We start from the raw sequence: 144,179 nt of genomic DNA, 5'->3' as shown, positions 1-144,179 counted from the left end.
TCTCTTAGAAACTGAGGACTCTCAAGGATACCCAGTTGATCACTTACCAGGGCAGCAAGGTGTCTCAGTCCCTGAGGAATGTTCCTTAGATGGCCAGTCTAAGGAGGAGAGTCTTCAACTGCATACCGCCTGCTCCAACGAAGACAAACTCAATAGGAATCTCCAGCAGGTTCCATTCACACCATAGCTGAATCTGAGCTGTGGTCACTTATGGTAGTGGTCTAGAAACTTCTCCCAGTGGAGGCATCTCATTGTTCAAAGGACCTGTCTGTCGATCAAGGAGTGTGTGCATGACCATAGTGGTCCATCAGCATAGAAGTCTCTAGTGCTTTGGAGGGGGGGGTGAAAGGGAGGAGGGGAAGGAAGTGCATCTGTCACAATTATTTAAAAGCAAATCTTCCTTCCCTTTTCACATATTTTCCATTACCAGACCAACCATTTAAAACATCAAAGACATGGAGGGATGAACACCCTAGAATTAAATAGAGGGCATGTCAAAAGTTCTTAAGCAGATCCAAAACTGGTCTTAGAATAAATTTTTCTTTACAGATTCTGTTTTTGCTTTTCCTTTATAATTTCAGCATGGCAGATTTCTGGTGTATGGGTGTTCTGAAAGTGTGCTAAATTCTAAGTTCAGAAGGTTGTCTTTGCGAATAAAGGCAAAGTAGGTTCTTTTGTTTTATTAAAAGGACTGTTGTCATTCAACATCAGTCAGCAACTAAACCCCACACAGCGCTTGCTCACTCTGCCCCTCACTGCCCCACCCAGTGGGATCAGGGAGAGAATCAGCAGAGTAAAAGTGAGAAAGCTCATGGGTTGAGATAAAGACAGTTTAATAGGTAAAGCAAAATCTGTGCACACAAGCAAAGCAAAACAAGGGATTCATTCACTACTTCCCATGCGCAGGCAGGTGTTCAGCCATCTCCAGGACAGCCAGGCTCCATCACGCATAACGGTTACTTGGGAAGACAAAAGCCATTGCTCCAAATGTCCCCCACTTTCTTCTTCTTCCCCCAGCTTTATATACTGAGCATGATGCCATATGGTATGGAAGAGCCCTTTGGTTAGTTGGGGTCTGCTGTCCTGGCTGTGTCTCCTTCCAGTTTATTGTGCATCCCCAGCCTTCTTGCTGAAAAGTTTTTGACTTGATATAAACATTGCTTGGCAGAACCCAAAATGTCAGTGTATTATTCTAAATCCAAACCATAGCACTATACGAACTACTATGACAAAAACTAACTGTATCCCAGCTGAAATTAGAACAATTGGTCTCTGCCTTCTGTTTTAACTGTACAGTTTATGAACGGGAGAAAAGAGTTTTTAAAAAGAAACTAAGCTTTTCTTCATTTTGTTTCTTCCTATCTTTACATGAAAGAAAGTGACCTGTAGTTTTTTATTTTTAGAGAAGCGAGTCAAAAAAAACCCCAACACCTGTAAGAAAGCAATAGTTATCCCATATGTTTGGAAGTTTAAAATGTTACCTTAGAGAACAGATAGATTCATGAAGCACATGGAGAGAAGGGGAAGAACAACATAACCAAGAAGTGAACGCATTTAGCATAGCAAGCAGTAGTTGCAGCAAAGAACATCAATTAATGAGGCTTTTCTAAATGTTTTGTAGGAGACATAACTTTTAGTAAGGCATTTAAATAGAGTAATGCACTGTTATTGTGGATTACCATGTAAAAAAATACTGTATAGGTGTGGCAGAATGCAAACCCCCCTCTCTCCCCGCCCCCTCCTTCAGTATGGAGGGAGTAGGCACATCTACCTCTCTCCGCTACTTGAGGCTAACAGCTTCTTTTGTTTGGCCCAGAGCACCCTGGCCAGGGCCATTAGGAGAAGGGAGTGCCGAGGCGCCAGTGAGCCGCTGGGCACCTGTGACCAGTATGGGGGATGTTTGGAGGCTTCAGGGGCACCCCACACACGGTGTGGGGGTGCAGAGAAGCTTCTAGAATGCCTACAGTCAGGTCTGATCAACCAGTATAAAAACGGGACTCTCTCGTCGAGACTGAGCCCATTGTTGCCGGTCTCTCGGAGCTGCGAGTTGAAGATGCTGCCGCCGAGAGCCCCCCCTCCCCGGGATGGAGACTCTGCTTGCCTTGCAGCCATGGGTGTGAGTAAAACCCCTCGCAGGATTGCGAGTGTATTTATCCTTTCCGTGCACATATGCACGTGTAACTTCCCGTGCTTAATACAAGCACGTATAAAATTATTTCCTCGCACAATAGCGAGTGTATTTATATTCCGTGCACATTTGCACACATACTTTAAATTATTTCCTCGCACAATTGTGAGTGTAACTTTATTCCGTGCACATTTGCACGCGTACTTTAAATTATTTCCTCGCACAATTGCGAGTGTATTATAAATTTATCCTCGCACAATCGCAAGTGTATTTTCCTCTCGTGCTTCCACATAAGCGCGTGTAGTATTCCGTGCACATTTACACGTGTAAGTAAATTAACCCTCGCAGAATTGCAAGTGTATTATAAATTTACCCTCACGGAATCGCGAGCGTACGCTTTACCTGTAACTCTTTAAGAATAATCCCGCACCGTGTTCAGGCAAGTGTGTACTCCTCTGGGACTCGGGGGTGGTTCCGGCATTGTTTTGGCTGAAACCATGTGCATGCACTCTGTGGACCGCCTGTTGTACTGTTTGCTGCCCCTTAATAATTTTCCTCAACTGATACCCGAATCTATATTTAAGTCACTTTTGGAGTGCTAAAACCCTGTTTCTTACCGGTTTAATAAAAGTTGTTTTGGACCCTGTTGTCCCTTAAATTAGCCTCGGGGTGCCCCCGTGACAATAGGATAAAAAACAAAGCTATATACACCAAAATTGAAATAGTAGGATATAGAGATTGCTATCAGTGGTGCCATGATGTTAAGGGGAGTGGCTTGATGACTTGTTAGATGTAATAGTACAGAAAATTACGTTGGATTTCAATCACTCAATCTTAAAAAAAAAAAAAAGGCAAAAGAGTAAGTTTTGATTGCAGTTTTTTTTAATTAGTCTGTACTGTAGCACTCATAAGTATGACCATACTGAATATAAACATACACATAAAGCTATAAAATCAAAATTAATCTCCTCTTTCATCATGTTGGTCTCCTCCCATGACAGCAGATTTTCTGTAATTCCTTCCATAAGTATATAAAGCACCATTTTAAAAAGAATCAGGTAATTTTTGCCCTTCTAGTATAGGAAAACTTCACAGAACTTCATTGCCCTAGCAATTAGGAATAATCCTCCAAGTTCCTAGATGTATTCATAGTCCTATTTCTTCCTACATTCATATTCTATTATAACTTATAAATAAGTTACTTAACTGTTGTCCTTTTGTGGCACTACTAGAGACCAGAGTCATAATCCCACACTGCCTTAATTTTACTTAACCAAAACAACAGATTCTAGATACCTCTACCTATGCTTACAGATAAACCTTCTCTACAACTGTGTCTTCCTGGGCTCACATTTTTTTGGGCAAGGTGCACGACTATGGACACTATGGGCAACCAAAACTGTCTTGGTAGTGCCTGATAATAATGACAATACTATTTATTTCCATTGGATTCCAACAGAACCATTTGTCTTTGATTCATTTAGCCCCTCTGACACTATAGACTGCTGTAGATATGACTTTGCAATTTAGGTTAATTACCTACTTGGAGCTCTTCACCATGGTTGAGGTTGAGGTTACTGACAGCCACAGCTGCTCCTTCACATTCCTTATATCTGCTTCTAAATATATTTTCTATCTGTGGCATGTAGATTTTAAGGATATGATTCAGTGAATGGTGACATTCAACTCTAAGGTTTTTGTGTATAAAGAAGAGATCGAAAATATTTTACAGGCTACACATCTAAACCAGCTATTTCTTGACATATCTGTCCTCAAGCAATGGTCCAACCTGGTGAACATGTCCTGTCATCCTAACAGATGGCCATTGGTCTAGACAGCTGAGGGGCATGAATTCACATTTCAGTGAATTCATTTATATGAGTGTTAAGTGCAGGATACACAGCCAAAAAATTCAAAACAGTTGCCTTTCTCGAGGCTTTATGCCTTTAGTTAAGGAACTGAGTAGTTTTAATCTGTTTGTATCATTAGCAAAGCATTCATATATGTGCATCTGTTGATCTAGAAGGCTGTGATCATAAACTGAAATATATAATGAAAAGTAGATTCATTAATTCTTATTCTATAACATCAGAGCGCATTAATTACATCTCTTGGAATACATTTGTTTATGCCTGCAGTAAAATAGACAAAATGGAGGATCATTTTAAATGATTCTGTTGAACTGAGTCCAGTATCAAACACCAAACACATAAGTAGTTGCATATGATTTAGGATTTCTCTGTGTGTTAAGTCTATCTATGCTCTGCACTGACTGCGGCAGAAAAATGCATAATATTTGCAAACTCAATTACATACTGACAGTCTCCAGTCATGATTATGGCTTTGAATTCAAGAACATCTGTTATATGTACCATACAAACTGCATTAAGAGAAAAATGTCACATCATTTTCGCTACTTAAGAACCTGTTCTAATATTTCTCTTAAGACTGAATTTTCTTATTGTGACAAGTAGAAGTGTACGACTGCACACCTGTTTAGCCCACTGAAAGGAAATTCACTGCTTTCAGAGTACTGAGACATGACGAATTCGTTGTGCTTCAGTCCAGAGAAGGACCCCTGTGTGTGTAAAACTCCTCTTCTTGTGTAAAAATCAGCATTGTCTCTGCTACCACAAAAGGAACCTTAAAACACCGTGCAATTTCAACTGCAACTCCAAGTACAATCTCAACACAGAAAACATGAGTTTACCAGAAAATGGAATTTTGCAGAACATGGACACTGAAATGTTCCAATATAAAAATGAATTATTTAAGTACATTTAACTCTCAAAAAAAGTTTCAAAATGAAATAGTATGGTAACAATATTTTTCATAACAGAATAACTGAAATAAAAATTAAAAATAAATTTAAAAATAAAGCTGAACCAAAAGATTCAGTTTGACTCAACCTCAATTTAGTTTGTTGTGTTCTTTTTTTCCTAACAGTTGTATTTTTCAGTTTGACTCAGAATATTCATTTTCTGGTTTTACAATTCAGTTATAAAATCAGAAAGTCTAATTTTAAATATTACAGTGTAGTATATTGCTACATTATGACTTTTTGGAACAGTTTAGTACATTTAGCCAGTTTATGGAAAGTAGTGATTGTATTTAAGTCCAGCATGTTGTTTTCAAAAATAACCACATAAGCTAAAACTGAAATATGAAGATAACTTGTCAGCCTGAAGATTGTCTATTTTTTCCAATTATACTTGTACTAGTGAAAATGTTGCCTCTGTTTGCAACCCTTCTTTTGAATTATTCTTCATTATTTGAAAACTTCTTAATACGTTAGTGCCTCATTAGCACATCACGTAAAAAGAAAGGGTATGGAAATTAACTTGTCTAGTTCTCTCTTTACAGCTAAAACCACTAACAAACTAGATTTCTTCATTTAAGTATACCTTAATGGTGGGACTACTGAAATATTTTACGAGGGTGGGGGTTGTTTTTGTACGTTTGGTTTTTGTTCTGTCTGCCAACCAGGTGGTGTAAGTAATACATATATAACTAGCTGCAACTTTAAAAGACTAAACAATCACATTTAATAACAAAAAAGGAAGTGCATGTGTGTGTTTATCTCCACTGATTGCAAAACATTTCCCCTGGAAAAAATATATTGACCAGAAGAGAGTATAAACAAAAAACATGCCTATGCCAGCATAAGCAAACAAAAAATAAATGTTACATATTTAGAACAGCTAGTAATAGAAATATGATGGGTCTTGGTTTTATGTTTTAATTTTGTTTGGTTTTATTGCTTGCATTATGTTAGATATTAACTCATACAAAGTCTTCTGTAAGCCTGCTCATTGTTTAACTTAATAAAACATGTTAGTTCCTGTTTTATATCAAGATATTGGCCGATGAGATTTCTAGCAACTCATATTGGATAAAATTTATCATTCAAATAATGTATTCAGTATTCTGTTTTTAACAGAAAGTCCTAGTGAAGCATATTCCCAGACATTTTGGTTTGTTAACAGGCTCTGCAAACTGTAGTAAAGGACTGTAGATGTGGTCTTAATTAAATGTAAAATTCACACTGATAGACAATTGTTCAGGTGTTTTATCTGTGAATCTCTAACTCAGAGGTCACTTAGACGTCATGTAATTTCAGGCCACTGTGCTGTTATAGGAAACCTATACCCAACAACTAAGTATGAATGAAAGGAACCATTATATTTCTGTACAATGGCACTAGTAGCAAAAAACAAAAAAGCAGTCAGAAGAAATAAACTCTAATTGTAATGAGTTTACATAGTTGTACTGGGCATGTATTTCAGAACTCTTATTTCAGTTGCCACCTTATTTTTATTAGTGCTAGTCTGTTTTGCAACCATTATAATTATAAATCATATCCGGAAATGACAAGAAGGTAAAATAGTTTGTGATATTTAATAAAAATATATGCTAGGAAAACATTTAAATCTGGAATATGCAGTTCTCTAGCTTTTTTTTGCTGCGTATGGGTGTGTGGTTTTAACCTGTGTACAACATCCCTGACAGCTGTGTTGACAGTAAGAAGGTTTGAATCAATCCACATAGGGCAGAGCCACTTTTCTCTCAAGGGAGAGCCTTTTCTGAATGATGGATATGTAGAATTTTTTACTGAAGTGTGGAACATTGTATTACAGTTATAAGCCTTTTGACACAAGGCTTGCTCACTGTCCTTACTAAGATTAAGATTCCTGGCATGCACTCGTAGATTTACTGGGTTCATTTGGAAAGAAAGGAAGATTTAAAAAGAAAACCTGAATACCCACAAATAAAACACAAAGCAATGCCTTTTTAAGCACCCATGTAAAAACTGCAGGATATTTATTATAGGCAGATGAAAAATATCTTGATTGCCAGATGATTAAAGCACTTGCTGCCAAAGCAGGGCACTGAAGCATTGGCCCTTGTGTCAATGATGGTTTATGTATTATAAAAAGGATGGCTAGAAAGCTTTGAGGAAGACCATACCAGAAAGCATGAAGATTTGGGATTTTTCTCACAGGAGGACCACAAACTATTTGCCTGACTATGCAACTCCAGAATGAGCCCAAGTCTCAGTAGTATAAAGAAATCTGAATTATTCTGCCTTGGATGTTAGAGATTGGATTATATATATATATATATTTTTTTTTTTTTTTCTGGTGATAGTACAAGGAAAAGACACACAAACAGTCTTTCTTCTATGCACAGTCTTCATATAGAGCACTGAAAGTTAACAAAAAAGAAATCAACCAGTTCAACACAATTCTGTTTAACATGTGATCTATTTATGACTTTATATTTACAGCTCTGAGTTTTAAAAATCTTGTTAAACTATCTGTCTCAAAAAGAGAAGATGATTACCATGGTCATTTTACTGAAAAACAAAGAAAATCTTAGGTATAGCCATCTGAATAGATATGTGCCACCAGGGGGTTGCTATGTTGACCTGGAGAGCAGGAGTCTAAATAGTTTCAGGTATGAAATTTGCAAGGTATTTCATTTTTTTCTCCAAGTTCTAAAGGTGTTATTCTGTTGGACTGTCACTGATCATTTAGTGAGTTTACACAGAGTGAAGAAATTTTGTGAATCCCCTTGAATGCAATACATTGCTATACTATAAGTTGTCAGAGCTCCCTCAGAGTGTATCTGAATCTTGATCAGTAACAGAGCCAGGTGTGAGTTTGTTTGTTTTTGTTTTTTTTTTTTTTTTTACTTTGTCCAAGATGTGAGATAAATATTGTCACATTTTTGTGAGATACAAAGAAAGGAAACAAACAAAGAAGCAAATAAAAACACCAAACCAAACCTTGCTGTTAAACCACATCCATTTGTTCTGCTTCAGTGAAAGACTGAACTTGCAGATAGTACACTGCTGATCTCTCCCAGATTTCTCTGAGTCAGCTCTATTTTCAGTCGTAATTATCACAACTGCCATGCAGGATGTAATTTGGATCCAATGGAGCTATGACAATTTTCAACTGCGAAAATGTTAGTTAGGATTTTTAACAAAGACATACTGGGTAAAGGTCACATTTCCTCTCACAACGTAGTTTTTCTAGCCATGCCTGATATGTAGCTGCTGGTTATGTCTGCTGATGGCAGGGGCTTGCAACAAGTTAGTGTCAGCAACTGTCTGATGGAATTTCTTAGATTAAATATCCCCTTTCAGAAAAAAAGGAGGCAAATTATAAGAATTTAGAAGTAGTGTTGAGGAGGGAGGAATGGATATTTTGGAGTGGGTGCATTCCGATTTTGGCGATTACACATCTTTCCTGGCATTGATGGAGAAATAATATGCCAATGGTTCCTATTCCATGGAAGAGGAAGTATCTCTTAACGACCTAATTAAATTCTACTGTATGATATAATGAGGATTGACTTAATGTTTAATGATCCAGGCAAGATCTCAAAAGACGAGGATCCATTTCATGACTATTCCACAGATTTGTCCTAAGTTTCCATTGTTAAACAGAATAACACATCCTGCTTCACTGGGATCATGTATTACTGATGTTTTCAGGTATATATACTGTCTACTTCTCAGCACCATAGCATTTCTAAACTTCTAGTTGTTTTTCTTTGAAATTTGTACTTCAGTGTATCTTAGCCAGTGTTTATGATCCAGTATTCTTTCCTGCCACTAACATTTGGCTTGCCGTTTCACTGTTTTGTGTTACAGTTCAAATAATAACAACCTAGTGAAAGATAAAGGTCTATTTGCTATGTCCAACTGATTAAAAACTAAGAATAAATGTAGGCCATTTAGGTCAGAGAGCAAAGTTTCTAAAAAGTTTATAAGGTGACATGCTCATTCTGACCTAGATAAAACAAAATGCACAGACTACAGGAGTGTTCTTTGCTATCGGTCAAGTCAAGGATAAACTGCAAATGAATTTCAGAGTGCAACTGTAGTGTGGGGACTTGACTTTAGACAGTCCTTCTGAGAAACAGACAAACAAACCAACCACAAAAAAAGCAAAAAAAACCACAACCCCAACAACAAAACAAATCAGGCTTTAGAGTCAAGTTTATGTAAATAATTTTGTAAAACAATATATACATTTTTATTTTCATATTTCTCCAGGTCAATATTTTATCACATTTTTTGATTTTCTTTCTGCAGTATAAATTCTAGCTTTATGGGTAGCTTAATCATTGTGGGGTCAAAAAAGAAGCAGGGTAGAATTTCGGGTCCAAGCATCACATGCTAATAATTTCCACAACATAACCAAAAGAGTCAAAAGCGTTAGAAGACTGAAGAGTCAGAAAGCTCAAGAGCCGATTATGTGGACAAAACCTGCTCCTTAACACTTGAGAACTTTTGTGACAATTTTCTGTTCTTAAACTTGAACTGATAATATTTAGTTCTTTAAAATAATTTTGAAAGCGTTTTATAGAAAGAGTTATGTAAGTACTGGTTACTATGCTTTTATAGTCCAGTAGACATCTTGTTCATAGTTATTTCGAATTCATGCTGAGGACTCTGAAAGGTGGGCAGTTTATTTGCAGTGGGCCATCAAAGAGACCAAAATGAATTCCAAGTGTTTTTCACTTAAAACTATGCAAGCACTAGCATTATAAAAACACTTTATATATATATTTCGTATATATATATATATATACATAAATGTGTGTGCATATAAATATTAACTAATTCCTTTGAAACTGACTGAATTGTGTACAGCTACTGATCTGTTGTTGGGTGTACAGTTTCACATAGATCACTAAAGATAAGGAGGTCCAAATATCTCTTCCAGCTACAGTCTCACTGTTAGCTGTCCTGTTTGTTAGCAGTCTATTACACTATTCAGGAGTCTTTGCCCAGTTACTAGTTCATGTTTTACTTCTCTGTGCAAATTGTTTTCATTTGCAAAATAGACTTATTGCCAGTTAAAGAAGGGTAATCCCTTAGAAATTACTAAAGTCACTCCTGGATGCTGAGTTTATTGGTAATTAAAAGATATTTCTTCACCTCAAGTTTTCTATGAGAAACTGACTTCCTTACAGTTGTTGTCTGTCAGTGCCTCTGTCCCAACAACTTCAAGTCCTTTTTCTACAAAATAAGAGCGACATTGACATTGGTGTGGCAATGCTTGGAAGGCACATAACTTTGCAATCTCTATTCTGATCCCCTTCCTGGAGTCTTTCACTGCTGTCAGTTTTAATTCCTTTATTGCCTGTAGAGCTTATTGCTCCATAATATGTGTGCGATCTCCAAGGATTAAACACAAGAAAGTGCTCCTGCTCTGAGAGTTCACAGCTGGAGGAGTGAGCCACATTATCCCAGATTTAACTGTTCAGACAGTGTACTTCAAGGACATAGACAAAAGAGTCCACAGAAAGACAGTGACATAAGACCTCTATTGCCTAGCCAGAGGGACACATACCTGAATGACAGTAGGCAAAATATCTTTCTTCTTGCTGTTGTCTAGCTGGCCAGTGACAGCTGTGTCTGCATTATATACTTCCCTGTGCTTCCCTGGAGAGTATAAATCACAATACAAATAAGGATAAAGTACATTCAGTCCATCTAAAAAATAAATGCAAAAAGAAAAAAAAAAAACAGAAAAGATAGTTTCATCACACCCATTGGGGAGGCTTTCAAAACTCTGCAGACTGCAGCAGCAATTCATTTAGAGTCCTATGGGTCATTTATTGCTGTGTTAGAAAGGTTGTTTGGCAGATAGATCAGAGCACAGCTATGGTAAAGAAAGGACAGTAACTGCTTGTAGCATAAGTAGTGGCACTTGTTTAATACGTTTCTGAATGATCTGCTCTTAAAGCTGTTACTGTTCTAGAAACCACTTGATTAACTCACCCTTAGGAGACCTGATTATTTCTCAATGTACTTGCTCTTGGGCTATGGAATGAGCCTACTACTGCTCTATATATTTTAATACATCTTCCATTCTCTTCTCTCTGGAGACTCACTATTTCATTCCTAATAATCAAAAGAGCAAAGATGCTGAGTTTCTTTCGAAATAAGAAATGGAACAACTAACAAAAATATGAGTGCCTGTGCAGTAGAAAAATAATTTATAAGAGCAGGAGCGTCTGTGAATGTAGAGTAGATGGTACTAGTTTGCACTCAGTTTGACCACATGAGGCACACAGTTGCCTAACAGAGTGGGATGAAAGCATATTAAATTGATAAGTGGAAGGGAGAATGAAAATATAGAAGGATGGACATGCGCGGAAAATCCTATACTATTGAAATCCCCACCTCTTTGAGAAAATCTTGCCAAACAAAATTTGAATCACTGATCCACAAACTTCATGAATACTGACCTTCCCAATCCAAACATAACAGAAATATTTGTGTAAAATTTTCATGAGGAAGAGGGAGCATACTAGAAACATAGCCAATGCTATAGCCGTAATAAACCACCAAATATTGAGATGTCTGGTAGAGGTACAAATTGCAACGTTGGTATACTATCTGAATGAGAAGGTAATAAAACATCAAAATCCACCTGTGTGAGGGAGTGAGTCTTTGGGAAGCAGAAACTTTTCTCCCAAAGATCTGTGTTTGCAGGGCTCGGCGTCTTTCATCAGTCATTTTACAGAGAATACAAGATGATCCAGGACTCCAAAAAGGTGGTTTTTCCATATTGCCTACATTCAGGAGGAAGAGAGAAGATGGACTGGACATTCCTTAGGGGGTTATAATAAACTACTCACAAAGGGATCTGATACAGTGTATGTACATATGTATGTTGGTTATTGTTTTATCTAACTTTGTATTGTTCTGAGGCTGTCTAAAGTAAAACATGCCTAATTCTGAAACACTTTCAGAATGCTTTCAGATTCATGCACTCATCTACTTAATTCAACCATGCATTCTCAAAGAGATGAATTGTAAGGATCCAAGAAGAGTATGTCAAAGCTTGTGGGAAGGTCAACATCGACTTGTGAAAAAATAACAAAATGACAGCCCTCAGAAATGTGCTGAAGAAACACGTAAAAAGTAGTGCTTCAACCAAGTTGTAGAGGGAAGATTAAACTACAAAAGCTATGTTGATAGGATCAAAACCGGTCGTGCAAAAAAACAATTTGTTCACTGAAACGTGTTGTTTTAAGGCCGTTCAAACAATTTCCTATTCATTATAATAAACAGAAAGGAAAATATGTAGTAAATTAGCATAAAAAATATGATAGTGCTGACAGAGTTTCAAAGGAAAGGGTCTTACGTTTTTAATTGAACCACAATCCCTTTTTCTAATTTTAAAATCAGTTATTCGCGTAACTCTTGGCAGCATGCAAACATAGCAACCTGGAGAATACTGAGTTGATATCTGTCTCCTAGGTCTGTAATGGAAAGGAAGACTGAGATTTATCCTAACTTAAGCAAACCTTATATTTGAAAGTTCAGTAATAGCAGTAAGAATTTGCATAATCAGAACACAAAGCAGACCATTCTCTTGTGTCAGATTAGTTTTTCATCTGTTTGTTTCTCAAAAGTATCAGACTATTGGCTATCCTAAACAATCATTTCTCCCTTTCAATTTTTCGTGAAGTTTGGAGTTAAATAGAGTCACTGTACCAGCCACGATGCAGGGATATAACTGATATCTCAAACATGGAAACATGTTTGCAAAGTGTTAATATACTGCACAACAGATACTTCACAATCATCATTGAGTTGACTAGAAAATTAGGATGGACTGCAATATTTTAGAGATAATAGGAAAGAAAAAAGGAAGCTGTCACAAAATAAGAATTTTCAGGATAAGGTAAACATCAAGAATGTTTAATCATTCATTTTAAAGCTAGAGGCATTGATTCTGTTATAATTCTTTATTAAAATGACTTTATTCTACTACAAGTGATAGATAGAAACACAATTTTCTTGTCCCATAGTTGATGGTGAAGTAGCACAGTATTTTCTCAATGGGTCATTTTTATAAAGACACATTTTTCTTAGTCTACAGAGTGAACAGCACTGAAATGCAAGTGTTTGAAAGACTCTCCATGGCAATTGACTGCTTCATTTCTCCAAGGTACACATATTTTCTTGTAATGAAGCTCTGAACAAATATACTGTTCAGCACACATAACCATGACAACCCCACCTGCCTCAGTAATCACTCTGAATCGCTAGAACAAGTTCTATCTTTTTATCTAAACATTATTTGGTTTGTGGTTTTTTTTCCTTTTTTTTTTTTTGGTGATTATTTTTGTTTGTTTGTTTGTTTTTTTTTGGTGTGTATGTGTGTGTTGGTTTGTTTTTTTTTTTTTTCACTAGAAAACCTCCAAAATCAGTATATTAACAAGTCCCAACTATCAGTGCAATAATTCTCAGAGAACTTTTTAATTTGTCATGGCTTTTTTGTGGAAGTAAAAGCTTTGGATTAGTGTTACATTCAAAATTGCATTTGCTAGTTGCAAAATGGTCTTGTCACATGATTCAACAGTTTGGCAGTGTTGATGAAGTGTTTGGGAAGAATATTCAGCCACATGTCCCGAGAAGCAGATTGTGGTCTCATGATAATTATATGACATGGAATTACATGACATGATATTTCATACAATTACTTCTTTTTATCAGCCATTAAGCAATCCGAATAGACTGTATGATATCTTCTCACGGACTTCCGTGAAAATCCAACAGAGTGGACACAAACCTTTACCCTATTAGAATTGCATTGTCTCAGAGTTTTAAGTTAACAGGACTAGTTTAGCAGTGGAGTGATGAGGACCGCTCATACAATTTGTTCTGCTGGCTTTAATGAGGAGGTTCTTGTGTAGGCCCTGTATCAATTCTTGTCTTCCTGGTGCAGATGCTGTTACTCTTTGTGGTGTGCAGCATGTACAGGCTACTGAGTCAACAGAGCTGTATAAAGCACTAAGGTGAGCACTTGTCAACCCTGAATGAGAAGATAAATCAGTTACTTCTGTTTCAGCACTGTCAGTGAACACAATGAAAACTGTAATTAAAAAAGCTAACTAAAATAAATACTTCATTTTTGTTGCCAAATCTACATATGTTTAATAAGTTTTTTGATAGAAAACATTAAGATCTTTGGATCTTCACAGCAATATCAAACTGTATTACATCAGTTTTGCTGTAGTATGATATAATATGATTTGAAATAAAGTAATGAAAATTAGTTAATTTGCTAGATTTCTCCCGTTGAGCCAAAAATTATTAAAATATTAAGGTTTAATGTTTGACTTGCCAATAAGTAATGACTATTTGAGATTAGAAACTGTGTAGATGGAAGATGGCTATTTTATTATGTCTAAGACAAACAAGACAGAACACAAGTACTCTTTTGAAATATTACATCTAGAATCGTACCTTGTAAGGCAACCGTTGAACTAACTAATAATAGTAATTTTCTGCACATTAAAAACATTCAGTTAATTAAAGTTTGAACTGCTTCTCTTGGTTGTGTTCTGGCAAAGGCAGTACCTGTCACTGCAGGCTAGAGTTGGACAACATGCTTTTGTAATTCGTCTTGAATTTCCTATTGACTGGCTTTATTGCTCTCAATCTCCTATGTCAGCCAGCAAATAATTGTACAAATATGGACTTCACTGACAGTTAAATTGATTAAATTTATGTTTCAAACTTTAGCAAGAATTAAAATTCCTTTGCTGTAGGTGTACCATCTATATTCTTATCTATTTAGCAAAGGGACCTGTTGTGCAGGGATTTGGCTCATCCAACTGTTCGCTATAGGACTGCACAGCGTATTGAAATTTTGATTGTAAGCAATTTATCTTCATGTTTATGTTTATGAAGAAGTTATTCTCTGCCTGACTTGAATGTTTCTGATTATGAAAAACATTAATAATCACAAAGTATCTTCATATATTTTGTGTGTGGAGGTGTGCCAGCTCTTCCAAAAGAAAATATTACCAGTCCTCCCTGATTTTACTTCTTTCTTAATGCGTTTATATGTTTAATCTATGACCACAACATAATATACTAGGAAAAAAATACCCATTGAACAGAATGGAAGTTTTAGTAGAATAAGAGACCTCCTCTGTAAAGATCTTAAATAAATATTACAACCAGCTAATTTTTATAGCGAAACTAAGACTATTCTTGAGTTCCTGCACCATTATATTTACTTTCGTTTTATTCCACATATCATCTTACTGTGGTTTAAGTTTCCTCAGTTATCTCAGTAGATGTTCCCTTAGACTGTGATTCAGATCAAAAAAATTCTTCCATATATGGTGTAAATATTTTTTGTCTCCTGCAATCAATTCTAACTTACTTCTGTTGTACTCAATTTCCCTTTGATTCTCCCTTCTGAACTAGACTGAAATTTCCAGAATGGGCTTACACTTTGTTTTGTCATTTCATATTAATAATAAATAACCTTGCATATTCCCCACCCCGTTTGAGTATTTTTTCAGTGTCTTTTTCTAGTTACACATAAAATAGTGTCTGATCAGTTGTTAAATGCATGTTGGAATTTTATAACATCTATTTTTCATGTTGCAGCAACTGGATAATCAACAGTACTTGTGAACCAACTTTAGTGAGTATAGATGCTAACAGAATATTTTCATTTGCAAAATCTTCTTAGGTTGTATTAATATTGACAAGTAGTGTTTTGGGCTGAAATTTAGCAAACAGGTTTCTAGAGCAGACCAACTGCATGGAGACATGCTGGTGTATGTCACCGATGTGGTTTAACACCAGTTGGCAACTAAGCCCCACACAGCCACTCGCTGACCACTCACAAAAGGACAGCAAAGAGGTTTGGAAGGATAAAAGTGAGAAAACTCATGCATTGAGATAAAGGCAATTTAATAGGTAAAGCAAAAGCCACACACACAAACAAAGCAATACAAGGAATTCGTTCACTGCCTCCCATGGGCAGGCAGGTGTTCAGCCATTTCCAGGACAGCTGGGCTCCATCATACATAAGAGTTACTTGGGAAGACAAATACCATAATTCCAAACATCCTCCCCCTTACTACTGCTTTCACCAACTTTATATTCTGAGCATGATATCGTATGGTATGGAATATCTCCTTGGTCAGCTACACTGTCCCAACTTGTTTTGCAACTGGCATGATATGAGAAGCTGAAAAGTCGTTGACTACTTAACAATGACTAAAACATCAGTGTCTTATCAACATTATTCTCATTCTAAATCCAAAACAAGGCACTATACTAGCTACTAGGAAGAAAATTAACTCTCTCCCAGCTGAAACCAGGACAGCCACCTGACAACATCTGTTACCTTCAAAACTATCTTTTTATAGCTAGAAGAATGCAAAATCTACCGTACTACTACGAAGCATATCTGTATGCTATATTAATTCATACTGAGTTTAGGCAAATGTTTCTGCTTTTGTGTTGTCTCTTGTTTTGCAGGAGAAACACTTGTCTTCAATGTTTCACCAATTACCCTTAATTATGATATTTGGTTTCATATCTGGTTTCAGTCAACCTAAGCCTCTCTTGCTGCCAGAAGCACAGTCCAGCCTTTCCACCCCTATCTGCTTGTCGTGGCATGCCCACTCTTGTGGTTGCACTCTCAGCTGTAGGAAATAACAGATCCACAGAAACACTAGCAGTAAAGCAAAATTATTTCCCAGCAGATGAGGTTCTAATCTTGATGACTAAACCGACATGAAGTGCTAGCAAAAAAAGCATCAAGAACCCGTGATGAAGATGGTGACAAGTAAGAAAATGTCTCTTTGGCAATAGCTTGAAATATAATTGGCTTCTCTGATTGTGAAATCATATCCTTGGGTTTTCTTACCCCAAAAGCTAATCGCAAAGTACTTGCATATGTATTTAAGTCCACCTGTACTCTATAGCATCCACATGTAGCTTGTATTTGGTGTATACTCATATCTCTTTAAAAGAGCAGGAATTAACTATGTGCTTAAGGGGGTTTTCAGAACCTGGGACACCTTCCTGAATGATGGTTTAATGACCCTCTTGTCCATACTATTGCTCCTCTTTGATTTCTTGAACAGTAACAAATTGCAGTTGTTACCTGTAGATGACTCCTAGAAAACTTTTGCCATAATACTAACTCCGCAGTTAACAGACCTGTTTCAACCCACTGTCTCATAAACCACTCAAAAATCTTTATCAGGAACTAAAATTCTTGTTCCATTAGGTACTGGACCCACTAGGAATTTTGTTACTAATTTCAGTAAATGAAGACACACTTTTTACTGTCAACATGACATTACATTGAGAACTAACACTTGGGCTTTGAGTACAGCAATTTATATTAATGTCCTTTTTTTTTTGTCTAGGCAACACGACCTAAAAACATTCCAGCTATTCATGCGCTTTTGGTACACCCTGTCTCCTTTGCTGACTTGGGCAGGTGCTTCTGGAGAATGGAAAAGCAGAAGAGAGCTGATCGAAGGTAATCAAAGTGAGTGGAAGCAGAGAAAAGACGATTTCAGAAATAGAGTATAGGGGTATGAGTGTGAGCATACATACACAGTCACTGCCTAGCTTGTAGTTCGGGTTCTGCAGAAGGCAGGTTTCCCCTAGGAGGGAAAGCCTATTAATATGAAGCTATAAATTAGGAGAAGCTATAAATTAGGAGAAAAAAAAAAAAAAAGCAATTTGTGTCTGTTAAATTTTCCTCCTAGACTTTTCCTTACGTTTCTATTAGTTTTGCAAGCTATTCTCCAGTGTAGTATCTAATTTATGTCTCCATCTATCAGTCAACTGTAACTTATGAAAACATTGCCTTGAGTCAAATCCTGCAATTCTGTTCAGACTATACTCCCCAAACAACATAAAGAGGATAGTTTTGACAGAGACAATACATACTTGGCCCTCGCTTCATCATCTTCATCCTCATTTGTTTTTTTCCCTTTGCATCAGCCTAGTTTTTATCACTACTTGTGATGGACAATATTTGGTTGAAATCAGGTTATATTTACTATTCAGCAGCACTAAACCCTTAGTGGTAGGGTCCTTTTCTTAACAATTAATATCATTGCAAAAGACTGACTGTAGCAGCACTTCCATTTCAACATGTCTGCTTTTATTTCCTTCTTTCTGTGAAGTGTTTAAATTGTTTTTCTTCTTCATTAATAAAAAACCCACTTCCTTAATTTACTCTAAGCACATTGAACCATATGAAACAGTAATGACATGACCTAAGACTGAAAGTCTAATAAGATTCCTTCAGCTATGTCTGAAGTATGTCTCAAGTAAAGCAAAAATGTGAATGTAGTAATTAGCACAGCTCAATGGGAACATGATTTCCTTTAGAGCTTCTCTATGTTCTACCTTTATTCATGGCTGAAAGAGGTTTAATTATTTTTTACCATTTGTACACAGTTTACCGCTGCTGCTCTAGCAATTCCACAAAGCAATTAACTGCTTTCTTTGCTATTTAGGAACTTGAAACGTGGTGGGGAAAATAGATTTTAATGATCTAGCCACTTAGTTTTATTGAGGAAAATGTGCTGCCATATGGGTCAATCTGACTGTGCAATTGTAACACGACATCATGCAGAGGATTCAAATTAGGATCTTGATCTTCAGTTCGTAGGGACAGAAATAAAAGAAGCAAAATCAGGGAAGGAGTGGCTAAAGTCCAGTGCTATTTCAAACCAAACAAAACACCCCACTAAATCACTAACCCAAGACTGACTGTCGAGTTATGGAGTAAAAGATACAGACATTTAGAAATTAAAATGATTATAAAATTTGGAGAACTATTTTCTACTCCTTCACTTCAGACTGAGAAGAACAATGTACTGGGCAACAGATTCCTGACATACTTTTGTAGCAGACACAACGTTGTATCACTGCTTATACTGGATTTAGAAAGACTGTCCACACAAATTTGCCAAAAAAATATTAATTGGAGTTTCTCAAGGCTATTTTAAGGCAACTTTCATTCTCTGCTAGCAGAGGAAGAAGTAGATTACAGAAGAGGTACAAAATATTTCATATCATAGCAGACATGCACCAACACATCAGTTGATACTGAAGAAAGTTAAGACATAGGAGATCACCAAAGCTATATCCCTAAAATTTAAATCTATTCTGATTGCTAATCTGAGCCACTTTTTTTCATTTCTGCTTTGAGAAGTGTAATAAATGCAGATGGAAGTAGATAGTCATTACTAAGAGACTGTTTTACTTCTCTGAGTAAAGGACAAAGTGTACCACTGACACACTCTTGTAAATACTGAAGAAGTTTTCCACTTAGTTATTTCCACGGGGAAGTACATGCCACTCTTTAAAGAGTTTTAAGAGACATTGCCTATTCAGAGTAGGAATAAAGTATCAGAGAGAGGACTCACTGTTGATGAAGGCAAGAGTAATAAAAAGTAATCAAATGTCATGATGTGGAGCATACAGTATCACTTCTAAAATTAGAATTATTATTTAGAAGTGACATGATAGGAGTGAGATTTAGCCTTGGAAATCCCAGAATGGCATTTTCCTTCCAGATCGTTTGGTGACTTGAAAGGCAGATTTTAATGGGTTTATTTTTAATTCTTAAGGTATCTGAATTTCCCTCTTTCATTTTGTTGTATTTGATTCCAACATCTTCAGACAAATTAGGCAAGAAGGATTTCTTGGAGTCGTGCAAATCATTGCATTCAGGTTTGAACTGAAATCTCTTCAGCAAGTTTAGAAATAGTGGTGGTAGAGGAGGAGAGGGTGATAACAAAACCTAAAACTTGATCCTGGCAGCAGCAAGAATATTTGTTGAATGTGTAAGACACAGAAACCAATAATCTCTTTTATGTTAATATCTGCCAAACAAATCAGTTTTAAAAAAGCTGATGTGGTTGCATCTGACCGAAATGGCTTCAGTAGCTATGCTACCAGAGCACAGGATAATCAATGTATTTCACCTTTAAAATAATAGATTGGTAAGTCACCAATAAAATACAACTAGGTTTTACGACAAGATTTGTTTAGAATCTCAACAGCAGAATTTTTCTCTATGGGAAGTTTTCTTTGAAAGATCTTCTGATTAAATCTAGTTGAATTATAAAGCTGCGAATGATAAAGAAGTCTCACTATCATATAAGAAATTTCACTCGCACATACAACTTGTGTGAACCATCTGGACTAAATTAAAACTCTGGTTAAATATTTAATATCTTTTAGAAACATTGAGATCTTTCAATATATCATGAAGATTTTTTAAGTATCTACTTCGAAAGTGAACAGAAGTTGCATGAAAAGAGAGAGTTATTGGCTTTTCTAAGTCTATTCATGTGAAAGCCTACTGATATGGTCACTATGTGAATATTAAAATCCTAGATTTAAACATATCCGACATCTTACCACTGTGGTAGATGAAATTTGGCTTTGAATAAGAACAACGAATTATATAATGTTTTACAAATAGTTTATAAAATTATTACTTGTTAAAATAAATGACAGGTTAAAGGTCTTCTTATCACAATTTGTCATTTGTTTTTAACAGCAGTACTGCAAAGGAGGATCATCTTTACAGTCTTCCAAAATAACAACCTTTTAAAAGCTGCCAACTTCTTATTACATCACTGTATAAAGTGTGTTTTCCTTACAGTTTCGTGATTTCCACCCCCACAGTATTTCAATGATACACTTATGGATAAGAAATTATATACAGACTAGATAATTGCTTGCAGTTATTTCTCCATGCCGTGTCTGTTTGCTTATTGTGCTCTGAATACGCAGTGATGGTTGTGTCAAGCTACATTTCATAATTTCTGCTGTTGCATCTGACTGCCTATTAAAGAATGAGTTGAAATTCATTCTATTTTCAGGTGCAGTCTGTTGATAGAATAAAGCTTGAAAAGGAAATTCAAGTGGTATGTGCAGGTTGAAATTTTCTCCTATATGTGGTCTTCATCTTTTGACATAAAGTCACAAACAATGACATGGGTTGTCTGCCTCTATTTCCATAGATCTTTTGAACAGACAAAATCTTTATGTTTTAATTTAAAAAATACTTATTCAAAGATTTATGTGGCAGCTGAACACTCTGTACTGCCTTGTTTCATCTCAATATTAGAGGTAAGAAATTAAAACCTCATTCCTGTTTGGCCTAAATTTTTCCTACTTTTTAATGTAAAAACAGATGGACTCATGGAAGAACTCATTCCAATTGCAATAGTTTAATACCATAATGAAGAACAGGTAGATAAGAATCTTTTTCTTACCCTGATCAAAGATGGTCTTGACTTCTGTCAGCTGATAAGCCTAATTGCAGAAAATCACTATTTGTTTTTCATGTACTGTAAAACTAGGAAAGTGATAGTAGATGAGACACAAACTCTAAAACTACATGTACTGAAATAAAAAATGGAAAAGAGCAACTTGATATCAGCTATTGAATCCAAGAGATCTCCACAAAGTATATCCTTTCGTGTTTAAAGTAAACGTCACTGTCTACACTATAGAGGAAAATTTAACAATAAAAACATGAACTGTTTGCATTTTATCCACAAATAAATCAGAGCACCAGTTCAGTTGTTTGTTCACAAACTTCATTTGAAAAAAACAAGGAAGAACTATGGACTAGTGCGTGTTTCCGATTTCAACCTAAATTCCTACATTAGAAATGCAGTATCCCTATAATTCTTCTTTAATCAGTGAAGGAGTTTCAGATCTTTAGCTGATCTAAATACTCAGCTGGGATCAGTATCCAAAGGGACTTGTTGTTCTTCTCTTATTACAGACGTGTGAGGTGGGCCCCACAGTCTATGTTGTATATGAGAAAAACTTGTAAGGGAAAAGGATAGACATCATCATCTATATGACGAACAGATCATAGTCCTAGAGACACAACTGGATTGATTGTGGCAGATGCAGGTTTAAATACCACAATTATTAGTAAATACCACTTCTGAGCCCACTGGTGGATACCAACTTGCTTTTCTTGAGAATGACAGTCCTGTCTGTCTTGTATTTCATTGCCTCATGTTTGTTTCACTGAATGATGCTGTGCTTCCCAGAACTCTCATCGTGCCACATTTTGCAGGGAATCTATTATGACACCATTCTCTCGTCTTTTACCCTTTCACCATTATTGTTTCTTCGTTCCCTGTTGTAGTAATAAAATTCCCCATTCCCAGTTCCAAGTAAACTCAGGCCTCTTCCATGCTCCTCCTCTGTTCTTAGTGAGACATCTCTCTTTCTTCCACCAAACGCCCTCACTATTTCTTGCCCTTGGCATGTCACAGAATTTTCTCCTTTTTCATCCACCCAGGCTAGGTCTACTCCAAATTAAATCATTAAAGTAAATATTCTCAAAATATAGTTTAAAATGTAGGGAATTATAGTTTATAATCTCCTGTAGATATCCCAAAATCTGTTTCTAACATATCCCCCTATGAATATTCATGTACCTAAGTTTCATGTCAGTAAAACCTATGCATCATGGAAAGTAGAAATGGCATGGTCTGTGAAAAACACATATAAATAACAATAGCGGTAGAAGGAATAATTCATCTTTGTGGTCCAGTAACATAGAGTAAAGCTCTGTGGTGGGTTAAAAAGCATGTCTTTTGAATATGTGGTGTCCTTACCACAGATTAAATCTTCTGTGGAAAAACCAGACAGTTCACTCACAATACTTCATGAAGGTTATATTTTGAAACAAGCCCAGAAAACTGGAAGAGTGGCAGGGATTTCAGCAGTGTAAGTATATTAAAATAGCTCCGTTATTAATTGAAGAAAGAACAGCACCAAGAACCTGAACCAAACTAATCAGTATTTCTGTTACTTCCTGAAAAAACTTGGAAGACCTATTCTGCCTGACAGAAATGGAAAAAACTAAAATTGAATACAACAGAAGTTTTTTGAATGCTTCCTGTTGCTAGTCACAAACATAACAGTGAAGCAGTGCTTTCAGCATCAATGAAAACAACTGCCTAGGGAATAAAGAACAGAAGAAACTGTTTCAATATATTTTTTTTTTCTAATGCATATAATGTTAAACATAAATGTGATCTGGAAAATATTAACCTATTACAAAATAAGCAGTATGCCAGTTTCTATTATCTTTGTTATGGTCATGTACAAAAGCTTTAATCAAGGATAAATGTCTCATTCCCTGAAGCACTATAAACCCATCAATATTAAAAAGTCAGCTATTTAATTAAATAAGTACCTGTAGGTGTAACCACTGGCAAAGTTAAAGTAGACAAGTATGTGATGTTTTAATCACGATTACAGTTAGTTGTGTTCAATGCTGTGTAAACACAAAAATCACAGTTTTTTTTCCGAAATACATAAAGACATTCAGATTTCAGTCACTACTTGATGCAAGGTCCTCAAGTTGATGAATCAGTACTGATGAATCCCACATCTTTACATGGATCTATATGTCTGTCTGTATACATCTGAGAAAAATAATAGCATTGAAGAGACATGAACCCCTATCAAAAAGGCAAATCTACAAAGACACTAATAGGTTTATGAATGAGAGCTTGTGTAACAAAGAAACAGTACAAAGTGTCAATTATTAATTAAGATTAAGTAAATATGTATTGGACAGAACAATGATTATGTCTAGACTGGAGGGATAAAGTATAGGGGAAAAAAAGACTAGAAAACAAGTCCAGAAAAGAAAAACTACTGAATATACATACTGCAGAGGAAGCAAAACAGCTTCTAGAGAAATGACCAGGGATGGATAAAACTTCTGAAAAGATTATGAAACCTAATAATAGCTTTGAAAGCCATTGCACTGCATTAAAATAGATACTAAATCGCCAACTGGAAGAGACTGGAGGCCCCATGCCTTTGGTGGGCTTTGTCTGATTCATTAGCAAATTTAATCTCATTCAGAGATTGTGTGTGTGTGTGTGTTTGTGTGTTTGAGTGTGTGGTATAGATAAAGATCATATTACCTCTGCCTGTCAGATGGAAATATGTGAGTCTATAATACATGTCATATATGATTTCTCTGTTTTTTTGGTGTATTCTAACCAGAATATGAAAAAAATACCACAAATATGAGTGTGGTATATACAAAGGTGATAGCAAAAAACCTACCACAGGAAATCGTCATGCTTCTAGACCTAGAGAATCAACAAGCATAAAATCCTATGAATTTTATGACAGCAAATGAAAATTTCTACAATTTGAATCGTGACGTGTTATGTATTCTCATTCCAATATTGTATTTTGAAGTGTGAGGAATTAATCATAATTGCTACCTAGATTAAATTTAAGTATATATATGAAAATGCAGTGAAATATACTCATAATAAAAATCTTGCAGGCATAAGAAAAATAAAGTGGACAAAATGTATTGAAAACATAGGAGCCACTTAAAAGGAATGCATTTGTTGTATTGACTTGTTGATAGAGATGTTCCGACTGACCTGTAAAAAATATTCTATATGCTAACAGCATACTTTGACTTCTGTTCTAAGGGAGAAGAGAGTAACTATTAGTCCTTTTCTGCAATTCAGAATAAAAACTGAAGAATGTTCATTACGCAGACTGATTACCCTGATTTTTCATATGACTTGTAAAGAGTGAAGAGTGGGGTGCTCATATGTGCTGAAATGCACAAACTCTGTCTACACTTGCCATTTGAATATTTGAGGTTACACAATTAATACGTGAAAGGAAATGGTTGAGAGGAGTACCTGAAAGGCTCTGCAACCATCAGCTTCATACCTCAATTTTTTATTTGGGGTGTAAATGATTTGGTGAAGAACAAAGTTCAAAGGCAGTAAAAATTATTGATGGCAGAAAATCGGAAAAGAACTTTCCAAATGCACAGGAACAAATTAGACAAACTAATTTGCATTAGTTACTCTCAAGTGGCTCATCCATCTCAGCAGAGAGTAGTGCAAAGTAATGAGACTAGGAATTCAAATAATCAGACACCACCAGGCAGGAGTCACAATATTGAGTAACTGTGTTGTTCAAACACATGCAATAGTAGGTTTGAGTAAATTAATATACGATGCTCCAGAGTACTTTTCATCACTGGACTATGGGAGCTATATGGATTGTGATTTTGCATAACTGCCAACTTACTTGATTTTATTTTTATAGCTTGCAATATTTATTTTTACAGCTTTGTAAATCCTTTTGAATTTGTGAGTATAGTTTGTGACTATAAAAGACTTTACCTGCTATCCATGGAACATACTCTCTAAATCGGTATAAACAACCTGAAGATCCTGACAAGGAGAGAAAATTAGCACATTTCAGTTCAGAGGTCTTGAAATATTTCATTCTGCATAATTTCATTATGCTGTTTTCAAATGATTAGGATATATCATGTATCATTAACTCCCCAAAATGCTAGTTGAAACAGATCGAAGAGAAATATAACTAATCAAACCACCAATTATTATTATTATTTTTAATTGAAATTATATATTTCAACTGTATTTATAATATCTAATTTCAAACATGCTAGATTACATGATTAAAACCTAATCACAGCCCAGCAACGATCACAGAAACAGCACAGGGACAGGAGCCACAGTAACCTGATAAGTGAAATGATGTCACAGAGCCAGCTTCTTCAAAGACCATCAGAGGAGACTATTAGATCATTGATCCTGATGAGAAATCCACCAGGATGAGTCAGCCAAGACCACTCTCTCTATAATGCCAGACAGGCTATCAGAGGTCATTGCCTGAGTTGGTATAGGAATTACTACGGAAGCAGGAGGAAGAGCATTTTGGGACTGTGTAAAGTTTCTGATATGACTTAAAGGGTTGTAGGAACAAGCAAGACTTGTTATGGGATGCTGTAATGGGTCTGGCTGGACTGGAGTTAACTTCCTCTATAGCAGTTGTGATGTGCTTTGTATTTCTGACTAAAACTGCATTCATAACACACTGATGTTTTGGCTATCGCTGAACAACGCTTTCATAGCATTAAGGTTTTCCTTTTTTCTCACTCACCAGCAACTTTCAGTCCTGAGCAGCCAGAGGAACTGGATCAAGTTGTCCTTGCTGCTCATGTTTCTGTGAGTGTGGTGCCTGGTGGTGTGGGTGCCCCCAAAGGCAATGTTCGCTCTCTGTGTTGGTCTGTGTGGCCAACTGCATTAGCAGTGTGTGTGCTATCAGGAAAGTGCTCAGCCTTGCCCCTGGCTGGACGTGGGGACATAGAGCCCCAGCAGCCTCACATCTATGGGGCTGGGACCAGAGGGGTCACCTGTGTCTTGAAGTCCATCATGTATTCTGCGGCATCCTCTGACAACATAAGGTCCCTGTTCTTAGTTGAGGTGCCCATACCAGGGAGCACTACTGACTTTCTGAAAACCTAGGTGTACAACCACTTACCTTGGTGTCCTCAGTGCTCCTGTGTATTCTAGAAATGGAGCACCACCCTTTTATAGTCTTTGTCCTAAACCTTGTTTTATTTCCTTTTTTTAGGTAACTCTTGCAGATAATACAGTCTCTTCTCTGACCCGTACAGCAAGTTCCTCTCAGCTTCAGCTGATGTGGCAAGTAAAGATTTCCTCTCAGCTAGGAAAAAAAAATCCTTTGTTCCTTGGTTGAATTAACCTGGTTTTAAAGGTCTTCGCTCGCCCTTTGTCTGTTTCTTCTTTGTCTTAAATAGTTTCCCTTTCTGTTCTCCTAGGCTTCTGAAGAGAAGTGCTTTATTTTAGGTTGTAAGTGCAAGGTTTACTCACATGTTCATGGTCATTCATCATCTTATCTGACAGCTGTGAGAGATGGCAGACATACCACTGTTAGCATCCTTACTGTCACTGCTGGAAGTCCAGTGCGACAATCAAAGACATTACCATGACAGAAATTTGAAAAGAACTCTTAGTCTCAACATTGAAAGTAAATGGGGAATTTGTTAACTTGCAGAATATGATCCTCAGTTTTATCCTAACCTGAATTTACTCATATCATATTAACAACTGGAAAGATTTGCAAGCAAAAAATACATTGCAAGAAATACATGTCTAATATGAGAAATATGGGACTTTTAAGGGAGATTAATTAAATTCTTATGCCAGGAATTATGATATTAACCATTTAAACAGGATTGTGACTTCAATCTAAAAGTTTGTATATGCTCAGTTAAGTTAGTGATTCACTACCCTGTTTTTCCATAAAAAACCAGAAAGGAATATATTGAGGAGGTAGTAACTTGTAGGAAATCAAGGGAAAAGTTCCCCTTTTAAGAGGAAAACTACTGAAATCTATTTAAATAGTTTTCATTTCTCTGAATGCTGTCTAGATTATATATCAAATATTTTGCATTTTAGAAGGTTTGCTTTTTGTCTTTGAAGAAGATATAGAACCACATTTTTCTGAACACCAAGTTAGAATGAAAAAATTGACTTCTTCTTTTTTTTTGTTCCAATATATTGCATTTTATTGTAAGCCCAGAGGTTTGATAAGTGTTTTTGGCAAAGTGTAGTCATTATCTACCCATGAAACAAATTCAGAACAATGATACAAGATATTATCAAACAGGAACTGGCCCCTCTGGGATACTTTTTAAAAGAGCTGTTGCAGTCTCTGGGTGCATTACTTCGCTAAAGGTGAGAATTAACTGTGCTGTACGGTAAGTGAACCTCTTGAGGTTGCACTGTTCCTATGCTGAGTCTGATTTTCATCTGAAGCTATTTTTTGGTGGATTTTTTCTGTCAGAAACAAACAGAGCCAGTTCTTTGAGGTTTCTGTCCAGTAGTGGAGCTGGAAGATACACATATTTCTGTTCATATTTTATGACAGCTGATCGGCAAAGCTTGTTTTTCTACACAGCACCAAAGTTCTATTGAAAAAGTGTCAGGGACATTATAGGCTCTGTTCAAAAGAATTATTTAACTACTTTTGCCATATCTTTTATTGCACATATCAAGAAAAAATTTTGAACTGTTTATATAAGACACTATTTGGGATATTTATAAAGGACAACAAGTAAGATTTACCCTGTATGATCACCAGTCATAATTTTGTAGTTTTTTTTTCTTTTCTCCTGTTCAGAACAATTTACAAACAACAGACTCTTAAAGAAAACAAACTCAAAGTATCTATTGACTTCAACAGGTTGAAACAGAATTACTATAGATGAGAAAAAAAGGAATTTAAAGAGAGGGAGACATTCACTTATGTATTAATAATGTTTTGGAAACCAGAAAATACATTGTTATATTAGAATTATTAAATATAACAAAAGAGAGATGTTACAAAACATTTTAAAAGAGAAACTCCTATTAACATTCATGTCTTTACTCCTTTACAACCAAATATAGTTGAAGTCACTTAAGTATCTCCCAGCAGGAACCTCCCTTTGCTACTCCAGGGCACCACTGGGGACATAGTGCAGCAACAAAGGTCTCCACTAGATGGTAGTGACACCACTAATTGCTGATCCTTCACTTTCCATTTTTTTTTACTTACATTGACACTTGCACCTTCAAGATTATAATTAAACCATATTATTTTTAGAGCAATTATAAGCCTACAAAAGTTACTATTATATTTAACAAATACTGAAATTTTAGTCCTGTGGGAAAGCATTTTACTTGGACTTCTTGTTGGGCTAAATGGAACCTGAAGTAAAATAAGAAAATATCTGCATGGCTGAAAAATACTGGAAAATTCAGAAATCAGGAAAATAAATTAATAAATGCAAAACAAACCTTTCAATTTGAGTCAATTCAAGGTTAAACAACACTTTCCTTTTACGACTAAGAATCATCATTTAGGGAACTGGTATTCTGTTCTCCTCCAATGCCTTCAGTCCTTGGCTGAATTACACTTTTCAAGATCCGCTATGCTGTCATAGCAGAAAAAAAGATACACTGTAATTTAGAAGAACAAGTCATCCCAGAAATCTCATGAGAAAAAAACGGTTCAAGCTACAATTTTCAAAAGACACTTTGCCATTAGAAAAGAGTTATGTTTATTTTTAAATGGTTTGAAAGTAAAAACTTATAATCAGTCTAAAAAATGGAAATATTTCAGTTCACATCAAACTGTTTCTAGACACAATGAATTGGTTTTGTTTTCCAAGCAATTAGAGGAAAAGTATGAGCCTTTTTTTTCTACACAAAATGATATTTCCTATTAGGAAATAATTTAATGAAACATTCCCAGCCTGTTCTAGTGGATATCAGTTGTATATAATGTACTTTGGCTTGTCGTAATGTTTTCCTGCAATTATCATTATGTTGTGTGTATCCACTGGCTATCCTGTTCTGCCATGTTTTAGAAAGGCCTCAGAGATACTCTGGTCTCTCAAATAACCTTCATAACCCTTTTTCAAATTATTTTTTTCTTTCCAAAGAACTCTTATTCATAGCCCATTAATGTTTTACAAAAAAAATCCCTATTAATCTGTAATTCTGTGCAATTACATTAGACTGCTCAATTTACGTAAGCTTTCAGTAACTCAAGGTTACTGCTTCTAGATTTTTTGGTGCTTGGTATAATGGAAGCAGAGGAGGCCAGAAGTAATAGCAAAAAATCTCAGACATAATACCAAGAAGGAAGCAAAATCAAATTAAATATGTTTGGTTCATGCATTGAGCACTATCTGAAGTTCCTAAATCAAGTAAAACTTTGTTGACAAGTAAATCTAGTCCCCTGATGCACCCACAGATTAAGAGCAGTTTGTCTCTTCTAGAAATTACACTAATTGTTTCCCCAGGGAGGAAAGTGATGTTTATCCAAGTTGTTGTGTCTCTGGGCAGACGTTTTCTTTCGTGGGAGAGACTTCAATGGCAGCACTCTCTTTTCCTGGCTGTAACTATTGAAGATCACCAAAATTGAGCTATGGTAATCTATCCCGCCAATTTCTGTTATAAAGAATGCAGGTTCAGTCTGATGTATGCATATTTTCAGGGTATAACACAGGTAGTAAAACCATGCACACAGTAAATTCTCCACTAAGTGTTTAAGACAGCTTCAGAGGGCTTTTGCCCCAGGAAAGAATGTAAAATGTGGCAAGGAGGAGATGCACTGTGTTCAGATCTCAGCTGAAAAATCTGCAGTCTGTAATCTGTGAAACAGTTTTGCTGCTCTGAAACACTGAGAAATGTGAAGGCTTCCCTGAAACCAAGCAGTGCCCTCTGTTAAGTTTCTATTTCTGAGAAAAGAATACCCTAGCTTTAACAGAGCTTTTCATTTTTCTGATTCCTTTTGTTTTTCTGCAATTTATGTTGCCAGAGGATGCCACAGCTGATGGACTTCAGGACTCAGGTGGCCGTCTCTGGTCCCAGCCGCACAGGTGTCCCCAGGTCCAGCCAGCAGCAAGGCTGAGCATGTATTCCCAATAGCGCACACACACACACTGCTAACATGGCTGGCCACACAGATCAACAAAGAGAGAAAACGAAATATTTGCTGTGACATATGCTCTGTCTGAGTGCCTTATCCCATTCCAAATTTTACAACAGGCAGTGAAAACAAAAGGCTTGTTAGATCATCAAAATGGCCTTGGACTTGGGCAGATGTCTAAACTCTGAACTGTGATTCTTAACTCTCTGCTTAAATCCTGAGTAATCTTGAGCTCCATAAGCTCAAATAATGTCTCAGTTTCCATTGGCATCTAATTTTCTATTTGTGTAAATAACCATTCAGGCCTGATTCTGTAGGGCAGCTCACTGCCTATATGATGCCTAAACATAATCCAGATCTACAAACTGAATGGGACAATACTTATCTTCCAAATGAGAATAGAACCAGTAGCTGTAGGATGGAACATAATTTGCATGGAATATAAAGGATTTATTTTAAACTACTGGCATCTCAGTGAATACAGCTTTCACTGAGGACCACAAGACCCAGATTCAGTTTTCCTCTTTCCCTGGGGAGATGTTAATTCAACACACCTGCTTCCCTGGTTTGGAAGTGGACTCCTCCTGTGGAAGCCATGTGATTGCAAAGGAAACCCAGCTGGGGCAGAGGGAGAACTCTTATATGTCATTTAGTAGTTATAGCAGTCTCCTGGACTGTGATATTTCAAGTCTGTAAACCAAAGAAGGGAACTCCACCCACACCTGCTCTAGCACAATTTTAAGTTTTTCTATGTCTCTTTCCTTCCTCTCAATCATATCATGAAAGCAAAGAATCACACATTTCATTTTACAAAGAAAAATCATAGACCTTTGTCTTCCAGAGAAGTTTCTGTGGACAGTGCAAGGAAGTATGTACCTTGCTGAAACAATGTACTCTGATTCTACAGAGAAAAGGCATAAGAGCTTATTTCAGCTTTTCCATCTCAGAGTGCTCAATACCTAGCTTGTCCAGTATTCAGCTTTCTGCAGAGGTCATATTGAGGGTTTGATACTTAACACATTAGCCTACATTCTACTCCAAGAAGAAGGAACTTTAAAATTACATGTTCAAAGTTTCTGCATTGTGCTACACAACCTTTTTTTCAGACTAGAGTTGTTCGATCTTTTATTATATATGGAATGTTCTCATCTGAGACATTAGTGGATTCATTTTTTATAAAGATGACTCTGCAAAGAAAAGCATAAATTAGGTGCCAGAGTGATCGGTTTGGAATTTCTCAAATTACAGCTGCAGGTTTTAGAAGCCATAACTGCAGAATTAGCTAAGCCAACTAGCACTATATCTAGAAACTGGGAACAACAAAACTCCCAATATTTTTCTCAAGGGTTATTAAAGCCATGTATATAGCAAGGTTTTTATTTAACTACAAGACGGCTTAGTATATAAGTTCTGATTTGTGGATGTTTCTACAAATATCTGATAATCCTGCTGTAATACAGAAAGCCTGCTCAACTAAATATCTTGTAACCTAGGAAAATTAATAGGGGAGTATAACAGACTCATGTAGCAATTTATACTCATTAGCATTTAAGTGTATCTTGTGCTGAAGAAGCATAGGGAGAGTCAGTGTCTTTTTTGGAAGATTTTTGTTGGTTTTTATTTGGTTTTGTTTGGGTTTTTTTGTTGTTGTGATTTTGTTGTTGTTGTTTGTTGGTTTGTTTGTATTTAAAAAGAACTTTCATATACAGGCAGGGGTAGAGAGGATGTGTTCTGGTATGAAAGGGAAGATTTTTTACAATTAATTTTGTTTATTTTCCATACTTTGGTATTTCCAATGGAAATAAAACTACAAGTTTGAAATATTCAGGATTTAAAATTTTCCTAAGTTTAAGATTAGATAAAATACTTACATATAAACCCCTCTTTTGCCTGAGGACAGGAAAGTGACTCCCCCACACCCATCCCACATATATCTTAATGTTTATACCAATCGCTGACATTAGGGTAGGTGTCAATAACACTTTTCCAGATGGCTGTCATTTTAAGATACAATAAAAAATATAGATCCTAGAAAGTACTAACACTCTCCATGACTATTCCTTTGAAAGTCTTCTGTGAGGACATAGTAATCACTTAAAGTATAATACCAAAGGGGATTCTGAGTGGCCTTGGTGAGTCCTCAGTAGACTTCTGCATTGTGACAGCTTATGCAAGTATTTCTTACCAGCTCTCTTCTCTTGTCATACAGCAGTCTGTGCTCTTCTCCTTCCATACCACAGAGTATCGGAGCTCTGTAAACTGTGGTTTTTAACTACTTGTTGCTTTGTTTCTAGAATTGCCAAATATTGTAAAATGTTTTCATATTAAAAAATGTTTCTAGTCTCATGAATGAGGGAAAAAGATGGAAAATTAATCCAGTTTTTGGGAATAAAAAAAGGTGAAAAAGATTTTCTGAATCATACTAAGTGCTCCAAAACCAAAAAGTGAAAGAAAATGACTCACAGTTTACTTTTTCATCAATAATTCATAGCATTGCCAAAATTTTCCTTAATTTTGAAAAGTTGTTTCATGATTTGTGAGCACTTCAAGGTGAAAATAATCAAGATACAGTGTATCAACTGTAAAAATTTTTAATTGTTGGTTGATTTCAAATGAAAAATACAGAATAATAAATGAGAATCTTGAAAATCAAAGAGGAAGTTTCATTAACTTTTAATTTCAGTTTGTGTTTATTCAATCTTAACTTTTTTCCATTAAGCCTTCAAAGTGTCAGTAATTAGGAACAGCTGTGAAAGAAAGATAAAGTTACCTGCACAATTTTAACCCCTTTATTACTACCAAGCCTTGACGAAAGACCATCATCCTCAAATATGATTGGATAGTTCAATAAGAATTGTGTTTGTGGTAAGTTAATGTCAAGTTCTGTCATTGGTAATTATGTAGAAATAATGTCAAGAAGACTAGACTAAGATGCAATATTAGACTGAAAATTCTGCAACTCAGCTTTACAGATACAATCTCCAAATTATTGTAATAGGGGAAAACTCTATGTTGTCTGCTTAGGACTGATTTTTTTTTAAGGTCTGAAGTCTCACCAAATGTTGAGAACCATCTTTTTTTTTTTTTTTTTTTTCTTTAAATCTAACATAAGAAGTAAGCACTCGAAGAAGATCCCTCTGGAGAAGAATAACAGGAGAAGAAGAAGATATAGATGAAAAGCTTTGTTTTTCTTATATTTTCTGTGAAATGCTCATGTATTAACACAAAAACAACCATGACATTATATACACAGACCTAAATATAACAGAATCCAAATTTTTCTCCCCAGAAAAAAAAAAAAATCTCTAAAAACAACAGGGCAGGCTGGGGATTAGAAAGAAACTCTACTCATACACTTTTTTTCCTTGGTTATACCTGTTTTTTAAAATCTTTTTTGGAAGCATCCAGTACTAGTAATTTTTTAGAAACAGGATACTGGGGTGGGTATTAACAGATGCGGGTGATGACTTTAGTACTTAGGAGCTATCGCAATGAACTGGAAATTCAAATTCTGTCTGTTTGGGCAATTATTGTGTTTTAAAAAATATACTTCATGCTTCCCTAAAATTCCTTTCATATTTGGGGTTTGAAAATACTGTATGAGAGTGTATAAATAAGATTATCCAGATTTTATAGTCAGAGAAACTGGGGCACTAAGTGGGTAAATGGCTTGCATAGCCTGTGGCAGAGTTGAGAATTAAACTAGCATTTTCCAGCTGCTAGTTTCAGTGGAAAATATAATCTCCTGCATTTGCTACCTTTTTTTGAAATTTGAGGGGTTGGGTGGGTTTTGAGTGTTTTAATTTTAATTCATTTTTTGTTATAGTAATTATACAGCTATGGTAGCCTAGGGTCCAATTTGCAGCCAACTGTAAATTACTAGTGCAATAGCCATTTCTCCCCATTTTTAAGACGTAAATAGTTAGCCCATGGCTATCTCAGCTACAGAAGAAATACACAGACCTGAGAGAAAGTTTCTGATTTGCAGCTACATACTGTTATTTAAGCATGTACACAGCCTTGGATATAAGATGCATTTGGATAAAGGCTCAAGTCTCATCCGTCTGGGCTAAAGGAGTTAACTTTTTAAAATCATGGCATACACAATCTTGTTCTCAAGACAAATAACGTTTAAAAAAAGTTTGCAAATACTTTGTGATATTCATCTCTTAAGAAGCTCATGATAAAGTGTATTGTTTTCGCAGTTTATATTCTTAAAGTCTACTTGTCAAAGAAAGAGAACAATAGCTATTTCTTTCAAATATTTTAAAAAATCCTAATCTAAACTACGTAACTGGTATTATTAACAAAAATGTTTGTTCTGTAATGACTCACAGCTCTAGAAGACTGTAAATCTTTTCTTTAGCCAAGATGTTAGAATACATGCTATCAAAACAGTTGTGAAACCTTAGAACAGCAGAACCATGCATAAGAGTGTGGAGTTCATGGGCAAATGCAGAGGGGAAACAGAAAAAGAGGAAATATGGAGACTTGATATGTCAGTGCACCTGGGCAATTAAGTAGCTGAAACAAAAAAATACTGATGCATCACTCAGCTCCGTGTATAGACAGATAAAGAGATGCACTTATATGTTGCTACCATGGAATCCACTATTTGGGCAGCTTACTCTACTCTTTTCCATTTTCAATGTAATAGCCACATTTATATGACTCTGTCACTTTGCTGGACCTGGGGGATCACACTTCCACTGAAGTGTTTTCTCCTTTTGTTTTCTCCAAATCCAAAGACTACCTGTTTTTCTCAGCTGGAAGCTGGGATGCTTTGACATTCCCTTGGAGGAGTCTTTCTTTGTCCAGGAACACCAGTGTCTTAGGAGAGATAAAAAGTAGTAGCAAAAATGTTCTATGTACAGCAAACCTTTCTGAATAAATTGTTTGAACACTGTCACTGGCCGGAGTCAACCTTTGCTTGCCCATTACTATGTAAAGTTCCATTTCTACTAGTTTGTAAGTTCATGTCATGTTTATCTGCTTTCATTCATCAGATATGTGATATCCTCCTGTTCTCCTGGCCCGTTTTATTGGGTTTGATTATTGCAGTTGCCTTTTTACATGTAAATGTTAATGCTGTTCATGTCATCAAAATTAATTTGTGTCTCATGGAATGCAGTTTGTTTTAATTCTTGCCTTTCGGATTTCTAAATTTAGGTCCTTATATGGGTCTCCTATTAACAAGGTATGAATATTAAATACATATTTCCTGATTTTATTACAGTTTCTTACAAAACAGGTTTCTGACATGATTTTCATAGGTTGTAATTTATAAAAACTAACTCAAATGGTGATGTGGCTGCAAAAAGCCATATCTTTGGGCAGGTGCCTTTCTACTTGGTCTGCAACTCACAGCTCAGGCTTATGATGTACAAATTACAATTTCTTATTTTTTTTTTAATAATGCTTATTGTTACATGTTTGGATAGCATGGAAAACTATTTTTAATATTCCCTACAATAATACGTGATGTATGGAAAAACTTTCATTGTCTTTTTGTCCTGGTTTTCTCAAAAACCAGACCAGTTCTCCTTTAATTAATTTTTACTTTCAGCTAAGTTCTACTAAGTAATGCACTTTTCTGAATTTAGCTGCATGTTTTTTGAGATGCTGTTTGCTCCGGAGTTGATAAGGTGACCAATGGGATGCAGAAGAGGCCTATGTTTAGATTTATTGCTATAGCAACCAAGGATATTGATAACGTCCCGTAAGTGAGAGGGGCGTATTTGCAAGGACAGGCAGACAAAACAGACCAACTGAGTATTCCATCCCATACACGTCGTACGCCACATAAAAATAGGAGATCACAAGGGTCTCACTCTCTTTGAACATGGCCAGCATCTGAAGAGGACCCTGACCATCATGCCTGCGATCTGAGGCCTGGTTCCAGACCCTGCATCTCTGAATCCAGTTCCGGTTTGCTGTAGAGTCCAGCCCAGGACTTTTGGGTGCCTGCCCTGCAGCTGCTGGAGTGACACCAACTCTGCTGGTCAAAGCTGTACTACCTCGGGAAATTCAAGATTGGTTTTGTGTGTTTTGAATTATTTTCTCTATTTATTAGTAGCATTAGTAAAGAATTTTAAACTTTTCCAACTTGCAAGTCTCTCTACCTTTTCCTCCTATTTCCTTTCCTTAGCGGAAAGGGTGGGGGACTAAAAGAGCCCATCTGCCATGGTTTATTGTCACCTTGCAGCAAACAGTGACACTTTTCCAAAATTAACCTAGGATTACCAATATAATATTCAGTAGTCTCCAGTCTTCAGTAGTTTCCTTTTGCAATTATAGTGGAAGAGTTAAAAGGAAAACACAAATTAGCAAAATGGAAAACAGAAGTTTGGGATAATAAAGATTCAAGAATTATTTAAAAACAGAGCGGCAAGGGCTACAGTCTAAATGAGACCATATTCTCATTTTGTCTCAGTAGCAACTTAAGACACATTAAAGGGACTTGATTTTCTGGAAAGCAGATTACTGCATTTTCAAAGCTGGACATAAATGAGCAATATATAACCTAGAATCACTTTTGTAAATGAAGACTTGCCTGCTGACAATTCAAACAAAGAGGTTAGGAATGTTTATGAGAAGTTCTCTTCAAGAGATTCTCTGGTCATGCAAGAGACAGCACAAGGCAGATCCTGAACCACAGCATGCCGTGGTTCTGTCAGAGTCCACCTGGAGTGCTTCTCTTGCCAGGGAAAGGAATGTATGGACAGGGGCTTTTGTGCATCTGATCTCATTCTGATGTGCGATTAAAATATGAGTGAATTACTTACATGGCCTAGGGACTAAGATGTGTTCCTGAAGTGCGTACTCTAAATATAGCTCATATATCCTGAAAGGAGCCACTTCACCACTCTGCAATTCCTTCTGTCTGATGTTGCGTCACCATAGTAATTGAGAAAAAAGATCTACTGGCGTCTGTAAGAAGACTTTTTCACACAGTATCACAGTATCACAGTATGTTTGGGATTGGAAGGGACCTCAAAAGATCATCTAGTCCAATCCCCCTGCTGGAGCAGGAACGCCTAGGTGAGGTCGCACAGGAATGTGTCCAGGCGGGCTTTGAATGTCTCCAGGGAAGGAGACTCCACAACCTCCCTGGGTAGCCTGTTCCAGTGCTCTGTTACCCTCACTGAGAAGAAGTTCTTTCTCAAATTTAAGTGGAACCTCTTGTGTTCCAGCTTGATCCCATTGCCCCTTGTCCTATCATTGTTTGCCACTGAGAAGAGCCTGACTCCATCCTCGTGGCACTCACCCTTTATATATTTATAAACATTAATAAGGTCACCCCTCAGTCTCGTCTTCTCCAAACTAAAGAGCCCCAGCTCCCTCAGCCTTTCTTCATAAGGGAGATACTCCACTCCCTTAATCATCTTTGTTGCCCTACGCTGGACCCTCTCCAGCAGTTCCCTGTCCTTCTTGAACTGAGGGGCCCAGAACTGGACACAATATTCCAGATGGGGTCTCACCAGGGCGGAGTAGAGGGGAAGGAGGACCTCTCTCGATCTACTGACCACCCCCCTTGTAATACACCCAAGGATGCCATTGGCCTTCCTGGCCACAAGGGAACAGTGCTGGCTCATGGTCATCCTGTTGTCCACCAGGACCCCCAGGTCCCTTTCCCCTACACTGCTCTCTAATAGGTCATTCCCCAACCTATACTGGAACTTGGGATTGTTCCTGCCCAGATGCAGGACTCTACACTTTCCCTCATTAAATTCCATCAGGTTATCCCCCGCCCAAATCTCCAGCCTGTCCAGGTCCCGCTGGATGGCAGCACAGCCTTCTGGCGTGTCAGCCACTCCTCCCAGCTTAGTGTCATCAGCAAACTTGCTGATAGTACACTCAATTCCCTCGTCTAAATCATTAATTAATATATTGAATAATATTGGTCCCAGTACTGACCCCTGAGGCACTCCACTAGATACTGGCCTCCAACTGGACTCCGCACCATTGACCACCACTCTCTGGCTTCTCTCTATAAGCCAGTTTGCAACCCACCTCACTACTCTATTGTCTAGACCACACCTCCTCAATTTAGCTGTGAGGATGCTGTGAGGGACTGTGTCAAAGGCTTTACTGAAGTCAAGGTAGACCACATCCACCGCTCTGCCATCATCCATCCACCTTGTTACATTCTCATAAAAGGCTATGAGGTTGCTCAAGCATGACTTACCCTTGGTAAAGCCATGCTGACTGCCCCTAATGACCCTCTTATCCCTGATGTGCCTTGAGATGGCACCAAGGATAAGCTGTTCCATTACTTTCCCAGGGACAGAGGTGAGGCTGACCGGTCTATAATTACCCGGGTCCTCCTTCTTGCCCTTTTTGAAGACTGGAGTGACATTTGCTTTCCTCCAATCCTCGGGCACCTCTCCCGTTTCCCAAGACTTGGCAAAAATTATGGATAGCGGTCTAGCAATGACTTCAGCCAGCTCCCTCAGCACCCGCGGATGCATCCCATCTGGACCCATGGATTTATGGACGTCCAGACTATTTAATTGTTCCCTAACCCAGTCCTCATCGACTAAAGCAAACTCCTCCATTAACCTGGCTTCATCCGGGGTCTCAGGGGTACAGGGTTCCCCAGGACAGCCTCCAGCGGAGTAGACAGAGACAAAGGCGGCATTCAGCAATTCTGCCTTCTCTGTGTCTTCTGCCACCAGGGCACCCACCTCATTCATCAGTGGGCCTACATTGCCTCTGGTATTAGTTTTATCTGCTATGTATTTGAAAAAGTTCTTCTTGCTGTCCTTGACCCCTCTCGCCAGCTGTAATTCTAAGGAGGCCTTGGCTGGTATATTTCTAGAATGTAAATTAAACAATCTGAAGTGTCCTTATATTCTAATTGATGGAACTGCTTGCAGGTGAGTCTGGTTGTTTTAATTGCATCATGTCTCTTCCAAGATAAATTTTTCATAGCTGATCTATGGTTTGTTTCATTGGTAGCATGTGTGTCTTAAAAATACAATTCTGTACCTATAGTCCATGTATTCATACAGCTCTTTATTTAACAACATTCCTGATCTTAATGGAGGAAATTATTCTTTTAAAAAAGACAGTGAGAGAGAATGCTCTAAATTATCAGTATGTGACATTTTAAGTGGAGAGGAATACTCTAGGAATTAGAAAAACCTTGGGAATATTCAGCCAATGAAATCCAGTGATTGACTGCATGTTGCTAACCTACTAGATTTAAATAGATGTTGACTCACTGCAATAGTGGTCATAGCAACAGATCATTCCATTTGGAAGGGAGAGGGTAGAAGAGGAATAGAACACTTGAAATACTTTTATATTTAAACAGGCAAAGACACGCACAGAGATATAGATATAAATATCTAAAAACATGCTTTCCAAGAGCCATATAATCTTTTTACAACCTATTAGGAGCTTTGCCCATGGCAGTACTTGGAGTCTACACACTCAAAGATATAAAAATGAGAATAGAACCATTCAGTTTTGCTGCAACATCTCATATCCTGACTTTGTTCTGCCCAACAAACAGTCTTTAAATCAATTGTATATCAATCATGGAACAAAGTACATTAAAAAAGTGTGTAAGAGTAGCTTAATACTGTTTATATTAGTTTTAAATATATGATTACTTAAAAGTGAAATCTGAACCTTTAAACAGAAAATTACTTCCAATTTACTTTTATTCTGTGTTTTGTTTAATCAGAATGGTTTAGGCTGTAAAAAGTAACATGTTAACATATCACCCACACAGTGATATTTTAAACCCTCATTACCACAGCAACATGATGCCCTCTTTACTGATGGGTTCCTGAGGTAAACTGGTTCCAGAAGCTTCATTTATGACCCAAAAAATATTGTTAATGTTACAGCAAGAGTCTAAACCAAAGGTTCCCTTTTCAGCAGATACATCAATAAATTAGAGTAGTTATGGATGTCTATACAAATCTTTGAAAGCAAAATAGATCGCTTAAAAAGCCAAAATGCTTGAGAGTATGATGCATTAGTGGAACCACATACATGTTATCCAAATAATCCTACAGAAAGCTTTTATGCTACATCTACTTAAGATACTTAGTCCCCTTTAGCATCTGGATAGCTTAGTGTCTTTATTATTCTTGTGATAATAATATTAATAATAATTTTCAGTAATTGATAATAGCACCATTACGCATCTAGTGATTTAAGAGTACGGAAAATTAACTGGTCAGTGACAAAGTAAGCATTTTTCCCATCAGTTATGCACTCAAAAAAATTGACTATTTTTTCTCATCTGAACTGCTGCTGGAAAATATGGATGCAAAATTATTACAAGAATGTAAGACCTTATCCCACTCACTGAACAGGTTTTGCTTCAGTTGAACTGCTCATAACAGTGCGTGAAAGTGCTTCCCAGAATTCTCAGTTGTCTTTGTAGAAGAATTGCCTCACCTTATCAAAATTAAGAAAAAACTATCAAATACAGGCTCAGAATTTTTGTCTTTTCAGCCAGAAAACATATAGTATTGTGGGTCAAACTTTGATCCTATGAGACTGAATTTCTTACTGATTTAAACTGATTTCCAAACAAACATACAAGTCCACTGATCTTTGGATCTAGTTTTCTATATTAAAAAAAATCCCCAAAACAGAGTAGTTGTGATGCTTCATCAAAAACTCTTCCAACCATATCGTGTGACTCAGAAATTTTTTAGTCTTTGCTCCAGTAATTTATTAATTTATTATAGACAACGGTGTACAGGCTTGGCAGACCAGAAGGTAGGGGCATGTCTGCTTTTTGTTTTCTACCCTGTAAAGTATACAAGAATGGTGTGAGAACAACATAGGATGAAGAAAAAAACAAAACAAAACAAAACAAAACCAAACAAACAAACAAGCAACAAAAAACAAACAACAAATAAACAAAAAAAGACCACACAAAACCAAACAAACATGAGCTGTGAATCTCTCTATAAAGCTTCCTTAGTAGCTATTCAGTATGGATAAGTACAGCTGACTGCTGGGGTCATGGGATTCCCATATGCTAACAGTTACTATGATATTTTTCTTATTTATAGCCTGTGAGAGATACTTCCTCTCAAACCCAGTGAATCTGTCTGTCACAGAGTTCACTTACCCAGAGACAGAGTACATAAATTCCCCCAGAGGCGGAATGCCTGCTGAATGAAAAGGTATCACTTCTCACAACAGTTGCTCTAAAGATTCTAATGAACTTTGAGACTGTGTAGCTTAATCACATATATTTTAAATAGACACATCTGATTACAAAATAGAGTAATATATATGTACCTCATAATGTCTAGAATGGCAATATATATAACATGCAAATAATAATGTTTAAATATATTTTATTAATGACTAGTGCTATTCATCCCTAAAAGATTAATTTTTCCTTGTACATTTTTAATGTACATTCCTGTATATTTTTATATCTGAGGTCACCTTACCATAATTTGTAAATTCATCAGCAATAAATGCTAATTACTTAAGATTTAAAAGTTTTTGGAAGCATGTGCTGACAAATGTGACAACAATTTTAAGTCAGTTCATGATACAAAGACATTTGGCAAATTTCTATAATCTAAAGCTATGGATAGAAACAGACACAACAGAAAGCGATTGCACTAATCTGCTGGTAGCAGCTGCTGGATTGTTATGTTGTGCAAACTACATGAGAGGAGCTGGTAAACTGCAACAGCATTGTCTACAGAAATCTCTGAAGACCCCTTGGCTTTCAGATCAACAGCTTCCAGAGTTTTCTCAAAGGGAACCTAGAAACAGTGTTCATCTTTAGGATTTTAAAGTATCTCTCTTCCTATAGAGATTCTATTCTTCTAAATGCAAATTTCAAACCCGGCTTGCACTTTTAATACAGTTTAACCTTCTTTCCTACTCTGCCACTGTTGGAAAATACAACAGAGCCAGGCATACTGAGAACAACCCACACAGTGCTACATATTGTTATCAACAAAAAACACTGCTTAGTCCTTTTCTGAATGATATATTTAACTATATATTGAAAAGTAATTGTACTATTTTTGGTAAGAACTTCATGTTATTCCCACATAATTATTTAGAAAGTTATATCCTTCATGTAGGATAGCTCTATCCATTTTCACAGCTGCTCGTCAGTGAAAACACTAACGCATATAAAAAGCCCTTAAAGGATGCAAGACATCTTTTTCTCAAAAATTACAGAGCAAAGAAAGGTTACCTCATTATTTTGAAGTAGATGTATTCATTGGTTATCACTGGTTTTGCTATACTGTTGATGTAAAAACTGTAAAACCAAGTGCTTTTTAAAAGCTTCTCTTACGAACATCTCTTTGCAAGACAATACTAATATGGCTGCAAGCTGCTATTTTCTTCTAGGGGCCAAATCAGTAGTTGTAAAGGGTGATGGGTTCCTATTAAGTTCCTGTGTGATCTATTGATAAATATGCATGTCAGAGTCAAAAAATAAATCTCTAGCACATCTTTCAGCTCTTATGAAAATGTTTCTGTTACTGAATAATATATTGGGTATTGAGATGGAAAAACAGTCATAGAAAATCTTAGTTATGCTTAGGACAGAAAGTTCAAATGAGTTCCTCAGAATGCGTTAGATATTAGGATGGGGACTGATCATGAAAAGATCGATCAGGGGACTGATCAGCAGAAAAACAGAGTACTTTAATAATTTTTTGGCAACTTGTTCTTTTACTAAGTAAACAGGTTGTAGCCTTTTGTGCCAGCAGGTTGCATGGGCAGATGAAACACAAAGTAATCAGCTGGAGGTCATAAAGGTATGTCTGAGATGTTAGTACTTGCTGTGTTAAGGTAACATTTCCTGACACCTAAGGAAGCACATCAGTTAAAGTTATCCTAGATGCAAGAAAACTCAGTAAGTCTGGAGAGATTTCAATGTTAAAATCTGAAGATACAAAACTAATCCAATACTTTTCAGTCCTAAAAAAAAAAAAAAAAAAAGTGATTTTTTAAAAGATCTGTCACTTCTGAAAATAGGTCTTTAAATACTGATTATCTGAGACATAGACTAAATGGTGGATAAAACCTTAAGCCAGAGAAACCACATGACTACAGAAGTTATAGCAGAATCTTTGTAAGCAAATACATACATATGAAGAGGGTAATGGAACACTGGAGAATAAAAAACAGCTGAAATGATAAAACGATAAAAGGAAATGGGAATATAAACTCTCAAGTTCTGAGTCCAGTGATAAGTAAAAAATACAGTTGGTAGAAAATGAGTTGTATTCTTCCACACAGATGGAGTTAAAGTAGATTTCGTAAAAATCTGAATTTGGCCAAACCCATGAAATAAAAAAAGAAAAATATCAGTTTTGTCTTTCAAATAAGTTAAAGCAAAATACAGAACTAAGATAGTGTATATGTTATATGGGACGGCAGGACCAAAAGCAATGGTGGTTTTATGGGTATGTGAAAAAAGTATATATTTCTATTAAAAAGGCTATTGGTATTATGTTCACTATGTTGGGACAGAGATTATGTATGTTTGAACAATGAGCGAAAAAAATGAACAGAAGAATCACGGAGAAGACCAAAGAGTATTAGAATCTGTATTTCTCACTGATGAGATCCTACAGCAGAGTTTTGGATTGCTTTTCAGAAGCCTTTCTCTTCCACAGATACCAAGTTTACATCAGTCTTCCCAGTCAACTCCTTGAAATCAAAAGTCTGAGAGAAAAGGCATCATTCTTCAGCCATTTTATCCAAGTGAAGAGTTGCAAAAGTTCTGATAATACAGGACTGTATTTTTATTTTTTTTTTTTTTAAATTGCTGTCTCATGGTAGATAATCTGCCCAAATTTTTAGGCAAGAAATTGGACTGTAAAGTCACAAAGGGAAATATATCATGCAGTGTTAGGATATGGTCTCAGTAACAGGATGAAGCTCTTAATTTTAATTTCTCAGACATTCCCACACAGTGATAATGTACTAGTATCAATAAGCATTTGTCATTACATTACAAGCAAAGCAAGACATGCACATATATGGTAATCTGAAACACTGCAATCTGTAGAGGCATGATGATTTATATGGTTGGAGAGCAAAATCATATAAACTTTATGTAAAAATTTATTGATTCAGACTCCATCTAAGCAGTTGCTTGTTGTAGATTCAAAAATAAACTAGCACCAATGCACAGAATTATCTTCCTGATTTGGATGCTATAGAAACTGTAGTACATTTCCAAATAAGACTAACCATAATTTATTTTTTTTAAATGTAATTCTCCTCTGTTTTTATCTGTAGATTTTAAATATTATTTTTGCTTTTTTAGAATAATTACAACTTGCTCAGAATTCAGAGATAAGTATTTGATAAAGCATTAGCAAATGTCAAATAGAGATTAGGCATACATGAATGTAAATACTAATGCCCCTTTATGCATTCATTCAAGGGACCAATTTAGAGATAAAAGTTAATGTGCTTTAAAATAACTACTCACCACCAATTGAAACGTATGGAAATGTTTATGCCAGAAGCTGTCAGAAGACAGCTAATCTTTTAGTATAGAAAGGGAAGTAATCTTTCTCATCTTTTGAATGAGACAGATGCCTTACTCTTGGTATTCCCAGGGCTCAAGCTAAACCAGGTCAAGCAGCAGTTGCTGACTACTGTGCAGTGTTAAACCAAGTCCCAACTAGTGCACACCAAGGCCAGCAAAGGCAAGTGCTTGGACCCTGCATTGCCAGGCCAGTGTAAAGCCTGACACCTTCTCCTGGAAATGGTGTTTACTGGACTACATTGGGAGATGTTAAATATGTTAGTGGTTAAGGTATTTTTATGATCACTTTTCAGGGAAATCGTACTATAAGAATAGTAGAACAAATTCATGTAGTTCATGGCTTTGCTCACAGCTGCTTTCATGAACGGGAATATACCACTTTTTGATTAACCTCTGGTTCAGTCTTCCACAACTTCTCTTCAAAATCACTTTCTCAGAGATGCTTAAAAAAAAAAACCCTAAACCTTAGATATCAGAGTAGAATTATTCTGCAAGTTCAAACAGAACTACCATCTAATTGCATTAAGCAATATGTGTGACATATGCAAGCTTGGCAGACCACACATTGTCTAGTCACTTTTCAGCCATGAAATGATAAACAGGAAGAGTCACTTATGATTCAAATGGTTCATAATGTACCAGTGCTTCAAGCTGACGAAATGATCACACGTTATCAAAGTCAGCTATCAAGAAATGATGGTATTGTCTCTTTCTTTAGTGAACTGAGGTGAAGGCACATAATTGACGAATGAACCGATCAAAGTAACTGGTTTTATTATTTTTTCCAGAATAGCTGCAATCTGAAATTCCCTTTAAATAGGTAAATATAACAAATATAGTAAATATAACAAAGATTCTATGAACTTCTTATTTTTTGAGATTGCTGCAGGGTTGTTTTTTTTTTGTGCAGTATATGCTGTACAACTTAAATTGCAGTCTCCAGTGTCTCTCCAAGTTCTCGAGTGTATAATAATATCTAGAAATGACAACTAAGGCATGTCATGGTTTTCCAATACAATACCTTAATTAATCATATTCCAAGTGCAAAAGTAGAAAAAAAAAATGCAAATCAAGATATTCTGCCAAAATAGAGTCATATAAACTCTTCTTGATCTTAGCATACTAAATAATGACTTCAATGGTCCACCTTCAGTATAGAGGTTTAGTATGAGAAACTGATCACAAAAGTTTTAGCCATTAGATACTGTGAAGTCAGTTAAGGATATTTAAAGTGTTCTAGATCTAGGCTCATCAAAATTACAAGGTTTAGACATATCTATCAGGAGACTGTGACCACAAAACATTCTGATTGTGTTCTCCCGTTTGTGATTTCTTTATATATAAGGAAAGTTAATTAATGAGCATAATACAAAGAACAAATGCCTCAAAGGTCCCTACACTCTGGTAATGTCCCTTCAATCTTTTAATTTGTATGTTGAAAAGACAATGTGAAAAGAATCTTCAAGGTAAGCCTAACGAAAATAAAGTCTCTGTGTGATAAACAAAGCATGACCTTAGAGATTTGATGACTGCTTAATTGGTTTTCAAAAGAAACCTAAAACATACCTTGAATTAGAATAGATAATGGGAATAGAGAGGTGATGAAATGAAACAAAATGTATACAGCCTTGATGATGGATCAGAAAAGACTAGGAGAGGACAGAAAGCTTTGTGACAAATGTACTATCCTGGTGAGCAGAAAAGTTATTAGATTAGAATTCTAAACTATAGGTTTTGCATGTCTGTAGAGTGCCTGGAACTACCTTAAAAAAGACAACATTTTTCAGAATTGGTTTCTAAAAAAAAAAAATCCCAGCTAGAAAAATTTCAGAAAGAGAATAAACACTACACTTTGAAAAGCTAATAAATCAAGATCTTCTATGCTCAAAAGCAGAACCCCTTTCTGTGACTTGGATTCACTCTCTGTAAAATAAACAACGCTAATAGCAATGGATTTCCCTGTGTAGCAATTTGAAATCTATATAAATATGTCCAGCTATTTCTAGGAACAGCTTAGTAGACAGCTTTCCGAAAATGAAACCTGTATGTTTAAAAGTATTTGCAGAGAAAGACTTACTTTTATGAACTCTGGGGAAAAAAAAAAAAAACACAACTTTTTTTTTTTTTTTTCCCCTCCCCTTCAGTGGACTATAAAACAGTGAAGAAATTTCCGAAATTTCCCTTCATGTAGACCATTACATTCTTTCTTTGAAGCGAGACTCATATTTGGTGGGCTCAAGTAGCTTTTTCTAAAAATAGAGGAGGGCAATGGATTGCATATCCAAACAGAATAACAGAAACTGAGGCTGTCAACAAGTTGTTCCTTCTAAGTGAAAATATCATTCAATAGATCAAGAAGCGATTAATAAAATTGATAATAATAAAAAAGAACTTTGATTATTGTTAGTAATATTTTTTTTTGCAACTCACAAAATAAAACTTGTCTATTTTTGGATCAAAGATGAAAATAAAAAGTAAATTTTGAGGATCTATCTGTGTGTTTTTAGAAAAATTGTGAAAAAAGCTAGAGCATGCACGGGACAGGATGAAGGAAAAGGCAGTGTACCTACTGTTCAAGGTGTACAGTGTGAGCCAACTGCAGTCAGGAATCAGGCAGCACAAGAAGTTGCCTGTGGACTTTAACTGCTCTAATACTTGTTTATATGTTGCATAATGACTGCGTGGTATCCAGCATATTTCTAAGGGCAATTTTTGGTTCAGGCTGGCCACAGCAATTTGTGAGGTTCTTGCTGGATTTGCTACTCCCAATCAAACATGAACTGGTTAGACGGGTAATAGCTGATGAAAGCCTTGGCTGCAGTGACCATGAGACAGCAGAGGTTTAATATCCTTGGGGGAAGGGAGGCAGAAGTCTTCAGCACAGGAGACATTGGCATGGTCAGGGAACAATGAGCAGGAAGCCATGGGATGCTGTCTGGTAGGAGAAAGGGGTCCAGGACAGCTAGTTGATCTTGTGGAAGGGCAACCTTCACAAAGGACTGTGTAACGGTCCATTCAGTGTGCAAAAAGCTGAATAGGCATGGCAGGTGGCCAAACTGGTTGAGTAACAGATTTGCTGACTGATCTCAAAAATAAAAATATGCTGTATGGAAGGTAGAAAAGGGGACAGGCTACCAATATGAAAAGCAGAAGCATCATCTAGATTTGCAGAATGGGACTTGAAAATAGCAAGGATGTGAAATGCAGCTGCAAATATTCTTATACTTATTCTTATGTATCTATATACACTTCAGATGTGCCCCCGAAATCTTTTCTCTAGATGTCATGAAGCATTGTTAAAACTGGCACTGAGACTAATCATCATATGAAGAACATTTGGGGGGCAGAGTGTGCAGGAGGAACCAAAGTTGGATCAGTGTAGCTAAAGGCACATGCCTCTAAATCCAAGTTAATTTTGTTGGTTTCTTTTCCTGGAAAGTAAAATAGGGGAAAAAGGGAACATATACTGTGATTAAATGTATTCAATTTCCTGAATCACATAATAGGATTTATAAAGATCAATTGAATTTCTACACAACAAAACATACACCTTTTCAATATAGGCAAAGATCAGATGCCAATTTAGACAAATTTGAGTCTGGGAAAGCTGCAACTGAATCCACAAGAGAGAAAGTAAAATTTATAACTTGAAAATCTCTGATAGATTTATCTTCTATAAAGCAACAGAGAACAGATTTCGTGTTCTTATAGTTGCTTTGGTTCACAGTCTGGTTGTGAGTCTCCAACTCCTAATAAAGGGAACTTTTTATTAATCTCTTAAAGTGCAGCAGCTGACCAACACCCTATTCTGCTGTAGCTGCTGAGATGGTGGTGATCTCTGGCAAAAGGACAAGGAAACTGCTTCAGCTAAATCCACACTAGTGCATCTGATGGAACTTTAAATTAGCATTTCACATCTCAGACTGGAAAAACATTGATTTTTTTTCTCTTCTAATTGTGCTCTAAACTTTTTTTTTTCTCACATTTGTCTGCAGCAACATTTAAAGGAAAAGTGAAACATATCTGAGGGAATAATTTTTAACTATGACAAGAATTTAAATACATTTTCAATCTAATTGTTTGTGCCTGTCTTCTCATACTTATATAATGTTAAACTCATTTTCCTTTTACTTTTTTATCTCTGAAGTTGTTGCTGCACACTTTGAAATAGAAGTTAACTGCATTTTGGAATTTAGATGAGCTGTGACCTGATTCCTCCCACCAGTGCCAAAAGCACTGACTTTCAAAACAAGTTGTAACAAATCAAAGATTTGCTGAAATTTGTTGGGGAAAAGTGTTCACTTCTAATTTACCGATGCCCACACAGTACTGTAGTGTATAATAATAAATACACAGAGGTTCATGTGAGCTTTATGGGTAAATTTGATGTGTGTTTTGCCCACATACATAATCAAATTTGTGGTAGGTAAGATTGTCAATTTCATGTTCTTGTTAGAAGATTCCTTAACTACTATGGAGAAGTGCTGTTCTTGTCACACATTCATTTAAGAAAAAAAAATCCATAGGTGACAATTTCATTTGTAAGAAATAATTCCTAATTGGGCTCTGCCTTTCAGGCAGGATCACAGAATCACAGAATGTTAGGGATTGGAAGGCATCTCAAAAGATCATCCAGTCCAATCCCTCTGCTGGAGCAGGAACACCTAGATGAGGCTACACAGGAAGGTGTTCAGGCGAGTTTTGAATGTGTCCAGAGAAGGAGACTCCACAACACCCCTGGGCAGCCTGTTCCTTCCTTGAAGTGCATTTTAAATCTTCAATATAGTTTTATGTTAACTTTGATTTGACTTTTGGGTAAAGGGATCTTAGAAAAAAGAAAACAAGTATTTTTTCTTATTTTTACCAAATAATAAAATGGACCCTTGTCCTGGTTTTGTTAAAAAACAAGTTTCTCTTTTAGTGAATTTGCCTGTCAGCTAAAGTTTTTGTATTAGCTTCATTTTACTGGAAAATCAGATCCATGTTTTGGTAAACATAGCAATGGAATGCGAAGTTATTGATAAGCGTGGATGCACATCTTTCAAGAGGGGCAACAAGAAACATGTGAACAAGAAACTGAGCAACGAAGTATAACATCCCAGTCACATGAATACTTCAGATAGAAGTGGGAGATCATGAGGATCTTGTCCCTTTTTCCTTATGGCCGATATTAGGAGAGGAACTTGCGAGTCATCCCTGCAAACTGAGGCCTAGTGACAGACTGAGTCCAGCTCTGGTTGGCTGCAGAGTCCAATCCAGGACTTCAGGTGCCAGCTCTGCAGTTGCTGGGACTTTTCAAGATTGCTTTTGTATATTTTGTATTATTTTCTCTATTCTTATTTGTAGCATTAGTAAAACATTTTTAATTTTTCCAACTCTCCTCTCTCTGTCCTTCTTTCCCTCCCAATCACCTGTCCTCAGTGGGAAGGGTGGAGAGGGTGGGGCTGAGGAGGGAAGGCGGGGAGAGGCGGTTAACAACACATCTGTCACGGTTTTATTGTCACCCCGCAATCAAAACCTCGACAACCCTATAATAAGTGCATTTGGCTAGCAGCCTGCTTTTCAATATGTTTAAGAAAACTTAGGAGACCAGACAAACCCCAGCAGAAATAAGTGAAAGACACCATTTATTCAGATGTTTTTGTGGTAATATCTGCTTTACTTGCTAACTACAATTAGCTTTGCTTGTTTTTTGCTCCTACAAAAATTTAGAGTCAAGATAGTTATGACAGCAGTAATTGAAGAGAGAATGTAATGACAGTCCAGGTGTCCTGGCTTTTAAATGCTGGAGATAGATACTGCCCTGTTGGACCTGCAGTGATGGCAATGGTGAGGGAATGGGAAAGCTCACAGTTGAAATTTTTCCTAAGTGAGATTGCAAAATGGACACCGGAAAAACAAACAAACAAACAAACAAGAGTCAATGTAATAACAGACCTAATCTTTAAGGACTCATTTCTACTCCTAGTGAAATCATCAGTCTGGAGTAAGACCTAAGGTAATAGTGGCAGAACATGGAGCTTGAAGGAGAGGGATGTATAGGTTTTTTTCATATCAGAAATACTATTACCAAGTCAGAAAGCCTGTATTTATCTTTTTATTAACATTGTAATAATGCTATAATCAGCTAAGCTTCAAAAATCACATTAATATGCATATGTGTCATTTACCAGAGCATTCTTAGGAGGTAATCTGATCCACAAAAAACACTATTGCACACTAATACAATCAAAAATACAAAGTATTCTGCTAATACAAGAAAAAGTACACCAGACTTCCCATCTTATTTTTTTCATGTGAAACAAGATATCATTGGGCTTTCACTGGATACAATAACTTATTCTCTTCCAAGTTAAAGTAAGTGTTATTCTTTTTTTTTCCCCCCCCCCCAATATATATTTAAAATATATAAATAAACAAGAGGTTAGGGAGGTTTATGACATTTTTACTGGTCACTAGCATCACTATATGACTTTCAATTCTGCTTCAAAAGGTATTTGACAGACTACAATTATTCAAGGATTTGTATCTCTTTGGTAAGGAAATTCCATCTTTTAGGTAAGCTGAGGAAGCCCTTACCTTTCAAGTTTTATAAATTGACAAATTGCTGAATTCTCTTTTGTGCACCATTATGAAGAAGAGTAGGAAAGGAACTAGAAGAGTTATTATCCTAAAGGACTTTTCACTTCCTAGTACTGTTCCTTTTTAGATTACATATAGTTACTATCATCAGAACAAAATGTCACTGCAGAGATACACATATCCAGAGACAAAAACAATATTCATAACTGGCTAAATCCACTTGTATAACACCTAAGTTTTCCCTCAAAGGAATTACAGGAAAGATATGGAGATGAATCTTTTTCTCCACCCCCATACTGCCTCTGTAATATCTGCATTTGGAGGTACTCCTTTGCATTGCCACAAAAACTAAAAAGGAGCAGCAGCAAGGCCAAACATTTCTCACAGAGACTCTCACTTCAGCTCTAGAGCTGCTTCAGTTCCGCAGTCAAGCACATCACAATCACATTTTAAGTGAACTGAGAAATCCACGTAAAACAATTTCTGCATGATATTTCATCTCTGTAATTCCAGACATCACAACTTGGCTACTGTTATCTCTTTCTTTCCAGAGATTTTACAAGTATTAGGGTTTCTTAATTGTCAAAAGATCATATCCCATAATTATAAGATCTTTCAAAATCATTTGATCTCCACATAAATTGTGGCCTCCGTTTCCAATATGATCTAATTTTTGGGTCATTTAACATAGTTGCTCCATTAATGTTGAGCTTGAAGAGAAATCACACCTCCAAGTCCGGTCAGCAGGCAGACACTACCAAAATCCCTGGGGAAAGTCACCACAATAAAAGGAAGAAGCATACGATTTCTCTACTATGGAAAGATAAAAAAAAAAAAACAAAGGGAAACTAGATGGAAATTTTAGCAAAAATTTGAACACAAGGTGGGAATGCATGGCAAGAAGTACAAGTCAAGGCAAGATAATCACGTTAACGCAAAAAGGTAAAATATATAATCAGTAAAATTTGTCAAAACTTCCAAAGTGAAAAAACAGTGGAACTAAGGCAAATAGAAAGGTTGTTGTATACCAGTATACATGCAGAAGAGTAATAATTCCTGGGAATTTGAACAAGACACTTGGAAGAAGGCGGAAAACACAGTGGTAAGTAACAAAATATATGAGAAATCAGTAAATTCAGATGTTTGAAGAAATGACATTAGCCCAAAATGTTTACTCCTTATCTGTAGTGACTGCTTATTGTAGAAAATATTAGAAGTCCCCCTTTGATTGCCTTCCTGTCCTGAATCTGCAGTGATTCTTGTAACTGCACAGTCTACAGACTTATTTAGGTAAGGTTTTCTACTGAAGTAGTTCTAAGGCCTTGTTCTGCAGCAACTAGGGCTCATGGCCCACGGTCAGTCTGATCTCTTTAGTGTTGAGTCCAACATTTGTGAAATGGTTGACAGAAGAATTATGTCCTGAGCAGACGTATGGCATTTGGAAATTGATAGTCCCATTACTGTGGCTGTAAGTAATTGTTGCAACACCTTGTTGTCACTCAGACAGGTCATGTAGGCAGGAAAGTAATTTAAGAGAATTTTTAAGAGCAATGAGGCCTTGATTTTGAACTGATAATTAACTGAAAGCCACTGCAGGAACAGTAGACACAGTCTCAAAGACCTTTCTGAATAAGGTTTATTTTCTAATCAAAGTAAACATTTTGCTCGCTAAAGGTAGAGGTTTAATTTCAACATACACTGCAAGAATCAACCCAGAAGGCCACAGAGCTACGTTTCCTAAGTGATAACACACAGCCAGAGCAAGATCCAAATTCTGGAAAGATGCTGGAGACCTGGCAGGACTTTTGTTGGTTTTGAGAAGTAAGAACCATTGAAAGTGTTCCTTTTCCATAAGGAAATGAAATATCTTCCTGGTTTCAAATATTTAACTTTATGACCATAACAAATTTCATATCTTGCAACTCCTCACATTTTCTTTTCTACTCTTTAGGAAGAAAGAGAAACAATACTGCTATTTTAGGGTTTTCGTAGTTTTTATCTATTTTATAAGCTGTTATAACTCTCTCCAGTGATTTAGTACAGGTAAAGTCTACAATTGAAGCGATAAACGTTTTCCATTTCACTCCAGTTTCACAATCTGAATATCTCACAAGATCAGTCTAATTTATTTAACCACTAGAAAGTAAAGCTTTTTTTTTAAAGTGCAAAAAATAAAGCTAGTTCTCTGAACTTGGGGAAAGGATATATGTTCTAGGGACAATATCTGTCCCCATGTCAGCATAGATAAAGTGAAAACTATCCTAGGATCTTTTCTTTTTATAGAACCATAAGAATAAATGTGAATGTGTCCAAGACAAGGAAACAAAATAATTATTGTCTATCTAATAGTAACTACCTATGGTTGTAAATGGGATTGAAGGGTCCCCTGAAACAAGAGATACTATTAGTAACTATATGATTTAAAAGAGCCTTAGGAAAATGAATATCTACTAACAAAAAATCATTTATAAAAACCAAATTATATCTTGAGCTGAATGAATAATTCATAATGAGTGATTTAATTAGCTAGCTTGCTTGCTTCTTTTTGCCTGAGATTTGTCCAGGAACAGCTTGCCATTTTCACACGTTTGTTTCTTATTCAGAATAATTTTTCTTAATTAATCTTTGGGTGAGTAGTTGTTTGTTAAAAATTCGTTATAAATATCCACCAGTTCTCATGAATTCAAATTACCTTGGCTTAGCATTTTTGTGGAAAAAACATTTGGTTTACTTTGTGGGGAGTAATTTTAGAACTGTGGGGTTTGTACCGACATGACTGCCAGGTAAGGTTTTATATTTGGCACTAGTCTTAATGGTATCTGTATTGGACATAGTCCTATAAATACTACAGTAACTGCATAGAAATTTTGTACCTAAACACCTAGACATCAGTGATTAAAAATAAGTAAATTGTTTCAGAGGAAGTTGATTTGATCACAATTACATCCCCCCAGAAGACTGACCACCTGCTTTTGATCATTACAATATCTGCCCTTTTGAGCATAGTTTGTTCACAATGGATAGATAGGAGTTCAAAGACAGCTCCCCGATGACCTACATGCCTGTGTGTCAGTCATATTCTCTGGGGACAACAAGAGAGTAGATGTGACATGGAGTGAACTGGCTGAGCTCAAAGCATGGAAGTGACTTAGTGTGGCTACCCCTATTCTCATCAGTTGTACTGGCATGGTCAAGCAGCCTGGCTGCAATTTTCTAATAACTAATTTCCAACCATACTGCCTTATCTATTTATTAATGTGAGACAACAAGACTTCACATGTAGATTAGAGACTGATATTTGTGGGCATGTAGATTAGAGACTGATCTTTTGTGGGCATGTAGATTTGTTTAATAGCCCCTGAGACTAGCATTTTGTATAATAACAAGTCACTCAGACTTCTCTCTGCTGGAAATGCAGACTCCATGCTAAGCTGGAATGCACCATTGTCACACTGTGCTCAAGGGAATAGCATAAATGTGAACTGTGTAGCAATACACATGACTGCAGCATACACTAGATAATTTAGTCTCAGGCCCTGCACTGCATATAAGTAATTTAATTGAGTTGTCATGAATGTGACTGTAAGTAATGTTAGATCTATATGAATATACATGCAGTATCAGAGACATATCCTGGAAAACTGTTTTAGTTCAATTAAAAGTCCTAGAAATCATAGAAGTATAAAGTAGGCCACTTGCATTTTCATCAGCAGTAATCTTGTACTTAGCTCACCATTCTTCCTTTGTATGCGAATTTCACATAGGATTATTTCACTGCATTTAAATATGGAAATACATTTTCCTGGAATACACTACCAAAAGAATAGAAATGATTCCATGACACAAATGAGCGAATAAATGTTTCTGTACTTATATGTAAGTACTGACATTTTAAAGGTGGCCTGACTCTTCTAGTTTGTCCTTCCTTTCCTTTCTACTTTTAAATTGTTACATACGAAGGTGTTCAGTGTCTTGCCAGCTATAACAAGACAGCTTAGTAGAGCATTATGCTCTTGAAAGCTATAGGAACTAAATATGTCCTCCTAAGTCTAAAAAATCAATTTATACATGATGCCATACCAAATGAAAGCATGATACTTGATAGATTTAATGAGCAGAAATACAACATTCACTTGCGACATATACATGATTTAAGAGATATTATCTGTGTTTATTTTGTAACAATAATTACAGCATGCTTTAAAATAAGCCTACCAACAATTTTCCAATAGATTTAAATAGAAAAAAGACACTTTTTATTTTATTTCCATGCATAATCATGAAGGCAATATATATTATACTTTTCTACTGTGCGGTAACGGTTTCTTACACAGCAGAGGAGACCCCAGATATAAATGTCATGTAGATTTAATCTCTGAATCATATCCAACAGAAACAGTGACAATAGAGAAAAATACCATATATTTGTTCTGTAAAATAGTAGTTCTTTAAATTTCATTTTACATAAATCACTAGAGATGCTTCCGCAGTGCGAAAATACTACATGCCACTAAGTCTTCTCCAGAAAAACAGAGGTGCATTTAGATCACAATGTAGAATTAAATTACCTTGGATGTAGCATCCAACTGGAGGATAAAAATGAGACTGAAGTTTCAGAAAGTGACAGCTCACCCTTGGACTCTGACAAAGCCCTCCCTGGTTCGGCATCTAAACAGTAGTAGAGTGCTATATAAAATGATTCCTGGTACTGCAAGTTTCTGGCTGATCTCAATGTGGACTCTGACTGTCAGAGGACTGAATGTGGTGGAGTGAAAAGAGGAAATAACTGTTGAAACACAGTTACGCAATGACAGTGCTCTGACAACAGCTCCAATTAAGACTGATGCCAAAACATTTCTCAGGAGGTTGGATAATTTGCTAGAACCATTGCTGCCCTGTTAGCAAGCTCAGTTCAATCTTATTTTACAATTCAAAAGAAGGGCACATCAACATATGGTGTATTAGGTGTGCAATTCCCACCATTAAAAAAATTAAGAGGACCAGCTTCTGCAAGGGCAGAGAAATAATGACCTTTGTGGACAGGCTTATCTTTACGGCTAATTCACCTAGTTTAGACCTGACACACTCTTCAGAACTACAGTGATCAAAAGCCACATATAAAATCCCTCTTTTTCCTCTCTGGAAGATAACCTTCTCATTCTCTTCAAATGCCAGATGATAGCACAGGCACTGCTAAGCAGATTAATATAGAAAACAATTGAAGAAATAAACAAAAAAAACCCACTTCAAATATCCAAAAGAACACATCACCCATTTTATCTCCCTGATAACAGCTTGTCTAAATATCACACATGTAAGAAGCTTCTACCTAACCTCTGTGATTCAAGGTCCATAGTAATGTTTTGTTAGTACGGTTTTTGTCCCGGTTTTGGCTGGGTTAGAGTAAATTTTCTTTCTAGTAGTTGTGTTATTGATTTAGTATGAGAAGAATGTTAATAATACATTGATGTTTTGGTTGTTGCTGGGTAATCAAGGACTTTCCAGCTTCCCATGCTCTGTCAGGTGTACAAGAAGCTGGGAGGGAGCAAATCCAGGACAAGTGACCCAAGCTGGCCAAAAGGTTATTCTTTATCATATGGCATCATGCTCAGTATATAAACTGGAGTTGGCTGGGGGGCAAATACTGCTGCTTGGTAATGAATGGGCTATCAGTGTCACAAACAGTGAGCCATTGCATTGTGCATAATTTGGTTTTTATATTCTGTTATTTTCTCTTCCTTTGCTGTCCTATTAAACTGTTCTCATCTCAACCCATGAGTTTTGGGTTTTTTTCTTTCCAATCCTTTCATTCGCCCTACTTGGGGGAGATGAGCAAGTGAGAGGCTACGTGGTCCTAGTTGCCAGCTCGGGTTAAACCAAGAGAGTTTCCTTCTCTCCTTTTATTTCATAGGTAGGCAAATTAATTAAACCTCAACCAGATTGTCACTGTCCTTCTTTAACAGTTCAGGGTAAAAGAAGTCCGTGATCTCCTTTCCCTCACAATCCTTTGTCTAGTCAAATGTTATCTGTCTATGGTTAATAGCTTCCCTCATTGTTAGGAAGACACCTTTATGTAGTCTCTTTTTGTGAAAGAAAAATATCTTTACTTAAAACAGTGCCAAACTTCCTATACCTTCACAGATTTTCAGGTTTACACAATCCCAAGGCTAGTTAGAAGACGGAATTGCAAGGGCTGTGATTATGTCATTGTAAATGCAAGCAACATATCAGATAGTGTTCAAAATATTTCTAAATCTTAGAAACTAAATACTTTACAGCAGCAGTTTTTACTTCAGCATTAATTTCAGAACTGTAAAAAACATGTTATTTAACAAGAGGCTTAGTGTCTGGTTCAAAAAAAAAGTATCTAAGAGAGTTTAGCCTTGTCTGAATTTTCCTTTAATAAAAAATACTTGCAAGGAGTCAGAAAAATTCTTCCCCCATTTAGTCTTTGATACATAAGTCTTAGGCAAATTCAGCTATAATTTACATCAGCTTATACTTAAAACCAGTATTTTATATGGAGAACTACTCCACATCTACCAAGTCATAGAACTATCAGTACAAGAAACACCTTTCAATATGTTTGAAACTAAGATATTTTTCATTATTTCAGGGTGTTTAGCAAACACAGAGTATCAACACGCCCAGTGTCTGTCACAGCCATGTTGATACAAAAGTGCTTTTGCCATTTTAGGTTATGCTGTGTAGGGTAGGTAGTGTTGCTATGACAGCTGAAAAGGTTCTCCTGTCAGCCTGTGCTGCATCTCCAGCAGGAGCTACGCCAATGTGGCTAAGCTGGCACTGACTTTGTAATCACAGTATCACAGAGTATCACAGTATGTTTGGGATTGGAAGGCATCTCAAAAGATCATCCAGTCCAATCCCCCTGCTGGAGCAGGAACGCCTAGGTGAGGTCGCACAGGAACATGTCCAGGCGGGTTTTGAATGTCTCCAGGGAAGGAGACTCCACAACCTCCCAGGGCAGCCTGTTCCAGTGCTCTGTCACCCTCACTGAGAAGAAGTTTTTTCTCAAATTTAAGTGGAACCTCTTGTGTTCCAGCTTGATTCTATTACACCTTGTCCTATCATTGTTTGCCACTGAGAAGAGCCTGGCTCCATCCTCGTGGCACTCACCCTTTATATATTTATAAACATTAATAAGGTCACCCCTCAGTCTCGTCTTCTCCAAACTAAAGAGACCCAGCTCCCTCAGCCTTTCCTCATAAGGGAGGTGCACCACTCCCTTAATCATCTTTGTTGCCCTACGCTGGACCCTCTCCAGCAGTTCCCTGTCCTTCTTGAACCGAAGGGCCCAGAACTGGACACAATATTCTAGATGGGGGTCTCACCAGGGCGGAGTAGAGGGGAAGGAGGACCTCTCTCGATCTACTAACTACCCTCCTTGTAATACACCCGAGGATGCCATTGGCCTTCCTGGCCACAACGGCACAGTGTTGGCTCATGGTCATCCTGTTGTCCACCAGGACCCCCAGGTCCCTTTCCCCTGCACTGTTCTCTAATACGTAATTTCCCAACCTATACTGGAACCTGGGGTTGTTCCTGCCCAGATGCAGGACTCTACACTTTCCCTTGTTAAATTTCATCAGGTTATTCCCCGCCCAACTCTCCAGCCTGTCCAGGTCCCGCTGGATGGCAGCACAGCCTTCTGGTGTGTCAGCCACTCCTCCCAGTTTAGTGTCGTCAGCAAACTTGTTGATAGTACACTCAATTCCCTCGTCCAAACTGTTAATGAATATATTGAATAATATTGGCCCCAGTACTGACCCCTGAGGCACTCCACTAGATACTGGCCTCCAACTAGACTCCACACCATTGACCACCACTCTCTGGCTTCTCTCCTTAAGCCAGTTTGCAACCCACCTCACTATTCTATTGTCTAGACCACATCTCCTCAACTTAGCTGTGAGGATGCTGTGGGAGACTGTGTCAAAGGCTTTGCTGAAGTCAAGGTAGACCACATCCACCGCCCTGCCACCATTCATCCACCTTGTTACCTTCTCATAATAGGCTATAAGGTTGGTCAAGCATGACTTACCCTTGGTAAAGCCATGCTGACTGCCCCTAATAACCCTCTTATCCCTGATATGCCTTGAGATGGCACCAAGGATAAGCTGTTCCATTACTTTCCCAGGGACAGAGGTGAGGCTGACTGGTCTATAATTAGATGTGTTCTGCAGTTTCAATGGAGCAGGATGGCTGGAAATGTAAAGCCTCTGGAAGCTGGTACCATTGCAGGTAGAAAAGGAATATTTTGTGTTGTAAATAGAATTAATTATTTCTCAGAAAATGTGGAGCCATGTAAATGTGGTTGCAGGACAAGCTGGTGCAAGCCCTTTGAGTAACTCTGGCTGCTGTGTAATTCAATTTGGATACTATGGCTTGCTGCAGGAAAAGCTCATTTTGGAGAGTAGGTATATGGATATTTATGCATTTAGGTGCCTACTGCTTTGAACTCCAGGTCAGAGATACTCTTCTCCTCAGAAGACTCAAATTTGGCAGCTGTTCACACTTCCATCTCTGTCATATTTCCAGATGGAAATGAAACTGGAAGAGAGTATGATAATATATTTTCAGGCCATGAAGAGAAAAAAAAAAAAAAAGACTGAGGAAGGAACTGTAGTTCATTATGTTTAATCACAAGCATGGGGAAAGCATGTTTGAAATGCTGTTCCCTAAAAGGTTCAAAAATAGATTAGTAAATCACACAAGCTCTGACGTTAAAAATACTGATACAAATCTAACAGGAAATTAGCTAGCAGCACATATCAAATTACATAAAACCTTTACAGCTGCAATATGAAACACATTCATGCTGCAAAAATATATTTTAAATAACAATACTTGTGAAGTTGCTTCCTCTGTCCTATGAGAGATGGTCCTGGAAGCTCAGCAGACTCATAGGTAGCACTGCAAAGTCTTTAGATTCTTTTACAAAAGAGGGAATCTGAAGTTTCACCTCAACCTTAAATTATTACAAATTAACATGAAAATTTCTGAGAAAAAATGGGAGGAGAGGAAAAATCTTTCTTTCAGCCAGACTACTTTCCCGTCCTCAACAAACAAGGCAAATCCACAATAATCTATGTTGTGTAGTTCAGACTATTGTGAGTCAATTATCTTTTTAAAGGGTTTATGAAGAATGTGGAAAATTGGAGTCCTATTTCAGTTTAAAAGGATTTAAAGGTTGAAAACTTGTATACTTGTGCTGAAATGGAGTAACAGTCTTGTGCCCTAGCCCCAGTACAGACAAATCTGATGAAATAGCAATGTCCCATTTACAGGAAAGAACACAACCTCATTTGAATGTATGCTAGGGAATACACTCTGCATTGTCTGAGAGAATTTCCTGCTGACAAATACTGAAATCCCATTGCTTTTGCAAATCCCATCTCTTTGGCTTATATACGAAAAAAATCTATATGTGAAACAATCTTGAGTCATAGCAAAGATGTTGCAACCTGCATGCCTTACCTTGTAAATAGCATACAGACTGCAAGAGCAAATTAATAATATTTTAAGAGTTTTAGTTCCATGGTGTGTACTTTAAATGATGCTATTGTCTTTTCCACTATGCTCTGTACGCCTTCTTTTGCTACAATATGTTGTGCATTCCTACACATGTGATGCATTTGGATGGGGAGGATGGGGCAGGCAGCAGAATATCAGGACGTTGGACAACTGAGAGTACCAGTCAATGGGCAAAGCAATTTAACCTAAAATGTAACTGGGTTTCCTGCCTGGTAAAATATCAATTTATTTCAACTAGTCACACGATGCACATGAATGCAAGAAAGATAGAAAGTTGATTAAAAAGAAAATTGAACTCCCAATACGACTTATTTCAGTCATTTCTCCATGACCACCCAACATACCACACTTCTAATGAGCATACATAATTTGTATCCCACACATTGTTGCTAAGATCCTTTTGCCAGCACCTGCTGCTATAACCATAGAAGCCCGAGAAGACGATGCACACCACAGTATATCACTGTATGGAGATTATAAGCTTTTCCAAAATTACTTATGATTTTCTTCAATCAGGTAAATTTTTGGGTGAATGAGTACATAATATTTAGCACTTCGTAGACTACACATACACAGTTCAAAGTAGCGGACTTATTTGCAAGGCATTTCTATTCACTGTGCCAACTCAGAATAATTATTACTGTTTTTTGAATCTGCCTATAGTGTAACTGGTAGCACTTCACAGTTTACAATTCACAGGTAAGTGAAAAAGTAAAAGAATGACTGGTACCTTATTTGACACAAGGACAACTTGTTTTGCTCTTCTGTCATATCACGCTATCACTAATTACAATAATAATTAGTTCTATAACTCTCCTTAGATCACAGCAAATCTTTGCTACTCTATGATCCAGCATAACAGCAATTCAGCTTTTGTAGTTAGTGACAAATCTCTTGAAATCCTGTGTATTCTAGCTGATGTTCTTCAGGTCAGCCTCATCGTCTGAGCACTACTATCAGTCTATGGTCTGCTGTTATTAGGTGAGAATTTCTTATCTCAGCCAGGCTGTATAATAACCCCCTCCAAAAAAATAGCAGATGAGACCAACAACAAAGCTCAAAAATAGGTGAAAATTACATGAAATATATCACATAAAGGCACTGGCAATTCCAATGTTCTCTGTGGGTTTAGAGAGGATTTAATGCTAAATCTGCTTAAATGAAAGGTCTTGCATATAGAGAGAACTACAGGAACCCAGGGGAAGGAGAAAGAAGCACTAACAATAGCATTATTGTCTGACATGTGGGACAAGTTGGAGAAGCTGTAAAGGAAACTTTTTTCCTTTTAGACCAAAGACTTGTGATCAAGGAACGGAGACACTTTTTTCCTCTTAAAAAGGGCTTTTATGCAGAGCAATACAGAAGTCATGTAATTTAAATCAATAAAGCTGCATTTTACATACAGGGCATATAAATTGAGCTAAATCATTATTAGAAAAACAAAAATCTCAGAAGAATTTCTCTGAGTGACAACTTACAGCACTGAAGATAGTGATGAATAAGTTCTGATATTTACACAGAGGTCAGACTGTCATTCTAGTTCTGAAGTTTTTGTTGTTATTTCCCTCCTGGATCCATTAGAGTGATATGTTTTAAAGAAAATAAATAAACAAACAAGTAAAAACAAACAAAAAAATCTTAATGAGACCAGATGCTCTCTATACAGTACTAGCAAAATGAATAATTTCTGTTCTCTAGTTCCTGTGTTTAAGTTTTGGTTTTTTTTAATAATTTAAAAAAAATTATATAATTATGATCAAGATTTAATGCTAAATGTTCCAGATATACTTGATTTTTCTGGTTTACTATGCAGATGTGTAATTTTCTGTTTCCTCTACATTTATGGACAAACTGTATTTAGGAAGAGCTATTTAGTTGGAGGAACTGAATGTGAGGAATTAGTTTGCTTGTGTTCCATCTCTGGTTACTCATCTGAGTATTTGTTCTGTTGAACTACTCTTGATGACATCTTTTTGTAATAGGAAGGCTATAAATTTTTTTGCTTAGTGACAGCTTTGGAGACTACCTGCTTGCTAAGAACTGGCAGTATGACTAGTCAGTGTTTGTTTGTTTGAGCTGTATTTTACATTTTTAATGCAAAAGAGAAAAGATGGCATTGATATGAACTATCACTGCAGGGTTTATTTACTGCATTTAAGCTGTTTCCATCTTCACTACATTGCAGGGATTTCCATCTCCCAGTATGAATAATGATGATGGGAAAAAATGAAAGTTGATGAACAAGATTAAATCATGACTGCAGGCTGCATCTCTTACTGACACTGGAGGAAGCTGGGATCTTAGGCCTGGGACTGAGTCTTGGAAAGATGAGGTAAAGAGATACTTGATGGCAGTAAGTCACAGTAAGTATCATTATTCTAAAAAAATCTCCTGTAAAGTTTCATAGCACTGCCTTATCCTATCTATTATATGCATGCAATTTATTTAAGTCACACAGGCAGTGTACCTGGAAACTGGATACACACACTCAGTCCCACTGTCAGTGTCAGCAGAGCTGAAGTTTATACAACAAGGGAAACAAATTGAAAGCCCTGAGATCCTCAGCTGCAAATATAAGCTTTTGAACTGCCTGTGGTGGATGAGTCTTAACTTAGACAATCTACCTTCCTCTCGGTGTGGGAAAGCACTTCATTCCTGGGCGATGGATTAACAGACTGATCATTGTCACTCATGGTTTCTATTGAACTAGCTAATCCACAAAACATTTTAATTGTTCATCCTGATCAATGTTTTCAGCATATAAAATAAATAAAATCTTAGCGAAAAGCAAACCAAGAACTGTTTACACACATAGAATCACAGAATCATAGAAGCATTTTGTTTGGAAGAGACCCTCAAGATCATTGAGTCCAACCATAACCTAACTCTGGCACTAAACTATGTCCTTAGGATCCTCATCTACACATCTTTTAAACACCTCCATGGATGGTGACTCAACCATTTCTCTGGGCAGCCGGTTCCAGTGCTTTACAAACCTTTCCAGGAAGAAATTCTGAGCCTTCCCTGGTGCAACCTGAGGCCATTTCCTCTTGTCCTATAACTTGCTACTTGGGAGAAGAGACCAACACCCTCCATACTACAACTTCCTTTCGGGTAGTTGTAGACAGCGATAAGGTCTCCCCTCAGCCTCCTTTTCTCCAGGCGAAACAGCCCCAGCTCCCTCCCTAAGACTTGTGCTCCAGAACCCTCACCAGCCTTGTCACCTTCGTGAGCTCTCTCCAGCACCTCAGTGTCTTTCCTATAGTGAAGGACCCAAAACTGAACACGGGATTTGACGTGGGGCCTCACCAGCACCAAGTACAGTGGCACAATAACTTCTCTAGTCCTGCTGGCCACACTATTCCTGATAAAAGCCTGGATGCTGTTGGCCTTCTTGGCCACCTGGGCACACTGCTGGCTCATGTTCAGCCACCTGTTGATCAACACACCCAGATCCTTTTCCACCAGGCAGCTTTCCAGCTACTCTTCCCCAAGCCTTCAGCATTACATGTACTATGTCTTTAGTGACCAGACCCACCAACATCAGCATGTTGGGTAGAGTCTAGTTTTTATGTTTAACCTATTTATGTAGTCAAGTACACAAGCTATTTTCCACAGTTTCCAAATTTCTTGTTAACTGAGCTTCTGAGTGGCTAGAAATCCATTGTTTGCTGCCTGAAAATGTCAGGGCAGTGAAACATTACTAAAAGAATTAGCTTGTCTCTGAAAATAGAAAGACTGTCAATCCTTATGCAGATTTCTTGGGACATGGTGACATATTCCAAGTTTTTGACACTTGAGCACACTTTAATTTGGATTAAAATTGGCAGTACAAAGGAGATCTTCCCAAACTGTCCCAAGTCTGACCAGCATGGGCTGTTCACATAGCACCTTATCACTGCTGACTTCTATCAGGCTCTTAAGACTACATGTTAAAAACAAATGGCAGAGCACACAGGGCGCTGCCATATTTCTACTATTCTTATGGCACACTATATACCACAGCACACCCTTTGGGAATCACTAGTATACAGGCTACATTTACTTTTTGAGATTTTGCATTTGCTACTGCAAAACCACAGCTTTGAGCAGTGTCACTGGAAGCTACCACATTCGAAATATAGAACCATAATAAATTACTGACTTAATCTGGGTCTACACATCTGTAATCTTCTCACAAATGGAAACTGACAAGATTTAATGTCCACAAATCTATGAAAAAAAGGGAAGCTATGACATATTTGAATCAAATTGCAGTATTGATTTTTCTGAACACAGCCACAGATCTATTTTCTTAGCATTACATCAGCTAAAGACATGACACTTGCATTTAAAGTTAATATTTGATTGTCTCCATATTGAGCACATCTTGCAGAAAACATTTCGGAAAAATATTCTGTGGCCTTCAAAGTGCTAATTATTTTTTTCCCCTAAACACAAAAGTTTTGAATTAAAAAGTAGACTTGGCAGTCCTTTCTTCAGGTGATGGTGTTCATATAATTTTTTTTTTCTATTTTAGTCAAGTTAACTCTTTTAAAAGTATAGATAAGGTGATTAATAGGAACCCTGGAAAACTGACACTCTGTTCATGTGCACCAGTTCTGATTGAGAAGAGCCAAGGTAATGATCAGGCACAATCAAAACCTAGCAGCAGCCCAGGCTTCCACTTGTATCTGGACTTTGAGGGACTTAACTCAAGCAAACCAGGAACTCACAAAATAAGGCAAGGTGGCTCTGCTGAACCAGAATTATCAGCAGAGAAGTCAGGTGGAACAAACTTAACTAAGTCAACGCATAGTGGCAACATTTGCAAAAACAGGTAACACTGTTGTCTCTGATGAAGGGCTGGTGTCTCCTTGGTGTCAGGCAACACCTAGGCAAAAGTAAAACTAAAGGAATCGAGTCTTTTCAAGACTGAGAAGAAATACAGCATATCTGTTGGCACAAACCTTCAGCTGGGCAGACCTGGCCTGATGGCAGCTTAGGAGAATCAGATTTGGTGGTAGAAGCAGTCTAACAATTCATAATGGAGTTCTGTGTGACTGAACATCATATTAGAACACTACTGTGAAGTAACTGAGCCAGCACAAATTGTGCAGCCTGACATCAATTGTTTTGGCCTTGGTTATTTCTTTTTGTGATAAGTTATTTACTTCCCAGTTCTCAATGAGTTGTTCAGCTTCTATCTAGAGCTACTATCTAGACTGAAAGTGAGAAGAAAACATTTGTTCTTTGGATTTAGAGTTGAAGTTCCTAATACCAGAAAGTTTCTGGCTCAGGATTAAGATCCAAATATTTTGTTTTATTTGAAAAAAAAAAAGTAACTGCTAGACATCATACTCAGACTGATTTTTGTTTTTGCTAATGACACCTACCGAAGAAAGGATATACATCAGGGATTACCTGATTTATTTTTACAGGAGGTTGCCAAACCATATTTATAGGAAACAGTTTCACTTGTGTGATTCTGCATAATCTGCTTTGCAAGACTACCAGTCCATCCAGTTTAACTGAAACTGACAGTCAGACATTGTTTAGATAGTGTTTCAAGAACAATATTCAGGTATCACAAATTGACATTTTGAAAATCAGTTTTGCATATAGCTGTTAATTCACTTTAATATAGAATCTTGCTGCATTTGATGTATTTTTAATACATTTTACATGTCTATAAATCTAAAATGTACTGTGTATTTCAGAGAGAGAAAGAGGCAGACAGAGAAAGACAGAGCACAGTTTTGCTATACCTCCTCTAGTCTTACCCAGGAAAGACTGAAGAAAGCATTATTGGTGAAAAAAAAAAGTTCCAATTCTGGAACCACACATCCTAGTGGAGGGTATACCATTCCATGACTTTAATGTAGTAGTACACAGAGATGGTGCCTTCTCTCCATCATATTTTTTTTCCATCTCTTATGCTTTATATATTTGATAACATGTCATACCGGTACATGGACACATGTGGTCTTGGAGTCTGATCACATTATGGTTAAACTCAGACTTAGAATTTCAGTGAAGAATTATGTTTTTTTCTTAGGCACCACTGGTACTTATCACAAACCATTCAGCAAACAAAGAGCATTTGCTCAAAATGTAACAAGGCTACCTTCAGAGCTACCTAATGAGGTCACAGTTCATTTCTTTATCCCAGAGTGTGTTGCAGTAGTCATTTGACTTACAGAAACTGAACCTGAGCTGACTTTGTTGAGGAAAAATGCTGAACCCTCACAAGCACAAGATGCCACTGTTTTTGTAACAATTGGGAAAGCTCAGATGGATGTTTCGGAAATTAGACGAGGAAAGCAGAAGCCAAATGTCTTGGTTCTTATTACAGGGCAGGTGTAGAGACGGTTAAAATCTGAGTGTGCTGAAGAAGAAAGGAGAGAGAGGTGAAAACAACCATTTAGAGTCTGAGAGGGAAACTGGATTTGTAACGCTTTTAAAGATGGGAAGAACAGGAAAATAAAGTCCTGTTATAGATTTTGCAAGGGAAATGGACGATCATTTAATACTATGCAATTTGTATCTGGTTCCTGCTGTCTGATTTATAAAACATGTTTGCAGTGTGATTCTCCTTTTGGTAAAGAAATCAAAGCTTCTTTCATAACTGTAGGAGAGAAACACAGTGTTTAAATAAGGCAGACTAGCTGCTGGAAGCTTTCCAAACGACCTGTGATAACACTTGGTAACACAGACACAACTGAATCACTAAACACAATAAAGAGCAAGAGGAACCTTAGCATTCCTGGAAACAAATTATCTGGTTTGTATTACTTCTGTTTTTCCTTAACTTTCAGGATATTGACAGATAAGCAATGTTTACTTTTCCCTGAAGACAAAAAAAAAAAAAAAAACAACCAACCTACCAAACAAAAAACCCTACTTTTAAGTAGCTCCCTTTTTCTAAATTGTGGCAGGCAGAAAACACCCTACTGAGTATTGATTTTATTGGATGGCAGGACTAAAACCTACTTTCAGATGGAAGTGAGGAATGTGAGCTTGGAGTCACATGCAGGGGCCGTTTGACAGAATGACGTGATGGATACGTCCTTTGGTTGCTATGGCGATGGCTCATCTGCTTATATGTCCAAGAAATAGGGCTTTTCATTATTTCCTCTAAGAAGAAAAACTGCTAACTCATAATAACAAAGTGATTTGATTTTGCACTAAAACACAGCTAATGCAAATACCATTGCTTGGTTTTAATTTGGGTATGAAATTAATATCCTAAAGCAAATAACATGAACAAATAATTTTTCTATCCCTAGTTACTCCTGTAGCATTTTTCACCACAGCAACTGTTTACCTCTTCTGTGAACCTCCAATATATCTGCAATAAATTGGATTTCTGGGATAACTGACACGAAGTCCCAGAATATTATGGTAACTTCAATATATTTTATTTCAAAGTAGGATTTAGTTTTATATTATTTTACCCAAGTCATCCAGATGTTAGAGCTGGATGGATTTTTCCAGGAGTTTTATTAATAGTTTCCTGGATATTTAAGTGAATTCTGTTCAGCTGTGGTCACATTCTAATTCTGTTTATTTTACACAAGTACCCTTTGACCAGTGTCTGTTAGTGGAAATGTGTACAAGAAGCTCCTATGAAAAAAACCGAGCTGAAGCTCCTGAAAATAACATTTTTTTAATGTACATGGAATATTTTTGTTGGAATTGCCTGCATTCACAATCTAGGACCAGCAACAACATGTTGTGAATAATCAGATCAATTTCATGTGTCAACCAGAAGCCACTATTTGGCAGCACTTGATATTTAAACTATTTGATTTGAGACGCAATACTATGTTTCCTTAAGCAGTAGCAAAAATGGTAGAAGAATGTTGAACAAAAAAGCCAGAGGAAATCCTGTTCTGTCTGCAAGGGTTCCAAAAGAAAAATGAAATTCTCAGTTAAGATTCTTTGCAGATACATCAGTCATGCCATAACTAAATGTAGTTGTCACTTCATTTTAATACTCAACATGCTGTTTCAGAAATCCAAATAAAATAAATGTCAAGAACAACATGATATGGGAAGTGTTACAGAAATTACAGACATATCTGTGAGGCACTGAAGCAATCCTCTCATTCAACTCATTCAAAATCAGAACGCATGACCATATAATTATATCAAATGCAGTAAGGGATTCTATGGTCTCCATAAATTGGGATATCAGTAATTGCACTGACGCTTATTTCCAGATGTCTCCTTGATAAGTATGTCAGACAGAAAAACTAAGAGATCTAAAAATACATTTCAGTTGGCATGCAGCCCCAAATCTGGATGTACCTGTTGTAGAATAAACCTGTTAGCTGTGAATTAATTGTGGTATTTTTTCTGAATGACTTGTCGCCTAGCTATATTGCATCACACGACTTATTATATATAAACCTGTCACAGTAATGCACAGCTATACATTTTGAATAGAGATAGTCTTTCCTGATATAACGGGAATGACTCTTTTTTAGAGGAAAAGAATGCATGAATTTTTACAGATGCCTGTGAACATAAACCTAGTCATCATCTTAAATGCACAGACACATCCTTATGTGATTCCTGCAGATGGTCCGTTTTATTACAATGATTGTTCTGAGGTTGCAAAAAAAATACAATGACAGCTTTATGCAAATAGTAATGGTGATGACATATGCAATGAAGCAAGGACTAGGATTCATGGGAGCAACTAAGGACATTCTCCCAGAGCCATTCCCACTGCAAGGCATCTGTGCAAATTCTGTTAGGTGGTAGGATCTCCTAGGTATTGGATAGCATCTCAATCTCTCTTCCTAGTTTGCAAGTTATAATTAAAATAAGTAATCTGTTTATAAATTCTGGGGTTGTTTTACTCAAAGTTTTTCTCCCTGCTTTTCTAATTGTTGGCATAAGGCTAGTAACACAGGTATGCTAAGTGATTATTTTTCTGCAGAAACCATCCAGATTTACCAGAGGTAAACTAAACATCTGTGTTATGTTTGAGCAACTATGTCCCACACTGCAGTTCTTACCAACTCACCCATTTTACTCTCACACTAACTTAATAGCTAAATTGAGGTGAACAAATTTAAAGGTTCAAAGATCTCTTGCCATCTAAACTGTCAGTCAAATGCAGGTCGAGGGATCTGCCTATATAGCTCTCTAGTCTGTGTCCAGCCACCTTTTGCGTGTCATCACTCTGTCAAAATCTTACCTGTAGTCTGGAAGCAGAAGTTCCAATCTGGCAGGGAAGGTCTCCTAACTGCGCAAAATACTGACCCCATCATCTTGGTGCTGAAGTTAGCAGATGTACATTGGGGACATGAGGGTCGTCTGCACTATCTGTTGCCAATACTGAGAGATCTGTGTCTGGTTCCCAGAAGTGACATTTCTGTTTCTAATTGAGCCTCAGGTCCTGCTATAGCCCAGGTGATGTCAGTCACAGCTGGCTCATCAGAGTGCCCGTGGGCTGTAGCAGGAGCAGGTGCTCTGCTTGACCTGCCGTGATTTACCTGAAAGAACATGCTGGACATTGCCTTCCTGTTTGTCTTCACATAACAGACTGACACTACCCAACTCTCTGTGATCCACGTTCTTGTCAAACACCCACACACACCCCAAACCTCACAGGGAATTTCTATAAATACACCATTGGCTGGCCTGTGGCTTGATCAAGCTGAAATCCACTTCTCCATGGGCTGCACTCCTTACTTAGTGCTTCTCTTCAGCAAACGCTCGTGGACATATGCCATACTTCAGCTTTTGTGTAGTATGCACCTGTTCCAGCACTCTGCAAAACAACCTTGGTCTTCATTTTTAATGTCCTGGTATCTTTCTGCTTCATGCAAACAGAAGATATACTGGGCACTGCACAGGAACATTTTGCAACCATCTTGGTCAAGGCAAAAGGCAAAGGCCTGGTGCAGAATCATGGCATCGCCAGGTGGAGCCCAGGTGTTTGGGTGGATCAGGGAACACAGCACCTGGACAAGGGGTGGTGAATTGTTAAAGGACAGCCACCCAGCAGCTGGCTGCTAAGGAAGTCCTGAGCCCAGGCCCCCTGAGGAGTGTCATTTCCCTGGGCTCCCATTGCCATGGTGACAGGGGCTTCTGGCAGTGGGAGGCCTGACATGGCTGCCACATGAGCTGTTATATTCAGCTCAAGTAAATCTGGTGCTCCTGAATACCCTCAAGCTTTCAGGGATTCTCCAGCTAATCCAAGAGAGTGAAAGTAGAGCTGAGCACAGGAAGACAATTATTTGTAATTAGTCTGAGGCTTTTGTGGGCATGTACCTGGACATGTGTGCCTGCTCACATCCACCTGCTGCTCTTGGAGGGCCTGAAGCTGCTCACAGGACTGGTGCTCACCATGTGCTTTTGGCTTGGGTTGGAGTAGAAGTTGGAGCCACATAGCTGAGGCACAACTGTCATCTGGAGAGGTGGTGACAGACTTCCAGAGGTGGAGGTCTGCACCCTGTGTGCTTGCTTGAGGCACACAGGATTAACACAATCCTGGGGCCAGGCCAACCACTGGGGGTTCGTCGAAGCTCTGATACAGCCTTTGAAATCCTGAACACTGTTTTTGACTCCTATGCTCTGCAGTTACCATGGTATATGTATTTATATTGGCAGGGTGTATATGTAGTGGTGTATGTATATTTATCTTGTGGTTCACTGCCTGGAAGAGAAGAGAGCCTCAGCCAATGGTGGGAAAGCTTAGTTAGATAATGGCCAAGATTTGATTCCCTGCTGGGACAGAAAGATCTGGTATCGCCTACACAGTGAGTAAATCCGGCCCTTGGGTCTGATTCATCATTCTGCTACCTCAGCATTGCTTTGGTGTAAAAGTAGGGGAAGGTTCAAGATGTGACAGCATTCCTTCCTACTGTGTTTTATTGCAGTGCTTCCTAAGGTTTCTTCGTGTGCTTCACCTTAGGAACGTAAGTACAACAGTAAATATGTTTCATAAGATATTATCAAAGTTTGGTTTCCTTTGGAGGGGCAAGCTCTTCAAACCTTATGATTGTCATGCATATCTCAGGTCCTAAATCACATGTACATTGTTACGGGCAGACTGGCAATGGCAACATTTTCTGTGCCCTCTGGAAAGAGCTCTTTGACAATTTAGATGGCTGGGATCTTTCCAGTGTGTTTGCTGGCCAGAATTAAAAAATAATACACAATATAATTGCTGTCTATTAGATAAAAGTGCATTCTGGAATCAAAATAACTCAAGCCCGGACTGAAATAGAGTTGAATTATTATTTCTGAGTAGCACTTTTCCTTTTTACGGTACGTGTGTGTTTGTGAGAAATGAAAACTAAATTACATTATTTAAGAATTTCAATTTTTGATCAACACATCTTCCAAAAAAGTTATTCACATATCCGTTATCTGAGTTTAGCTAGTTTTCTTAGGCATGATAAGCTAGTAAATTTTAACCTTGTACTTTAAAATAAATAAGTAATTTGTCACAAAGCCTTTTATTGGAACTTAAATAATCTTAACTAACATTGTATCTTTTGTTACATTAAAAATATATTTACATCTCAATCCAAATTGCATATACATGTTATTGTCCTCTGTGCTGAAGTCTGTATATCATACTGTGATGGAAACATAGGCTACAAGTTTTATGATTGCACACTGGCCAAACATATTGAAAGAAATTTAAAAAAAACCACTTCAAATAACATGGGCAATGGAATGATAATTTTATTGGAATTGAGTCTCAAATGTACACTTACAATTTTTTTTTTACTTCCAGTAAGTGAAATTTCTCTCACAGAGATTTGTCCACCCTTTTCTACAGCAGAAATACTCAACTTATGCAGAGTCTGCACATTCCAGAAAGCTTTTAAAAATTCTTGTGCTTTCATGTAACCACAGTGGTGTTTCAGTAAACCAAAAGTTTCCAGTAACACTACTCAAACACAAGCACTTGACAAACTTATGCCTCTGTTTTCACATAAATCTTCTTAGAATCTTGCGTATTGTTGAAGTTTTCTAAGAATTCAGAAAATTTAAAAAAACCCACAACCATAATTGATTTTATGTCCTGTTATAGTGTGACATGAAGACAGATTGTTGATAACATCTAAGGAAAAAGAAAGATTGCAACAATTACAATATTAGGTGAATAATGAGGAAGTCCTAAATTTTCATTAATTTTGTAAACTTTTGAGTTAGTGTTGGATAGCTGATATGCTACCATCTTGTGGATAGTTGCAGCTAAATGGATATTTTTAGATAGGTGTTTTAGTAAAAAAGAGTGAGAAAATGGTGTGAAAGCACCTTGGTTTAAGTATGCTGAAGAATGCATGGACATAGTTTAACACCAATGGGTTGGTTTAGATGAGTTTGAACCTCCAAATAAGCATCAGTTAATCATTCCACTTCTGTACCTTGGATGTCTCCAGCCTTGATCAAGTTTATTTACAATGCAAGAATCTTACAGATTTCAGTGTTTACTGCATTGTGTGATAAACAATTTACTTAGCAATTGTGTGAATAATTTATTTGGCACATGGCTCACTCCCTTATTATTTCTGGAAAGGTCCTACGCAATTGCTTGGAGGCTTCTCATTACAATACACACAGGACACAATTATCCGTGGGAATTTCAGTGGGTAAAAATGGTGGCTAGTGCTTCTCATAAAGAAAAAACAGGCTAGAGAAATTATCGGAGAGTTGGCTTAAGACTGGAAGAAAATCATAGTGGCTTCATGAATGCAGGTAGTTGCATCTTAGTTTCCAAGAATCAATCAAAATCTGCATATCTTAAGCATGTTAGATTGCCCCCATAGCAGAATTAAGCTTTGCTGAAAACAGACTGAGTAAAATTGTATTTTTTATTCAAGTTGTTTTATTTTGGATTCTTGCTGCAGTTCTAATATGGTTCTATATTTCTAAGCCCTATGTCTTTTATATGTGTTTGAAAATGTGTACATTTTAGAGTTTCAAAGTTTAGGCAAAAGTGCTTGTGCACATTTGAAGTTACTGCATATTATTGGGTTGTTTTGGTTTTAATTTTCAAAGCAATAATTTTGAGACAATGTAAGGGCAGTGATAAGTCAATCCAAACCAAAACTGATAGCTCTAAAACCCTGGGTTTTATAGAAATAATTCCTAATCCTGAGACTGTTACGTAAAGAGAGTACAGATAAAATTTGTCAAGAGTTCAAGAGTTGTATGCTGTTCTAAAATACTGAATAATCTTATTAAGCCAAATCCACAAGATTCTCTTATTATACTGGTACAAATGTCTTCTCTGCTGGTTGCTTCTAAGGACTGTCCCCATACAGAGTCTTGAAGCACCCTCATGCTCCCACGGTCAAACCTCTGTGTCTGACCTGCAATAAATACTTCCTGAAAGATAATTTAACTGCTTATCACTGCTCTTGATTTGTACAAAAAGTTGTAGAGACCAGTAGAAAAGGAGTTTCATCAGCATTTGGCCCATCTGTATGTGCACATGTGGTGGCAGTAATGTCTGAGCTCGCTGAACTTAAGCCTTTACTCCAGGTCTTATAGTTGGCATGTGTTCATGGTGCCCTGCAGGTCTTGCAGGATCTAAACAAGTGATTTTTGTTGTACAATCATCTCTATCCATTTCAATATATTGAATGCTCAGCATAGAAAAAAAAACAAGATTAGAAACTATCAAAGGGAATAAAACCCCCTAAATTCTTAGAAGAATAACATTGGTGTTTATTTTTGAAGAGAAAATGTTTTAATATATGTAATATACCTAATTCTTAGATGACATTTAAAAAAAATCTAATGTACAAATATTCTTTAGTACTGAATAGTAATATAATTCTCAGTAAAGACAATATACATGCAGTTCATTCACTGTGGTTCCCTCACACTGCCTCATCCTGCCTAGGATTATTTGCAAATGAATGATGAAAAGAATGACAGGGTGTAGGTGTTAAGAGATAGTCAGGTGATTTATCCACTCAACTATTCACGAGCTATTTTGTTTTCAAGTGATAAAGGAACAATGAAGTTTATTGAAGCTTCTTCTTGTGCTCTGGAGCATGGAGGAAGTACATGGACAGGGCTCTTCCTGGTTTTAATTATGTTTTAGTAGAGATCTTCTAATTTCAGCATGATTATGATACTTTGTGGTTTTTACCTACAAGCGGTTACAGGAGAATATTACGTTTAACTGGAAAAGAAAAAGTAAATATCTAGTCCTTTGGGCTTAAGGAAGGATTGAAAAGATGAATACAGTTGTGTCTCAAAGACCTGAAAATGAAAGGCAAATAAAGTACCCTATTTTAATTATTATTTGAAATTACATTTTTGTTTAATGCCATTCTCAGGTTTTTGTGTACTTGATTCATGGTTTGTGAAGAATTAGGACTGTCAATTCCAGCTTTCAAAGTGAACCAGGGGATCAGTTGCAGCCTATTCCTTTTAGCGGGGAGATTAAAGCCTATATGTATTTGATGGCCAGTTAAAGGAATGATTTGTGCTGCCTCTGTCATTTATTACTGAAGTATAGTCATCCTGGGAATGTAATTCCTGTTGCAATGGAGAAATAATGCATCTCAATGTTAAACAAACTTTTAGTGCATGAAAGGAAAAATAGACTAGGTTAGCTCTGAAACAGAGGAAGGACCTTTAGGCAGGGAGAATATAATAATGCAGTCTTGAATTTGGACATTATTTATCTATTCTTTCATGGGATATCCTTTAAAAAAAGACAAACAGTAATGCCTTAATGATACATTTAATCTGAATGAGATAACAAAGTCCTCCAATCTTCCATAATAAAATTGGAATAGTACTGACTATCATGACTGGATACAATTTACTGATAACACTTGAAAAGCTTTTGTTCAGATGTCCTGTTCAGATACCAACAAATTCAAACTGGCTTTACCTGCAAGATATTCTGACATAAGTGTAAGATAGAAAATTTCAACAAAAGTAATGCTGTTATTTTAGTATAAATTACTTACATTATATTTCAGTTAATCTCTAGAGTCAAAATGCTTTCTTTTTAGAAGCAGCAAACTCAGAAAATTCTAAATTTACATGTCTGAAAACTAATGAAATTCTACCAACTATATTCACTTACTGTTGCTGTAAGCCTTGAAAATAAGAAAAAATCTTCATAGGATCTACTGCCATGATTCAGTTGAAATCCATGAACACCTTGATCCCCAGTGTTAGTAGTTATGCTCTTTGTTGCCTAGGGAAGGAAAGAATTAGGACTAACAGACAGTAAAATGAAACAGGGATGGCTTTTACTAGGGGTTTAGTGTGGTCTATGCCTACTAGAACTTCCTAAGCACCAGCAATATCTTTCGGAATCCTTCCCATCTTGCACTGAGCATGCACAGTGGCTTTGCTAGCACCAAGCCCAGCACTGCAACACCTGGCATCAGGAGGTAACCCTGGAGCAGGACATCTGCTGTGCCTGCAGAGCAGCCACCATGGTGGTCACCTTCCCTCTCCTCAAGCTGGCAGAGACCAGCACGTAAAAAGTCAGACTGAAAGAAGTGAGGGCCACCACAGGGTGATTTACAAGGTAGCAGCCACTCTTTTATGTTTTTTCAACATATAGCAATTAGCAATTCTTGTCTTGGTAACAACAAGTAACCTTTTGGTTTAGTTTATAAGATACTGTTCCATTCCACCTCCACGGAGCACACATGCATTCACACACAAGCGCGCACACATGCAAAGTCCACTCCAAAGTTTTATGTTGACAACTCACCAGTAGAAAGCATTGGGGTTGAACAAAATGAAATGAAATGAAATGAAATGAAATGAAATGAAATGAAATGAAATGAAATGAAATGAAATGAAATGAAATGATAAAATGAAATTAAAAGTAGGATAGCGGGAAATTTCAGTCCAATAGTACAGTATAGCTCAGTTTGTTATTTGGTGTTGGCAAAACAAACATAATACATGTGATTTTCAAATGCCGTAGTAATTTCCTGTGGCTGTTACTTTTACTGAATGCAAACTTAATTTTCATAACTGCCTACAATTATGTCTAACCAGCTGTATCCAAATATACTTGGAATGCATTATTAGGGTTCTTCTGGAACATTTTATTCTTCTAAAATAGAAGGAAAAACAGAAACCAAGAACACCACAGACAGAGGCTAAACTGCTATTCTCAGTATCATGGAACACTGCCCATCACTGTTTGCGATGTTGAAGAAGAAAAATAAAAAATAAAGTAACTGATGAGGCTGAAACTGAACTTCTCTTTAAGAATGCTTTCATGTGACTACACACATTAGTCTGAATTTCCTTATTTGTGTGTTGCTACTGCGTATGGAACTTTTTCCTTCTATCTGCCATTAACTATGACTGGATGGTTAGTTTATAATAAATAATTTTTATCTTTAGATGTGACCCAACAATGCTCTGCAGAGTTATTTACAAGTTCAACAGTCTGTTGGCTTGCCTTCCTGAACATACATACTTGTCTGTGAAAAACAGTGATAGTTGATTGGGATTTTTTTGGTTGGTTGGTTGCAATTTTTTTCTTTTTTCTTTTTTTTAGTTTTTTTTTGTTTGTTTGTTTGTTTGTTTGTTTTTGTTTTTGTTTTGGTTGGTTGGTTGTTTTTTTGTGTGTGTGTGTTTTGTTGTTGTTGTTTGTTTGTTTGTTTGTCTGTTTGTTTGTATTGGTGTTTATATGCAAGCTATGCCCTAAATAAAAATATTATGAAAACTATTCTCAGTATTCAAAAGTTCTTCTGGACATTTGGTCATATTTTATTTTGAGTTTCAATACAACAGAAAACTGTTTCTTTGACAACCAGTTGGATCTTTTATTTTGAATTCTTTTACTTGCTGAAAAATCATTGATTCTTAGACATCAAGGAAACATTATGAAAGTGTTGCTTTTCTGTATTAATAAGAAAACATATTAATTAGTAATTCTTTCAGAATACTGTCGTAATTGCTCCTAAAACACTTCATTTCTGACAGCAGTGAAGTGATTGCATAAGATTTATTCTGTCTTTTGATTATTGCTTTCCTAGACAACATTTTTCTAGTAATATGTGAATCAAATGCAAGATCTTTCTTCAAGGAGTAAAACAGAAACAATAAAAGCAAAGCCATAAGAGAGTTCTATTTAGAACCAGGCTGACTGCCCGGCCCTTAGATTTCCAACTGTTAGCAGACATCTGTGTAATAGACCTTTAATTCTGTTTGGAATGACAAAATGCCTACTCCGTATCTTTGTGTTTCCTGGGCCTCCCATGACAAAAAAAACCATCCCAACAAACACAGGCATTCTCACTAGCGGTTGTCACTGTTGTGCTTCAAATGCTGTCTCCTGTAGGATGAGGGACTGACTATCCCACTACTTCTATCAGATGTGCTGTTAAGAATCAAAACAAGAAAGTGTTATAAACAAATTTACACACACAGAAACTGCACCCATGCTGATCCTTTCCTTGGAGGTTCCAGTGACTTCATGAATTGTAAAAAGTTTACAGCCTCTTCTTCATCTCAACAGATAGGAGCATAAAAATGACCCAGAGGTACTGTGGAAAAAAAGCCACAAAACAAAACAAAACAAAACCAAAACAAACACAAATCAACAACAACAACAACAAAACCCCAAACAACATAAAACCAAAACAAAAAAATAAAACACAAAAAAGGGATAGATACTAGGAAGTTTTGTGCATAAAACTGTGCTTAACATGTAGTATTACATGAATCATACCATCAGTAAGAATTTTCTATAGTAAATAGATGATTTGGACTTGGAGAGTTAGTTTAATTGCAAGTGGACTGAGAATAACTTGCAATTTTTTATTAGACCATTAAAATGTTATTAGACTAGCAATAAAATCCTGGTTTCACATATAAATGGACTCTTTTTCCCATAACAGCCTTTTGATGGTATCATCAGGGACAATTCCTTACTAATTATTCCTTAATGCCAAGATTTTCCTGAAACAAGGTCTAATTTATTTGTTTAAAATCTTAGGTAACAGACACTTCCCCCCCCCCTCCCCCAAGATGCTTCAATAGTTAGTGGTACCTACCCTGAATTTTATTTTCCTTTCTGTCACATCTCATAGGAGACTGCAAGTGCAACCCTTCTTCTAGTGACCATTCCTCCCTTAGTACAAAAGCTGTGTTCTTGACATGTGGAGAAAAAGTTAGGGACAATAATGGGATTCATAAGAATTTAAAAGAAATAAAATTATCTTGACAGTTATAAAGCATGGGTTATACTTAAAGAAGAGAGTCCCATGGGGTTTTATTCTTGTTATAAGTTGTTATGCTTCTCTTAATTCATAGATTCTTGAGGGTGACTAGTACTGAAACTATTGTATTGGTCTGTAAGATGGTCTTTAATTGACACCAAACTACTCTTAAAAACACAACTGGTCATATTAGATCACAAAAGAACAGGGTCATTTCAGAGTCAAGAACATTATGGCATACATTCACTGGTATTGACAGATGGAATAAGAACAGCCAAGCTGATAGTATGGTCAGAACTGAGGAAAGAAAGCACGTTGTCTGGGATTGGAAAGGAGAAAGGAGTAATTTGGGGAGGAGATGGATTTCTAGGAGTTGTCCTGAAAAATTGCATTAACATCAATTGGTTGGGAGAGATGATCTGTGTGAAAATAAATACTAATGAAGCAGTTAATATTTCTGCTTTTAAGCAAGGCAAAATTTATGGTGAGAGAGGTGTTGAATGTTGTTAAACTATCATGAAAAATTAGAAAACAGTGAACAAATTTTTGGCATACTAGCTTTTCAGTCGCTCTGAAACAGAAGTCTGAGGATCTGAATGTTTTATAATTGATTTAATGTGTCTATAGTAGCTATATTTCCTCGTGCTGGACAAAAACATCTACTTGAATATAGTATTTGTGGGATATGTCATTTTACATGACTTGAAAGTTGTAAAGCATGCATACATAATCTACAGATCTATGTAATATTTTAATGTAACTTTAAAAACAGTTTCAAAGGGCTTAATGAAGCTTTTCCCTGTGAATTTTTAAGCATCTTATATCATTAAAAAGTGAACAAAAGTATATTATTAATTTACTCTAAGAAGTTGATAATTATGATTTTGATGTCATTCTTGCCCACGTATGTTTTTCTGTTGTTACTAAGCCTACTTAGTAAATTGTAATTTGACTGGCTGCCTTGCTGTGTCCTAGCCTAACCTATGCTACTTTCCTAGGATTTGACTGCTATATTTTTAAATGCAGTTTTTACTGTATTAGCAGTTACTGGTTAGTAGAGGGGCAAGAAGGACATTGCAGGTTTCTTGAAACAAATTAATTAGTATCAGACCCTTTGTCTTTCAAAGTGCACTGCATTGGATTAGTTCTATTTTACATTTCTACATAATACAAAGTTAATCAGATAAAAGGTCTGTCTACTCCAGTATCTATACTGATGAAGAGAATAAGAACAGGATAAGGATATAGTGATACTTCCTCCAGGTATCATTCTAATAGTCCTTGGTTTCGGGATTTCCTGATGCTAAGTTGTGTTTTTGTGCTTGCTAGCACTAGGGAATCTTCTTGCTGTGAATCAGTGCAATTGTTTTTTGTCTACCTGTTTACAGTTTGTATAGGTAGTGCTCTGCTGCAAAAATATTCCACAGCCTAAGTTGTAAGGAAAAAATATTTTTGTCGAACCTCATAATCTCATTGTATTGCCCCAACCTTTATATACATTATGAAAAACTGAATGTTTGTACATATTGAAGAACAGTGAAGAGTATCTGTGTACATCTAAGCACTTTCAGGATCTGGAAACGAACATGCAATCAAAAGTCTTGTTGCAATTAAATGAATTCCTTGTGCACACACACAACATAAGCAGAAAGAATAATAAGTCAACCTACTGTCTCTCAGTTGACCAAATCTCTTGTGTTGGTACAACTTTCTGCTAAATAGAAACTATTTGTACAGTTAAGAATGAAGCCAAATAGAAGACTGCTGCCTTTATATATTTATTTATAAAAATGATAAATCACAGAGAATTCCACTGCATTAGGTTAATTTTTCAAATATTTAGCAGGCAAATTCAAATTCTCCCACAACCTGAACAGCTGACAATAATGAGTCCTGTAGAAATTCAACATATATTGCTGTGTAATAGTGTGAAATAGCTGATTTTTAGATGTATGAAATCTAACATGCCAAAATCCTCAGCTGCCATGAATCAGTGAAGCTGTGCTGGTTTATATGAGCTGAAAATGAGACGTGTCTCAAATACTGTTTGGTTGTAACTTTCAGAGTAATCAGTATATGCGTTAATGAATTACAAGATTTTCAAAATAGGCATACTTTAGTCAATGTTTGGTAATAGGGATGGTTTGGGTGATAAGTATTTTATTCAATAGGGAAAATATTTTCTGTGACTATTATTAGTATATGTACTTCTTTGCTAAATTTATTTTTCTTTCTATTAAAAATTCTAAAGGTTATTGACGTATACTGTCTTTTCCATCCTATTCTTTATTGCAATCTCTCAGACGCATATTTGAGGTAGGAATAATATTTTTAATGAGTAAATTCATAAAAACACAAACTGGAATTCTTACTTAACACAGGCAAAAATTGGAGATACAGTACATGGGCTATAAGCCAGCCCACTACTTGAATATTTTTTCTTCCAAGAAATTCGGCTTTAGCATGTGTGATTTCCCAAACCTCAATGACAAGATGATAGACATTGGTAGTTCTTAACTATTTTTAAGACGCATTAATGATACTTAGAAAGTGCAGTTATCAGAAAAGAATTGAAGAACAGTCCGTCTGTATTACTACAATTTGTGAACAAGATGTTTAAATAGAAGAGTTTCTGAGCTTCTCTCTTAAATTTGTTGACCACATACACTTATGTACTTGTGTATTATATTTTAAGGAACTTTTTATGATTATTGGCTTTTTCAGTGCAGTTTAAGGGAAATAACTGTTCCTTTCCACATGTCATAATTAATCAGATTAACATTATATAATTTCGAAAGTGGTCCAAAAGAAGAAAAATGAGCAATACTAACCATTTGTAGAGAGATGTGCTGTACACTGTAATATAGATTGATTACAATAGCATGTTTATTATGGATGATTCAAAGACTTACCTTCTAAAACACATAAGAAGAAAAGAGTAAAATCATTGTTGTATATTATGCCTACTGAAATAAAATATATTTGCTTCATATCTATGCATTTCTACTAGCCTAATGGAAGAAGTAAATGTGCAAAGCACTCTTAAGTGAGCTATTCCAAATGCAGTTACATTGTTGCATACAGTTACAGTTTAACTACAATAAATACCCTGATAATTGATATTAATATATTCATTAATATTCTCTTTGCTGGTATATACGAAACAATGCTAAACTTCCTTGTTAATATGAAGTGTGCCATGAAGATGACCATCAATAAAACTATAAGGGTTCAAGATGTGGCAATATAAGATGATATCCAGATTGTCAATTTAATCAAGATTGTCATATCAGAAATGAATCATTGTAGGATAAGGTCAGGGTCAGTTAGGCTAGAAGTCTTCAGGGTGTTGCATACAGTGGGATCACTGTTCCTGCACAGAGGTCCTTCGGCTTCATTGGGGCTCAGATCAGAAATGAGTAGGAAGCAGGGAGGGATGGGCCCCTGTAGATGTGGTGGGTTGCCAGGACTCATGTTTTAGAATTAAATACATTCAGGGCCAATGACTGCTACAGGACAAGTACACTGTCTAAAACTTCCAGATAAAGTTGTAAATAATTCATTTGTGCTATGCCAGTTTTTCATACAGGGGAAAAATATAATGACTTGGAATGTAAAAAACATGTCATGGCTCATCCACTTGCAGAGAAGTACTAATTTTTTATAAGTTTCTAAGTCTGTCTCTTTGGAATGGAAGGAAATCATGATTATTTCCTGATGAGGCTGCTCGTAGTCTTACATGAGTCACTTTGACTTCTTCGAAGCGGTAGAAAATTATTAAAATAAATCATTACTGCAGTTTAAACATCATTACTCTTTCACTTTTGCAATGAGTTGTTTAGCAAACCTTACCAAAAATGTACTTCAGAATGGCAGTAAATGCAAAATTAATTTGAAGAGGGAAGCAGATATTTCTCAGATTTTTCATCCATATTAGTATAACTAAATTCTAAAGACTAACACTCTTCCCTCCCCACAAAGAAAAACAAGAGATTAATTTATTAAAATTATTGCTATATTTAGCAGCTCATAAAATCACCAACATGCACATTCCTGTGATTTAGATTTAATACAAATGTTTCAAAACAACATCTGAAAAATGCGCTCCATTTTTATTACAGGCCTATTCAATAAAATATATACCTTTGGTATGTTTTATTGTATATAGCAAACCATTTTCATCATCATCAAAAATATATTTTAGCACTTGTGAATTACAGGGGACCTCAATTCCTCAGATAACCCACAATATTGGATACAGTATCTTAAACCGGCTCATAAATATGTAGACACGATAAACATGTACATTTTCTGTTGGAATGGAAAGTGAAAGATCTTTGAGAATTCTAAATTTATTAATGATTAAGCTACTTAAACTATCTTTATGCTACTTTATTAGATGCATCATAAGACATTATTTTCATTGAAAATATGCTTTAAATAAGGCAAGTTTTGTAAGAATTTAAATAGTGTTTTTTCTTACATGAAAAACTTATTTTCTTATAAGGTGGTCATGCCTCCCTTGCTGTTCTGAAATTGCTACACAGAAAGCAATAAAATTACAGAGCTAAGCATCCTCCAAGGATGAAATCACAGTGAAGAAAGTTGTGATATACTCTATGCTATTAATCATGTATCATATCACATCATTTGATGATACCACAATAGAAGAGAGCTGGTTATTTACACAGTGGTTCTGACTGCGAAACGTAAACAAAGATGCGTCAAGCACCTCGGCAATGCATTGACTTGCTAGTTCATCTCCAGGGTTTAACAATGTTGTTCATCAGTTCCATTGTGAACGTAACATGAGGCACCTATTTTTAAGGTAAGAAACTGGTCAGATGAAAAAGTGTCAGTGTTGTTTTCAAGTAAATATAAATCTGTTCCCTTTTAGTTCATTATGAAGTCAAGGGCAGACTAATCTATGATCCAAGAAAGAGAAAATGCTGTTAGTTTTGTACACAGTTTAAGGAATTAGGTAACACAGAGTGACTGTTGGTTTCTCTTATAAGACATATAAGCTCAAGATAATCTCCAGTACAGCAAGTAATAATTTAAATTAACTGTTTAGGTAAAGTCCATGTTTTAATACAGATTAACAGAAGTCTCATGGCTATTCAAGAAACTCTTTGCTTCAGTCAAAGTAACTGGAATTGGCTTGGAAAAGCTCACGTGTACTTGAACATCAGTGTAGGTATGAACACTTGAGCACAAAAAAGTATGACAGTTGGAGCATCCTTCCAGAACTAAATGCTCCTTCTTTTTAAGGTCAATTTGAAGGTGAATCCTATTGTCGTGAATTGCTTTCCTCCATCAGAGGACTTCATTATGAACAGAGATTCATTGTTGCAGGAGACAGCCTGTCCAGCTATTCTTCCTCATTTCACAGTGTGCTCACTGAAGAGGTGCCTGTTCTCTGTGGAAAGTCCACATAGCAGGACCTGAGAGTCATGTGTTCCACCTTGTACCAGTGTCATAAGTAACATCTTTTCTATTTAAAGCTGTCTAACTGTTCTAGGTTATTGCACTATGTTCATCATTTTGGTAAACACCTAATTATTATTTTGTAAAGCTTATCTGTGGCAGATTATGAAATAACCTATAGTCTCAGGTGGTCAAGTTGAGAAAGATGTTAAATTCTCAGTATTTATCATTTCCCAGGGTTTCATGAGGTTAAGATTCCACTAACCAGAAAAACCTGTCATCCTCACCCACTGTTCCTCTTACACACATTAATCTTCCCCTCACAGAGGTTTAGAACTTCTGTGCTGTACACAAGCGAGAATGATCCTTCCTCACTCATGTTTTTAGGAGGTGTTTCCCCAGAAACTCCTTGGGGGCACCACCTGATTTAGTGAATTACTGTCTCTTCAGAAAGAATTGTAGCTTATATTTCTCTTCCCACCCCTCCTACACCTTTTTTCATGTCCAAATGACTTAGACTGATGGATCATGGCTCTTTGCTGTCCGTGGTATTTATCCTCCTGCCCTTGTAGCCTTGAAGATAATCAGTCAGATATATTTCTCATCCTAAAAGTTATTTTAAAATTGAGAAGTCAATTGGGAATGCCATTCCCAGGAGGGCTGGTGAGGTTTATGCTCCAAAAAATGAACAATAGTGTCCATGTTAGGAACAAAGTTATATAGGTAGAGGGTACTTATCAAAAATCCTGATGAATTTTCAATTACCTCCATTTCTTACTTTGCATTTCATAATAAATTTCATAAAGGTCTGATTTCATCCTTTAAATAAGTTCTCAGAGGCTTTAGAATCATAACCTAGCCAAAATCAGCAGGCAAAAAGTGGTAGGAATAGTTTGGTGGTTTCTTTTATTGAGCCAGGCAATGTGGATACTTCTGCTTCAATCTGTTTCTAGTTGTTTATCTCCATTTAAGGAAAAAAAAAAGTATCCATGCATAATTTTGTAATTCCCTCAAGGATATCACTGTGTTGCTATATGAGAAATACAACATAGTATAATAGAGTCTGTTTGACAGAGCTCTGTAACTTGAGTTCCCAAACACCATGCAAGGAATTTTATCAAAGTGCTTTCAATGTAGAAGAGATATTTCACTATAATATTTAACAGTAGGTCTAATAAAACAGATACTTTATTTGGATGATGTTGAGTGACAATAATAAGATTCTCATTTTCAGACAGAGTCCACCTTCACTTGATTGTTGTTTGTGATCAATGGAGAAGGTTTACTTCTCATCCTGTCTCCTGCATCATTAGAACTATCCTGGAAAAAAACATTTGTTGTACACAAATTGACAATAATTCTCTTGTATTCCCTTCTGAAGTTCTGGTTCAGGAGTCCATATATGATAGCATTAAGGCAACTGTTGAAATAGGCCATGTAATAACTAGATACAAACAACCACTCCGGAATCCTAGGGATTATAGTTTCTGGGTTGACAGCCACAGCAAGGCCTATGAAGTTCAAAGGAGCCCAGCAGACTGCAAACAGTACAAATACCACAAACATGGTTACAAAGTTTCTGAAGTCATGTGGTTTCAGTCTGGGGTTGTTATCTGGTTTAACCCTTCGCCTTACTTGAATAACGAGGATCCATATTCTCAAGTAACAGAAAGTAACTATGGCTATGGGAAGCAGGAAATGGAAAAACACAACTGCTATTGTATATGCTGAGCTCACAGACTGTGCAAATGTACACGAGTAAATCCGGGGGTCATACTGTAGTGATCCCACAAACAGATTGGGCACAATAGCAACAAATGTTAGGACCCAGATAAGAACAACATAGCACAACGAATTCTTGTCGCTGTACAGCTTGTCGTATTTGAGACTGTGGCAGATATAGCAGTACCGATTGATAGCGATGCCTGTAATATTGAAGATCGATCCAATGACACTTAGGCCCATCAAGAAGCCACTAATCTGGCAGTGAAGGTATCCCAGATTCCATCCGTTGTGAAATACAGATGTGAGGACCAGTGGATATGGGTAGATTGCTACGACCAAGTCAGCAACTGCCAGGCTTACAACAAACACATTTCCTGTAAAATAAATATTAAAAGGCAAGTATTAGTTTTTCTTGCACTCTTTTCTGTCATTTCTGTTCTCGATATATTAATGACGAGCTTCACTGGAACACTTTAAATATAATTAGTTTCTACTTTCTATATCAAAATTACGTGTCAGAAGTAAGACACTCATTTTTAATCTAAAAAGTAAGTAACATAACTTAAGCTGTACTTTTAAAAAGAAAACTGTCTTTGATTTTAATTACCATGACCTAATATTTTTATCATCTCATGTATTTGGATTCTTCTGATCATACAGACTCAGAATTCATACCAAATTAAAATATTAATAACTTTAAGCCCTGCTTTGGTTTTAAATAGATAGTGTCTCTTGAAAAATCAAATAATATGGTTAGTAGTCAGTTTCAAAACAATTACCTTCCATATTTAACTTAATTCCCTTTCCTTGCATTGCTCCTTAATTTTTTCAAGTCCTGAAATGAAAATCTTTTTTCCACTTGTATTTCAAGCTCACTAACGTGACTTTAAAAAAATCATTCCTTTTTTTTTTTTTTTTTTTAAATCTCATGGCCAACAATTCATATTTTGGTAAGTAGCATCTTTGGAATTTTAAGTAAAAATTTCTTAGAGTCTAGCTGACCACAAACTTAGTTGTCTTTCCTAAGCTGAGAGACATACTTCTCATTAAAAGGACCTAAGCTGGGCAGTGACCAGGACAGTTCCCGAAGAGTAGCAATGCCATATTTTTCTCTGCCTCCTAACTGGAAAATTAAGCAATGATCCATTCTCTTGGTTCATTTGTTAATTTAAACAAAGACATTATTTTAGATTTGTTAATTCTTGACAGAACTTATGTCTTTTCTTCATAGAAAATGGAACTCATAATGTTTTGAATTAATCTTTTGAGCATACATTATACATTCTTTTTTTAATTGCTTAAATGATAACTCATATGAATTCCTCCTAGACATTCTAGTTTCTAAAGAGAAGGTCACAATATACATCAATATAGATTTTGTTATTTTTTAAAAAATAACTACTACATGTATTGGTCTAGTTATTCATGTCCATATCTACAGAAAACTATAAATGTGTATCGATACGTACATGTGTGTAGGTAGATACATCCAAGTGTATGCATGTAGACATAGCTGTGTGTGTTTAAAATTATATTTTGGAATTCTAAGATTATTTAGTGAAGATGAAATATGAGCTCCTATTGCAACCTATGAGAAAAATATATTGCTAGATTATGTAGAATTTCCTTATTAACCCAAAGCGGGCTTAGTGAACTCTTTTATGCATTTATTTTGAGCAGATAAAATATAAATAGATATAAATAGGTTAAAAGGTAAAATTATCTATGGACCAATAGGGCATTTTTACTGCTATAATTCTCAAATCAATTTTTTTTTAATATATTATCTCAGATATCTTAAAATGCATATTCTCTTACTAATCACATGTTCTAAATGTCCAGGTAGAAATATTAAATCCACATACACCTACAGAGAAAAGAATAGAAATTATCTAGCTCGGGATGCTACTTGTTTGGTTTTTTTTTTTAAATGTTGATACATGCACGAAGCACCACATTTGATATTTATACTGGCAGGTGGGACAAATAGCCTCAGTTAAAAGATTGCTACACTAGTTAAATATATTTTATATCTGGTTTCATAACTAACTTCCTCTTGATGGTTGTTGTAGTTGTTTTTTTCTTTTACCCAGGAATTCACTGTCTGAAATACACTTATCCTGAAGGCTTTGGCAGAATTCCAGATCATTTCAACACAAATAGAAGATCTCCTTTAAGCAGAAGACAACAAGTGAAAAAAACATTGTTTTCAGAATCTGTCCTTGACATAGTACAATCGATACAACAATGGATAAAGAGACTGTACGAAACTCAGAGCTCTGTGTTTATCTTATGAATCAAGATGTGGAAAGTGAATGAAAAGTTGCTGTTGGTAGGGTTTTTTTTCCCTGTCCAGAATATTGCAGGTTTGATTAAATGGCACTATAGAAACTCCAATGGGAAAAAAAAGAGCCAGGACATGTATTTATATGCAATACTTAAAAAAATCCTATTTACATTTGTTTAAAATATTTCTGTTTAGCTGAAGACTGCCCATCCCAAGCTTCTCTCTCTGTCATCCACTGAAAATTCTCCTGGTGCTCTCCATTGATATTGTTAATATTATCAATATTTACGCACTTGAGCCAAAAGGTTCAGCTATAAGAAAAAAGCTAAAAGTGTGGAGAGGTTTTCCCTTTGTTGAAATAAGACATGTGTTTGTTATACTTATCTCTGAATACTTCTAGCAACCCTATGCTTTGGATGTAACTGAGTAACTGAGTCCAGGAAGAGCAGGCGCTCTGGCTTCAAATCAGCCAGGTTTTAGGCTGCCATAAACTGGTGCACCATGGTTGTCCCAGCTTATCTTCTCAGTCAGCAGCCATAGAGCAACAAACTCTGAGAGTCTTGGAAATACAAGCTGCTTCATATGGAAACTGAAGGCTAGCAGGATATCCTGGGAGCCCGTCTTTTTTAAAAAAGTCATGAACTTGGAAACGAAGTCTCAGGCTGTCAGCTTATGGTTAGCATGTCAGTTGGATGACCAAAGCATTGGGCTAGAAACTGTCTGGAGAACAGATACCTGCTTGCAGAGAGGACTTTCAACCTGCCTTTCAGGCTTAACTTCAACCTTGAGTTCAGATACATTTTTCCTCGTGATCACAGAAACTTTTTCTTTAAGAACAGGAAGTTCAAATAAAAATGTGTTTGAGATTAGTTTGTTAGATATTTGGAGGTTCATTGTTTCATACTCTGAAGTTGGATATGAAATTACTTTGAGCTTTCACATGTTATATAACATACACTTTAATAATATGATCCTAGACGTAGGCACCTGCCATCAGTGGAAAATATGGATATGCTATTAAATTCCCATATATTTAATGGCATATTCTGAGATTAAACTGCTGTGTTTGTGGAACACCTGGTATTGTAGATGTGAGTTCCATTAAATATATATATAGGAAAAACTTAATTTTCATCTTCAGCATCAGGTTTGAACAGAATGCTATAAACAAAGCTTGAATTTCCATACTGAACCCTTTAAAAACCCACAAAACCAAAATCTTGAATAACTCTTCCTTGAACAAAAAGTATTTGTTCTCTCTAGAGAGTGAGATCACACTGCTGCGAAAAAAAGATGATTTATGTATCTTAAGAATGCATTACTGTGCATTAATACAAGTTGGCTGAACTGAGAAGGTAGAGGTTGAATTTCTTGACTTTGACATAAGTCAAATTAACTTTAATCAACTTAAGCAGATGTGCTACAAATGTACGTGGGAATATAGATAACATATTTGTAACCAGCTTTAGCAGGCTATGCTCTTAGATGAATTCTAAGGCAACATTCCATTAAGTATTTTCACCATTCTTACTGAAAAAGATGCCTTTCTGCTCAGCACATAGTAACATCAGACCTACTTGCCGAATAAAAAGTTGGTTTAAATCAAGAAAAAAGTAACAAATGCTCTCCCAGACAATCTGACTTCTCCAAGAGCAAAATGCAACATGAACTGAGTGTAATAACTTTGAGAGCTTATTTAAAAATGCTTATGGGATTCTTGTGGTGTCAAAATGAATATAAGAACATCAAATAAGAACTACATGATGTAGTTGTATATATTATGCAAACACAAATAGCAACTCGTATCTATGTAACATAGACAAATTACTATGTGGGTTCTTATTCCCCTAGATTTAGTGCTAATTAAGTCCTTCAGTTAATGGGAATTAGAAAGTTTCCAGAAATGTCTAGCAACTTAAACAAGTGCAGAATATCAGCTGAAAAAGTTGCAGATACTTAGTCTAAGTGATGTTGAATGCTTCCCATAGACTTAGACTGGAGGGCTGAGCACTTCATCAGCAGATCAAAAAGGATTAATTCTTTCTGCAATATTAGGAGAACTGATACAGTCTGCAGAGCTCTTACCTGAAGTGCTGAGACTATGAAGTATTTAAACTCCTCCAAAACTTTTAGCTTGAGCAAAAAAATATATATTGTAAAAAAGGGTAATGGCTCAACAAAATTACAATGTTTTGAAGCATTAGGGACTCCAGCTAGAATTTTTTGGCACTAAGGAAATGTGAATTAACTGTAGAGAAGTTCTCATTTTGTTGGCAACACTGGTAGGGCTACTATTTCTCATCCTTTTTTTCCAAGATATTACTGTACCTACTAATATTTGTACCAGGTCACTGTTTCTATTCACCTATTTCAAATTATTTCCCACAAAAATAATGTATCAGCTTATTATAACAAATGCTTTCCAGACACCATTGTGTTCTCATCATGTTGCTGCATTTTTCAGTATATAACATTTCCTGTTTACACATTTGTGCTTCAGGTTGCACCAAATTTATCTGAGGGATACAGAATCTTTATGCTAACTGGAGAGATGCTTTTGCTTCTAGGTAAGACCAAACAGTACATGCAGCTACCATCGAAATAACGTACAAAGTTTTTGTTCCAATGGCCATCAACTTGGATCTCAAATGTTTATTTGTTAAGTGTATCTTTAAGGAAAGAAGACAGCGTAACCATTTGCAATGTTGGACCGGTTACACAATCGAACTTAATTTCTAACTACCAGGTCCATGCCATCCTTATCTACTGTTTTTTTATTGTTTGTCAGATATTTCCAGATACGTTAACAGTCATTTGTGATTGTTTCATAACTGAGCTAAATTAACAGGATGTTTTGTTATAAATGTAGAACAGGTTTTCTAGAAGTTATAATGCATTCAAATATAATATTGCCATGATTATTATGACCACAGTTTTTATTTGTTAAATGGCACCGAGGTTTTTATTTACATTTTAAAGCACTAATTTCTGATCACTCAAATACTTCTACTGATTTTCTTCAAGGATAGCTTACAGATTTTTTTTAGCATTTTGAAGTGTTTCTCATTAATCCAGCCTTTCCTCAGAATGTAAATCTGGGGTTTTATGCTGCCAGTTGAAAACAAAACTAAGATGAGGTACATGCCAACGAATTCCTGCAGCAGGAAGTAAAAAATTTAAATGTGATACCTCGTAGTTATAACTTAACACAGGATTGTTCTGACTCATCTACACTCAGCAAAAGTGACAGCATTGATAGATAGGAGACAAAGCATCTGGTTTAGAAAACTAGTCACTGAGCTTCACAACTGAACAGCAGGAACAAGTAAGTCTCTGACTGCAGAATATAAGTTATCACACGAAATAAGGCATTGGGCTAGTTTATGAAGAAAGGAAAATTAGAAAGCTAAGTGTGAAACTTAATTGTCAAGGTTTAATTGCAAGGTGACAATGAACCATTGCAGATGCTCTCTGTTAATCCCTCCACCCTCCCCGCAGTGGATAAAGTCCTCGCTAAGGGAAAGTGATAAGGAGGAAAAAGGGAGAGAGGCTTTTAAAATGGAAAAAGGTTTTAAAGGCTTTACAAATGGTACTAATAAATGGAGAAAATATACAAAATATACAAAAGTAATCTTGAAATTCCTGGCGTAGAGCGCGTTTAACCCCTCCAGTGGTGGGCAGAGCTGGCATGGCTCCAGCAGCTGCAGGACAGGCACCTGGAAAGTCCTGGGTGGGACTGCACAGCAAACCAGAAACTGGATGCAGGCCTGGGACCAGGCCTTAGATTTGCAGGCACCACTGGCAGGGTCCTCTTCAGATGCCAGCCATGGTTGAAGAGAGTGAGACCTGTGTGATCTCCCTCTTAGATAGCGTGTATGGTGCATATGGGGTGGATACTAAGCTGGTCAGTTTTAGTCACCTGTTCTGCCAACCCCTCCTTGCAAATATGCCCCTCTCATGACACAATGTGTGGAATCTTATCAATATTTTTGGCTGTCATAGCAATAACACTAAACATGAGCTTCTTCAGCATTCCATTGGCCACTCTTATCTGTCTTGGAGCACAGTGTCCAAGAAACATGAAGGCAAAAATTCAGAAAAGTGCAGTTACTTAGAAGAACTTAGCTGAAAGGAAAATTCACTAAAAGATAACTGGTCTTGTTTTTAACAAAAACAGGACATTAATACAATATGCTTCATTTTGCCACTAAGAGCTGAACTTCTTCCTTACAAAGGCATTTTCTTAGGCTTGCCTACTGGTCATGCCTCTGCTTCTCTCACGGCTGTTTCCATGCACAAAATGGTGTTTCAATGACAGGTTAATACTAGATTTGTTTCATATTCCAGGAACATTTTTCCTCTGAATGTTGTTCCATTAACATCGGTATTTCACTTCTAAAACATCACAAACAACTATAAAGCCAAGTATTGAAAGTTGTTTTTGTGAATGCCTAATGAAAACTTAATGTCCTTCTTCATGTACCTGGAGACAGAGCTCAACTCTACATGCTCAGTAACTCTTCTCCCTGTGACCTAAACCAGTCATAATGTTTCAAGAAAAGGAAGACCTGTCCATAATCTTTCTAGGCAGCACAGTTCAGGATTCCACAGAGGCTGCGTGCAATAAAAATTACTAAGTGAAAATACCTGTGAGTGGGGTCATTGGCCACTGTTTCTTAGGCAAAATCCCAAAGCCAAGTAAGGCTACCTAGGTAAGTGAGCATGCAGACAGTCTCAGCTTCACTGAAGAAAGATTTGAAAGGTTTAAGAAACTAACAGTCCTTAGAGGTCAGCATCAAAATAGCACAAAACAGCTGAGCAGAAATGTAGGAATAAATATTACATAAGCTCCATTTACTCCTGGGAGCTTCATTCTCTTTATAGATCATAATATCAACTCCCTTAGATGTGAAAAGCCTATTTTTAAACTAAAGGCACTATTTATAAACCTGACCTGAATCAAGAAGTCCATGTGCACATTAAATTTGAATAGTGTGATGGGCCTGTGGGTTTTGCTTCTCATTAGCAAATTAACCCTCATGCTCCAGGTGGTGATGCAGGGAAATTTGAAAGGCTTAGAGCCCACAAGGAATCTTTTAGCTTTAATCATATGCAGGAAAACCTTTCTCATTCCTTTTGAGGTGAAAAAAGACCTTGTATTAGTTAGCAATTTTCATAAAACCTCATTCAAATGTACATCTCTGTCACATAACGGAAGGGATTTTCAGACCTTCTATTAATACCATTTGGTTGGGACAGTAATGAAACCAGCTGTGTGATTACAGACATGGCAATTGCCTGCAGCTGTAATGATGTCAGGTAGCTAGCTTGTTAGCACTGAGCAGTGAGTATGAAATATTTATGGTTTGAACTCATTTATAATCTTACTAAGGTAGAAATTCTGAGTATCATAGACAAGTTCAGATCCTGAAGGGACCTAAGTAACCTCAATTGTTAACTGCAGTTGATACAAATTCACAGTGCTGAGTCTTACAGGTCTGGACAGCTGGAGAACTATATAACAGTATATTTAAGAGATATGAAAGAACAGATTTGTTAAAGATTATGTTATCAGAATGATCCATATTGTAATACTTTATTCCAGGGTGCTGCAAGTTGAAGAAAATTTGACATAATCAGCACAGCATAAACGAAAGATCATTCTGATGCACTCTGAAAATAAAATGTTATACTGTATTTAGATTATAGTAATTATCATAAAGAAACTTGCAGTGAAGCTGCAGCAACAATTTAATTTGAAATGTCTATGCCATCTTCTGGCCAAGAAGATTAGATGCATGAAAGAGTAATTGGCAGAAAATGGCAGCAAGGAATTGTATAATACTCAGAATAAAGGAAAGGAGGATTTTGATGTCAGGTCCAAGTTGACTGTAGCCAAACAGTATGTAGATGCGATTAAGTAGTTTTGCAGATATGCCAAACAGTGTACAGTTTTCTGTGACTTTAGCACCTGCCATCTTTTTCTGCAGTCCCACGGCACATGTGTGAGGCAGCTACTGCTCTCCTTCTTACAATCTAAAAATATTTGGCACTGCTATTTTTGGTGGTTCAGTCATGAGAGGAAAGTGATGTGAGTTTTGCTGTCAGGCAGAGAAAGGAATTGAATCCATATGCTGGATGAGTGCTACAGACCTGGGGATGTACCTTGCCTCTGGCAGTTCTGTATGACATGTCAGGGCTTCTTTGAAAATATCTCTTGTATTGGACCTCTCGCATGATAGGACTACTTAATTTGTACTAGGCAGTAGGTTTAGTACGTGCACGGGATATCGAATATCTCAGTACTGACAAGGCTGAGGTATTTCTGGATATGCACAATTGTGCCTAATGTAGGAACAGATGGAAGTTGACTGAAAATCTTTTGTGGACCTAAACTTAAAAATCTAGAGGTGTTCAGGGCTTGAGTGTTTTGTAAGGTTTTTTAAGAAGTGCAGTTTTGAAAAGGACTTTAAATAATAGCAGTCAGAACTACCAGTGAGCCTCAAGATACAGTCATCTTTCCGTTACATTATGCAGAGCCAAGAAATATTTTGCTTTGAGACTCTACATAGCAGGTTTACATCCAAGATATTTTGCTTCAGAAGCAGCAGCAAATTGAGCAAAGCTTCTCTTCTTTTATGGAACCCTTTAAATTTGATCAGAGTAATATCTAGCTAATACATACTCACTCTGGTAACAAGATTGTAAGAAACTGCCACTGTCATACAGTTTTGTAGTCTTATAATACTGAAATACTAGATGAAAGTGGCTCTTGTTAAATAAATGGTATTGAAATTGAAGTCAACAATTCAGGTTTTTAAACACTTAAATGACAAATCTCCAGTAGATGTTGATAAAATAAACAGTTCAATTGCTGTTTGACAGAAGTTTGAAGTGACGCGCTCATATTTCCTGACACTCAGAATTAATATCGCTACAGTTATGTGCCCCATTCAGTATCTATTAGTGTTTTATTAAGTTCTATAGGTGTTTTTCACCAAAATATGAAGTCATGACAACTAATCCAGTCAGACATAATTCTGTTTAAATGATTAACTTAGGTTTGTTTGTCCACCCAGCCAAGGATGAACTAAGACACAAAAGAAAACAGCAAGAAGGCTTGTAATGACAATGAAGTGAGTGAACAAACCCTGCTGTCTTGCAGGCAGAAGTCAGAACCCCAGGCAGTCATGTGTGGTGGTGGATGTCTCGAGTTCTCAATCCTGGTTTTGGCTCTGGTAGCTGCCTGGACTGCTCTTTCTACAGTTCACTGGGCTGGTGTGTTTTCAATGTCAGGACATCTATTCCCTTTGAATATCATCCCATTTTACCATGATGACAATATTTTGGAGACCAAATAGATTTGCCTGAGTAACTTATCCACTTTCACAGAAGGGAATTATATTACTGCTTCTGATTTGATCTTTTCTATCTCTAATTTCTATGATTCATTTGGAGGGAAAAAAATCCTGCAGAACAGTCTGTTTTCCAACAAGGTGTTGCCTAGATGTCACAGAACGCTAAGGTTGTCATCACAGTTCAGCAAGCTGTATGAAACTGATTAGAATAACAATACTGCTGATGTCAGAGGATCATGCTACTGAACTGCATCGCAGCAGGATCAGCTAAGGGTACTTTTTCACCCCTTCAGCTGTATTTGCATTAAAGATTGGAAACAAATGCAAGGACAAAAATGGTACTATCACAGTAATATCACTGCTCAGATAAATAAAATTAATAATACAGTTCGGAAACTAAAACAAATGGAAGGGGGAAAGTGGAAAAAGGCTAAGAGGGATGCTTGTGAAATATAATTTAGTTTTGTATTTGCACAAAATCTCATAGATCAGTCAGGATCAGTGCTGGAAAATGTTATTATACAGCCAAATCCTTTCCCCTTGAGAAAACAAGTAGGAGAAAACAGGAGAGTGAAGGTGCAACCACATAACTGAGAGCAGACTTCTATACTGTATATAATATCGCAAATTTGAAATCCATTTCCTGAATCTCTTTGAAAGTCACAGTTTCATGTAACAGGATTTTATGGCTGAATTTATCCATGGAATTCTTCATGGGAAGAAAAAGAAGTTAAAAAAACTCTTAAGTATACAAAATAATCAATTTTTTTCCTGTTATGACTAAGAACAGTATAGGTGGTCATTCAGTTAATCCCACATTTGACTACAGAGTTCAGAGTAGAGAGCAAAGCTAAAGAAATGAGTTCTTAAAACAAGCTTCCCAGTTCTTTCTCCTAAAATCAGCAATGGTAGGACTTCTGCCAGGAAACTGGAAAACAGCACTAAAGAAAATATTTCTTATATAAAGTTAAGCATGTATTTACTCTCCCTTCCTCTACCCATTCTCTATTCCTCTATTCATTTTCTTCCTTTTCTTATTTATTCCGTCATTGCATGTCTTTTCTTACTGCTTTACAAGCCAAAATCTTTTACGTTTATACCAGAAGCCTTTTTCCTCCCTTCTTTCCTCTTTTTTTTTTTTTGTCCCAGGTTCCTTTAAAAAGGTGAGAAGGTTCTCATGTTACACTTCCACCTTAGCAGTTCGAGTATTTTTAGGGGATATTCCATAGTGTCATTTTCAGAGACCCAGCTGCCTCCAGTTCTTCCTGCCTCCATCTCATTTCTTCATTTTCTCTTTTGTGCTACAGCAAAAATCCAGAAATTGGGTGGTCCCAGACCACTGGAGGACAAGTGAAACGGTATCAAATAACATGGGGAATTCACTAGAATAAGTGTGATTTTAATTGCAGTAATAGTGAGTTCTGTCCATTAAATTAACTGATGGTATCAAGAACTCTTGGTCTTCTATAGCATCAGAATTGCATTTAGCACTGGAAACAAAGAGAAGGACAAAGAAGTGGAACTTGCATACACATGGCAGCAAGGCTAAGGATCTCAATACCTGTCTAATGTTTGTCTATTCCTCTTTATGAAAGGGAAATGGGAAAACAACAGTTCTGATTAAGAGAGGGTAAGATCCCATGATATGTAGTTCCTTTCCTCTATAAAAAAATGTATAAAACCTGAGAAATTTACTCCAGTTATTGGACCAGAATAGACTGTTGTAGTCCAACCCTGGAACACCTACACTGTCTTCCCATGTCTGTGTATATCTGCAGCCTGCCAGCAGAATCCTTTTCTTAGCACGTATCCTTGCAATTTGGTGAGCACCACACCAACTGCAGGGTTCTGCACCTTCCACGCTGGGGTAAAAATGCAGTAAGGAATACAAATTAAACCTAAATTGGTTACCCTGACTGTCAAGTAAATTCAAAATACGACAAAGCAACAATTTAGGTTTCAGACAAGTTTCTTAGAGCATGTTGGTGTGAGAAATCTATTCGGGATTGCTGCAGCAAGCAATTAAAATTATAGCCCTGGCAATTTAAGTCTGTCAAAAACATAGAAGCATTAGTATATTTTCTCCCTCTGTATTATTTAAAAAAACATCAATCTAGATATAAGATACAGGATAGATTATTAATGAATTAGGTAGTTTATGCACTATTCTCCTGATTCATTCAGGTAATTAATTATCAAATTTTAGCACCTATATAGTATACTTCACTCAGAAATAATATTTGTTTGCTAATATGAGATGCATATTTTAAACTAGTCTCCTGACTGCAGGTTACACTTGAAATTTTATATTAAAGGAGAAGGAATGAAGACTTTGTTATACCTTAGGTAATATCTGTATTTTAATTTGTACCAAAAAGTTGGGGGAAATATATAATTTCTCTGCACCTAAACTTTTTCCTATATTTCTTTTATTTCCAAAGGATCTAATTTCTAGTGCTCTAACAGAACTACAATGGATTTGGAGAAAAAAGTTTCTCAGTTCTCTAATGCTATCCCCTTTGCAATAGTCTATAGAGATCTTAAGAGAAACTTTAACATTTATGGCATTTGAATGACCATAAAAATATTTTCATTTATTTTAAGGGTCCCCAGGATCCTTATCTTTGTACAATTTAACTTCTTCATCACAAAAGCAACTGGCAGTACAGATGAAATAACAGAGAAAAATTGACTATAAAGACCTTATATAACTTAAAAAAATATATTCTGAACTCATTATTCCTTTAATTCTTCAGACAAATAAAGACCTGAGGGTTTTTTAAGTATTTCTTCTGGGCAGCCTCAAATATACACTGTGACTTTACTGCAGGCAAAAAACCAAAGCTATTCTAAATTAATGCTGATACTTTTACAGTATTCAGCGATATGAGAAGTACTGATGCATCCTCTAGTTATTCTGCTACAGGATGCATGATGGTGTTTAAAAACATTACAATGGTTTAAATAACTTTAAATAGAATGTTTAAAACAAGAACTGTAACCCTACCTAAGCTCTTCATAGTATGAAATGTTTGGAATATCCTCCATAAACGGGTCAATCAATATTTACTGCTTATGACAGAATACGGAAACAGGACTCTTGGCTTGCATATACTGTTACACTTGCAGTTAATGAATATCACCCCAATAAATCTTAACTATTTTTTTGCCTTCAGACTGAATGATAGATCTTGCACAGATGTTAGCCATGGTTTGACCAGGCTCTAGAAGTCAAAATGAGAAGGGGAATTAATTTATTGCTTGTTGCCTTTTTTTTTTTTCCTTTCATGATGACATTTTTCACACAGCACAGAATAAAATTTTTAATCAATAGTTACTTGAGAGAACATAGTAAGAGAAATAGTCAGGTATGATTACTCTTTGACAACATAGAAGACTTCAGGTACTTCTACAAAGTACCCTGATGAGCCTGCATAACTAAGGTTAACCTCTTACAGGACCTTCCTTCTCTTTAGCAAATACTGACATACAACTCCAAAATATTACAATATCCTCTTGATTAGTTAATTAGCAAATTCATTACTTTTATATTCAATGCTTATTAGAAATGAAATGGGGTTTGGATTTGTGCCTTTTATCTTAAGAGTATTAAATCAAGTTCTTTACTAAGAGCTCACTTACACGGAGACATGTAATTTAGCATGCTGATGAATTTGCCAAACCATTGCATCCTTAGAAGCAGGCTTTTGACTGGAAGAAGTTGGCTAAAATAATGATTTAGCTTATTCCACTGACATCAGATAAGTTGAAGTATTCTAAGTGAGCAAGTAAGTGGCTCTGTGTATTGACTGTATCTCATAATTTAATTATTGAATTATTATTTCTCTCCACCTTGTTTTAGCTACTTCTCTTTCTCTGGATTTTTCTTTCATGACGAGTGGTGTGGAATTTTTCAGAAAGCATGTATTTTTCTATTGCTTAAGTCTAAACTGTCTGTTTATCAACAAATGCAGTCAAAGAACAATGAGGCTCTGGCATGAGTTAATAGGAAAGAAATACATAAATGCTGTTGACTTTCAGTACCTACATTTTTCTTCTGAACTTATCGCTCAGGGTTCTTATTTAACATGCAGCACCAGAAAAAGCTGTCCAGTACAATGAAATATAATACTAAACCCAATACTTGCTGTCAAAAGTATTGGATTTTGTATTATTATAATTTCAGTATGGTAGCATATAAAAGCTATGTTATGATACCTAATCCGATGTATTTGTACCCATTGATTTTTGTTATGACTCAGAAATATCCTAACTACTCACCCTGGTAATCCAAACACGATTTGTAAAATCAAGTTCGATACCTCCAGTATAAAAAATGGGAACCGTTTCTCTGTGTGACAATAAAACAGATTTGAAAACAAAATAAAACCTTAGTCTCATAATACTAAGTATATAATATCTTGGCTACTGGAGCTCCTTTGCTTTTATAATGGCTATATTTTTCTTGTACTTCTTTCTATCTTTGTTTAAATGTTAGAGGGAGTCTTACAAAAAAAGCTTCTAAGCAAGCTGAAAAGCTAAATATAGACAGCTAAAGATAGTATCCTTTGAAATATTCAGTAAAAACTTTGCTTGTTCTCCTTCTGAACCTTACTCCAGAGTTCTTCATCTTTTTTTAGGTACAGGTTTTTAGTGTACCAACATACTTCATTATTTAACAAAATTTAGCAAATCAGAAGTCAACACTTCTGCTTAGGAAGCTAAAAATAAAGAAGGCACCCAAAGAAAGGTGGGATAATTATCTCAATGAGTATATATGTATGTGTGTGTATAAATATACATATATATATATAATCCTTATCCTGAAGAGATGCCAGAAAGAAGAGATTCTGTACTATCACTGTATGTCAGTACACAGATGCAGCATATTTATCCTATGTTGCAAAACCTGACCTGAAGTTTATTATGAAAAGGATACAAGTGGTGAGCAAGTGGTGTGGTGGCCTCAGCTTCAGACAGCACCAAACAGTGCCTTTACTTTTCTTTACTTTGGTCTATTAGGGAATATTCACCTTATTTTTTAAACATTAACCTTGTAAAATGGAAAAAAGTGTCTTCAACATCTCAGCTAAAGCCTCCAGGATTTTCCTACTTTAATTTCAGAAACATCTCTATTTAGTTTTGCAAGTGAAAAGCTTCCTTCGACTGTTTTAAAAGTGAAAGACGGCTTGAGCTCCTCAGAGAGCCACTTTAGCTGTTAGCATATATGACCACAAAAAGGTCTGCTTTAATAGATTAATGCATTTTGCAACGTAACAGCAGAAGGGCTTTCCCAAAAGATCTGAGAATCCTTTACTCTTTGGAGAGATATGTAAACCCAAGCTAACAGCCTTCATTTGTGTGAAATAAAACTGGTCAGTCCATGATGCAGAAAGAAGTTTTTTTGTAACGTGTAAAAATACTTCTTCAAACTCTGGTATTAAATTGTGTCAGTCACAACCACCAGTGGGTAATCGTAGTATCTGCTGTTATTATAGTTATTTCTGATAGACATGAATTCATATTTTAGGAAATTCCAAGAGGATTTTTTTAATAAATTTCAGCATCTGGAAGAGGACGGTGTCAGTTCTTTACAACCTTTTTAGGTATATTTTATTAACAAGGTCAAGCTTCCTGTAAATTTGGTGTGGCATGAAGTTGAGTTAGCCAGAGCTTTAAAACAGATCTATTAACCTTCTCCTTACAGTGAATTCAATGAAGAAAACCACTTAGACAGAGAATAATAATAAATAAATAAACCAGTTTCTCCCTGCCTTTTTTGTATTTTCAAGACAGATCCTTTTTTTCCAGGATTGATTTCAGTCACTTCAAGGACTTTGATAGTCTCCTGTGGTCCTCTTCTCCCAATTTCTTAGGCCTGATCCATTTTCTGTTCTTCTCAGACATCTCAGTCCCTGCTGCAGCTGCAAGTTCTCTCCTTCTTGATGCTTTCCTGTGGCTGGTCTTCCTCTTGGCCAGTGCTTGCTCTTTTTTGGTGCTGCTCAATTGCTTATGAGGAACAGAGTCATCTCCCCTTCCTTCTGGGGGATCAACCTCACCCCAATATGCCTTTACTAACAGATTGTAGCACACAGAGTGAGAAAAAAGGAAACACCTTTAGTTTGACTTAAGGAACAGTGGTTACACTTTTAATGTTTGCAGAAAGTTTCCTGAAAAAGTTTCTTTAAAGTCTTCATGGAATTCAAAACTTATGCCAAACTGCCAAGTCAAACAAATGAACAAGCACATTCAACCTTTTTCTTCCAGGATAAGAAGAAACAGTTATAAGATTTTCAGTAGATGTATGAAAGTCAGATGTACAAAGCAGGAACAATTTCAGCAGTGCCAACAAAGTATCTACCTCAGCTTGGTCATCAGACCTTTACTCTGATAGTTAATTGTCTGAGCATCAGACCAAGTTGGAGACAGTATCACTGACAAGCAAGCATTGGTCAGAATAAGAACTTGCTCCATAGTGCTGAACAACTCCCTAAAGTGGGAAGAACAGGGGGTAAAATAGATGGTAAAAGTGACAACATGGCAAAACTCCTTCATATGACTGGATGCTGAGACAAACAAACAAACAAAAAACACTGTAAGAGAATGAGAGTCCTAGTGTAGGGAGAAAAGACTTTGTCAAAGAGGAATATGTTCTCCTGGAGTAGATACATTAAAATTAAATTATGGGTGCTAAAAGCAAAAATAATATGGCATTGTTCCTTAGTTAATGTTCCCTTTTAGTAAATCCTGTCCTATAGGACACAGTACGCTTTTGCTACAAGATCTGTTTGGAAAGGATATAAGAAAGCTGTTGGCATGCTAGTTGCTCAGTATCTTTAGGCAAGCATAACTGAGGTTCAGCTCTTATTAATCAAACAGCTAATATGAAGACAGGAATCAGATGTTAGCTTCTTACTATTTCCCTCTACCAAAGGGAATGTGATTGTGTTCCGTGGACAAAAGACACACTAGAGTCCAATATTTTGTGCCAATATGCAGCAGCTGGCTTGGTTTATTTAATCAGTTCTAGTCCATAAGTTTTCATGGAATTAATGCTGTAGTTCTGTGTTCCATACCAAGCTCTTAGTTTACTTTCTGGTAGACAAAAAGAAGAAAAAACAATACATAAAAATGTGAGAACCTTCACACAAATCTCTAAATATATTTTATAAAAGTCAGAGAATCTACCCTTCACCGCATCTCTAGAAGGAAATGTAGATGTTCAGTTATTTACAATCTGAAATGGGACCAGCACTAAGTGGAAGGCACAGGACTGGATTTTGCCAGTGCCTCACTGTGCAACTTTTAATTCCTTTTTGTCCTATGAAGGTATACTCTTGCCTTGTATTTGTATTCCTCCTTTTCTCAGCTTTTCCCCATATTTCTCTTTCTCCAGTATCTGCAAATTTTGTATTTATAACCATTCTGTGGACAAAAATCTGTATTCTCACTGTTACATAGGTTATTGTATCTAACAGTATACAGTTAAGAAGAAACACTTAATTGATTTATTACTATACTTTCATTGCTGTCTTCAGATAGATAATTGACATTTAGCATACAAAAATTAATAATTTTTTTATGGCAACGAAGTTCTCCTCCCTTTTCTACCTGTCTCTGAGTGAGCAAAATAGCCTAAAATGCACAGGATGCTAATCACCAAAGAATGATAAAATTCTGTTATCCTTAAATGACATAGAAATTATATTTCTGCATTTTATGGTAATAATGAGGACTGTAATACTAACTGATTGCATGAACATTTGTTCAACATCTGGTTTGCTATTGAGAAATGATAGAATCCAAGCATTAGAGACTGCCTTTTCACAGTGAACATGGCTGCTCTTGCTTCTCTCCTGTGGAGATACTTTCTAAAACACAGTTCCCTGGGGGCAGGAGGGAAGTGGAGAAGGTCTTTCTGCATCTTCCTGCCACAAATGCATCCAGGAGCTAAAGCTCAGCATGGTAGTTTCATGGGTTTAACATGCTGACATTGTTTTCTGTGAATATGTACACACAGTTAGTAACATTTTGATCTGTATCTGTTGCTTGTATCAGTTTGCTTTCTAATGAATTTACAAACAATAATTGAATAAATTCAAATAGACATGTAATGATGACTGTTGAACAAATAAGGGCCATGAATGGCTGGAAATAATCTTAGTTATATTGTGGAAAAGAAGTATGGACTGCTATGCATTTGTCCTTCCATAAGTAGGGAAGATTATTGAAATCACTATCACCTCTAGTTCAAAATGAAAATTTAAATTTTAATGTAAATTTTATTATAGTTAATATAAGATTTAAGATCTAAAAATCACCCTATCCATGAGTTCAAGTTACAAATTAGCCTCACAGCACCTTCAGTTAGTCATACAAATACAGAGTACTTGGACTACGATTTGTAGTATTAAATGAGTGCATTAGTATTTTTAATGTGATAATCCTATTGTTTATATATAAAATGATTCACTGAGAACACCAGTTACTATATAGTGATCTTTCAGTGTTCCCTACAGCACCTTGATCAGTGAGACTATTAATCTTCATACAAATGAAGAGAGGGAATCCCCAGCCCCAAAAAAGCCAATGACAGAGGCCTAGTAAAATTTTCAAACCATCATGAATACATCCTGTATTTTTTATTTGTCAAACTCATTATTTTTGCACACAATCAGGTTCTTCAAGGAAGACACTTGCAAATCTCCATTAGCAGTAATTGCTGCATTTTATTATTTTAGTCACTTCATCCCAAGAAAAAATGACTAGAGTGTAGTGATTTCAAAGCAATGCTTTTCTAGAAGACAACTCTGAGAAGCAACAGAATTAAAATATTACCTTTTGGCTATTTAAAATGTTGCTATAATAAACTGCTTCAGAATTTTTAAAATAAAAAAAATTTTTAAAAAATCAGAAAAAGCAGCATGAATGCAAAAAAAACCTTTTTTTTTTTGCTATGCTATTTTTTTTTTTTAATTTGAGCATAGCATCTTTTTGAGTTCCAACATTCTAATTCATTACAATGCAGTCTCCAAAACTAAGAAATTATGCATAACTTGTTTCCTTGTAAACTATTCTGCAAACTGAATTATTTGCACTTAAGTGTGCTTAAGAGTGAGTAAAAGCACCCCAACAGATTCACTCATACAAAGTTCTGACCATACCTTTGAAGCAATTTCAAGGGTAAAAAACCAGACATCTCAACCTTTTCCTGGAAAAGGTTAAAAAAATTAAAATAATGTTTTTTATAGAAAGCAGAAATATTTCCCGTTCTAAGCTGAACTTGGTGTGCATAAATGAATTGACATTCTAAGTGGAAAAAACTCATGCAGAATACCAGAGAAATGGATGACAGAGACCTGCTGCTCCCTCTACAAGACATTTCTAAAACAATTCCTGGTTAAGTGCTTATTTTAAACATCTTTTAGGCACTATATACTGTTTGTTGATGGTGCTTTGCCTTGCTATACTGTAAGATCAGTGCTTGCTGTAGAAATCCACCTAGATTTCACAGATCCTTTTCTGAGCGAAGTGATTATTTTTATTTTTTTTTTTAATCTCATTAATACTAAGCTGGATTGAGAGGTTAATTTAAAAACCCTAACACTTAGTACAGCCAACTTTGTGTCTAGTAGATTTTGCTAAAAGGTCAGAAAAGCAAACCTATTTTCAAAAGAATGGTGGTATTTATAAGGACAGAGCTGTAAGAAATTCTGAGCTTCCAACAATCTTAAGAGAGCTGCAGCATGGTCATGTCCAGCCTGACATGAGCCAGGAGAAGATATTGAAGATATATCACTTCTACAGACAGTAGATTAATGGATTGCTTCAAAAATTATGCTGGCTTGTTTGACTTGTTTTTGTTTTCTTTTGGGTTTGGTTTTTGTTGTTGTGTTTCTGTTTGGTTGGTTGGTTGGTTTGTTTTTTCTTTCATTCTTTTTCCTTCTGTGCTCTTTGATTTCTTCTCCACTTCTTCTTCCCTCAGTTTTAAGAACAAGCAGCAGAAAACATGTTGGCTCTAGAAGATGAACTCTGCTTCCAGAGCACTGATGTCCCATAAACAGAAGGAATGAGGCATTTGAAGGTACCTTAACCACACTCAGATGAACTCTTTTGCTTCCTTTCTTTCTCTTACTGACAAATTGCTGTTAGATGGTATATGGGGAAAGACAGCCTCTGGAGAAAAATGTTTCATATTCCCTAGTCTAGTAGACATGTGAAAGGATATCACAGTGTTCTCCACTGAGTGATGGACAGCTTCTTGTCCTGAAGGTTTTATGTCATTCTGTTGAGAAAATATAGGTGTCTTTGCCAATGGCATGTGTCAAGTTAAAGTGAATTTGATTGTCTTTCTTATATGGCTGCTGGAAATCTTTAGAAACTATAATATAAATATCCTATACTTGTGTTCTTGACATTGTAAGCACACGATAAGGTCTTATGGAGGTTGTACTAGAATTACTATTAAAATTATTATAATTGTTAAATATCTAAAAGAGTAAAAAAAAATCCTCATGTTCTCTAGCAGAAGATTACCATTAAACCTACTTCCAGTCTTTCACGTAATTTTTTAATTCCAACTGGCCAATACTTTGTATGTCATTTAATGTTGGTGCAGTCACATAAGTTAACAAATCTGTCAAGCCTGTCATCCTCTCCTGCAAAGCTCACTGTTCTGTGAATATAATTTACTTATTTGCTCTCAGTTCTATTTAAGAATGAATACAAGTAACACAGTGAATTCACTAGCCTGAGGGAACCCTCCAGTTATAGACTTGTATTCTTATGGCACAGAGGAGCCATGAAAGAAAAAGTGAAAGAACAGTGTTTGTGCTACTATGCATTTATGTGACCATCTCTAAAAAGGGCTCCATGTTAGAGAGGAACTGTAATTGCGACAATCCTTGCTGGAAAAGTACTGCTATGGGATGTGTTCACCTTCTGGTACATTCAAAACAAACATAGGTGATTATGTTACATGACATTTATGTGTCTTATGATTGTATTGGAGGAAAACTTTCACGTCCTTGATTTTACTTGAGTTAATCAACATATTAACCGTAACTTTGAGGAAAGTACAGAGCTATTGAGAATAAAGCTATTTTGCAGTTTCTCAGATTTAAGTCACATACATTTGTCAATGTGTCCTTCACGAGGCCTAAAATCAATAATTACTATTCTCCCATAGTCTTTTCAAAAAACAGACAGAAGTGCTATAATTTTATTACATTGAAATCTATCCTATTATTTCAGCATATTGCCTAGATGAAAATAGAAACTCTTACTAAAACTCATGTTCACATTCTTGGCATACTTGACTTTTAACTTCTATTTAACAAAGAAAATTGGTTTAAATATCAAACAGCAGGAGCATTTTTAGATCTGTGCATGTTGAATTTTCAGAAAGTCAAGAGAAGAATCCACTGTTTCTACAGCCTGTTTCTCAGCTGTATTGCTCTTTGGATGTGCAGACACAGGGTGAGAATGTCCTTTAAATCACCTCATCCATCACAATATGAGATATCCACATTTCTTGGTCCCTGGCCATTTAAGAACAACATGCACAAACAAAAAAGAAGTCAAAAATGAAGCACGTGTAATTCTCAATTCAAAATGACATACGCTACCTACTGTAATAAGTATAACATCAGAGGTTAAAGTGTTTCACTGTAGGAACACTTTCTGTTCTATAACCTGGACAGATGTTCATTTTATGAAACAATGAGCTTTTAGACGTCTATTTATTTCCGGTATTCACAAATCTCATGCTATTGGGAGCTGCAGCAGATGAACACATATGAATTTTCTGGCCAGTTGTTTGGGCTACAGGTCTGTGAAATAATTATTTTTATTTTTTGCTATACACATAAAATATTATAGTATTTCAGAGGACAGTTTAATTATGTCAACAGTTGGAATCCTGTTTATTAGCAACATTTCGTTTTGGCTCAGATCTTACTCTGTATATTTAAATTAAAATATTTTTTAAAAGAGAGAGATTATATGATAATTTAGGAAAAATCCGTACTTCCCTAGCCATTAGCGCTAATCCATAACACTTTTCCTTGTACATGACTGCCAACTAGAACAAAGAGTTATGCACTGAAAATAATAAACAGTCCTTGTAGTCAGCTTAATCAGAATGACACAGTGTAAGGAGATCTGCAAGGAAGAAAGAGATACACAGCAAACGTAAATTGTCCAGGGTCCTCAAAGCATTTCTGTTAGCCACAATATGACTACATATTTGATATGGACAGGGATTAAGGTTGGAGGAACTTTATCTTCTGAACCCTTTCCTTCTCCATTAGACTAGAAAGTGTACAGATTAAGGCTTTGGTTCAGGTCCAGATCATACCTATATGCAAAACATGTCTCTGGAATTAATCACATCCAAGGGAGATGAACTCTTCAGGATCCTGAGTTAGTTTTAAGTTTTTCTGAAATGAAATGATCAAATCAGTCTGAATTTGCATATTTGACAGCAGAATTCTGCCCACTGATTTTTTTGAGAGCTAGTAGCGCACTACTTGTGAAAAACTCTGCAAAGAGCCAGCCAGAGCCATCATTGGAAATGTGTTTCATTTAGTTCAAGGATGTCATTAACTCAGTGAATAGTTTTGCCATAAAGAAGATCTCTGTCGCTTCATTAAGTTTAAATTTATATTTGTAATATGTTTTTAAAAAATCCTATATAGTTTTCAAATGTGGATTAAAATATATCTGGGAAGACCTTATTTTAGGCACTTCTTTTCTCATGCAATAACTTACACATAATATTTATGTACTTGCCAAGCTCCACTCATTTCAAGTAAGACTAATAACCAGCATGGTCTCAAAATCCAATGCTCAAAGAAAAGCCAAGTATAAAGCAGTGACAACATTTCTAAAAAAGAAATTTGTTGGTAAAACAGATGGATGTCCAAGTTGAAGTTACAAATCTTTTCTGAGCCAATATTCTGTAAATCTAGCATTTTAAATGTGCATCCATGAGTGGGTCCACAAAAATATTTTAATAAAGTAGTAACTTAATGACTTGCACACAGTGCAGCTCTGTTCTCTCTCCTCATAACGCTTGCATCTGTAGTTTAAATGCATTCCATCTTCAAAAGATCACAGTCAGGAGAGATGACTTGCAGAAGTAAATAACTGGATATTTTATGTTTCTGATAAGAGAAATTATATACTAGATACCAGTTGATCAAGTAGCTGCTAGTCTTCCTTCTCAGAACAAAAACAAAACCAAGAACAAAACCAAAATTAAAACAAAACAAAAAAACTGTGGAAAACTCTATAATAGTATTCAAAAAGTGACAAAACAGGTGTACAAGCAGCAACCCAGTGTGTGGTAGCACTGAATCTTTATCATTACTTTTTAAACTAGAGTATTATGAAAGCTCTGTGTGATATTTGACTGCGCTCAGTGTGCTATTCTAAGGAGTAAGCAAACACGCTTCCTGCACTGCGAGCTACAGTGGAAAAATGGTTATACATCTTCTATAAAAGAAGTATTCTCCAACCTATTTGCTAGATAGGATACAGACATCACCATGATTCTTACAGCTCTCTTGGGAACTGGCTGAAACATAGTTTGCTGGCAATTTAGCTGCATTTGAAATGGCCCTAACATACAATACAGACCTCAGAAAGGACCACCGAGCTGTGCTAGGTATATGTATAATGCAGGCTTTAATTTTTTATGTACAGAACCATTTATGTACGATGGCTACACAACCAACGTATAATATTTGTAGAGTTTAGTAATAATTTGACAGTAGAGGCAACAGCGATAAGAAATTGTGGAAGATTAAATTATAACCCATTTTTATAACTTCAGTTCAGATTTTGAAAGCTGCATTTAATGTTTCCACTCACATTGTCCAACAGTTTTAAGCGGAATTGGCCATTTGGCAGCTTGAAGTGGCTTTACAAATGTTAACCACCAATTATTATTTTACCAGCAGCTTGTGTTAAACTGTCTTAGCTGTTATGTCAGACACTATGCTGTAGTTGCTGGGTTAGAACCAAAATGACGCTACAAGAAAGAGTAGAGGAAAAAATATTTCCCATCTATATGAAGAAAGAAAAGTAGAAAATTTCTGGAGATTTTTCATATTTTATATGTATTGATAGTCTCTTACAATATAGACTATGATGAAAAACAAGATGAGATAAAATTTATTGACAGATATATTTGCTAGCAGAAGGATCAAACTTGGGTTCTAAACATTAAGAAATGTTTTTTTATAGAAGATCTTTAGTTATTATAAAGCCTCAAGAAAAAAAAAAAAAACATTAAAGACACTGCAGTCTGGGTGTCCCCGTTTTCCAATGTCTGAAACTTTTCATTGAAAGAGTGTCTCTAAGACACTGATGCAAAATTTCTACAAGTTGTGTGAAAAACTGTAGCTGGCTAAAAGAACTGGGTAGGCAGGTCGAGGGCCCAAGGTGATGGGAACAGAAGGGACACAGTAATCAACAGAGCAGCAGAGTTGAAGTGGGATCCCTTTGTGCATAGGCTCATGGAGAAGGAAGTGCCTGCAGAACAGCCTTGTGGGGAAAGCTCTTGAGTCTGTACTGGGGAACTGGCACACCTGGGTGCCTCTCTGAAACACCTCTGTGCTGCATGCAGCATGGAGAACAAACAGGAGGAGCCAGAAGCCTGTGTGCAGCTATAGGGTTGTGACCTCATTGGGATAATGGAGACACAGTGAGGTGGCTTACAGGGCTGGAGGGCTGCAGTGGAGATACACAGGCTGTTTAGGAAGGACAGGCTGAGAAGGCAAGGAGGGGGAGTTGCCCTTTATGTGCTGCTGCCTCAGGACATGGCTGCCCTGAAGGTTGTTTCTATGTCCCAGGCCTGTGCAGGCTTCTGTCTCAAATACCATATAGCACCTCAGATGGTACTTAGGTTTAAGTACCTCACTTGTAAGTATCTTAAGAAAGTAAGATGAATGTCCAAAAAAGCTATGGAACAGAAAGTGAGAAGAAAAACAAATAATATATAGAAAGGAATGGAATATTTCTTTTAAATGTTTTCAATTGTTAGAAACTTAGTGTCATGCCTTGTCTGAGATGGCCTAAAGAAATATGCCCCAAAATACTGAAAAGATAAGCATGAACTTCTAGCATCTTGGAAACCAAGTTCGTTTGTGCCATATCTAGTCAAAAGTGAGACATTCCTGGAAAAATGAGATGGAACAGACTCAGAATAAACTTTCCTGAAATATCAAGAAACAGCCTTCTTTGTAGAAGTACTTCTTTGTAGAAAGTATTTGACATAGACAAAGATAAATCAATATTTCCATATAAAATATGTATGTCACATAGCTGCATCAGAAAAGAAAGAAACATTGTAGTAGCAATATGAAGAAATTAAGACTATGCCAGATCATTCATTTACACTTCCGTATTGATTTTCCTGTACTACAAATTCTCTCAGTAACATTTTGTGCTATTGAAGATTATCTGTAGTACTATGAAACAGGAGGACTAACCCTGTGTACAACAGTTCAATTTTGTGGAATGCAGGTTAATCCAGCTTGAATTGCACTTAATCTTTGTTAGGAGATTAACAAAATATATTTTCCTGTTGCTTCTAGATTACATAGAAATGTTAGTAGAGATTACAAATTGACATAGTTCAGAGGTCAATAATAAAAGCTTTATTGGTTATGACTTCAAAACTGGAAAAACACTGTATTTGCAATTGACAGACTCTCTAGGAAATAGGAAGACACAAATAATCCAAAGTCACAGAACAAATTGAAGGTTTTCCTGGATATATATAGTCTTTTCCATAGGGACTCATTCAGGTTAATGATTTTACAACTTCTACATATGATTATGTAACTGCAGGAGAAAAATCTAAGTTGTTAATTATACGCATATACATAATCATGCTTAGATACACATACATAGTATTGTATACAGGTACATAATGGCAAATTGTCTCTGGTATAAATATAGCACAAGGAATAAAATGCAGGTAGCTGCAGCCTCTGAATATCAGAGCTGTTCAAGTACATAGCAAATTTATGGTGGAAGCTTGACTCTATTACAAACCAAGTTGTACTCCGTTAATTTTTTTTACTGCATTCATTTGATCATAACTCATAGAATAGCTGAAACTGTTGAATAATGATGTTAGAAAGCAATATGATAGAATAGCACAAAATTAAGCTATTTAACATATTCAGAATTCTCAGTGACAAGTCTCATTCATTAGGGATCTATTTTCCCCTTATTGAGTACACATCAGTCTCATTAATATTAACTGGAGTGATTTCTGAATGTTTAAAACTGAAGGTGACATTTAATAACTGCATCAGCATTGCATGAATATGTGTTCAAATAATCTGACTACTAATTTCCGGAAATCATCTTCTGGAACATTTCAGCCTTGCTAAGTAGACATGCTTCCCATACATTATGTATGAAGCTGCCTAAAACATATGAAGTGCTCCATCTTGTATATTATTCCATTATAGATGTATTATTTTTACATACGTGGTACCTTGGTTTATCTAACTAGTTACACATTTTGATTAATAATCAAGCACTTTGTGTGAGGCACTGGAGTTTTATTGCTGAGAGAATTGTCTGAAAAATTTCTATAAAGACATATTTGTAAAAGGATTGATAAAAATAATACATTTTCACAATTATTTAAAGTAGCTGTATAGAATCCTGTCTAAACTGTGTATTTGGCTGTCTCCATGTGAAATCATCTACTTCCAGATGACTAAACCAAACAATTTGTTTGTAGTGCACTTTTCCTTCACGTTCAGATATATTTACACTTTAGAATATAACCTCAAGAATTTGGGAATTTGTTCCTTTTTATATTTCTTAAAGTATATATATAAATACACACACACACATATAAATTATTTTGGGGAAAGCTGTCAGCCTTTTTCTTGTTGTGATCATCTTCATCCTCCTTCCCTGCCCCTGAATGTAGTTGTCACCTACTTTGTCTTCTCACATACCAAATGAGCATCAAATGAAAGTTCATGTTATTCTTCACTTGTCAATGAATCTTTCGTCACCTAGTAAAACTAGCACAGCATTATCTCTCACTGTACTATATCATTCAGACAAGGGGTAACCAATTATGTTGAGTAATTCTCCTGGATGACACTTCTATTTATCTTTCCTCTCTTTTACTCTGTTACTTGCATCTATCAACATGAAAAACAGATTTACATGCATCTCTGTCTTACAGAGAGTAATCCTATACCTTTCCCAGAAACTAATCCACTGAGACTGAGTCAATCTAAGCAAAAAATCAAAGTAATAAGGTAGCAGATGCCTTCATAGGAGAACCTTGGACTGAGGTTCTAATATGGGCCTCAGGACATGGGTGCCCAGATCTCACTCAAGTTCAGTCGGAGCCAGAATTCTAGTTTTTTGGGCTTCAAGAATCTCAATCACATTTTTCAGCAGTACAAACAGCAGGTTGTATTAAGCAGTTGTAATAGAAGCACAACCATAAGGATTAAAAAGTTACGGTTCTGAAAACCGTGGAGATAACTGAACTTCAACCTACAATACATACAGAAAGCAAGCTGATAACATCCCACTGCTTTTAACACTGTCCCCATATCGCCGTAGGACTTTTAGTATTGGAGACATTGCAACATCTGTGTTAGGATGCCTTTTGGCTTAGTTCGAGGAGCACACTTGCAGACATCTGTTGTGCTCCGTGTTACTCATGACTGTTCTACAGCTTTGTGTCCCTGTCTGGGAGAAAACACTGCTGAATTTTCAAAAATCTCCAAATTATTTTAATTTTTATATATATATATATATATATATCGGACTCTGTAAAGATCTAAGTATGCCAAATTTCTTTTTTTTTTTTTTTTGTATGTGTTTTGAAAAGCAGAACATAGAGAATATAGAACTCAAGTAAAAAAGCTGAGGCACATGCTTGGAGAAAAACGATCACAAACATAAAAGAATTCTTTGTGTTCCTGAAAATTAAGGTGTGTTTCCCAGCAAAGATGAACCACAGTTTCTGTGAATGAACACACATCTATAAAATGTTTATGAGAATTTCATCTGTAGACGGGAATGAAATGAACCAGCTATCATTACCTGGGCAAAATTCTTACTGTATTTTAATGGATTTTCGGCTTCTGTAAGGATTAAAAAATCAGACTGTATCACATCTAAATACCAGCTGACTGCTTAGTAAAGAATACTGTTATGAATCTCATGTTCTCTCAGATCTGAGTGCTAATTCAATGACTCAGTAGCTACATTACTACAGTATAATTAATCACTTCCTGCTACAACAAGAAAATCTTTAACAAATGTTATTATAAGCGACTGCATTCTTACTCTGAGAAGTCAGGCATAAAATGGAATACATTACAGTTTGGTTTGTATCTTGATGGTCTTAAAACACAGAACATTTTTCCCCTCTAGTGTCTGGTAGTGGAAATTACAACTAGTTTAATGCATTTTTGAATAATTACAATATTTTAGTTAATTTATTAAGATTTCTTTTAAATTTCGAGCATTTCGAAGTCTTTGTTAGACCTAATGGGTTATTTTGAAATTATTTCCTAGTGAAGAATTAATATCAGACCGAATTCTCACACTGAAATCAAGAAAAGTTTCCTTGTTGATGTCAATGGGCTTTGAATTCCTTATTAAAATGAGAAACTGAGGAAAAGACATATCTTCAGAAACTTCACGAGTTGAAGTAACATAATACTACTGAGCTAGAAGCAATTGTAGCAAATATAGATTGCAACTCATATTGAAAATCTACAAAAATTCTACACCTTCAGAGATATCAGTACCACCTGTACTACAAAGCCATTGTTTTTGGGAATAGCCAACACCTGTTAATTTGTAGTCAGAGTCTGATCTGCTCCACCTGAGCTTGTCTCTATAAATTTAATACAGTGGAGCCATAGATTGATACCAGCACTTGCTAGAGCAGCTAAATTCAAGAAATGCAATTCAAAATGACTGCTATCTGTTTCTGTCGTTATGAGTCCTGTAGAGTCAACAGAGAAAAGCAGGAACCTATAGTAGATGCTTTGCATATGGAATTTTCCTGTCTGTGTAGAGTGCTTTGGAGAATAGATGGTCAGAACCATTCATTGCTGCTTTGAATGTCACTACAGCAACCGGACTTTCTCATAGGCCTGAGAGTCTGTTCTCTGAATACAACCAGTAAGAGGTAAATATGATAAAAAGAAACAGACTAAACAATGGAATGTTTCTAATCTCCTGCATGGAGTATACAAAATTTACAATCTATTGTATAATTACATTAAACTAAAAACCTCTGTGTGTAAATGAGACTTAGCCTGGGTTTTGCTGCTTCTTGATGAATCTCATGGGAGGAGTCTATGCCTGGAAGTCTGTATGGTTTGTCCAGCTCTTATTTTAGTAAAATTTATTATCCCTTTGCACAAATCTTACCTCAGATACAGAAATTTAGTTAACTTTTCCAAATTGGTGTTAATGGCAACTTTTGAACATTGTTTCTCCTGATGATTTTTTTGTAGTTTTGGTTTTTGGGTTTTTTTTCCCCTGAAGATATGCTGTCAAAGAGAGCAAGCTCACTCTTGAACACTCAGCCTACTCTCCAGCTGCTCTTTATCAGGAAAGGCAAAAGGAAAACCACTCATGTTTATCTGTTCATACAACAAGATTACACATACACCATTTCTTCCCTCTTCCCATTCTCAGGCTCATGAAGGGCATAAGGTAATAGGTAATTTACGGCTATCCAGTAGTGAGCTAAAATCATGTGCACTTCTCCTTGATGAACTTCATGAAAATCCTGTCATCCAGCTTCTGAAGCTAGATTATCAAGAAACATGGGAGGAGTATTAATACAAAAACCTTTTCAATGAAACCTCTCACCGTGCTTCCTCTCTGCTATAGGTCATAGACATTTCTCTTCCTCTCAGTGATTCAGGCATGCCATATGTTTATAAGAATGAGTAGCTATCCCAGTAACAAAACTAAAAACCAGAAATAGTTACTAGTAGAGTAAGTAGCAGCCAGATGTTTATCTAATGAGAAAAAGATGGCTCTCAGAAAAATCGTAATAGTGCTCATTATCAACCATCTGAATGGCACTCTTATGAACCTCTGAGTTTTTTTGCAAAAACGTGATGGAGAATCTTTTTTCAGCTGACCAGCTTTCTGAGCTGTTTCCACTGATTTTATAGAGGCCTCTCATACTGTACTCCTGAGGTACTTTGGTTGGTACTCCACAGCAGAATTCTTAAATGACACCCCAAAAAAGAGAGCAACTATGATATAAATCCCAGATACAAAAAAATAAGAATGACAAATATGAATACTACCCATTCTTGTTCAAGAAGCAGAGATATGAGTTCGAAATTAATACTAAACAAACCCCCAGTAAACAGTGTCTAAAATAAGACTTCTACACTCTGTTCAATCTCTCAAACATATTACTCAAATTTCAAAAGTTTGTAGCTGTCAAAGATCTGTAGACTTTTGAAACAACACTGTATTTTCCCTGTTCAGACAATTGCTTAAGTATTTTCTGGCCTAAAAACTATTAGTGGAGGAGGATACATTCAGGATAAAGAACTCCTACATATGACAGTTTGTTTTATTATGACTGTCCTATGAAGGCAACAAGAGAAGGCGTATAATTTTTAGAGACATTTTATAAATAAACTCAAATGCAATACTAAAGTCTATTATTATTTAAAATGTTTAGCATTCCAGTATAAGAATGGAATCAAATAGCTGTTTTTCAGTTAAAGAGGATGTTGGTCATCCTAATGGAGGCATTCTTACAAAAGTATATCAGGCTTAACAAAAATGAAGAAACTATTTCTAGAAAAGAAAGTTTCAATGCCCTGTAGCAATCTCAGAAAAATATGCTTCATGTACATCAAGTAATGAATGTCTCTCACAGAAGTAGCAAACTGAAAGATGCTGCAACTTATTATTTTATTTTCCTTTAATGAAGATAATTGCCCTACAGGGAAAAAAGTGCTAAACAGTTCGATGCAATAACACACAAGATTTTTGTTGTGGTATTTACCCACTGCCAAAATCACTGCTCACAGATTACTTTCAAAATCTCAGGAAGCAAAAGATCTTACCAAGCTTGGGTGAGCTGTAAAAATCTGACATTTGTTGAACCTTTGGCTAAATAGTGTCAAAGGAAGTATAAATCAAATACTTTGCCTAAAATTGCTCTTTAACAAAATCCCTCAGAGTTTGCTGGAGATGAATTAACCAGCAATTGGTTGCAGAGGGAGTTCTCTGTAGATGGCAAGTTAATGAATTCTGACAGGTTGAATGGTGCAAAGATAATGGGCTGAGCTGTCCACTGACTGTAAAGCAGAAGCTGATTAAGGTTAAGACTTTAGGAAAACACCCCAACAAAACTGGATCAAAACTGATTTAGGGGTTGAACTACTGAGGTTCAGCTTCTTTACTAAACATTGATGTGTTAGCCCAATTCAAGCATTTGATGTTTTACACTGGTTATCATGACTTGCTACATACTTCATGATTGTTCTAATATTGCCATTCACTCCTCCTTCCAAATACAAAGGGTCACACAAAATTGACTTTATCATCTTAATACTGTTTTCCAAATAACTTCAGATTCAATTAGATATAAAGAGTTATTGTTACACACTTTGTTAGAAAACTTTTTTCAAAACAGAGTACCTGAAATCAGATTTCAGGAGATGGAAAAGACTAAATAATAGTAAGAGTTATCTACCAAAGAACTGTTACAGAGTTTTTCTTCCGGAAGTGTCATTTTTCCTATTTAAAATCATGGCTGATGAAACTAAGACTTCATGTAAGAAAGGAGACAAGACACATGTAAAAATGCTGGATCACTTTTGTCAGTCCTAGAATAAGTAGAAAATATGTAGGGCTTGTTAGGTGAAAAAGAAAGTTTTGCTTCTAGGGGTATTCATTTGTTTAGCTTATGCACAAAACAGATTAATTAAATGTCTCAGAGACCAGCAACAGAAGAAACAATATTTACCCTTTTTATCATCAGCAGGACGAAAAGCAGCTAAAAAGATACTTCTTTACTTTTTTTTCTGTCATTTTTCTACACGTCATCTGCAAAGGCAGACAACTGTTCTAGACAATGACTTGTGTAATCAGGCAAGGTTGGATCCTATTATCACAACTCAAGTGTCAACAGACCAGGGTGCTTTTCTTGGTCATCATCACAAAGACTAAAAGAAATTTCCCCAAACCTAAACATAAACAGAATCTGAATCTAAAGGTGAACTTGGGAAAATTTCAAATTTTCCAAGCTTTCGTAACAAGGTTCTGAAAATTCTGATAGAGTTACGCATCATCAACATCAGTACGGTGCTGGAAACAACTTACAGGGAAAACCAAACCAAAAACTTCCACAAGAAGACAAAGACTATTTTTAATGGACAAGTGCAGAACCTTCGGTGTTGACAGCCAAGGTTAAGCTGTATCTTACCACTCTCAAACTGTCAATAAAAAAACCTTATTATTTTCAAAAGAGATGTAATAATATCACGCAGTAATTTTTTTCCTTTTACGAAATACTCATGTATCTTAAAGCATAAAAATACAATGTAGTTTGAAATGAAAGATTTTGCCTTCCAAAACTGTGAGCATTCCAACCTATGCAGACATTTTTTGTCATAAACCTCAAAAAGATTCAAAGAAGGTTTCTAATTGGTCAAACCCTTTTGACAAAGTTCTTCACAAAGTCGTAGGTGAAGGATAAAGGCCAAGTGAATATTTCTCATATTATTTTATTGGAAAAATGATTATATGTTATTAGAAAAATTATTATATGCTACTGGAAGATGATTGTGTGTTTAATCTTTCAATGTGACACAGATACATGACAAAGATAGGCCTCTCAGAGACTGAAGGGAGATCTTAAGAGAATTATCATCATCAATTCCACATGCCATGAGGAACAGGAAGAGAAACAACATTTCCTGAACAGAATGAGAAAGGAGTTGCTGTATGCACAGATGCAAAAATCAGTCTTTATTCCATAACCCTACTGCACGGAAATAGGCAAGTTGATTCTGAAATACAATAATGAATTAACCTAGGACATACTTTTTCAGGGTCATGTTGGTAGAGCTAATCCTGTATTAGGTAGAATAAGAGGCAGACTAATTGACTCCTTGGAATACCTACAACAGCTGTTTGCCCTCAACTCTCCAGAATTTGACATATCTAGTATGCTGACAGCTACTAATATTTCATTCTGAGGGCACGAAAGACTGAGAGGTTGAAGGCAGATAGAGTGGAACAGATGTAAATTTCCAACCAGAAAAAAAAAAATGTCAACATATATTGTAAGTTACTGAGTACCTTAAATTATTTAAGACCATGCTTATATGTCCCACACAAAGTTCAAGTGCCACCATAATGTCCTAGGTCTTTTTTCAGCCACTGGAATCTGCCAGGTAGAAATCAGACAGCAATCACCGTGGCTATATATTTTCCAAACTGTTGAAAACACTGATGTGAGAGATTTTTCTATTCTGGATAACCAATTATAAGACAAGGGGCAATGGGTACAAACTGGAACAGAAGAGGTTCCACTTAAATATGAGAGGAAACTTCTTCACAGTGAGGGTGACAGAGGACTGGAACAGGCTGCCCAGGGGGGTTTGTGGAGTCTCCTACTCTGGAGACATTCAAAACCTGTGTGGACACATTCCTGTGTAACCTCATGTAGGTGTTCCTGCTCTGACAGGGGGATTGGACTAGATGATCTTTTGAGGTCCCTTCCAATCCTTAACATTCTGTAATTCTGTAATATACATGTACTCTAAAAAGACCTTCTGCTTCATGCAGGTGTTAATAATACCACTGACAAAACATACTTGTCAGGCAGGTTTGGCTTGACAGTCCAACAGCTAGTAACTTTATCCCTTTTCTGGAGATGGCATTCTCTTATGACAGTCATGCTCTTGGAAATTTTGGGATAAAAAAATCTGCAAAAAGTGCCATTTAGCTTAAAGGACATGATGGCAAAAGGAATCACTGGCACAAAACAGTGAAGTAATTTGCTTGCTGGAAATGGTCAGAATTGTCTTTTGCAAACCATCCAGAATCAGAAAAAACCTGGCAGCTTAAAAACAGCAATAAGAGCTGAAAAACATTCAAAGATGGGGTAAAATGGATACTAAAATTGTGGAATAAAATCACCCGTAAATTAACTTTAAAGCAACAAAGACAAATAAACCCCAGAAAATTTATCACTGAAAGCTCCGTTTGAACTTTGGATTGCAATTGATGTGCACAGATTTGACCTGTCAGTACTCAAAGAACAGCATCACAAACTTTATTTTGATGAAAAGCAGCTGCCTCTATTAATATGACTTTCGTGACAATTCAAGCAGCTGAGGATAAGCCAAAGGGGAATGCACTGTGTTGGAACTGATTTTGATTTTAGATAAATCCATGGATTTGAGTGACTGGAACATGGACATACTAGGGAAGTAGATACAGTGACATAAGAACTATTCCAGTTACCATTGTTAAAAATGTGTATTAGGAACTTCATTTTGGATACTTTGTTTACCAGAAGAAGAATAGAGTCATTTGAGCAGAAAGTGCCTTGAGCATCTGGATATAAAATAAAATACATTTGTCTCTTCTTCTCAAGTGTAACTGGCACTGAGGCTAGTTTTTTTTTCTTTCCCTAGATGTTGAATACATCAATCATGCTCTGCTTTTGTGGAGGTGTTGCAATAAGTTGAAGACAGAACTATCTGAAATAAATTAAGTATTTCGGGGACTCACTGCAAATTCAGTGGCAGCATTTTGTGTGTCCTGAATATTTGCTGCTCTCAAAAACATTTGAATTCTAAGTTCAGTTGAGACAAGGAAAAAAAAAAAAAAGGAAGACAAAAAAAATCTCCATAATGACTTTAAGTTTCAAGCATTCCAATAGTGACATACACAGCTGACCCCAAGACCTGCAAAGCAACTAAACATAAATCTGCTTCCAGAACAAGCATTGTTAGACTGGGGCATTCACATCCTTAAAATGTTTCTGTTGGAAATGGAACTGCACAGAAAAAGAACATTGTCTGAAGAATCAACAATAAAAAAACCCAGCAGTGACCACCTCCCCGCTCCTTCACTTGTACAAAAAAAGGTCATGTGAAAAAAGAAAAAGAAACATCATCTGAGCCCCACGTGGGGTAACTATATTTGAAAGACAGCAGGAACGAAGTTTCTAAGAAGGTCCTTAGCAAACTGTAAAGCCTTGCTAACCTACCCATGTTTTCCTGAAGCAGACAGAATGGACTGTTCTCCAGTCAGTAGTTCCCACAACACAAAAAAATCCCTCCACTGCAGGGAATGAAAACATTCACTAATAATTACAGATCTTCAGAACTCTATGCATGCCCATGGCAGTACAGGAGGTACATGCACTGGAAACCCTTCAGCTGGAGAGTCTGTCTCAGGAATACTCCTGTAGAGCTCAACTGTTCTGCTGTTCTTTCTACTCTGCAGTGAGGATAGAGAAGCTGGTACTTGTTTTCCACCTCAGTGGAAAACTGAACTGAACTGCAGAACCATAGTCTGTCAAGGACTTTGAAAAGTGGATGGGGAAGAGTAAAACGGGATGCAGAGCATGCATGCGCATATCACACATTGCAAAGCTCCAGTTCCTGGTACGGAACTTTTGTCGTTTACCTCTAGCGCTTAGTCACATGCACAACATAGCATGGGTGATTTCCATCTACCCTACATAGTTTGCAGCTCCAAAGGTGTCTAGAGGACTGCTTGACCAATCCATGTGCTCTCTGAAGCCTCTGCAATGATGTAAAGCACACTGAAAGTGTGTAAGGAGTTTTAAATGGCATTATATGGAATCAAAGATTTTTGAAGGGAGGCCATTTAATCTAGCTGATAGTATCCAATCAAGTTCTGTTTTGGCTTGAGTGGGCAGATGTCATATTGAATAAGAAAACACCATAGCTTCTTATGGCTTGAAATTCAATTTAAATAGGCAAAGATCATTTCAGGAGGAGTGTGTAACATCAGCTGCAGCTGACTGTCACAGCTGTAGAAGCTGAGAACATTAACATCAGTCAAGGATCTGTTTGTTCAATTTAAAGCAGATTAAGAAGGAAACTACCAAACTCTGTGGTGGTACAGACACCCCACTGTCACACAACAAAATGTGGGCAATGCCACTGCTATTAAAATCTACTGTGAAACTCTCAATTCAATGTAAAAAAAATCAGCATAGCTGAATTCAATGGGACAGATGGCTTTGAATTTTCATCGTATAGATGAAATATGACACTAAAGTGAAAAGAACAGTTTGTAAGGGATGCTGCTCCGGGCAACATAAAAGATGTAATGTAAGAGGGATATATATTACCCATAGCATATGATATGCATAGTATAAATGCATACATAGATATACTAAGAAGGCTTCCAGCCTGCCACATGCCTTATCCTACTCTAATACAAGTTATAGCTGTGACACACATCTGGAATGACTGATCAGCAGAGAATTCCAGAATACTGCTATGATCAGACCTGAAATAATAAAAAATTGCACCAACACAATTCCTAATTACTTGATTACAATCCTTTCAATAGGGACCTCTTTTTTTGGTGCTTTTGCAATGTTTGCTACATAGAAGCTCAATCCACAACAGACGCAGTATAAACAAGCATGAAGTTGGCAAATATTATTCCTATTGCTATGTACTTTCATTTCTGTTATCATAAATGTAAGTCTCTTTCATCTTTTCCCTATGGTTTAGAAAATAATTTTTCAAATTAGTAGATAAGGCCCATGGAAGTTAAAACAAAATACTGTTTCCAAATTTGCACCTTCCCCTTGTACTGGTCATGATAGTTTCAATATTTAAACCACTGCATATCAACAGAGGGACCACTTCAATGCTTTTTAGAAAATCTGTTTACAGCTGTATTAACAAATCTCTGAGTCATGCTAGGAGCTTGATTTGTGGTTTACTCTATGTGACCTCAGCTTTGCTATTGAGTTTGTTCAGAGAATTTTTTTTTCAGGACTCTGATTTGCTGTTGCTTTTGGGAGAGAGAACATTTAGTTGCTCATCCCAGACTAATATTCTAATGTAAAAAAGCATGTTAATTCCATGAGGATTACTTTCAAGCCAAAGTCATTTATTGTCTCTTAAAATTGACATCAGTGTAGTAAACATGTGCCAGTAGAACAGAAAGTTTCTAAATAGTTTTAATGTCTGCAGTTTATGTGGCAAAGACCATAACTGTAATAGCAAGCATTGCAATTCTTGCAATGATTTAAAAGCTATGTCATACCTATATTTTATGACTACTCTATAGCTGTCAGTTGAATTTTCACACACACATAGTCACTGTCAACTGGTCTTTCAACTTGTTTACAAGGACATAAGCAATTTTATTAGAAATTTTAAAATTCACAAGCTAAAGGAGACCTGAATTTCTTACTATAAATCTGTTCACAGATAACCTGCAGTCTTCTAAGCATGGTCATCAGATGTGCTGGTCTTAGGAGACAAAAGACAAAGCTGTCTGTAAATAAGAAGCACTGGAGGCTTTCCCAGCAAGTACAGAAAAGTGGGTTTTGGCCAAATTGAGGGGCTGGTCACTGATTTCACATATGTACAATTCGATGTTAACTTCGTCGATGTTAGCAAGCAGAATTTTAGCAAGCATAAAAATGTGCCTCAAGCTTATCTCCTGCTTTCAGCAGAGTCCAGTGTCTCCTGTGAAGTTTCTGATTTGAACAGTATGGAAAGCTATGGAAATATGGTGGAAGAGATGACAACACTTATGTCACCTGGTAACATGGAGATTTTAGGGCCAGCTCCGTGAGAAACACCATCAACTTTAGGCACTGGTGCAAAAAATGAGAGAAGATGCATTCTAGGGCATATTAGACATTATTTGAACTGTCATTTGAGGCACAGAGTGGAAATATCCAAAAGCTGTATTTTCACTGAAACTAGGCAATATGAGGCAAAAAAGTCAATTAAATGGCATGGCTAAAGGGGCTGACAGAAAATGAAAAGAATTCATATAACCTTTTGAACTTTGTATTACTAGTAACCAATTCATATATTTAATTCAGCGATCTCCATGATGTACCTAGATCAAAAGAGAGGTAAATAAAGAGTTTAAAATGGCATTATATGGTAATACTGGAAGTAAAGACTTTATGGAGGCAACATAATCTATCTGATAGTATCCAATACCCGTAATGCAGTAACAAACGTTTCATTACAGTTATCCTGAAAAAACTGCTGTTGTGGAACCCAACAGGTCAGGTGAGTCACAGTCTTGTGAACTCCACTAACTTTGCCTTCTAACTGATGCCTCTCAAAATGTTATGTTTGGAACAATTCCAGAGAAAAACAAACCAAACATCTTCTAATGTTTATCTTCACTGTACCATCTAATTCAAAAACAGCTGTGCAAAATTAAGTAGGAAATTGCATGAGTACATGATCACGAAAGAACACCTAATCCTATAATTCATTTTCAAAGGTGTATTGTACATATATTCTCTGAATAAAACACTTTTGTGAACAAAAGACATTTATATGGAAGGATTTTTGGAGAAAAACTCAAGTGTTCTAAAGTTATCATTATTGCTACATGCAAGGTACATTTTCAGAATTTCACAAGCTGCACAAAAATTGTTTTAAAAATTTATGGGAAAATTAAGACTGAATTGCATACTGACAGACTCATAGACCACTCACAAAAGAGCAGGGACAGTATCAAACTTGAAAGTCAGAAATAAATGTATATAATTATACACATGGAATATATACAACAGCCTGCACAACTGGGTCTATATACAGACACAAGTGTTGAAGTAATGGATCACAAATGTAAAAAATATCACAATCTGCCATATTCAGAATAGATGACTTACCCAAAAGGTAGATTCACAAATTTCTGCCTCAGCTCTAAAGTACTGTAAAATAAATCACATATAAATCTTGGAATTCAGAGAAACTTATTATCCTCGACTGTATTTAGAGAATGTATCTCTCAATCTTCTTTCGATCAACCTCAATCAGACTGAAGCCAGTGTATTGCATGATTATGGATCCTCACTTTATAGTGATAACAGGTCTCCCTCAGATAAGGTAGCCTGGTAGTCTGACATTGTGCTTGTAAGATGTGAAGGGATTCAAAAAGCCCAAGGTGAGATTACCTTAGTGGAAGCAACAGTCCAGAATAAGAACGGTTCTTAATACTTTTTCTCGAAAAGTTCTACAGTGCCACTGGAGCAGAAAAGATTTCTTTTTGCTGAGCTTAAATATGCTAAACTAGGCATGCTCTGAAGAAAAGCATCCATCACTGAAATAAATCTAATTGTGCAGTATCTGAAATTCTTTGAGGGGCTAAGGGCATTCCTGAGCATTGTACATTTGTAATGATTCACATACTCCCTTAAAATACACATTTCAGAAACATGGATTGGACTCAGAAATACACCTAGAAAGGGAAGAACCATAGTCGTATGAATTTGTCACAACAAAGGTTAATAGCATAGCCCTAAGTTATCCTCCCAACAACAACTTGTATTGATCTAGAAGATCCTAACATAGGTATTAAGAAATAAGAAGAGTCCATGCACATAACCACAAGCATTTAAGATCAAATAGGTGGTGAAAACAAATTAACTATTCTGGATAAGGAAAAAAAAAGATGAAGAATCAGCTAGACTAGGCACACTATTACACATTTCTTCCTATTCTTTTGGGGATAAAGTCAACTATGGAATAGTGGCATACTTCCACAAAAGAACTAAGAGACTAATTCAGGGATACTACAGGCATCTATGTAATAGCTAAGAACATGATACAAATTCAGAAAATATGACGAGGCACTGAAGAAAGCAGTGACAGAAAATAGCAAGATGGATGAGATAACATCAAGGACATAGTGAAAGAATTGACAGAAAAGCTGCAGTCATAGTGAGGCACATGGCACATAGGTGCTGTAGAATATTACATTCCCTGGACAGTTATTTCAAATAAAGAATCACTGACTGCCCTGCTGAGAAAAAAAAGACTGTTCCAGAATGAAGCTGGGAACTGTTCATGGGAACATAACAAAGCATCAGTACAGGTAAATTCAACAGCAGAACTGGGGTGTTACGCACAAGCCAGTATCATTCAAAAAGTGAAGTCCAAAAATGGATTAGGAACTGGGCTTTTACAATACTGCAACAGTAGTTGTAACAAGAGAGACACAGTTGCAACATAAGATTTTCAGTTGAGAATAAATTACTTATCACTACATATGCCTCAAAGAAATGTTAACAAATATACAAACAGTATAGGTCAAAATAAAACAGATTGCAGTCAATTCCAGACGATACATCAATTTCTTGGAAAATACTTTCAAATTTATGCTGAGCACTACTTCAGTTGAAAAAAATTGAACTTAAAGTCATCTTCCTATTCCAGTTTGTATAGAAGGGAATCAGAGGTCACCCTAGTCTTTCTTCATGAAATATATTATTAACTCTGCCTACAGCATGCCTGTATGTAACTGCATTTTCCATCTATATCTTAAATCAGCATGTTATCTAGTATGCTGCTTGTCCTGGACTAATTTTTTGCACTGTCCAAATCTCAGTCACAAAGTATTACAGGCTCTTAGAGAACTTCACAAGCTCTGAAAACTGAGTATCTATAACATCTTTTGGCATCCCTGGCATCTGCAGTTCCAAAGTCAAAGGCCTTGTGTCTAATTAGGTTTGAGCAGAATTATGTCCAGGGAGCACACAGGACCTTAAAAGAGAGTCACTACTTTTAACTACAGCTGAGTCCAGATCTTTCTAATACTAGAATTTTGAAAAATCTATCATTGGAATTTTTTGTTCCATACTTAAAGAGGCCTTACTCTTCTTATTTCATTACACACTTCTGTTGCCTATTTTTTGGTCTCGATAGTTTGTATAATGTACTGCTCAAAGGGCTTTATGGTATATCAGAGAAAACAGTTTAGTCCCAAACAATAGTTAGCTGTACAAGTAAAAGTAATTGGTTAGCAGTGGAAACTTGCATTGATTTTTTTCTGAATTCACAAAACTAGCAAATAGAAATTTCAGGTCCCTCCAAGTTTTAGGTTCAAAATTATTCTACCATTTGCTCCACTTAACTGAAACTAATTTCAAGACTCATATTAATCCTGTTTTCCGCAGTCCCCCTTTTCAGAACAGTGCCAGTACACCATGGAATTTGAAGGCAATGCTGACTCATTAAAATAAATAATCTGTCTGGACAATGAACGAAGTATTACATACTGGTTTAAACAGCTTAAGTCCAAGTAGACCTTTTTTTTTCCAGTGGCCATAATACAAATCAGAACTTGAAACAGCAAGAAGCAAAGAACATTTGTCAGTTAATCTTCCTAAGAAAATCACAGAAGTATTATTGAAGTAGCTGTACTGTTTTGCATGGTAGCTGAGAAGAATTCCAAGTCGGAGCTAAAAACTAAGCTGAATAACTAATTTCAGGGCAAATAAGTCAGGGTACTTATAAAAACCAGGATACTTATCAAGTGACGCTAACTGCAGGAAAACCCAACCTAAAATGTTCTGGGCTCTGAAGGGTCCAATTTCTTTTCCATGAGCAAGAGAAATAAAAGAAAGCAAGAAAGCATGAGGAGAACAGCACCATTTTGAGGCTGCTAGCTGAATGACAACCTGTAGACTAAAATCACCTTGTATGACTGAATGTTTGCAGTGAGGCCCTTTCTGTCCACCAGGAGTTGTGCTATTACTACAGCTGTACTCACTGAGTGGACTGTGGGGCTTTTAAGCCTGAGAAGGGACTCGAGCCCTAAGGAACCATGTAGGTACACATGCAAAGATAGTAGCTTACTTCTAATAACTAATTCCACACTTCTAGCTGTGAGATGAAGGTTGCTTTTAGGATAACTGCCTCATATGTGCACTACTATAGCTGACATGTTAACCTAACTTCTTCAGTTATGCTGCTTTTCAAACTTTTCAGCTCATCTGACTCTCTTCTTACCTCAGTAGAGACTCGGAGTTTCTAAATATAGAAGGCATAATATTATTTGAATTTGTAGATGATTATTAGACAGTTATTTCCAGTAACATTCCAATATACTAAAAGTTTCCTTTTTAATCTTTCTAGAAAAAGTACTTGATTCCATACTACATTTGTATTCAGCACATGCATATGTAGAAATGCTCCTACAAAACAAAATCTTAAAATAATGTTATTAAATGTTTTCAGAATGGGTTTTAGGTTAAATGAAACGTATACTGGAGTTGCCACTCAATGTTACCACTGGAAATTCTATTACTTATACCTCTGTATGAGAATAGATAAAAAAACGACACAAACAAATTAATTATTTTGAGATTTATTTGCCCAGTCATCACAACGAACGGTCACCAATTCAAAAACCAGAAACAGGTGAAATCTCTCTGAAATTTGAATCTGATCAAGAAAGTTTTCTGAGTAAATATAGAGACAGGAGATAATATAAATAACTGAATATAAGCAAAAGATCTTATAAACCAATTCACTGCTTCCTGGTAGTCTGTGAAGTTACGTCTACACAAGAAAGATGTTCTCAGGCAGCTAGACTCCAGTAAGCATTCTGGTAGCAAAGCCCCATCGCTGCAATAGCTTGAGAAAAGTAAAAGAGAAGGAAGACCCACTAGGAAAGCCCACAATGAAGGGACGCATCACTGTTGTGACAAATTGGATACCACAGTACAAAATAGGAACCAACAACAAGCAGATTGTAAATTCTATGTCCACTAGGTTGCTTCAACTTAGCTTATTTGCTTCTTTCCCCCTCTCCTCACTTCATACGCCTGCGTTTACATGTTTGTCAGATACAGCCTTATCTTTCGGGCATTTTTTAGATAATGATTGCTGCAAGCAGTATTAACAAGGTGCAAGGGCAAGACTGGTACAATCATACAATCTACCCCAGGTTGTCACTAGGTATGCACTAGAAATTCCTACCAGGAATAATTGCAGAAGCAGCACTCAACGTCCTTTTAAAATGCTAGTATTCATAATGCCCCTAAGAACAGTGCAACATCTCAGTATTCTATTATTATGGAGTGTACTAAAACCAGCTTTCACAGACTGTGTAATAGATCCCATAAGGGAGAGACACAAGTAAAGAACAACTCTAAAACAAGAGCCTTTCTGACAAAACCTGTCAGATCTACCCTCAATGGAAAAATGCAGGGGAAAAAAGAAAACAAACAACTTCAGCAGCAAAGAGTTTAACAAGGATAGTGCAAAGTTATTCTTCAATACAGTAGTCGTAATCTTTATGCCATCTTCAGCATAAGACTCAGTGGGTACAGGTCATCCAAAGAAAAAGTGCAAAAGTATGATGAACAGAAGCAGGACAAATTCCTAGGTATGTCCAAAAATAATTGAACAAAAGTTGGTATGTTAGGTAGATACTGTTGGAGGAGAGTGTCTATGAGCAAGACAAGTATTATCCCATAAAAACTATGAAAATTTCTAGCAACTAACAAAATGTTCATAGTTGACAATCTTACCACACACTGCAGAGATTCCCAGTAGTGAGATGCACTGAATGAGCAAGAGAAAAAGGGATCAGGACAAGAGCTGCAAAAAGCAGGAGCAGGACATTGACAAATTTGTAAAAGAAATATCCAATTATTTGCTAAAAACAGTGTTTGAAAACCTTTGCTACAGGAAAATGTGACTGCATTTTAAGTTCTACATTAGGTATTTAATATATGCTAAGACACAAAATTGGTTCTGCCATCTTCTCCATACTTAGCAGAGGAGATGAAAAACTGTTTTACTCAACATTATGCAGATTACTCTGGATCATGTCCTGGATGCTTACAGGATGCAGAATGGGTTCAATAAGCTTGGCCAGTGAGAGCTATGTTTATGTGACACCAATACAAAAGTCCCTGTTGGAGCTGTTTCAATAAGCATGAATTACAGAAGCACTAAAACTGATCAAATTTATACCATGAACTAAACTCACCACCTGTGTTTAGGTGAAAGATACGGAAACATTATTGTCCTTCCTTCCTGTCAGACATGTTGAATACTGTTCTCCTACATATGAGAGACTATCATTTCTACAGTGTGTATATTCACAAAAAATACATAAAAATACGAGTTACAATGTGCCAATGGATGCTGCATTAATGAAAAAAAAAAAAAAGAGGAAAATGAAAAGGTATTTACTGTAAAAATATCCAGATAATTAGAGGAAATGTTTCTAGATGCATCTGTATCTGTAAATTCGTAGAACCAAAGTACCCCAGAAAACGAAGCAACCTTTGGTATGAGTATCTTCTTCAACATGGTAAAAACCAGTAGGATTTACATATGTTTTAATATATATGTGTTTCTGTATTTCCCCAAAACAAGACACAGCCAATGCTAAGAAAATCCTTAGCAACAGGTCTTGAAATTTCTTACATCATCAGGAAGGGAGAATGAGATGGGTTTATGAAGCACTGCAGATTGTCAACAGTATGTTTCTTTAGGCAAGGGAAAAAAAAATCAAAAGAATGGAAAAGACAGTGGTTGAAGACTGTCAGATTGGTAAGAGAAATTTCCAAAGGAACATCATACATATATAATGATGTCATATTTGGAAACAGAATCATTAGAAAATCTATACAATGAGGCTACAGCAACAAAACCCCAAATCTGAAATTTATTCTGCTTAATGAACATACTAAAGAACTACAAGTTTGTAGAAAGCAGACGAGGACAAAGGTAACATCAAGGATAAACTGATGTCATCTGACCAGGCAACTCTAGTACAAGAAAACCATCCTTGACCTAAGTAACATAATATTCATTTGCTAAACAACAACAAAAAACAACCTAGAAATGACAGCATTGCAGTAGTAGGCAGTCTCTTCTGCTTTCTTTATTCCCATGGGTGTTCTTGAAGCATCAATTCTCAGACTTCATAGCTTGCATACCTACCATACATTAAATTGTAAGCAGCTTTATGTGATGCACCGACCTCAGGATATGCAGATCAGGCACTCATGACCCTGATCTGTAATCAACTTTATTGCAAGGATATCAGTGATCCAACCAAAACCCTGTTCTGAGTCCAAAGTTATGATAAAGACTTCTTTGCTTACCACATTTTGAGCTTAAGACTGTCAGCAGTATAGCAGCCTTCATGGGTAAGTATTGTAGCCAAAAAAGTGAAAGGAGACAGGCACTGACCTCTCTAAGAGGTTTGCTATTGATTTCAGTAAAACCAGGATTTTGCTTTTAAGGAATGTATTTCCAGAGATGAGGCACATTCCTGGGGGTAGTGCCCTCTCGCAGAAGAGGAAAGGTTATTTTGCAGATAGACTAATAGAATTTGTTATCTGCTTTTTTTTGGACTAGCAAAATGACAGCCAAGCAATGATGTGTTTATTCTCGCTCATTACAATAATAGAGACATGTTCAGTAATGTTAAGTAACATCAGTACAATAGCAAAAACATATAAACTGATGGAAAATACGTTTAGGTAGTGAGAATACCCTTCTTAAGATGGAATAAGAAGAAAGCTATACCTTAAGGTGAAGAGTGATTCTGAAAAGATTTCTGTGTACACCTATTACACTTGTAAATTGGACTTGATGATCAAGAAGGTCCCTTTCAATCCTTTGTTTTAAGCAAGAACTGATTCAGCAATGGATTCAGGGAATGTTGGGAGATGTAACGTGGAATAACAGAAATGTGGAGAAGAACCTAGGCTTTGTAAAGTAACCTGTAATTATGTGAACCTGTATATTAGGTTTAGTCATTACAGGATGCAAATTACACAGGGCAGACCCTAGAATTACACAGCCAGAGATATTCTGGAGACATAACTTTAATGTAAATAATTACTATAATTAAGACAAACATATTAATGTTTAATACATGTAAACTATTAATAAAAGTAGGTGTTTTTTTTAATTTATAGGCCATTTTTCATCCAAAATGAAACAACACAGCTAAAGTAACCAATTCATCTGCATGTACGCAAATTTTGATTCTTCATGATATGTAAGTCTCATATTTTCCACAATATCTAGTCTTTCAAAATGGGTCTGTGGATGCTATTACTAAAAAAAAAAATATCCAGAGTGCTGAAGGAAAATAAAAAGTACTGCCATTCGTCATTTTACAAGTGGCTTTGTGATGTTTGACTGAAGCAGCAAATAGTGGCTGTTAATGAGGTATATTTACATAAAGAGGTGCTTTCCTTTCACTAGCTCTAACATTAAATTGTCCATACCTTAACTGTATTGGGTTAAGAATACTCTTTCACCACTGAAAATGAAATCAGTTCTTTTTTATCGAACACAGACAGGTAAAGGAATGTGTCTGAAAAATGAACAAACAAACAAAAAAAACCCACCAAGACTATGGAGTAGAAAACTGCTCATCGCTCAGTTTGCAAAACAGGAACATAGAGTGAAATCCATAGCTACTACCCAGGTGGGAAAGAGCATTCATTATTCTTCCCAAAACACACAAAGGCAGGTATCTGCTGAAATTTCTCTAGGGTGTGAATGGATAGCAGTTTTCAAGGCTGATCCCTGTACTCATGCTCGTACATCAGTTTGGCCAGTGGCTATGGAGCTGGCCACCTTGTCTGGCTAAATGTCATATTGACTGCTGCACTATAACCACAGGGGGCTAACACTGGCATGCAGCTGCAATGGCTGACTAACAAAAGCAACATTTCCAACTGACCTCACTTGATATCAAGCACCAAGGGGCAGGATACCTCTGTTTGGTTGCCTCTCCCTGAAGATCAGTGAATTTTGCTAACCTTGCATCTGCACCTCAAAAGCAAAGTCAACGCAATACAATTTAAAGAGATTTTATATTTCAACACTGCATCTAGGATTATGTGTACACGTCATGTAGAATGGGGTTTCTGTAGGCCTAAATAAAAATTACATATACTGCCCAATTTACAGAACAAAGATAGCTAAATAGTCTGTTTAAGGGTGTAGGCAGGAAAACAAAATATAATCGGTCTGAAACTGTCTATAAAACTTTCCACCTGGTTAGTATTATATTTGAATAGAGAATTCCAGTGCCTGGTCACACACAGCAGGATTTGAAATCAGCTGTTTCTCTTCTCCCCCCTTTTTTTTTTTGGTGTGTTTTTTGTTGTTGGTGGTATTTATTTATTTATTATTTTTGTTTTTGTTTTAAGAGAGCAGGGGACCTTAGGAGTTAGGGGAGATTAGATCTCAGAATTCTAGCAACGGAAAGATGAGGCATCCACCATGATAAAAAACTGAGCCCTCTCCCCCAACCCAGACAACCTAATTCAAGTCCTCAACTCAAGTATAGGACTCTGAGATATCAAGAGCTGCATTTTTATGATGATCAATAAGGTAACAACTATCCTTCAAAAAACATATCTAACTATATGACCTGACACTGTATTAGATCAGATGTAAAATGAAAAGAATGAGCTAAAAATCTTCTAATGCCAGGTGTGTCTTCAAGTCTGCCTTCTCTTTATGGATAACAAACTTCACTTAAAAAGACAAAACTACAGGACATAAAGTTCTGTACATTTACCTGTCTACACCACAACACTATTTAGAAGCTACTGAGTCACTATTTGAAAGGTGTAAACAGACTAACTTTAGTTTCTGCTCTACTTGAAAAAGAAAATATTAAGAAGATTGCGGCATAGTTATCACCTGAATTCAAGGTTATTGGTAAAGTTTTTTTGTATCTTTTATCCATTCTTAAAATTAAGAACATAATCAGACCTTAATTCTGTCATGTAAAGGAGTAACCTTGGTTATCCCACTGAACTGTAATACTGCCCATCTTTGTGATTTTAGGAAGGCTGGATTTTGAAAGAACACTTTTTTAGTAGAAACATTTGTATTATAGTCCCAAGCATTACTTAACTACACGTTTATTTGTTTGTTAAATAGGCAAATGTTAAAACATTAACAAGTCATGTTAACTTGTCTTCCTGAAACAGATGTTGGTAATTGCTTCTCAGGAAAATGTGGAATTTGAGGCAGCTCAGAGATGTGAGTAGAAGAAAAACTGCCAACAGCAAGAGTGACAAGGTTCTCATTGAGGTTGCAAAATTAAACTGTGATGCATAGCATTGAATTTACACTGCAACATTTTTATTGCTCTAGGAAAGCAAGCCTCACTGACAGAATGGACATTGTCATATCAGCACTGGATGCCTATTGTCAGTAGCATTCCCTGTCACTAAACTAGACTTGCTGATATTGTCTCATGCTAGAAAGACATAAAATATCTATGTAACAACATGACAGAAAAGGAGATATTGTAAAAAGAAACAGAAAAGAGGTAAGAAAAGAAACAGATTAGAAATTGCTAATAAAAGATAAAAAACTTAATCGGAAAAGGGAGAAGTCTTCAAAAAATAACCTAGAAGAGTCAGCAAACACTATAGCATCTCAGTACCACTGTCCACCGGCAGTAGCAAACTAGAGACAGTAGTGCCTCTAAAAACTTCAGAATGCAGAATCTTGCAGAAAGAAAAAAAACAGATGAGTTTGACAGACATACTAGTAAGAATAGAGTATTAATTATTTTAAATACTCACCTTTACCTTTGGTCACTGACAGCACAGTGCCATTTAAACAGGTTTCTGAAGTAAACCTTTGATTCAGTAAATTATTCAACCAAAATAATTCTGAAGAACAGCTTTATTTGAACTGCATTTTTATGTGAGTTTTGTTCAACAATTGGCAAAATTCAGGATCTCCACTCCCTTCTTCCAAACAGCTTACCATTTTTAATACTGGAAGTTATTCATATCTGAAATAAACGTTCATTGTCATCAACATCTCATTTTTCAGCAGAACCCTGAATTCGTGCTGCAACTTGATCTTCTACAAGTTATCTCCCTTGAGTCAAATATTTGTCAGACTACCCATTTTCTGTCGAGGCACAAAAAGAAGTCCAAGGATCACCTGTGACAAAAACAATGATTCCATTAGTCCAAATTCACAACAGGAGCTTCATTTATTATATAAATAAATCTTTAATAGACCATTTAACGTTATCATTTTACAATTATAAAACAAAACATCATCAAGAACAATCATATTCTGAAAAGGCTGATGAGATCTCCAATCTCATCAAAATACAGTTCCATTATTATATTTAAAAATGTATATTCCAGAAAAATGCACTCTTCAACTAGATTCTTATGCTGCTCAAGCCAACACTCAGGGCCAGTTTGAAAAGCCTCCAAAATAAAATTTCTGCTGAAAGATCCAATCCCCCAATTCTGCAATGGCTGTACTGTTTAACAAATATTGAATTTAAAAAAAAAAAAAAAAAAAAAAAGAGTAGCTGTGTTCTTTAGTTCTTCCCCAAGTGACTTCACTGATCTTACAGATTCTGTCAAGTATTACTCCTGAGTTCATTATTCTTTTGAGCATTCACAGAGCTGCCTTTACAGAATGGTTTGGACCTAATGCAGCTGAGGCAGATTTAGCCTATGAACATTGGGGTTTTTTCCCCTTTTTCATTGCCATCTCATTCAGAAAAGTAGTTAACACATACTTAAGTTTAAGCATGTGTCCAGTCCTGGTGAAGTTATTAATAGCTTTTACTTCACTGCTCTAGGGCCTTGGGGCCTCAGCAACATCAGACTTCCTCTCCATCTTCTTCTCTAGTTGCAAAAGGAGTTTTAGCAACAAAATATTTGGGCCAAGGACATGGGAAACTTGCAAAAAGTACAAAAACCTAAATACACCTAACACAGAACAGAGGTGGGTGAGAAGGGAGCGAATGCAGCTTTCTGCCCTGATATGGCAGTTGCTGGTTACCAGCTTGGCACCAGTCCCTGTGTTATCCCAACTCGTGTCAGGCATTGGCAGACAGGATGGGTACAGAAGAGTGAGGGTGGAACTGCTGGGGCTCTTCTCTTGCCTGCTGGAGGCTCCCTTCCAACACAGGAATCTGTTGAAGGGGTGGTCAGGGCTCCTTTGGAGCTCAGCACATAAGGCACCCAGGAAAAAGCAACCCACCAGGCTGAGAGAAGTTTCAAAAGGAAGAGAAAGAAAAGAAGGCTAACACCACTCAGGAGAGCTTTCTTCATTGACCTTAAGAATGGTCCAGTCCTGCAATCACTGAGCACCCAAATTCCCCTGTCACCAAAATGATAGGTACACATTAACTGGCATTTCAATGCAACATGGTAAACTAATCTCCATAGTCAAAGACTTACAAATGCTCCCTCACCTTGTTCTTGATGCATTGTTTTCATTGGTGTGGGTAACAACGAAGGCATAAGGATACTAGCCATCACTGAATTTCTGTGTTTTACCAGATACATCACTTTAAATGATCTCTTCAGTTTTCTGATATGCTCTGATGCAATGTTGATAGTTTCAAGTAAACACTCCACTTGTTGCAAAGAGCACTAGTAGTTCTTTAATCCACCTTCCCTAAGGCTAGTTATTTCATCTTTTCCAGGTGGAACTTTCATTGAATGACCTTATTTCTGATCTATGAATATTAGTGATGGAAAACAAGACACATTAAGATGATTTACACCAAAATGTTTTAAATGAGCTATTCTTAGCATTTTTAAAATTAATCAAAGAAAGTAGATCAGTTTGAAGTTCAAGATGGATGAATATGCTATCAAGATATGGACAAAATCCTTATGCCTTGAATGTTCCCTTGAACTTTGTTCTAATGTTAAAAGATCACAGACATCATAAACCTAATTCAGTCTTTGTGTAGGCCAGCATTAAATCACAGCTGTTCCCATCAGAACTGAATTGGTGTCAGGTGCCTGTTAGATTACAAAGTCACCATAAAAAAAAAAAAAAAAAACAAACCAGAACTATGAAGCTTATTACAAGTCAAGCACATTAAATAAAAGAGGATCCTACCAGTTGCATCATCAGCTTCTGTGTCTAGAAGAGCATCTACTGAAGCCATGCTTGTGACTATGAAGGAGTCTGTAGTATCAGACACTCCTCGCTTGCTGAGATAAACTTCTTTGAGATACTGATTTCTCTGCTTTGGTCAGTGTCTTTTACTAACCTTCTGACTGTCAGGAAGGTTATACCACTTGTTGAGAAGGTTTTTCTAGGCCTTCCTACTATTTCCCAATGCACTTTTTAAATTGCAAGTCCACAGGTTCAATTTGTAGTTATCTTCTGAAAAAATATTTATATAATAGAGAGTGGGGCAGAGATGCAAGATGTTTTCCCCACCATGTCTACCTTTTTGGTGGTGTTAAAATACTCCTTATTTCTGCTAGTCCTCTCTTGCAAAGGAGGAAGAAAGTCTTCAGTGAATTATATATTCTTCAGGAGGTATCTTCTGTGCCTCCCTGACCTTTTTCCAGTGGAATTTTCATCCTGTGTCCTTTTTCCTCAATAAATGTGCCAGCAAAAGACTTATTAATGTAGGTTGTTGTAAAATCAGAAATTTCTTATTACAGGTCTGTGAAAAGCTGTAACTGTCTTTATAATTAGCAAGTTACAAATTAGTTGTATGTATAAATCAGATTATTTTCAATGTAATCTCTTCCTTAATAATTTGATTTAGTGTAAACAAGATTTAGGAAACTTTTCTTCATACACACAGGCCAGTGTTTTCTAAATACTTATGCTTCCTCATAAAGTTACTCACCTGAGTAACCCCTTCTTAATTCAATGCCAAGTTTAATAGTGGTGCTCATTTAAGCAAAGTTATGCCCGAGCACAGGTTTTTGCAGGATTAGTTAAAAACACTTCACACACCTTTTTTCAAGCTCATTAATTATGTTCTTTCTAAAGTTTCCATTTATCCATGTACTAAAAAAAAAACCAAAAAACAAAAAACAAAACAACCCTTTGAAGACAAGACTTTAAAGACTTACTATTTATTTTTTCCTACAACAGACTATAAACTATTCCCCATCTTGTACCAAGTATTTACTTGTTTTAATTAATCCTTAATTTCAGAGGGTAAACCAGTAATTAGTTCATGTTACAGTCTAAAATAATTATGTTCAGAACACCCTGCTCTCCTAACTGTAGGAGGTAACTGTTGCCAGTTTGCTGCAGTTCTTAACAGTTACTATGACAGTAAAGGCAAGAACAAGAAATGCAATAAGAATGAGCACATGAGCACGTGTTGGGATTCAAGAGGCATTATGTGAGACCTACAGTAGAGAATATGCGCACACAGAGTCCAGTGATTCAGTTATATTTTCAGAAAACAGGCATCATATTTATTTCAGACTTATTACCAGACACATCTGTATTGTAAACTCCCCACGGAAGCACTGAAGTACATGTTCAGTAATTGAGGGGGAACAGAATATCAGCCTTTCCCCTGGAGTAACCCCAGTAACATGTCTATCTCAACCCATTCTCCCTTCAGCTGAAAAATTTCCCTGAGAACCAAGGTAGTCAAGTGCTGACTTGGACTTCTGGAGGCTGATTCTCTTCTCAAATACATAGTATTGCAGTGTGTAACCTTGCCAGCTCCAGTGAATGAAATTTCTATCAATGAAAGCAAGAAGAGAATATAGCTTTTAGAATTTACATCAGTGACAAATATAGGGAGGGGAAAAAAAAAAAAAAAAACAACTGTCTTCCTTTTGATTCTGTGTGTTGGCATTCCACTGTGGCCAAATAAAACTGAAATGTACAATCCGTTTGAACTACCTGACTTAACCTTAGAAAGTTAAGCATGCCACTGTTTGCTGAAGTCCAGTATTAGCTATCTTTATTAGACTAGCTTATAGCAAAGCCCAGGCTCAAATTCCACACACACCCTCCCCCCTCATACAAACCACTAGCTAATTAACTTACTTGAGCTATAATAAAGAACCTGACAGGTAGTTGGGGGCGGGGAGGCAAGCAGTGTCTCAGGTGTCATGGAATTAAATTCTGCTTTCATTAACAATGCAGCTCTCTTCACATGCTACCAGATTTTTTTCAATGAGAGATGCATAGGGCTTTGAGTGCACAGACTTGGTACATGTGCGCAGCAGCTGGTCTGACACGATAAAGCAGAATGAATCTGAAGAAGTTCCAGCCTGTCTGACCAATAATCCATGAATTAAGAGGGATTTACTCAGACACTCACAGAACCTATCCTGTCAAAATTAGAGATTTATTTTTTAATAATGTGCCAGATCTGTTTTCTGTCAGATGTTTCCCATTCCCCAAAGACCCAGATAGCGAGTAGGAGGTGAACAAAAAAAATGAAATCACTATCTTGTGGTGATTGTTTTGTTGTTGTTTTGTTTTTTTCTTTCCCTGAATACTGCAATGTCTATAACTTAATATTTACTTGATTTGAAGCTCCAATCATAGTATTCGTTGCTGGAGGCATTTCTGTAACTCAAAGAAAATCGATCAGAATAGCATCCAGCATGCACAGACACACACCGTATGCTGCAGCAGCATCCCCAGCACCATCTCTAAATTTTATTCTTAAGTAAGGTTTACTTGTCGGTTTTGCTAGGTGGGAACTATCGAGAGCTAAAAATAGGACCAGGATCTGGTGGCGGGTGCTAAAAATACACTCAGCCCCTCCATCACCGACTCGGTACGAAAAACGAAGCCCTTGGCACCTGTCACAGCCTGTAACTGCTCGCAGGGACGAACGCTAAGAGCGCCCAGCCCTGGAGTTCCACACCCGGGCAAAGTTTTACCGACAGAAGAGGCCACACCGCTGCGCCCCGCAGCCGCAGCTCCCCACCCCAGGCGGCCCCCCCGGACCCTCCCGCCGCCCCTTACCCGCGTTCCGCAGCTTCTTGTTGCGGTATACGGAGAGGATGACCAAGAGGTTGCCCAGCAAGTCCACCACGATGGTGAAGATGAGGATGGCGGCCAAGGTGGAGGTCACCCAGGGCGGGCGGCGCGGGGAGCCCTCGGCCGGCGGGTCCCGCGGGAGGACGGTGCTGTTCAACTCGCTCTCGTTCACTCGCATCCTGCCGCTGCTACAGCCACCACTTCCCAAGTCAGAGCCAGGTGCCGGAGTAGCGGGCGGGCCCGCCAGCGTCGCCTGCCGTGGGGGCAGGTCAGGGCGGGGGTCCCGGCCGCAGCCGTCCTCTGTCGCGGGGCTGCCCACCCTAAGGCGGAGCGCGGCTGGCGGGAGCGGGCGCTTCTCCCATGGCCATCGCTCCGGCTCGGAAGTTTCCCCGAAGTGTGCATGTGCCGCGGCGGGACACTTTTATAGCCTCCCCCGCGCCGCCCGCCCCGCCCGCCGCCACCGCTGCCGCCAGGTGACACCGACCCACCCCCGCGCCGGCACGTGCGCGGCCGGGGGTTCCAGCTGCCGCGCGGCGGTGGCGGCGGCAGCGCCACAGCGCCCCCCCGCGGCGCCCGCCCGGCTCGGCGGCCCCATTCACTCCCGCGCGCCGCTTCCCCCATTCATGCGCCCGGCCGCCCATTCACGGCGGAGGCGGGTGAGGTTTCCACGGGTATTGCTGTCTGCGGTTATATGGTCTGCGGCGTTCGGGGCTATTTTTAGCTTTCCTGGTTAACGCCGTCTCTTAATTAGGCGCGAGCTGAACTCGCCTCCCCTCCTCCCCCGTCTTTATTTAACATCGCACTCGCACAGTAACGTGAGCGCGGCGAGAAACCCCCCAGCGGGTCGGTGCTGCTATAAAAAGCTCCTCGCGGAGCCGCGCTCGCGGGGGGCGGGCGTCTGAGGACCCACGTCCCGGGAGCGCCACGTGCCGTCGCTGCACGGGGGTGGCGTTGGGGGAGGGACAGGGCCCCTTCAGATTCCCCCTTCCTCCTCCACCACCTCGGCAGCGCGGGCGAGCCACACACGGCAGCGGCTGAGCCTGGTGGGATCTGGCTCCGCCGTTCCCCTAAAGCAGCGCGGGGAGAACGGGGAGCCATCGCACAGCCGTGAGGAGGCACCGGCTAAGCGAATGGGGTACCCCCTCACCCTCTCCTACGTGTTCCGGTAAAAAAAAAAAAAAAGTACTTTCTTCTTGCTTGAATGGTATAAAGCAGTTTAAAATATCTGAGCAAACTGGGCGTAGGAATTACTCTCTCATTCAGGAAAACCAGCTGCGAGCGCGAATGGCCATTCACACTGCACTCCGCCAAGCACAGGGCTGTGAGCGGCGCTGGCGGCCACGGGTGACCCCCGCGCACCGCGATCCCGCCCGAACTCGCATTGGGGTACTGTGACCTGGGGTACCCGAAACCTCGGGGGTGGGAGGGAGTCCGCAGCGGGAGAGCGGGGCTCCTCCTCGGGCGGTGCAGATGCTGCGGGGTGCAGAGGGCGGCTCTGCGCGGGAGACGCTGCAGCCGGTGTCACCAAGTGACACCGCAACCCCCGCTCAACCGCCCAGGGGTTACGGTGTAACCCTTGTAATGGCAGTCCAGGGTGATGAATACTTAAAGCCATCGTTAGGAGCGGTTAAAAACAGTTAAGGCCAACGGTGGTTCCACCGGCCGCGTTACGTAATGATGGCGGGTGTGACAAGAAAACCGGCGGCCGTTGGCAGCGCGGCCGCATCCGACCCTTGCTTCGGGGACCTCGGCGAAAGTGGCTGTTCGTACCCCGAGGCGTTACCGACGGCCGCGCTTTCCCCCCAGGACTGAACTCCCTCTTCGGGCCCGCCTGGTGCTGCCGGTCGCCGCCGCCTCTAGCGCTGCCGCGGAGAGGCGCGGAGAGGCAGGGCGGCGGTGCGCCTCCCGGCCAGCCCCGCAGCCCCAGCCCGCACGATTGGGCTGGACTGGGCTGTAAAGGCGGTGGATGTTAGGGAAACCCCGAGTTCCCGATGCACCCAGAGTTTTCTTGCACCACCGCGGGCAGCAGAGCACGGAGCACGGCGGCTCAGCCTCCCGCTGGTGCATTTTTATTTTTTTTCTGTGGGGGCGCGTTGATTGATTTGACTTAGAAAATACTCAGTATTCTACTAGCGCGTTTCCCTTCCCCGTCGTTCCCCCCCCCGAATAAACAGCAGACCTGTGGAGATACGTCGGCACTAAAAAGCAGTCCCTCCAACTGCTTCCCTAAGGAGAGCAAAGCCCATCCCTGGAGATGGAGAGCAGCAGCCCGCACACGAGGGGAGCTTGCAGCAGGTCCGCAGCCCCTGTGAAGAGGAGGGTGGTGGTGAGCACACCTTGTGTGTGTCCCCTTCCCCCGCCCCCTTGGAGGTGATCTTGCAGGGAGAGAAAAGCGAGTGTGTGTGCCCTTGTAGGTGTGTTACAAATAGGTTATCAAGCTGTGGAAGAAGATTAAAATTAGAGAAAGCCAGTATGAGGGCAGGCACACATGGAGACAGGCAGAACTGGCTGGTCCTCAGCAGACCTAATTGGGTGTTTCACTGGGCAGGGAGGGGCTGCCCAAAGAGAGTTGTGAAGTTTCACAAGGTCAGATATTTTTAACCAGAAGGTAATGTGTTGCAATGAGGATCAGCCCAGGATTTTGCTTCAAAGAAACGGAGTCTGGTACATGAGGGGACTGCTCTGATTTGTCTCGTTGCTGAGATGTTCAGCCACATCTTCGTGATTTAGCCCCACAGGGGAATGGAAACATCACTCAGTCCCACTTCAGTCTTGTGACAAGAGAGTACACTGGGCACAAAAGCTGCTTGTGCTGGTACGACGATTAATGCTTAGGTGAGGGAATGATTCCAGAAAAAGGAACTGGAGAGGTCCTGTCAGAAAAGCCTTTAAGAGCCAAGGGTGACCGAAGCACCAACAAGGACCAAGATACATCTGGAAGCCTTGTGCTATTGCTCTGTGTGCTGACCTTGCTTTCTGGAGAGTGGGAACTGAGATACATGGGTCAGGCTCCAGCCAGAACTACCTTCTTATTCTCCCTGGGCTGTCCTCTCACCTTGACAGAGATGCCCCATGCTAGAAAACATGCTGCTCTTTAAGGTTTTAGAGATCTTTGCTGAGATTTGGAGAGTTAGAGACTTCAAGATGGCACGAAAATAAGCAGGCTGTGCAAACTGCAGAGGAGCAGTGCTTTAAACATCAGCCTAGTTCACACTGATCAGCATTCAGAGTCAGCCAGACAGTCTTAGAGGCAGTTTGTCTGGTACTGTCTGTTACATCCTCTGAGGCTGGTCTCTCCTCACATTTTCTACACTCTTTTTCTACGTGCGCATTTTTAAAGTGTAAGTAAGTGAAGTTAAATTATGCTTGACATGAAGGCAGCGTGGAAGTGAACAAAGCACAAACAAGAGCAGGGAAATCACAAGGGCCAGTCACACCCTATTATAATAATTTAAATCAGGATTGATTTCATTGTAATGAGTGAAGTTAGCAGAGATCCAAAACAGCCTTTGATAAATTTACTTTCTTACATGAGGAAACACAGAACTTGTTTGTTCTGTCTTAGAAGAGCCCTTGTTTAGCTTTGCTTGAGTTGTTTTGAGTGTGCTTGTTGCCAGTCCCATCTCTAGTCTTGTTCCTGGATGACCTTGGACTTGATTTTGGTCCTGTCTCCTGTTCAGCCTACCTGGGCTCTCTGGATGGGTGCTGGGCCTGACTCATCTCATTGCCCTGTCTAGGGCTATTCATTGAGCCTGTTCTCAGCATCTGGCACTGCCTTCTGCTCTCACATCCTGTGAGACTCTGCTCTGGTTGGTGAGGGCACTGCCTGTGCTGTGGTTTCCCTTGGCTCCTGGCTTGCCTTCCTTTGTGGAGAAGGTCTTACTGCTACCCAGTGAGGGACACCAGCTGAGTCGGGGGAGGTCATGGTTCCACACCGTCCATCTGAAAAGATAGGTGGAAATGTAGAAAGCATTAAAAGAAATTAGCAACTAATCTGGTTCTCTGAGAAAGAGAATGGAGGTAAGAGAATGGCAGATAGGACTGGAATATGTAGTGGTCAGTAACAGGACAAAGTTCACACTCAGAGTGTGATGGTATGGGTGCCTGGCAGAGAATGGAGTGGGTGAGCAAAATGTGTAACGCTGTCTCCATCTGGAGAAATCTTCACCAGGGTACTGCATGTTTTTCTTCCATCAGAGGGAGCAGCCGGGGAGGCTGATGACAGCATACCTGGGGAGGGGCTGACTTGGACACAAATGTGGGAGGAAGGCCTTGGAGAGCTGTTCTGGGACAAGAAAGTAGGTATGCTGTGGTGCCTGTGGCAGTGAAGCAACAGCTTCTGATATCCTTTATGTTCTGGTGCCTTTTTCTTCTGCAGAGAAGCTCAGGAGCTACAATAAATAAATAAATGCACACTCTTTTCCACTTAATCCCAACAGGC

At 37.1% G+C, this 144,179-nt stretch overlaps 1 protein-coding gene across 2 annotated transcripts; it reads right to left on the bottom strand.

Moving 5' to 3' along the window:
• Nucleotides 1–83,130: 83,130 nt before the first annotated feature.
• MTNR1A (melatonin receptor 1A) lies at nucleotides 83,131–140,217 on the bottom strand. 2 transcript variants are annotated; one of them, XR_011738786.1, is made up of 3 exons: nucleotides 139,724–139,857; nucleotides 136,874–138,478; nucleotides 131,812–134,935 (listed from the first exon to the last, which is right to left on the bottom strand). XR_011738786.1 is itself a non-coding variant. In XM_065837860.2 (2 exons), the coding sequence occupies exons 1-2, from the start codon at nucleotides 139,914–139,916 to the stop codon at nucleotides 85,791–85,793; spliced, it is 1,062 nt and encodes a 353-aa protein (XP_065693932.1). In that variant the 5' UTR covers nucleotides 139,917–140,217; the 3' UTR covers nucleotides 83,131–85,790. The 2 variants fall into 2 exon arrangements, 1 of the variants encoding a protein (XP_065693932.1); XM_065837860.2 differs by lacking the exons at nucleotides 131,812–134,935; nucleotides 136,874–138,478 and adding an exon at nucleotides 83,131–86,659 and having other exon boundaries at nucleotides 139,724–140,217.
• Between the last annotated feature and the right edge of the window lie 3,962 nt (nucleotides 140,218–144,179).

Source organism: Patagioenas fasciata, chromosome 4, assembly GCF_037038585.1.
Source record: "Patagioenas fasciata isolate bPatFas1 chromosome 4, bPatFas1.hap1, whole genome shotgun sequence".
NCBI lineage: Eukaryota > Metazoa > Chordata > Aves > Columbiformes > Columbidae > Patagioenas > Patagioenas fasciata.
The sequence above is the reverse complement of the archived record's forward strand: the minus strand, read 5'-3'. Positions and strand labels throughout refer to the sequence as shown.

Excerpts from the sequence above, each read along its gene's own strand:
- MTNR1A (XM_065837860.2), bottom strand. The coding sequence starts at position 139,916 with ATGCGAGTGAACGAGAGCGAGTTGAACAGCACCGTCCTCCCGCGGGAC. Across the intron at positions 86,660-139,723 it reads CAAGAAGCTGCGGAACGCGG|GAAATGTGTTTGTTGTAAGC; the intron begins GTAAGGGGCGGC and ends TTTATTTTACAG.